Here is a 144,179-nt window from a genome sequence, read left to right as displayed (position 1 = left end):
GGGCAAAGGAGAGGGATATGTGTGTAGGAAGGCAACATACTATGAGGGCAAAATCTGTTGACACAATGTAGTAAGTGCATTTACTTTTCTTACACCAATTCTACACAGTGCACATATAGCTACTTTACAAATGATACAATGGCTTTCAAGTTGCACCAAGCTCTCTGTTGAATTCATTTTCAGATATTTTGAGTAATATATTACACAACATAAGGCATGTTCTATTGCAAGCTACTTTTGAAGGTTAAAGTATTGGGAAAAAAATAATTAGTCTTGTTTGTTTTGTTGGCGCCCTGGCGTGAGAGGTTCCAGGTGGTTTGTGTGTGTGTGTGTGTGTGTGTGTGTGTGTGTGTGTGTGTGTGTGTGTGTGTGTGTGTGTGTGTGTGTGTGTGTGTGTGTGTGTGTGTGTGTGTGTGTGTGTGTGTGTGTGTGTGTGTGCGTGTGCACGTGTCTGAACCAATGTGAAAGGAGAGAAAGTCCCCAGAAATGTAGCAGGTACACTGACTTCTTGTAAGTCTCCAAATGGAGAATACTTCACGCTCAATATAACCTAGCCCTGCCATGCAATACGTGTGTGTGTGTGTTCGTGCATTTGTGTATATCTGTGTGTTAATGTCTGTGTCTCAATGTGAGTGGATTGGGTCAGTTGAGAAAATGCTTTGGAAGAACATCAGTCAGTCAGTCAGTCAGTCAATCAATGAGTGGGTAGTAGATAAGCCAGAGCAAAGGAGGCAGATAAGATATGATTGAGTGCTGCACTAACATGAGCTACAGTGTACAGAAGCACTGTGTGAGAGTTCTCTTTGTACAGGACATGACTGCACAGCACTGACCAACCCGCCTTGAAATAGTGGTTTTGATTACTACACGTTTCAAAGCATTGAACCAGAGAGCAAGTGTGGGGTGGGGGGGAGGGGAGAGATCATAATAGATCATATACTCCTGAGTGGCGCAGTGGTCTAAGGCACTGCATCGCAGTGATAACTGTGCCACTAGAGATCCTGGTTCGAATCCAGGCTCTGTCGCAGCCGGCCGCGACCGGGAGACTCATGGGCGGCGCACAATTGGTCCAGGGTAGGGGAGGGAATGGCCGGCAGGGATGTAGCTCAGTTGATAGAGCATGGCGTTTGTAATGCCAGGGTTGTGGGTTTGATTCCCACGGGGGGGGGGCAGTATAAAAAAAGGGGGAAAAAATATAAAAATTATTTAAAAAAATATATATATATATAAAATTATGTATTCACAAACTGTAAGTCGCTCTGGATAAGAGCGTCTGCTAAATGACTAAAAATGTGAAAAAATAGACATCAGCTATTCAACTGTTATTGTACCCAAGACACTGACGAATTGAGCAATTAACTATAACCTGATTTGATGGAAAATATGGAAATCAGTAATTGTGCCTCTCAGAGTAATACAGCTATTATCTTTTATGGGCAAGTCCCCATTAGTAGAAAATGGAGCATTGGTTTTAGATTTTTTGAAATACACTACATGACCAAAAGCATGTGGACACCTGCTCATCGAACATCACATTCCAATATCATGGGCATTCATATGGAGTTGGTCCTCCCTTTGCAGCTATAACAGCCTCCACTCTCCTGGGAAGGCTTTCCACTAGACGTTGGAACGATGCTGCGGGGACTTACTTCCATTCAGCCACAAGAGCATTAGTGAGGTCGAGCACTGATGTTGGGCGATTAGGCCTGGCTCGCAGTCGGCATTCCAATTCACACCAAAGGTGTTCGATGGAGTTGAGGTAAGGGCTCTGTGCAGGCCAGTCAAGTTCTTCCACACCGATATCGACAAACCATTTCTGTATGGACCTCGCTTTGTGCACGGAGGCATTGTCATGCTGAAAGGGTAAAGGGCCTTTCCCAAACTGTTGCCACAAAGTTGGAAGCACAGAATTGTCTAGAATGTTCCTTCACTGGAACTAAGGAGCCTGAACCATGAAAAACAGCCCCAGACCATTATTCATCCTCCACCAAACTTTACAGTTGGCACTATGCATTCGGGCAGGTAGCGTTCTCCTGGCATCCGCCAAACCCAGATTTGTCCGTCGGACTGCCAGATGGTGAAGCGTGATTCATCACTCCAGAGAACACGTTTCTACTGCTTCAGAGTCCAATGGCGGCAAGCTTTACACCACTCCAGCCGATGCTTGGCATTGCGAATGGTGATATTAGGCTTGTGTGCTGCTGCTCGGCCATGGAAACTAATTTCATGAAGCTCCCGACGAACAGTTATTGTGCTGTCGTTACTTCCAGAGGCAGTTTGGAACTCGGTAGTGAGTGTTGCAACCGAGGACAGACCATTTTTACGTGCTACGCGCTTCAGCACTCGGGTGTCCTGTTCTGTGAACTTGTGTGGCCTACCACTTCGCGGCTGAGCCGTTGTTGCTCCTAGACGTTTCCACTTCACAATAACAGGACTTACAGTTGACCGGGGCAGCTCTAGCAGGGCAGAAATGTGACAAACTGACTTGTTGGAAAGGTTGCATCCTATGACAGTGCCACGTTGAAAGTCACTGAGCTCTTTAGTAAAGCCATTCTACTGACAATGTTTGTCTGTGGAGATTGCATGGCTGTGTGCTCGATTTTATACACCTGTCAGCAATGGGTGTGGCTGAAATAGCAGAATCCACTAATTTGAAGGGGTGTCCACATACTTTTGTATATATGCTGTACTTGTAACACCTGAGAAATTACCATTATATGTTCTACTTCTTCTAAATGGCTTATAACTAAATACTGTAGATGTCCAGCTACATTAATAACGAATGAGACAAACGAATGGTGCCCGACTAAAAGCATAAATCATAAATCGTATTCCATAATCAAATTATGTTGTTTTATCAAACGGTGGTTGGAGGTTTTTAGAGTGAGTTATGAGAAACTCAATCTCTCCTTATATGTTCTTGGGTGTCCTCCAAATGTCTGTAGATAGCTGGAGCTAGGGTGAGGTCTGAAAGCCACTCAATCACACTGCATGAGGTCATGAGAGCCAATGCAACATCTTCTGCAGTAATACACAAGCCAAATGTCTCAAAAAGTCCTTGAAACCAGCAGCGTCTGCAAATTAACCCCTTCCCTATCTATTTTCTATAATTTGTTGGTTTTCATTCTACTACTCATTTTTATGTTCTATCAGTAAGCTGTATATTGTATTTTGTGCACAAGTACTTAAATAGTGTTTTTTACGCCCATATGGGCTGGGCTCCAATTGGTGTATGACACTGAAATAAAATCAAACAAAGCAAGAGTAAACATGTTGTCCCCCACTAATGACACAGCGTCCCTCCTTGGGCCAATTGAGATATCGCGTGTGAAATTTCTGTTCTCATGTGTGACCACATATTACCCATTATATTGACCAGATTTTCAAGTGGCCGCTCTCACAATGAAAATAAATGTATTAAAAAATGGAAGGCAGTTAGCCTGGGTACCAGTCTCCTTGGCTAATCCACTCCCTGTAATCCATCTCATGTGCCAAATAATTTTTGGCAATGACAAGGAGTGGCAAAGAGTGGAACGTTAGCTAAAGAGACTGGTACTCAGACTAGAAGGCAGTCGGGAGGAGGCAAGATCAGGTGGGACCATTCTAGCCAATGAGAGGGCAGATACGCATGTGGACAAGAGGCACAACTCCGATATGAAGTGTTTTTTGCTGGGATGTCACGTGTCCTACTTATCAGTACACTCGTAACAACCTAAGCACCACAAAACGTATATTCGAGCAAATAAGCCATTCCATTTTTTGTTAACCAAATTCGACACTCTCATTGACCTTCATACAAAAACTCCTCGCTTGGTGAGTGGAAAAAACACCACCTGCTGGAAAAGACAGACTTTTGGCCCACTTATCCCTCTTGCTTGTCCCTCTCTAGTGTGACTCACACATTTCAGTTCATTACTATAGCTCCCGCCATGGGCCAAAGCATTTACAGTGTAATTTTGTAAGTGCCGGATCTCTATGGCAAGATGCATAACTCACCCAAGTTTTGTCAAAATCAGGCCAGTGCTGTCTGAGATATCGCAGGTGACTAACGTACGAACAAGCCACAGTCCCCTCCCTGATTTCAATCAATCATATACCATCCATTAAATTGTAGTATGATTGGCTGTAATAGCAAGCCTATTGCCCAGTAGTGGTAGATAGAGGATAGTTTATTCAGTAAATACATGCAATTTAGCAGACGCTTTTATCTAAGGTGACTTACAGTCAGGTGTGCATACATTTTATGTATGTGTGGTCCCAGGATTCAAACCCACTACCCTGGTATTACAAGTGCCATGATCTACCAACTGAGCTACGAAGGACAGTTTGATCCGCTCAAGGGTTCTCCTCCTGCTGTTACAACAACAGCCCCACAGCACCACTCTCTGGACACAGCATGTATATAATCTACAGACTGACTGAAGCACTGTGATACCGCTGATTATAGTATCCTTACTGTTGTTTTGCTATTAAGTTCATTTAAAGCCTATACAAATCCCTTTTCTTAAGTTGTGAGAGAGACCACAATCGTCCTGCTAGCTGAGTCAAGGCAAAGTGGTTTGAACAGTCTTCTTCCATGGAATGAAAACAAAACAAGACAGGTCTCAAACAAGCTGCCTCAATAAATACTGCAAGGTTGAATCTTGCCTGTTTTCCTCCCTATCTTCCCGATCTTCCCTGGAGGGGGATAACAAGCCGTTGCTTATCGTTTCTCTCTTTAAGTCTCAGGTAATGACATGTTGTGGTTCCTGGATGGGGACAGAAGGAGGATAACATCTTGTAATATACAGCACAGGATTTATAGAGTAGCTACTGTATGTCAGAAGTCAATGATGTCATCCTAAATAGGAGTGCTGATGAGATAGAGGTGTGTGGGTGGCTGTGGAATGTTCATCTGTAAACATTGAAGTGCTATCCGCCACCCACACAGAGTGGGTGGTGTTAGGTGAGAGAGGAGTGTTTATTTTACGTCCAGTAATTGACAGGAAGTTATTCAGTGGGGTCGTTGTGTTCTAAAGAGCGGAATCAAAGAGAACCTGGGAAAGGGAACCATGATGAAACACTGTTTTTTTGCTTAGTCAAATAAATGAACATTGACGGTGTGTCTGTGTTTTCATGTCTGCACAGTTTGAAGTAGCCGAGATGGAGATTCACTTTTGAGGCCCTTTGCTCCACTACAGGCACTAAAAAGGTATATGTCAAATAAGTTACGGAATCTCTTTGGGGCCATACTTGCGACATAAGCAACAATTTAAATGTAAACAGTTTCTCCAGCTCAAAATGCGCATCAGCCAATTAAAATCGTCGATTTACTTGCACGTGACAGAATGCTAAATTGTAGCTGGTCCCATCAGATCACATAGCACACGTTAGTCCTATGCAAGGCATAGCGGAGTTGCAGCAACCGGATGCATCCGGTTTTCAGGGATACAGTTAAAAAATAAATAAATTGCTTACACTCATCAGTCAATACTGAAGCCACTTTTTCAAAACTCTTCACACAGTCTGCATTACCAACATGCATCTTGGCCAAACAGTTAATCTCCTCCAAAACTCACTAAAACCACCAAAACACTTCATACATGTTTCAAAATAAGCTTGTTCGACCATACACTGGCAATCAATTCTCTCAGAAAGCATACATTGTCACTCAAAACACACTGACCTAAAAAACACTAACAGGGAGCATTACATAAATGATTAACTTTCCTCTTTGAAGTTTGAATGATTTTTCACATAAGTCAGTATTTCATTATAGAATAAGAATAACACTTTTTCACTTTATTGATTGTACTAAAGTATATGTAACAAGAATGATTCAGAAATGCAGCAATTTGCTTCAATAGTCTTTATTTGTTCTATATCTTTGCACATAGTAATTTACTTGTGAACATCTTAGTTGAAACAAAAAACAAATTCCTGAAATTCCAGGGCTGCAATAATAATTACAACAACAAAAAAATCAACAACATGTATAGTATAATCACTCATACTGTACAGTACCATGAGGGTTCTAGATCTCCCTCTCTCCTGCATTTGGCCACTAGTTCTCATCAACATCACATCTTATTTCTTCTCTGGCGATGCATCTTGGAAAGTATCTTCTGGAATGTCTAATCCAACCCTTGCAGTCTTCAGGAGAAGTGTCTCCACACCCCGCATTCATGGCATCCAGTAAGGACATCTGGTCATGTGGATGGTGGTCATAAACCTTCCACCTCCACGCAGAGAAAAACTCCTCTATGGGGTTTAGGAAGGGGGAGTATGGAGGCAGGAATTGTACTGACATTCTGGGATGTGCAGCAAACCAGTCTGTGACTGCAGCAGAGTGGTGGAATGCCACATTATCCCACACAACAACGAAGGTAGGGGAGTTTCTTGCCCCTCTCTCCTCCGCTGGCACAAGTCAATTATGCAGGTCATCCAGAAAAGAAATGAGCCTCTCTGTATTGTAGGGGCCAATGAGTGGTTTGTGTAACAGCAAATTATCATTGGACAGTGCTGTTCACTTTGTGATATTAGCTCCTCTCTGGCCTGGGACATTCTTGGTTGCTCTCTGTCCAATCACATTTCTTCCCCTGCGGCGTGTTTTTGCCAGGTTGAATCCAGCTTCATCCACAAAGATGAATGCATGTGTAGTTTGCCTGGCTTCCATCTCCATTACTCTCTAAAATACAGTAAATCCACAGTTTTACAGTACTTTATATTATGCATAGCTGTGTATGTACCCTGTTTGGTTATTGAACAGACATCTTACCTGGACATATTGATACCGGAGTTCTTTCACACGTTCACCGTTTCTCTCAAAGGGTACAGTGTACAACTGCTTCATCCTTATTTTATGTTTCTCTAGGACTCTGGCAACAGTCGTTGTGCTGACTGTATTCACATTCCCAAAAGTGATATTGTCTGCCAGCACTTTGTCCCGAATTTTCCGCAGTTTTATTGCATTGTTGCCAATTACCATGTCAACAATGGCAATTTCCTGCGCATCTGATAATATTCTGGCTCTCCCTCCTGTGGGAGGCAACCTTTGGATCCTACTGAAAAGCACAAAACAATCAATATATTTCAAAATGTCATGTAAAAATGTGAACATACTGTATTGTACTGTAATATGTAGTTCAATTATCATTGAAGGATGCACATCTCACCTGTTGTTTTGCCGGAAAATGTGTATTATTGATGCAACAGTTGAACGCTGCAGATTTGGTTGCACCCTAAAACCGGCCTCTCTCAAACATGGTCAATAATTGTGGCTCTTATCTCATCAGAGACCACCGCTCTTGGTCTTCCTCTCCCTGCCACTATTCTTTCCCCACCAACCTGTCTTCCTTGATCCATGTTTCCAAACTAAATCATTCCGAAGCCGTCCTCTTTTGTCTGTTTGGTAACGAGACTAAAAACAGGACACTTGGGTAGGCTTTCAGCTGAAATTGCAATCAGCTGTGTTTGGAATGATATTCTGCTGAGATTTTCTATATGTTCTATTTGCACGACATTTGCCATCATTCTGTTTTTAACAGTTTTGAAAACAGTGTGTTAACATTTGAAAACGTGCTGTAAATATATAGTTTTGCAGGTGTTGGAGTATGAATGAGAAAAGAGTTCATGGATTTCGGAGAATGTGGTCATTGAATGAATTTTGTGTGAAAGCAATGAAAAATGATTCACAGTTTGGTCCACATACACTTCTGTTTCGCTGACTGTGTGAAGAGTTTTGACAATGTGACTTCAGTTTTGACCAATGCAGGTTAGCAATTGAAAAACAACTGTAATTCGACCTAGCTTCCTATTCCGCTGAAAACTGGATGTGGGAACTTTCCTTTATGCCTGCTACGTTAGGTTAGCCCTATGCTAACCTCACCAGGTGGCAGTGATTAAATCAAATCATCAAATCATATCAAATTGTATTTGTCACATGCGCCGAATACAATGTTGCATGCTTACGAGCCCTTCCCAACGATGCAGAGTAAAAAAAAAACACAAAAAACAATTTTAACACAAGAGGAATAAAATACACAATAATGAAGTTATATCCAGGGAGTACCAGTACCAGATCGATGTGCAGGGGTACGAGGTATTTGAGGTAGATACTGTGTGTACATAAAGGCACACAGCAAATTAGCCAGTGTTGATTTTTCAGTTACATTTCTAGTGTTGATTCAGGAGTTAAATTCACTCTGTAAGAGTGGTGTAAAATAACCCCCAGTGCTGGTGTTAATAACCAGAGTTATTGTTTCACACTTTGGAGAGTAAAACAGTCCCATCAAAACCACGCCCATCATTATCATATTTCCCAGCATGCTCTACTGCAAGTAGATTTTTATAGGATTGTATTTGATATCTGTGTTTTTGCATGTACATTGATTGATTGATTAATCTTATGCTACACAGAGATAAATAATATACATTTTTCTAAATTAATTCAATCAGTTAGTTAGATTTATTGCACCCGTTGGTGAAATGGTTGTTCCAGTTTAATTGGTTTAGGTTGTCATTTACCTAACTCATTCTGAATGCAGGTTGCGGGTGAATAAAAATTACAGCTATTGGATGTCCTAACTCTGGCTCAATTCCAATAGGAGTTACATATCACTTTGCAAATCAGGAGTTTCCTAACACCACTGCTTAGGTTAAACCTAAGCCATCAAAGTAAGACCTTAGCTTACATTGTCATTGAGTTTAATTTTAATGATAGCATTTGCATAGGTACTCGCTTGGTGAAAGCCACAGGACTTTATGTCTTTGTCACTAACAAATACAGTCATGGGTAGTAACTCTACAATTCACTTGAAAAGAAAAGGCAACCTGGGAAATATGCAAATTAGGCTTGACACCATACAGTGTTAAAACAACACCCCAAAATTATTTGCTGTAACACAACAGGTGTTAATTTCAAACACTTAGAAAGTGTAACAGCTTCAGCACTAAGCAAAGTGAGTCCAGTTTACTCTAAATCAAGTGTAATGTTTTACACTGTAGCTGTTGCGTATTACTCTACAGTAGAGCTATGCAAACACCACAATCATGTTCATTGGAACACTTTCAACAGTTATATTTTAACACCAGTTAACTTCCAGAGTTAAATGTACACCATTGAATTTGCTGTGCAGGGTAAAGTGACTAGGCATCAGAATAGGTCATAATAAGGGTAAGATTAAAGAACAGAGTAGCAGCAGCAAATGATTGTGAATGTGTGTGTGTGTGTGTGTGTGTGTGTGTGTGTGTGTGTGTGTGTGTGTGTGTGTGTGTGTGTGTGTGTGTGTGTGTGTGTGTGTGTGTGTGTGTGTGTGTGCATATGTAGTGTATGTGAATGTACAGTTGAAGTCGGAAGTTTACATACACCTTAGCCAAATACATTTAAACTCTTTTTCACAATTCCTGACATTTAATCCTAGTAAAGATTCCCTGTCTTAGGTCAGTTAGGATCACCACTTTATTTTAAGAATGTGAAATGTCAGAATAATAGTAGAGAGAATGATTTATTTAAGCTTTTATTTCTTTCATCACATTCCAAGTGGGTCAGAAGTTTACATACACTCAATTAGTATTTGGTAGCATTGCCTTTAAATTGTTTAACTTGAGTAAAATGTTTCGGGTAGCCTTCCACAAGCTTCCCACAATAAGTTGGGTGTATTTTGGCCCATTCCTCCTGACAGAGCTGGTGTAACTGAGTCAGGTTTGTAGGCCTCCTTGCTCACACACGCTTTTTCAGTTCTGTCCACACATTTTCTATAGGTTTGAGGTCAGGGCTTTGTGATGGCCACTCCAATACCTTGACTTTGTTGTCCTTAAGCCATTTTTCCACAACTTTGGAAGTATGCTTGGGTTCATTGTCCATTTGGAAGACCCATTTGTGACCAAGCTTTAACTTCCTGACTGATGTCTTGAGATGTTGCTTCAATATATCCACAGAATTTTCCTTCCTCATGATGCCATCTATTTTGTGAAGTGCACCAGACCCTCCTGCAGCAAAGCACCCCCACGGCATGATGCTGCCACCCCCGTGCTTCACGGTTGAGATGGTGTTCATCGGCTTGCAAGCAACCCCCTTTTTCCTCCAAACATAACGATGGTCATTATGGCCAAACTGTTCTATTTTTGTTTCATCAGACCAGAGGACTTTCCTCAAAACAGTACGATCTTTGTCCCCATGTGCAGTTGCAAACCGTAGTCTGGCTTTTTTATGGCGGTTTTGGAGCAGTGGCTTCTTCCTTGCTGAGCGGCCTTTCAGTTTATGTCGAAATAGGACTCGTTTAACTGTGGATATAGATACTTTTGTACCTGTTCCCTCCAGCATCTTCACAAGGTCCTTTGCTGTTGTTCTGGGATTGATTTGCACTTTTCACACCAAAGTACGTTCATCTCTAGGAGACAGAATGCGTCTCCTTCCTGAGCGGTATGACGGCTGCGTGGTCCCATGGTGTTTATACTTGCATACTATTGTTTGTACAGATGAACGTGGTACCTTCAGGCATTTGGAAATTGCTCCCAATGATGAACCAGACTTTTTCTGAGGTCTTGGCTGATTTATTTTGATTTTCCCATGATGTCAAGCAAAGAGGCACTGAGTTTAAAGGTAGGCCTTGAAATACATCCACAGGTACACCACCAATTGACTCAAATAATGTCAATTAGCCTATCAGAAGCCTCTAAAGCCATTACATCATTTCCTGGAATTTTCCAAGCTGTTTAAAGGCACAGTCAAATTAGTGTACGTAAACTTCTGACCGACTGGAATTGTGATACAGTGAATTATAAGTGAAATTATCTGTCTGTAAACAATTGTTGGTCAAATAACTTGTGTCATGCACAAAGTAGATGTCCTAACCGACTTGCCAAAACTATAGTTTGTTAACAAGAAATGTGTGGAGTGGTTGAAAAATGAGTTTTAATGACTCCAACCTAAGTGTATGTAAACTTCCTACTTTAACTGTATGTGGGTTTTTTCTGTGAGAGTGTAAGTGTAGTGTGTGTGAGTGAGTGAGTGTGTATATAATGTGTATATATAGTGTGCATAGTCAGTGCAATATAGGGCCAATACAGATAGTCTGTGTAACCATTGAATTAACTATTTAGCAGTCTTATGGCTTGCGGGTAGAAGCTGTCTTGGAGCCTGTTGGTCCGAGAGCCGATGCTCCGATACCTTTTGCCGGACAGGAGCAGATTGAACAGTCTATGGCTTGGGTGGCTGAAGTCTTTGTCAATTTTTCGGGCCTTCCTCTGACACAGCCTGATATAGAGGTTCTGGATGGCAGGGAGCTCGGCCCCAGTAATGTACTGGCCGTCCGCACCACCCTCTGTAGCGCTTTGTGATCGAGGGCGATGCATTTGCCATACAAAGCAGTGATGCAGTCACCTGTAGCTCAGTTGGTAGAGCATGGCGCTTGCAACGCCAGGGTTGTGGGTTCGTTTCCCACGGGGGGCCAGTATGAAAATGTATGCACTCACTAACTGTAAGTCGCTCTGGATAAGAGCGTCTGCTAAAATGACAAAAAAATATATATAATACAGCCAGTCAAGATGCTCTTGATGGTGTAGCTGTAGAACTTTTTGAGGATCTGAGGGCCTATGCCAAATCTTTTCAGCCTCCTGTCGTGCCCTCTTCATGACTGTGCGGGTGTGTGTGGACCATGTTAAGTCCTTAGTGACGTGGACACCAAGGAACTTGAAGCTCTCAACCCGCTCCAATACTGCCCCGTCGATGTGGATGGGAGAATGCTCTCCCCTCTTCCTCCTGTAGTCCAGGATCAGCTCCATGGTCCTACTGATGTTGAGGCAATGGTTGTTGTCCTGGCAACACACTGCCAAGTCTCTGACCTCCTCCCTGTAGGCTGTTTCATTGCCATCGGTGATCAGGCCTAAGCCATCGTGTTGTCAGCAAACTTGATGATGGTGTTGGAGTCGTGCATGTCCATGCAGTCGTGGGTGAACAGGGAGTACAGGAGGGGACAAAGCATGCAGCCCTGAGGGGCCCTCGTGTTGAGGGTCAGCGTGGCGGAGGTGTTGTTGCATACCTCTGCCCGTCAGGAAGTCCAGGATCAAGTTGCAGAGAGAGGTGTTCAGTCCCAGGGTCCCGAGCTTGGTGATGAACTTGGAGGGGACTATTGGGTTGAACGCTGAGCTGTAGTCTATGAACAGAATTCTCAAATAGTTATTTCCTCTCTTGTCCAGGTGGGAGAGAGCAGTGTGGAGTGCAATTGAGATTACGTCATCTGTGGATCGGTTGTCACTGTCCAAATACTTTTGGAGCTTACTGTATAACAGGTGAGCAAAAGTTCAAGATTTCATTCACACTGGAAGCAGTGCACCAGTTGTTGTTTATTAAGAGGCACACCCCTCCCCCTTTAGACATGCCCGAGGCTACCGTCGTCATGCCACTGCATGGAGAAACCACTGAGTTCTCTGTTCTTATATTGAGCCAACCATGTTTCTGCAAGACATAAATATTGAAGTTTTTCAAGTCTCTCTGATAGGAGACTCTAGAATGAAGCTCATCCATATTTTCTCGAGTGACTGGTCATTTGCCAAAAAATCGGTGTGTGCCAGTCGTTTTTCTCTATGTCTCAGTCTCACAAGGATGCCAGCCCGTCTATCACATCTATGCCTGCAGCGTTTTGGTAGCGCATGAAATAAATGAATAACAGCTGGTGTGAACAAGCTGAGTCGGAGTTGAAGTCGAAATCAAGGTTAGTAACTGCCGATATGATGTCCAAAAGTGCTTGGCGGTCATAGAGTATGTGATAATAGTATGAACTTTCTGAACAAAAAAAGATAAACACACAAAAAGTCACTAAATAGCAAAGTCGGGTTGGAACTCCTAAGATTTCAGCCTTTTCCGTCGTCGCCATCTTTATATCCTAGAACAAATTCTTCATCAGCCTATTAAAGAACTTTGACTTCCACCAACCAATGGCATTTCCTAAAATGGATCAACCCTGGCCAGTAGAGGGATATTTCAAACCTACGAATTCAAGGTTTACTTTTGTTCCGTTGGTCTGTAACAAAATGTTGTGTGCCAATACTGCATTGATGCATCCTTGGCTAGGCTACTTGCTACTAGTACTAACGCTAGACAAAATATTCATGTTTTCACATGTATGACAGAATCCCACGTTTGTGCCTATCCGTTTAACACACATTTCTGTGCTTTCATAGCAATAAAGATGTAGGAGGATTATACAACATGTAAGTTTATATTCAAACATAAAAAAATTATTACAACATTTAAAATTTTAAAATGTGGGCCTCACGATTGGTGCAGCGGTTTAAGGCACTGCGTTGCAGTGTTGCGGCGTCACTACAGCCTGGGGTTCGATCCCTAACCTATGTGACAAGTGAGTGATTTAGGTTGTTTCGCAAATATGATTTTGCACAGGCTATTACTGTGCTTGTAATAGGCTATTTGGGGGGAAAGCTTCTCCGCTTGGGGTCTGGGAGCGCAGCCTCCTGAACGCACACCAGTGTAGTGTACCTGTGATTTGTTTATCTGATAACAACAAAAAATTATTGCTGTGTAAATTGACCGGATATATTCACTGCAGAATTAAGCCTAACATTAAGTTAATGAATTATGGGTTAACATGCATATGCTTCTAACTTATGCTACGTTACATCTCGAGCCTGACACTGTCTTCATGGTTTTGGCATAAAACAAAACAGGATGTTTGAGCGTTTTTTCAAATTAGCCCTCATCACCGCAGTTTACAGCCTATAGACAATAATGGTGTACTCATTTGATAACAATAATAAAGCCTCTCTCTACCAGCTGTGAGTAATAGGCTATTCCTCTTCTCGTAAAATCCCATGAAAAGCAATGCTGTTTTATGATGTGATACTGTACTATATCACATAGACTGTTAGGACTGATCTGAGTAAAATTAACATAATTGATACATTTTGTGTTTAGGGCATCATAAAAGCTATAGTTTTTTCTATACAGTTGAAGTCGAAAGTTAAATACACTTAGGTTGGAGACATTAAAACTCGTTTTTCAACCACCCCACAACTTTCTTGTTAATAAACTATAGTTTTGGCAAGTCGGTTAGGACATGTACTTTGTGCATGACACAAGTAATTTTTCCAACAATTATTTACAGACAGATTATTTCACTTATAATTCACTGTATCACAATTCCAGTGGGTCAGAAGTTTACATACACTAAGTTGACTGTGCCTTTAAACAGCTTGGAAAATTCCAGGAAACGATGTCGTGGCTTTAGAAGCTTCTGATAGGCTAATTGACATCATTTGAGTCAATTGGAGGTGTACCTGTGGATGTATTTCAAGGCCTACCTTCAAACTCAGTGCCTCTTTGCTGACATCATGTGAAAATCAAAAGAACTCAACCAAGACCTCAGAAAATAAATTGACCTCCACAAGTCTGGTTCATCATTGGGAGCAATTTACAAACGCATGGAGGTACCACGTTCATCTGTACAAACAAAAGTACGCAAGTATAAACACCATGGGACCACGCAGCCGTCATACCACTGAGGTAGGACACGCATTTTGTCTCCTAGAGATGTACTTTGGTGTGAAAAGTGCAAATCAATCCCAGAACAACAGCAAAGGACCTTGTGAAGATGCTGGAGGAAACAGGTACAAAAGTATCTATATCCACAGTAAAAGCAAGGAAGAAGCCACTCCTCCAAAACCGCCATAAAAAAGCCAGACTACAGTTTGCAACTGCACATGGGGACAAAGATTGTACTTTTTGGAGAAATGTCCTCTGGTCTGATGAAACAAAAATAGAACAGTTTGGCCATAATGACCATTGTTATGTTTGGAGGAAAAAGGGGGTAGCTTGCAAGCCGAAGAACACCATCCCAACCGTGAAGCACGGGGGTGGCAGCATCATGCTGTGGGGGTGCTTTGCTGCAGGAGGGACTGGTGCACTTCACAAAATAGATGGCATCATGAGGAAGGAAAATTATGTGGATATATTGAAGCAACATCTCAAGACATCAGTCAGGAAGTTTAGGCTTGGTTGCAAATGGGTCTTCCAAATGGACAATGACCCCAAGCATACTTCCAAAGTTGTGGCAAAATGGCTTAAGGACAACAAAGTCAAGGTATTGGAGTGGCCATCACAAAGCCCTGACCTCAATCCTATAGAAAATCTATGGGCAAACTGAAAAAGCGTTTGACGAGCAAGGAGGCCTACAAACATGACTCAGTTATACCAGCTCTGTCAGGAGGAATGGGCCAAAATTCACCCAATTTATTGTTTGACCCAAGTTAAACAATTGAAAGGCAATGCTACCAAATACTAATTGAGTGTATGTAAACTTCTGACCCACTGGGAACGTGATGAAAGAAATAAAAGCTGAAATAAATCATTCTCTCTACTATTATTCTGACATTTCACATTCTTAAAATAAAGTGGTGATCCTAACTGACCTAAGACAGGGAATTTTTACTAGGATCAAATGTCAGGAATTGTGAAAAACTGAGTTTAAATGTATTTGGCTAAGGTGTATGTAAACACTCCCGACTTCAACTGTATTAACATTACCAGTCAAAAGTTTGGACACACCTACTCATTCCAGGGTTTTTCTTTATTTTTTTAACTATTTTCTACATTGTAGAATAATAGTGAAGACATCAAAATGATTAAATAACACATATGGAGTAATGAGTAACCAAAAAAGTGTTAAACAAATCAAAATATATTTTATATTTGAGATTCTTGAAAGTAGCCACCCTTTGCCTTGATGACAGCTTTGCACACTCTTGGCATTCGCTCAACCATGAGGAATGCTTTTCCAACAGTCTTGAAGGAGTTCCCACATATGCTGAACACTTCTTGGCTGCTTCTATTAGCTATGTTGACTATGACGTTAGTTTAGCTAATATGGTGACAACGATGTAGGCTGTGTTTAGCGGTTATGATATGAAGGTTTGGCTTGGACATATTTTTTTGCCTGGTCACAGACAGTTGATGTGTTTTTTGCATTGAAGTCCACAAGCAAATGGAAAGGGTGAGAGGAGGAGAGTGTGTAGATGCGAGAAGGAATACAACGAGTTGTTTGTGTGTGACTATGAAAGTGAAATGTTTGCGTGTGATCAGGGGTGTATTTATTCCGGCGATTCTGTTGAAAAACATTTCTTAAACAGAAGCAAATGTCTGTCACCTCAAATCCTTCTCTCAACCTGTGTGCACCTACATGTACGTTATGAACTTTCATTCATTCATAGGCTAGATTGTAGCAACCTCATGATTGGTATAGGGAAAAGTCAAGTATCATGTAGTAGCCTAAACCAATCGATGTTACATTGAACTGGGTGAATGGATTATGAATGACAGTCATCTAATAGGCTGTAATAGAAATAAGGCCATGCTCATTAAAAACATATAATCCTCCCTGAAAAGACACCAACCGCCACTGGCATAGAGCTAACGTGTATAGAAAAGTTTGTGGTCATACCCACGTCCTTAAAAACATAGGTGCTGGGCTAATAAAGAATATTAGTAAAGAACAAGAAGGCCCGCACACTGTTAAAGCTCCCAATTCACCGCTTTATTGACAAGATCCAAAACAGATCTTTGTCAGGTCAAACAAACAAACGGAGTGTTCACATCCCAGAATATACACATTTCACCTCACATGACCATTAAGGACATGACGCATGGGGGGTGCAATTTTTTTTGTTGTATTTCTAATAATTTGATATCAATGAGATGGGCACATGTAGTAGTTACAGAAAATAATATATATTTACAAAATTACCAAGTAGGTGCCCTGGAAGGCAAGACAAATGAAAGTGACATATTCATTTAAGAAATGGTCTGATATCAAACTCTTGGTTCAGACCTCTAGGAGACATGGTACACAAACGGTGAATCCAATTCTCTTCTCAATAATAGATTATCAGTGTTTTTTAATGATGTGGTCGAACTGTTTACCAAGTGGGGAGTACTGAAGGAAGCGTTGAACGCGTTGATCAGGAGGGCGGGGTAGTTTGGTCGTGAGGCTGTCATCCTGGGGCATATTTTTATAACGATCCCTTGCGTCATGCAGCCATTCCTCTGCGTGATCCTGCTGTCTGAAACGCTCATCCAGATAGTCGGCTTGTTTGTCATAGTCACTTTGTGTACTACAAATCCTGGCTATGCGACTGTATTGGCTGATGGGGAGGCTCTTTTTTTAGGGGTGTACGGTGGAAGCTGTCACCGCGTAACAAGGAATTCCTGTCTGTCGGCTTCCTGTATAGGTCCGTGCTAAAGCCACCCTCCTCCCTCTTAGTCAAAATGTCAAGAAAACTTGTTTCATGCACATCAAAGGTGAGGGTGAATTTCAAATGGTCACTGATTGTATTGATGAAGGAGTGGAATCGATGAAGTTCCTCTGCTGTGCCCTGGAATAGAAGTATTACGTCATCAATTATTAAGTGTTTCCAGAGCCTGATATGGCGCAAGAATGGATTGTTAGGGATGAAAATCACATTCTTCTCAAACAACCCCACATACAGATTGGCATAATTCGGTGCCATTTTACTACCCATAGCAGTTCCCTTCTGCTGAATGAACATGACTAAGATAGTGTGCCATGGCTTCTAGGCCTCCCTGGTGGGGGATATTAGTATACAGGGATTCATCATCAAAGCAAGCCATAAGCATCTTCCTATTGATATTGTGCATTGTCTTGAGTGTGTTAATGATGTCCATAGAATCACGTACATATGCAGGGAGTGACACCACACTGGGTTTTAGAAAGAAATCTACAAAAGCAGAAATATTTTCTGTCAATGAGCCAATGGATGCTACAATAGGTCTCGCTAGTGGCTTATCCAATCATTTGTGTATTTTTGGTAAGGGATGAATAACGCTCCTGAATGAATTGTCTACTTTCATGAACTCATATGATTTTTGCATAATGTCTCCACTTTCCACAATACTTCAGCTTGCAGTGAATCTCATCTTTGAACAGTGGTGTGGGGTCGTGTGACAATTTCTAATAGAAAGTGGTGTTTTTCAATTGTCCCCAGATTTCATTCACATAGTCATCATGGTTTAACAACACCACAGCTCCGCCCTTATCAGCATTACGCACTATCAAAGTGGATTTTTTTTAAATCATCCAATGCTTGTCTCTGTTCTTTAGGGAGATTATTGTAGACTCTGTATTCTCGTTTCTTATCCAGAATCTGAAACATATTTTTCCACCAATCTGCAGTATATTTCTAGGGGGAGATTTCTGTATTTGGGCGAACAAAAGGTGGATTTGGCTCGAAAAGGGTTATTCGTTCTGTGGGAAATGTCATTCTCTATTGTGTCACCCATAGCCTGAACACTCGTCTCACCCATACTTGACACATCCACATTTGGATTTATCATCTATGGGACAGAAGAACTCCCTAAATCTCAATGTACTAAATAATTACTGAAACTCTATTGTGGTGTCAAAGTCATTACATGATGCATTGGGGACGAAAGACAAGCCTTTACTCAAGGCCAACTCACATGAAGTGGTTATGGGACGTGAATAAAGGTTGATCACACTCAGGCATTCTGACTGCGTGTCCAATAGCGGCCTTGTTCCTCTGTTCTTCTTGCCCCTCCGACACTTCTTCCACGTCCGCGGTGCTGCTGAACCCTGTTGGGCCATTGAGGGTATCCTCTTCCCCCTGTCTTGCCTTCCAGGTCACCTACTTGGTCATTTTGTAAATACATATTATTTTCTGTAACTACTACATGTGCCCATCTCATTGATATCAAATTATTATAGATACACAAGTTGTTTTTGTACCCACCATGCGTCATGTCTGTAATGGTCATGTGAGGTGAAATGTGTATATTTTGGGATGTGAGCACTCACTTTTTTTGTTTGACCTGACGAAGATCTGTTTCGGATCGAAACATTGTCAATAAAGGGGTGATTTAGGAGCTTTAACAGCCTTCTTGTTCTTTCATAGAGCTAACGTGTGTCATATCTGATGGGACCAGCTTCAATTTAGCGTTCTGTCATTTGCTACTAAATCAATGAGTTTAATCTGTCATTTTGAGCCGGATAAACTTTTTAAATTAAAATGGTTGCTTATGTTTGCAAGTATGGCCCCTATGTGTGTAGCTTGTCTCAGAGTGCGAATTATGCTGTGACATTTGGGGGTCTCCATGTTTTTCATGGGACTTACTATGTGTGCACACACAAAACAAAATACGTGGGCCTGATAGTAAAGACATGTCATAAATTGTTTTGTTTTATTGCCTTTTGGTTTGGCATGGGTATAAAAGGTATAAAAGAACAGCCACAAAGAATCATGATATTTTCATCTTATTGTTGAACAGGTCACTTCAAAATGTGAGCTACCTGTGCATGTTCGTCTGCTCCTGGGTAGTTACTACCTGAGTATGTTCGTCTGCTCCTGGGTAGTTACTACCTGCGCATGTTCATCTGCTCCTGGGTAGTTACTACCTGCGCATGTTCGTCCGCTTCGGGGTTGTTACGGCATCCAAACAGTGCTTTATAGAGTACCTCAGTAGCTATGTTTCTATGAACTTCTATGAACTGCCTGCTAGGGTGCGTTTCCATTTAACTATCTTGTGTCGATAAAAACAGCTTGAAGTAATGTCACACATAATTTTTTCGCAAAAAGAGTGTTGAATATTTTATATTTAGAAAAAAATGATTTTGCAAAAAGTAGTCATTTAGAATTAAATGTAGAGTGGATAGCTATCTGATGACGTCACGCCCCATGTACCTTCAAAAGTATTCGGCAATCATCATTTATTCTATAATTAAAGAAATAAAGAAAATAAAGAAAGTTATAGAAAATAAAATCCACCTCTGTCAAACGGATACAAATGTTGTCGATCTTTAGAAAGTTTCTCCTATAGACTAGTTTACGCGCTGTATCCCGGGTGGCGCCATAACTCTACACAAATGCATTTCATTTCCGCCGGAAGTTGTTTGCACAACGTCTGCCGGTGTAAACACAGCGATGTCGACGCTAGCTTGGGAACACGGTTCTACTACTTTGACTGGAGATGGCGCTACTCTCCTCCACCCGAATTCAGTGCAGAACTGGGAGGATAACATGACGACGTGGCCCAACATAACGTACAGCAAGATTTGCTCCTACTTCGTGCAATCCATGGCAATAGATGGAAAAGCAATGGACTGGCTGAAAGTGTCACTCTTGAGTCGTGGTTTGTGGCTCTCTGCATGGCACTTTCGGCACAGTCAATGATGCAGGTGGTTCGAGGGTAGTTCCTCTGAAACGACAAGGGCATGGTGGCACGAATGGTCTCTCTTGGAAGCCAGGGGATCAGGACTTTGAACTGTTCACCCATCACGTCAATCCAGTGACTAATCACAATGCTTGCCATGGATGTAGACACATTGAAGCGGTGAGCAATATCTCCTAATATTAGGTTTAGTTTTAGTTTCATCAACGTCATAAGTATTTGGTCAACAACAGGAAGGGTAATTGATGGCTTACTGAAAGGCAACAACACCGTCACCAGGGTGAAGAATTGAACCATAAGCACTCCTGTATACAGCCGGGACCTAGCATCATCAATGACCGTGGTGCTGGTCACAGTAGGACCCATTTCTGCCTCGCACTGTGTGGCCTTGTCTACTTTAACAGACTGTGTAGTTGAACAGTAAATGTGATCAATATGTGACGGATCCTCCCATTGGGTCTGGGCATCTCAAAATTTTGGTGTAGCAGGCTCGGCCTCACAGACAGGCTGACAGGTTTCTGGAGCATCTAAAAAGGGGAAGAGAAAACATGGATGGAGCAAAATTAATGCAGGCATAGAGTCCTCTCACTACAAACATCACAATGGAAAAATGTGTACTACAACATTGCACTCACACGCACACACACAATCATCATCACAACAGCCTGCCACCTTGCATTGTATTTATGATGTAGACTAATGCACACGCAGGCAGGCACACACACACACACACACACACACACACACACACACACACACACACACACAATTAATGATGTAGCTATCGTGGGCATTGTTTGTCCCATCTCCAAAACAATCAACTGCCTTAGCAAAATACCAGTAGCAATGTTAATGTATGACAACTTCTTCATAATTAACAGTATTGTCAGCTTCATAGCTAAAGTTGCTGAACTTACCCTCAGATTCAAGTCTGCGTTTCTTTATCTGGGGGGAGGCAGTGGTCCGCTGGGTGAATTGACGACTCTTTGGCTGGGGAGGGTGATTGTATCCCAACCACAACTCTGGGAAAGGATTATCCTTGGTAGGTTTTTGGTCAACAAAGTGATAGGAACAAACAAAAACGTTGAGGGGTGGTTTCTTTAGATTCAATGCCTTCAGCCAGGTCCTTGATTCCGAGTCGGTATCAGGCTTGCGAAAAAATGCAAACAATGGAGCGCATGGACATTGCCTCTTCGTAGCTGGTTTGTGGTCGTAGCACTCTCTATCTAACCACTCGTTCAGATGCTTTCTCGAGTTTTTGCAACCAACTACCGCACACGTCGTTCCCGAACCACTTTTCTTCATGTTGTAATTGTAATTTTTATATCCTCTTTGTCACTGCGATATCAGTGCTTTGTCGGCACAACGGAGCAAGCTAGCAAAACAAACCCAGCCCGGCAGAACGGAAGTGGATTGCATCGACGGGAGGAGTTCAGGAAGTAGAGCGGAAACGGCTCAAAAACGTGTGTATATCTGCCATTTACATTACACATGTCGCAATTCTTTTTTTTGTGACATTGCTTTTGTCAAATAAATCTGGATCAATGGAAACCTGCCTAGTGGTTCAATCACGCCGGGTCGTCACTAGTTACCACCACCACAAAGTCATAAACCCCGCCCAATTCTAAAATGTATCTTCTTAAAATGTGATTTTAAACCTAACCTTAACCTTAACCAAACTGCTAACCTTATGCCTAACCCTAACCTTAAACTAATTTCAGTTTTCATACATTTCTACAATACATAGTCAATGTTGACTTTGTGGCTGTGGTATCTAGTGGAAGCCCTCGCAACGTTTGATGAATGGAAAGATACATCTGTTACAAAACATCAAAATATGTGGTGACATTCTCCAATTGTCATTGAGTCAACTCTTGAGGCATGATTTATTTGATGCGTTTTGCAGACAAAATGACCTTTATTATAGAAAAAAAAGTATTTGGATGACAAATGCAGCTACATGGGGAAAGACATGGTTTAAACCATGACACAGAGGTGGGGGTGTTCGGTTAATTTGGAATAAGCTTTTATTTTAATATTTACCACTGTAGTAGTACAAATTGTATTTTAAACATATACAGTGCATTCGGAAAGTATTCAGATCCCTTGACTTTTTCCACATTTTGTTACGTTACAGCCTTATTCTAAAATTGATTAAATAAATAAAAATGTTCATCAATCTACACACAATACCCCATAATGACAAATTGAAAACAGGTTTTTAGAAATGTTTGCAATTGTATAAAATAAATTAACTGAAATACCTTATTTACATAAGTATTCAGACCCTTTACTATGAGACTCGAAATTGAGCTCAGGTGCATCCTCTTTCCATTGATCATCCTTACCTGTGGTAAATTCAATTGATTGGACATGATTTGGAAAGGAACACATCTGTCTATATAAGGTCCCACAGTTGACAGTGCATTTCAGAGCAAAAACCAAGCCATGAGGTCGAAGGAATTGTCCGTAGAGCTCCGAGACAGGATTGTGTCGAGGCACAGATCTGGGGAAGGGTACTAAAACATTTCTGCAGCATTGAAGGTCCCCAAGAACACAGAGGCCTCCATCATTCTTAATTTAAAGAAGATTGGAACCACCAAGACTCTTCCTAGATCTGGCCGCCCGGCCCAACTGAGCAATCGGGGGAGAAGGGCCTTGGTCAGGGAAGTGACCAAGAACCCGATGGTCACTCTGACAGAGCTCCTGAGTTCCTCTGTGGAGATGGGAGAATCTTCCAGAAGGACAACCATCTCTGTAGCACTCCACCAATCATGCCTTTATGGTAGAGGGGCCAGACGGAAGCCACTCCTCAGTAAAAGGCACATGACAGCCCGCTTGTAGTTTGCCAAAAGGCACCTAAAGGACTCTCAGACCATGAGAAACAAGATTCTCTGTCTGATGAAACCAAGATTGAACTCTTTGGCCTGAATGCCAAGCGTCACTTCTGGAGGAAATCTGGCACCATCCCTACGGTGAAGCATGGTGGTGGCAGCATCATGCTGTGGGTATGTTTTTCAGCTGAAATTAGTCAGGATCGAGGAAATGATGAACGGAGCAAAGTACAGAGAGATCCTTGATGAACACCTGCTCCAGAGCGCTCAGGACCTCAGACTGGGGCGAAGGTTCACCTTCCAACAGGACAATGACCCTAAGCACACAGCCAAGACAACGCAGGAGTGGCTTCGGGACAAGCCTCTGAATATCCTTGAGTGGCCCAGCCAGAGCCCGGACTTGAACCCAATCATACATCTCTGGAGAGACCTGAAAATAGCTGTGCAGCGACGCTCCCCATCCAACCTGACAAAGCTTGACAGGATCTGCAGAGGAGAATGGGAGAAACTCCCCAAATACAGGTGTGCCAAGCTTGTAGCGTCATACCCAAGAAGACTCAAGGCTGTAATCGCTGTCAAAAGTGCTTCAACAAAGTACAGAGTAAAGGGTCTGAATACTTACGTAAATAGCTTAGTGGTGAAGAGCTCTGGTTCTAATCCCAGAGCCGACTAGGTGAAAAATCTGTCGATGTGCCCTTGAGCAAGGCACTTAACCCTAATTGCTCCTGTAAGTCGCTCTGGATAAGAGCGTCTGCTAAATGACTAAAAAAAATGTAGGCCCGACAACGGGCAACGTTTGTGACCGTTAAAGAGAAATGAATGTATTGTTTAGTGTTGTGTAGTCGCTTTGCTGGTATGCATCTTTAAAAAATGGCTGAGTTTGCCCCACCAAGATTTACATGCTAAAATCGCCACCACTCATGTCTCATTCAGGGGGTCAGAGACGCCCCTGGGCCCCCACAATTCGCACTCTGAGCTATATGTTTGTTGTGTGAAAATGGGCTGCATTTACAGCGCAATAATAAATGGAACCGTATTACCACTAGAGGATGCTATCACTCAGTTTGATACAAAGCGCCCTGGTCCTAAACCAGACTGCTCTCCCTATAATTCAAACACAAAACACCCATTCTCTTCTTTAGCTTATTAGAAGAGTTCTCGCAAAGTTTTGGATCTTGATTTTCTATTTACCTCAGTGATCGTAATGAGTGTGACACAAACACATTTCTTTTACATTTGAGTAATTTAGCAGATGCTCTTATCCAGAGCGACTTACATACATCAGTACCAGTCAAAAGTTTGGACACACCTACTCATTCAAGGGTTTTTCTTTATTTGTACTATTTTTTTACATTGTAGAATAATAGTGAAGACATCAGAACTATGAAATAACACATATGGAATCATGTAGTAACCAAAAAAGTGTTAAAAAAATCAAAAAATATTTTATATTTGAGATTCTTCAAATAGCCACCCTTTGCCTTGATGACAACAAAAAAAAACCTTGAATGAGTAGGTGTGTCCAAACTTTTGACGGTTATATATATATATATATATATATATATATATATATATATATATATATATATATATATATATATATATATATACAGTGGGGGAAAAAAGTATTTAGTCAGCCACCAATTGTGCAAGTTCTCCCACTTAAAAAGATGAGAGAGGCCTGTAATTTTCATCATAGGTACACGTCAACTATGACAGACAAATTGAGATTTTTTTTCTCCAGAAAATCACATTGTAGGATTTTTTATGAATTTATTAGCAAATTATGGTGGAAAATAAGTATTTGGTCACCTACAAACAAGCAAGATTTCTGGCTCTCACAGACCTGTAACTTCTTCTTTAAGAGGCTCCTCTGTCCTCCACTCGTTACCTGTATTAATAGCGCCTGTTTGAACTTGTTATCAGTATAAAAGACACCTGTCTACAACCTCAAACAGTCACACTCCAAACTCCATTATGGCCAAGACCAAAGAGCTGTCAAAGGACACCAGAAACAAAATTGTAGACCTGCACAAGGCTGGGAAGACTGAATCTGCAATAGGTAAGCAGCTTGGTTTGAAGAAATCAACTGTGGGAGCAATTATTAGGAAATGGAAGACATACAAGACCACTGATAATCTCCCTCGATCTGGGGCTCCACGCAAGATCTCACCCCGTGGGGTCAAAATGATCACAAGAACGGTGAGCAAAAATCCCAGAACCACACGGGGGGACCTAGTGAATGACCTGCAGAGAGCTGGGACCAAAGTAACAAAGCCTACCATCAGTAACACACTACGCCGCCAGGGACTCAAATCCTGCAGTGCCAGACGTGTCCCCCTGCTTAAGCCAGTACATGTCCAGGCCCGTCTGAAGTTTGCTAGAGTGCATTTGGATGATCCAGAAGAGGATTGGGAGAATGTCATATGGTCAGATGAAACCAAAATAGAACTTTTTGGTAAAAACTCAACTCGTCGTGTTTGGAGGACAAAGAATGCTGAGTTGCATCCAAAGAACACCATACCTACTGTGAAGCATGGGGGTGGAAACATCATGCTTTGGGGCTGTTTTTCTGCAAAGGGACCAGGACGACTGATCCGTGTAAAGGAAAGAATTAATGGGGCCATGTATCGTGAGATTTTGAGTGAAAACCTCCTTCCATCAGCAAGGGCATTGAAGATGAAACGTGGCTGGGTCTTTCAGCATGACAATGATCCCAAACACACCGCCCGGGCAACGAAGGAGTGGCTTCGTAAGAAGCATTTCAAGGTCCTGGAGTGGCCTAGCCAGTCTCCAGATCTCAACCCCATAGAAAATCTTTGGAGGGAGTTGAAAGTCCGTGCTGCCCAGCGACAACCCCAAAACATCACTGCTCTAGAGGAGATCTGTATGGAGGAATGGGCCAACATACCAGCAACAGTGTGTGAAAACCTTGTGAAGACTTACAGAAAACGTTTGACCTGTGTCATTGCCAACAAAGGGTATATAACAAAGTATTGAGAAACTTTTGTTATTGACCAAATACTTATTTTCCACCATAATTTGCAAATAAATTCATTAAAAACCTACAATGTGATTTTCTGGAAAAAAAAATCTCATTTTGTCTGTCATAGTTCATTTTACATTTTAGTCATTTAGCAGACGCTCTTATCCAGAGCGACTTACATATTATTATTTTTATACTGGCCCCCCGTGGGAATCAAACCCACAACCCTGGCGTTGCAAACGCCATGCTCTATCAACTGAGCTACATCCCTGCCGGCCATTCCCTCCCCTACCCTGGACAACGCTGGGCCAATTGTGCGCCGCCCATGAGTCTCCCGGTCGCGGCCGGCTGCGACAGAGCCTGGATTCGAACCAGGATCTAGTGGCACAGTTAGCACTGCGATGCAGTGCCTTAGACCACTGCGCCACTCAGGAGCTTGATAGTTGACGTGTACCTATGTTGAAAATTATAGGCCTCTCTCATCTTTTTAAGTGGGAGAATTTGCACAATTGGTGGCTGACTAAATACTTTTTTCCCCCACTGTATATATATATATATATATATATATCCTCCTCCCCCTGCCTCTCACTGCTGGATATCACTTAAGCAGAGTAAGAGCTCCAGTGCTGTGTCTATAGATGCTATTGACTTTGCAGTGAAAGAAAGAGAGACCGCCATGCCATGCTGCCCCTGCCAAGTTTCCCCTCCTCAACATCACTGTCCTGTCCTCTGGACTAATAACTAATGACCGCTCCATCCTGGTCTGACATGGACAGACAGGGAATATTTTAGGGTTCCTAAAGTTAGAAAAGATAGATAGGCCTACTAGGCTACATCCCCTGTTGAAGCTAGTGGTGTAGAGTACTTAAGTAAAAATACTTCAAAGTACTACTTAAGTCGTTTTGGAGGGTATCTGTACTTTACTTACTATTAATATTTTTGATAACTTTTTACTTTTACTTCACTACATTCCTAAAGGAAATAATGTACTTTTTACTCCATACATTTTCCCTGACACCCAAAAGTACTCGTTACATTTTGACAGGAAAATGGTCCAATTCAAGCACTGATCAAGAGAACATCCCTGGTCATCCCTACTGCCTCTGATCTGGCGGACTCACTAAACACAAATGCTTTATTTGTAGATTTATGTCTGAGTGTTGCAGTGCGCCCCTCAAGTAGTATGACATTTGAGTACTTTTTCCACCACTGGTTGAAGCATACAATTATCAATAGAAATGACAATGGTTGTGTTCTCAGATATTCAGAAACGTGTCTTATAGGAGTAAGAGAACAAGAAAAAAGCCATAGATATTATAGCTCGGAGGAAGGGAAAGGAAAGGGGATATCTAGTCAGTTGCACAACTGAATGCATTCAACCAAAATGTGTCTTCTGCATGTATCCCTCTGAATCAGATGTACAGTAGCTGTGCTATATCTTTTTCCAGAGTGTCAGCTGAGGTAAAAGAACTAGAGCAGCTCATGGCCCAGCCTTCCAACCAGTCAGTCAGTCAGCCCAGCACAGTCTACGCCCAGAGCACAGTCAGCAGTGGTGGAAAAAGTACCCAATTGTCATACTTGAGTAAAAGTGTAGATACCTTAATAGAAAGTTACTCAAGTAAAAGTGAAAGTCACCCAGTAAAACACTACTTAAGTAAAAGGCTAAAATATTTGGTTCTAAATATACTAAAGTATCAAAAATAAATGTCATTGCTAAAATATACTTAAGTATCAAAAGTAAAAGTATAAATAATTTCAAATTTCTTATATTAAGCAAAGCAGACGGTACCATTTTCTTGTTTTTTAAATGCACGGATAGGCAGGGGCACATTTCAACATCATTAACAAAAGATGCATTTGTGTTTAGTGAGTCCACCAGATCAGAGGCAGTAGGGATGACCACGTATTCTCTTGATAAGTGTGTGAATTGGACCATTTTCCTGTCCTGCATTCAAAATATATTGAGTACTTTGGGTGTCAGGAAAATGTATGGAGTAAAAAGTACAATATTTTCTTTAGGAATATAGTGAAGTAAAAGTAGTCAAAAATATAAATAGTAAAGTAAAGTATAGATACCCAAAAAAACGACTTAAGTAGTACATTAAAGTATATTTACTTAAGTATTTTTACACCACTACTAGTCAGTCCAGCCAAACACAGCTCAGTCCCCAGTACAGAAACATGTCCCCAGTACAGAAAGATGTGCAGACACAACACCGAGTTCAGCAGGAGGGTGGACTAACACTGAGGGGTTACCTTCAACATACACACACACACACACACACACACACACACACACGCACGCACACGCACACGCACACGCACACGCACACGCACACACACACACACATGCAATCACACACACACACACACACAAGCACTCACTCACACACACACACACACACACACACACACACACACACATACACACATACATTAAAGAGCAGGCATAGCAGGGTGCCTGTGACGCATGCCTTGATAAAACAGGTCTGGCAATGTAATGGGAAATTATTTGATTAGTTTTTTTCCTGTATTTTATTTACTGTTGACATGGATTGATACACTATATATCCAAAATTATGTGGACACCCCTTCAAATTAGTGAATTCGGCTATTTCAGCCACACCTGTTGCTGACAGATGTATAAAATCGAGCACACAGCCTTACTGAAGTGCTCAGTGACTTTCAAGGTGGCACCATCATAGGATGCCACCTTTCCAACAAGTCAATTCAAATTTCTGCCCTGCCAGCGCTGCCCCAGTCAACTGTAAGTGCTGTTATTGTGAAGTGGAAACGTCTAGGAGCAACAACGGCTCAGCCGCGAAGTGGTAGGCCACACAAGCTCACAGAATGGGACCGCCGAGTGCTGAAGCGTGTAGCACGTAAAAAGCGTCTGTTGCAACACTCACTACCGAGTTCCAAACTGCCACTGGAAGCAACGTCAGCACAATGTTCGTCGGGAGCTTCATGCAATGGGTTTCCATTCCCGAGCAGCTGCACACAAGCCTAAGATCACCATGCGCAATGCCAAGCGTCGGCTGGAGTGGTGTAAAGCTCGCCACCATTGGACTCTGTAACAGTGGAAATGTGTTCTCTGGAGTGATGAATCACGCTTCACCATCTGGTAGTCCGGCGGACGAATCTGGGTATGGAGGATGCCAGGAGAAGAACGCTACCTGCCCGAATGCATAATGCCAACTATAAAGTTTGGTGGATGAGGAATAATGGTCTGGGGCTGTTTTTCATGGTTCCAGTGAAGGGAAATCTTAACGATACAGCATACAATGACATTCTAGATGATTCTGTGCTTCCAACTTTGTGGCAACAGTTTGGTGAAGGCCCTTTCCTGTTTCAGCATGACAATGCCCCCATGCACAAAGTGAGATCCATACAGAAATGGTCTGTTGGGATCGGTGTGGAAGAACTTGACTGGCCTGCAAAGAGCCCTAACCTCAACCCTATCGAACACCTTTGGGATGAATTGGAAAGCCGACTGCGAGCCAGGGCTAATCGTCCAACATCAGTGCCTGACCTCACTAATGCTCTTGTGGCTGAATGGAAGCAAGTCCCTGCAGCAATGTTCCAACATCTAGTGGAAAGCCTTCCCAGAAGAGTGGAGGCTGTTATAGCAGCAAAGGGGGGACCAAATCCATATTAATACCCATGATTTTGTAATGAGATGTTCGACGAGCAGGCGTCCACATACTTTTGCTCAGACAAGATGCAGACAGACGCAGTCCCTTGGGCGAAGGGAAACAGGAGTTAACCATGTAAGTAAAATATTTAAATAAGTCGTTTTCACTTTACATTAACATTAACATTTTAGTCATTTAGCAGTTGCTCTTATTCAGAGCGACTTACAGTGCTGCAATGCTTTAAGTAGGTCACAGCACAAGGATTGTGGGGAGGAGTAGATATACAGTGCATTCGGAAAGTATTCAGACCCCTTCACTTTTTCCACATTTTGTTACGTTACAGCTTTATTCTAAAATAGATTAAAATATGTGTTCCATCAATCTACACACAATACCCCATAATGACGAAGTGAAAACAGGTTTTTAGAAGTTTTTGCAAATGTATTAAAAATTAAAAACAGAAATACCTTATTTATACAAGTATTCAGACCCTTTGCAATGACACTCGAAATTGAGCTCAGGTGCATCCTGTTTCCATTGATCATCCTTGAGCTGTTTCTACAACTTGATTGGAGTCCACCTGTGGTAAATGCAATTGATTGAACATGATTTGGAAAGACACACACCTTTCTATATAATGTCCCACAGTTGACAGCGCATGTCAGAGCAAAAACCAAGACATGAGGTAGAAGGAATTGTCCGTAGAGCTCCAAGATAGGATTGTGTTCAGGCACAGATCTGGGGAAGGGTACTAAAAAATATCTGCAGCATTGAAAGTCCCCAAGAACACAGTGGCCTCCATCAGTTTGGAACCAGTTTGGACTCTTCCTAGAGCTGGCCGCCTGGCCAAACTGAGCAATCGGGGGAGATGGGCCTTGGTCAGAGAGGTGACCAAGAACCCGATGGTCACTTTGACAGAGGTCCAGAGTTCCTCTGTGGAGATGGGATAACCTTCCAGAAGGACAACCATCTCTGCAGCACTCCACCAATAAGGCTTTTATGGTAGAGGGGCCAGACGGAAGCCACTCCTCAGTAAAAGGCACATGACAGCCCGCTTGGAGTTTGCCAAAAGGCACCTAAAGGACTCTCAGACCATGAGAAACAAGATTCTCTGTCTGATGAAACCAAGATTGAACTCTTTGGCCTGAATGCCAAGCGTCACGTCTAGAGGAAATCTGGCACCATCCCTACGGTGAAGCATGGTGGTGGCAGCATCATGCTGTGGGTATGTTTTTCAGCGGAAATTAGTCAGGATCCAAGAAAAGATGAACGGAGCAAAGTACAGAGAGATCCTTGATGAACACCTGCTCCAGAGCGCTCAAGGCCTCAGACTGGGGTGAAGGTTCACCTTCCAACAGGACAACGACCCTAAGAACACAGCCAAGACAACGCAGGAGTGGCTTCGGACAAGTCTCTGAATATCCTTGAGTGGCCCAGCCAGAGCCCGGACTTGAACCCAATCATACATCTCTGGAGAGACCTGAAAATAGCTGTGCAGCGACGCTCCCCATCCAACCTGACAAAGCTTGACAGGATCTGCAGAGGAGAATGGGAGAAACTCCCCAAATACAGGTGTGCCAAGCCTCTAGCGTCATACCCAAGAAGACTCGAGGCTGTAATCGCTGCCAAAGGTGCTTCAACAAATTACTGAGTAAAGTGTCTGAATACTTATGTTAATGTGATATTTAAGTTTTTAATTTTTTATACATTTGGAAAAATGTCAAAAACCTGTTTTTGCTTTGTCATTATGGGGTATTGTGTGTAGATTGATGAGGAAATTGTTTTTTTAAAATTAATTTTAGAATAAGGCTATAACGTTACGAAATGTGGAAAAAGTGAAAGGGTCTGAATACTTTCCGAATGCACTGTACTTAAGGAAACTACAGCAGCAGGGCAGGAGCTCAGCAACCAACGAAAAATAGGCTACAGATCTGAGATGTCCTTACTGTACAAGCATTAGACAGCCTTACACTGTATTTGAATATCTCAACATCATAATAACTGAAAGTAGACTATCGTATATATGTCTACTTACTGTAGGCCTACTGTGTCTGCCTGAACTCTTGAACTGTAACAGACCCAAATCCTCATCAACATTAATCACAGCAGGATACTGATGAGACCTCCTCTCCATCACCAGCACTTAGAGATAGCTTCGAGAGCACTACTGTAAGTCGCTTTGGATAAAAGCGTCTGCTAAATGGCATATTATATTATTATTATTACTACCCACAAACCCCTCCTGTCTCTCTAATCGTCCTGCGGTGCGTGGCGCCATGGTGATGAGGTCTTAATCTCTGACACTAAGGCAGGACAGATAGCCGCCACCTGACCAAGGAACCATAGAAACGACACCCTGCCTCTGAGGTCAGATATGTTATTCAACATAGACACTGGAGAAATCTACAGCAATCCACCTGATAAGGAAGCTAAGGTGCAGGAAGATCAGAGAGTAAACTGCATCATATAACCTCTCTTGTGTATAACTTCTTCATATAACCTCTCTAAATGTATGATCCTATTTGCCAATTTTTTAAAATAAGGGTTAGAAAATGTATAAAGACCAAGGTATCAACGTGAATGAATGTTTCTTGAATGGTGATTTCAACCTGCTCCAATGTGTAGGCTATACCTGCAGCTCTTCCTGCACCCTACCTCTACAGTGCATTCTCTTATTGTGTAACTGGGGCAAAGGGGCGTGGCAAGACAAGGGATTCCCCAAAGAGCCTGCGATTCACCTGATAAAGGAAAAAAACTCAGCAAAAAAATAAACGTCCTCTCACTGTCAGCTGTGTTTATTTTCAGCAAACTTAACGTGTAAATATTTATATGAACATAACAAGATTCAAAAACTGAGACATAAACTGAACAAGTTCCACAAACATGTGACTAACAGAAATGGAATAGTGTGTCCCTGAACAAAGGGGGGGTCAAAATCAAAAGTAACAGTCAGTATCTCGGTGTGGCCACCAGCTGCATTAAGTACTGCAGTGCATCTCCTCCTCATGGACTGCACCATATTTGCCAGTTCTTGCTGTGAGATGTTACCCCACTCTTCCACCAAGGCACCTGCAAGTTCACGGACATTTCTGGGGGGAATGGCCCTAGCCCTCACCCTCCGATCCAACAGGTCCCAGACGTGCTCAATGGGATTGAGATCCGGGCTCTTCGCTGGCCATGGCAGAACACTGACATTCCTGTCTTGCAGGAAATCACGCACAGAACGAGCAGTATGGCTGGTGGCATTGTCATACTGGAGGGTCATGTCAGGATGAGCCTGCAGGAGGGGTACCACATGAGGGAGGAGGATGTCTTCCCTGTAACGCACAGCGTTGAGATTGCCTGCAATGACAACAAGCTCAGTCCGATGATGCTGTGACACACCACCCCAGACCATGACGTACCCTCTACCTCCAAATCAATCCCGCTCCAGAGTACAGGCCTCGGTGTAACGCTCATTCCTTCGACGATAAACGCGAATCCGACCATCACCCCTGGTGAGACAAAACCACGACTAGTCAGTGAAGAGCACTTTTTGCAAGTCCTGTCTGGTCCAGCGACGGTGGGTTTGTGCCCATAGGTGACGTTGTTGCCGGTGATGTCTGGTGAGGACCTGCCTTACAACAGGCCTACAAGCCCTCAGTCCAGCCTCTCTCAGCCTATTGCGGACAGTCTGAGCACTGATGGAGGGATTGTGCGTTCCTGGTGTAACTCGGTCAGTTGTTGTTGCCATCCTGTACCTAGTCCCGCAGGTGTGATGTTCGGATGTACCGATCCTGTGCAGGTGTTGTTACACGTGGTCTGCCACTGCGAGGATGATCAGCTGTCCGCCCTGTCTCCCTGTAGCTCTGTCTTAGGCATCTCACAGTATGGACATTGCAATTTATTGCCCTGGCCACATCTGCAGTCCTCATGCCTCCTTGCAGCATTTCTAAGGCCCGTTCACACAGATGAGCAGGGACCCTGGGCATCTTTCTTTTGGTGTTTTTCAGAGTCAGTAGAATGGCCTCTTTAGTGTCCTAAGTTTTCATAACTGTGACCTTAATTGCCTAACGTCTGTAATCTGTTAGTATCTTAACGACCGTTCCACAGGTGCATGTTCATTAATTGTTTATGGTTCATTGAACAAGCATGGGGAACAGTGTTTAAACCCTTTACAATGAAGATCTGTGAAGTTATTTGGATTTCTACGAATTATCTTTGAAAGACAGGGTCCTGAAAAAGGGACGTTTTTTTTTGCTGAGTTTATATGGTGTGCATCGTGTGGACGGATGCTTCAATTCCCTATAATTAGTATCAACTCATCATTACATTTGATTTCCGTTGACAGACTCTTCTTGGTGAATTAGGAGAGGAGTAGGATAATTTGACACGCTCTCTCACAGACCTGCGTCTTTACTTATTAAAATCCTTCCACCACCCCCCAAACACCCCTCCCCCACTACACACACTCCCGCCCTCCCTCCGCCCCTCTCCATTCCTCCTCCCCATGTCTGTGTCTGGGAGACCAGGAGAGTAGGAGGGAGACTGACAGTGACAGCTTGTTGCATATCTAATGTGTTCATACTTTCCCAGCTGTGGGTGATGAATGTTTGATGTGCTGTATCATCCTAGGACTCCAGTGGCCTAAAGACAAAATGACCATGCCCAGCCCGCTCCAACCCAGACCTGGGCCTGTATTTACATGACAGATCTGGGATCAGTTTAGCCTTTTAGATCATAATGAATAAGATTACTTCAACAGGAGGGAACTGATCCTAGATTAGCACTCCTAGTCTGCACAGCCCCTTCCAAACAACCTCTCTGGCTCTGTCTGAAAAGTGTAAACGCTGTCAAGTCACTGGGCTCGTTTGAGTGGTAAGGCGAAAGCAACCATCTGCGACATCCGAAAGTCAGACACTGATGTGGCTCAGTGCAACATGGCAGTGTTGCCATTGTTTATAAAAGTCTTCTTTATAATGATGAAATAAAAATGTCTCTAACAGCCATATCACACACTCACAAACTGAAAATATCTACACTGAGTGTACAAAACATTAAGAACATCTTCCTAATATCCTTCTTTAACCTGTATCCTCCCCTTCATCTACACTCATTGAAGTTGGTTTAACATGTGAAATCAATAAGGGATCATAGCTTTCACCTGGTCAGTCTATAGCCCTATCCGTACAGGACTAGTATTACTAGAGAACGTTGGTTATGTAATTATTACCCCAGAATGTCCATTATTCCAGAGGATGATTCGGACGGGATGAGTTTTCAAAACTGCCCCGTGTAATTCTTTATTTTTTTCAATAAATTGACAGTTTCTTAACCATACCAAACCATCTTTGGTATAGATAGTGTCGCAATAATATCTGAATTGAGGAAGTGTGCAAAACATTTTTTTATTGCAACAATAATACCAATATTACACATCAATACAGGGACATTCCTGTGTATACAATAAAAAATACAAATAATAATAATAATAAAACACCAGGCGACACCCCCCCCCCCCCCCCCCCCCCAAAAAAAAAGAACGAATAATAATTCAGGACATCTTTAGATGTGACAAGGCAATGAGACATTAACAGTCATTCAGAGAAATTACTTCTAATAATATTTCCAACTTTGTAAGTTTCACAAGTTTGAGGGATTTATAAAATTGTAACAGTTCAATTAAACAAAATAAGGAATTTTCCCACCCCATTTACATTTGTGAATATAATATTTGGCCAAGTGAATAATAATTTTAATAAAATAGTTATGATCGGAATTAAAATGATAAGCACAATACCATTTCATGAATTTCAATCCATAGTTTACTAGAATGGTGGCATGAAAAAAATAAATGTGACCGACCGCCTTGATTCGGGCCTTATGTAGCAAAATTTGAAATTGTGTTTATTACATTGGATAAAAGCAGAGACACAGAGCTACAAAATGGTACTGTTGAAGTCGGAAGTTTACATACACTTAGGTTGGAGTCATTAAAACTTGTTTTTCAACCACTCCACAAATGTCTTGTTAACAAACTATAGTTTTGGCAAGTCAGTTACGACATCTACTTTGTGCATGACACAAGTCATTTTTCCAACAATTGTTTACAAACAGATTATTTCACTTATAATTCACTGTATCACAATTCCAGTGGGTCAGAAGTTTAAATACACTAAGTTGACTGTGCCTTTAAAACGCTTGAAAAATTCCAGAAAATGATGTCATGGCTTTAGAAGCTTCTGATAGGCTAATTGACATAATTTGAGTCAATTGGAGGTGTACCTGTGGATGTATTTCAAGGCCTACCTTCAAACTCAGTGCCTCTTTGCTTGACATCATGGGAAAATCAAAATAAATCAGCCGACCTCAGAAAGAAAATTGTAGACCTCCACAAGTCTGGTTCATCCTTGGTACCACGTTCATCTGTACAAACAATAGTATGCAAGTATAAACACCATGGGACCACGCAGCCATCATACCGCTAAGGAAGGACATGCGTTCTGTCTCCTAGAAATGAACGTACTTTGGTGTGAAATGTGCAAATCAATCCCAGAACAACAGCAAAGGTCCTTGTGAGGATGCTGGAGGAAACAGGTACAAAAGTATCTATATCCACAGTAAAACGAGTCCTATATCGACATAACCTGAAAGGCCGCTCAGCAAGGAAGAAGCCACTGCTCCAAAACCGCCATAAAAAAGCCAGACTACGGTTTGCAACTGCACATGGGGACAAAGATCGTACTTTTGGGATAAATGTCCTCTGGTCTGATGAAACAAAAATAGAACTGTTTGGCCATAATGACCATCGTTATGTTTGGAGGAAAAAGGGGGAAGTCTTGCTTAAGGACAGCAAAGTCAAGGTATTGGAGTGGCTATCACAAAGCCCTTACCTCAATCCTATAGTACATTTGTGGGCAGAACTGAAAAAGTATGTGCGAGCAAGGAGGCCTACAAACCTGACTCAGTTACACCAGCTCTGTCAGGAGGAATGGGCCAAAATTCACCCAACTTATTGTGGGAAGCTTGTGGAAGGCTACCCGAAACGTTTGACCCAAGTTAAACAATGTAAAGGCAATGCTACCAAATACTAATTGAGTGTATGTAAACTTCTGACCCACTGGGAATGTGATGAAAGAAATAAAAGCTGAAATAAATAATTATCTCTATTATTATTCTGACATTTCACATTCTTAAAATAAAGTGGTGATCCTAACTGACCTAAAACAGGGATTTTTTACTAGGATTAAATGTCAGGAATTGTGAAAAACTGAGTTTAAATGTATTTGGCTAAGGTGTATGTAAACTTCCGACTTCAACTGTAACTTACATTTTTTTTTAGTTGGATGTGACTTCTCATTTAGTTTTGAGTCAGTACCACATAAACATTTTAAATAATAATGACTTTTTATTGACTTTGAGTTTAATTTACTAGAAGTATTGGAGTAAAAAATGCCTTGGGGTTTACAGTGTAGAGGTAAATGTTTGGGGGTAGATTTGGAATTCAGCATAACTAAAACTATGCAGGTTCTAGTAACACTATCCGAAGTTTTGGAAAAAAGGGTTCTTTGATGATTCTTTGGTAGGCAAGAATACATAGAACAATATATAATATTTCCCAGCATGCTCTATTGCAGTGAGATTTTCAGAATTGTTTGTTTTACTTTAATATATGTGTTTTTGCATTTACATTGATTGGTTAATACATTTTATGCTACACAAAAATAAATAATATACCGTTTTCTAATCAGAGTCCAGGGAGTGCGCATGAGAGCACGAGCGCACCAGAGCACCGATTTCTCGTGTCCCGCTCCTCCCCCGGTTACAGATCATGACACAATGTCTAGGGGTATAAAAGCAGGACCACTCCTTTCACGGCGTACTGTAAGTCTGGTGACTATCACTCAGCTCCGTAGCCGGACAGGGACGTGTGCTGCCTGGTGTGGATGCGAGGATGGCGACGCTTGTGGAATCCGCAGAGATTGAGACTTTAAGCAGCTCCAGTAACGTTATGGCATCCCCTACGTCCGCGAGTCTCTCCCACCGTTTTGTTGACAACAAATTTTACCTGCTTGTGGTTATTGGGGAAATGGTCACGGAGGATCACTTGAAGTGTGCCATTGCGGATATAGAAAAAGGTAAGAACACTGAGGAATGCGATAGCGTAGTCCGATTTTGAGGATGTGGTGTAGGCTAGCCTATGATGGTAGCGGCAGCAGCAGCACTATGTGCTGAATGCTTTGTCATAGGCTACAACTATACTTTCTATCTTATTTGGAATATGGTGAGAATAACTAGCCTAGGCCTACATCATGCGCCAAGTCTGGATTCACGTTTTTGTAACTTAGTGTTATGCGTAAAGTAGCCTATCTCATTTTGGATGCATCCACTTCCATAGCCATTATAGGCTATAAAGCTATCAGGCAACCAGAAAAACGTGAAAATGATTGTGTTGTAGATGTGATGTTAAAGTGATGTGATATTGCTGGCTGCGCGCACGGCCCCTCCCAGTGTGGTATCTGAAAATCTGTGGTTAGCGCAAATCAAACAGATGGCATCGGTCCACACCTCAACACCCTTTCCCCTCACCTATCCTCCCTTCCTCCATCCACCGTTTCTATAGGACTGCAGGCTATACCTTTCCATAACATAATATATTCTGCAGTGTTACTTTAAATCAGTCACACACGTGGAAAAACTGTCGGGATTCGGGAATGATTCAGCATTCTTATTGTGCGTCAATAAGACATGTTATTGCTTTTCTTGGGGATGTGATGCGGACCAGGGGCAGGGTATAGACCACCGCGTCAATGCATTTATCTTGTTTTGGTTTAGTGCATCCGTTGTTTCGTTGTCGGAAATGAATTCATAGGCCTACTGTTATAGAGGAGTCCAAGCCTATATTGTCCCCTTTAACCATGCGTAAACCATAAAAAGGTATATATTTGTTATATAGCCTTGCTTCACTTTGCATTCGCACTTACTGAGACAGCATTTGTTCCACTGTGCCTACAGAACAACAAAGCAGGGTGTTGGCTAGGCTACTTATTGGCAGGTGCGCGCACTCCAATAGTTCCATCTTTTGAACAGGATGTTGCTTTATGTACATGCGTGATAACCCTCCTCTTGCTGCTGCATCTTAAATCATTCACCCTGCCCGCCCCAACGCGACCCATCCCATTCCTCATCCTTGCTTTCTCATTCCTGTATCCCGCTCTCTCTCATCCGACACCGGCATGTAGGCGTGGCCCACTCCGCACTGCGGTCCCTACGGAAAGTCTTAGGGAGCGCTATTCAAACAAAAAGAGCGTTTCGGAATGACTGTGCGTGTGTCGTCTGTCAGCATTGGCTGGGTCCTGTGTGGGCATACAGGTTGGCATGACAAGAAGAAGAAACTGTGGCGGAAGAAGAAATGTGTGGGCGGATGACAGCACCATGTTTCGTAAACTTGTGGAACAAAGGCGCATTGAAAAACCTGCTGAGGCCTACTGCACAGGAGTGATTAATGCCATGGTTTTCTCCTGTCTTTTATTGTTTACAGTATCAACACACTATTAACAGAATTGCATGGATTATAAAAACAACATATGATAGAATCCAACGCGTTCATATTTTAGGCCATATTCATTCAATTACTGTTTATGCTTATTAGATGGGGCCTACTATATTTTGAAGAGGTTTTCAGACATAGGCTAATTATTATTATGATGACAAATCTGTTCATATGCTTATGCCACAAATGCATACTTTACATACATTCCCTTGGGGATTTTGAAAGGGAAAACTAGACATTTGTTTATAAACCTATTATTATTACTTTATTATTATTCATATTATTATTCATATTATTATTATTATTATTATTATTATTATTACTATGTGTTTGATTGCGTAGCCTATTATGTGAGAAGTAACTTAATCGAAAAAACGTACTTAACTTGTTGCATGTGTTGTTAAATCTCTGTGGTTTGAATGGGTCATGTCAGATATCAATCAGGAATTGGATACAGCTGCATCATGCTGTGCACACAGTTCCAGGAACACTTCGTCATCTTCTAGCAGGGCATTTTTCTCTCCTGATGAATCGGTCAGCGCAGACCAGGCTTCACCCTTTGGCTTTCTACTGTTTCTGCCTTCACCTGTTTGTGTCTTCGCCTATGTAGTTGTATCTATGATCGTATGCTATCTATTCATGTTTTTTCTATGTTCTGTTTATCTGTGAATGAACCAATGATATCAGGCCACACCCAGCCATGATTACAGACACCTGTGTGTGTCCTTTGACACTATATAAAACGAGTGACCCGCAGTGTTTGTCATTATACCCTGCTGAAGACAGCTTGTCTGTCGAAACGTTGGTTATTAAGTAATTAAATGATTGCATCTGAGCTCCTAGAGTGTGCCGCTCTCCTTTTCTTTTGCATGTGTCTTCACCACATCCATGATGTTATCCCAGGCCCTGACTGTGTCCAGACTGCTCGTCAATACATGTTGCACCTTATTTTGTCCTATAGGCCTACTGGTTGTTATCTGCATTGTGGGGTCAATGTTGTTACTGTTTATTATATATATATATATATATTGAGCTTGCGTTGGTGTGGTTTTGTATTTGAGAAATACAGGAAAGTTTTCTATTTTCCAATAAAGTTCATCAGAGTTTAAACAAACCTAGTTTCATTACAGTAAGCAGCAGTGCATTGCTTGCTATTTGTGGTTTTAGGCTGGGTTTCTGTATAGCACTTTGTGACATCTGCTGATGTAAAAAGGGCTTTATAAATACATTTGATTGATTGATTAAACCCTGGTTATCATGACTCAGCCTTGGCCAGCAGCACCACCCACAGCCCCTGGCAAACTGAAGCTAATGCACTTTATAGATATTTCCTGTTATATATTTCCTCTCTCATGCCAAATGGTATGTTTTCATTCTAGGACAGGCCCAATGAACTGGAAGAGTGAGACCAACGTTTAATAGATGCTGGTGACAACATTGAGACTTATACATTGAACAAATCTGAACCTGTTGCCAACCCAGCTAACACATTTGGTTCCTTGGAAGTTGTGGGAATGTACATTTTTGGTTTCTCATTGGTTCTGGGAATGAAGCTATGTGTTACCTGACCGGTTAAAATTGAATGTTTTTTTAATGTTCTGAGAATGTAAGAGAAAATGTAGTCTGTTCTGAGAATGTTAATTTTTATGTTGCAGGGAGGTTCTGAGAACGTTTTCCTTTCCTGAGAGGTTTTATTTACCTTCTGAGAACAGAAATTATAGGTTATTTGAAGGTAATTAAATAATGTTCTGAGAACATGTTTCAATTAGTCTTTTAATAACACTGCTAGCTTAGTTTGGGTTAACGGTTTTGAACTCCAGGCACAGATAGGACACATGGAAATTCATATGCTTAGGCATTAATCATGCAAACACATAAATGTTTTATTGTGGCACGGCGTCAGTGAAATTCAAATCTATGATCTCCTGTTCTCTATCCACTGCACCACCAGGATGGAGCTAGCATTACATGTTTTTTTAACTCATACAAAGCTGTTCATTTTAGTCTATTCAAACAGACCCCATTTCAAAGGAAACAAATGCTCATTAAGATCAGGTGTGGCCAATTAGTGGGCGCGGCCAACACACCTGAACACACTTAACAAGATTGACGATAGAGAGAGTTTTGTTGATGCTGAGAACGGAATGTAATGTTTTTAAATAACATTCTTAGAACGTTCTTTGAACATTACTAATGTTTTCTTGTGTTTTTTATGGGACGTTTTCTTAATGTTCTGAGAACATTACTTTAAATATAACCATGAGGAAACCTGCAGAAAGCATTATGCTGAAGTACTGAAATTCCAACAGAAGAACATTGTTTCTTAACATTGTCTGAACATTCTGAGAACATGACTTTAAATAGAACCATGAGGAAACCTGTAGGAAATGTTATGCTGAAGTACTGAAATTCCCACTTAAGAAACATATGGTTCTCAGAACATTATGTGCCAGCTGGGTATCCTGCAGCATTCCTAGAACGTTGTTGGAAGGTTGTATTCAAAATATCTATAGGACAACCACGCTCTCACCAAGCTCTAAGAAACATATGGTTCTCAGAACGTTATGTGCTAGCTGGGAAGGCCCTTGATGCAACATGTATGGGGAATATTCATAGTGTGCCAGCCTCTGCCTGGCTAGCCTAGTGATAGAAATAGTGCGTTTTTGCACTGATGTCTTTCTGTTCCTTGATCTTTTTGTTTTGTTTTCTGTGCAGGGATTCGCTCATGGGACACCAACCTCATCGACTGTAACCTAGACCAGGAACTCAAGCTCTTTGTCTCCAGACATTCAGCCCGTTTCTCTGCAGACGTACGAGGTAAGGTCAAGCACAAAACAAACGTGAAGATGTGACAATGCACTATTGTCAACTTTACAGTCAATGCATGTTTAATGTAGGATATTCACCTTTACTTCACTTCTTTACAATTTCAGAGGATGCCTCTCTCTCTCTTGCTCTCTCTCTCCTTCTAACGCTCTCTCTGTACCTTGGTTAGGTACTAGGTGCAGTAACCCCCACCAGTGTTTAGTGTGTGATCTCTGTGCTGTCTGTGATTGTATTATGTATCCCTGGATCTGCAGTGTCAACAGTGAGCTCGGCTGTCTACCTATAGCGTGGGCAATAAAGGAGTGGTCCTGATGGACTAATGACCCTATAGCTAGCAGGACATGTGGTGTGGCAGTGGACAGGGTGCCCTTGTCCGGGAACAGACGTGCAGCCGACCGTTTGGCTTCACAAGGGGTCCCATTTTATAGGCCTTATTCCATACTAATAACCTACTTAATATCCATGCTATTACATTGGAATATACAGCTTTTATTACTATGGAATATTGTCTCTGTATTGTAAAGTATAACCCATACAGGTCATGATCAGCTAGGCTTCTCATTGGCCTGATGGCTCCAGCCATAAGAGAATAGATGACAGGTGTCGTGGTTTGTGTTAATTACAAGCACACACCTACCTGGTGTAAGTTTTAACTGCACCTAGCCAAAGGCTATAGATTAATTGTTTTACTGTCCTTGGAAGAGACTCTGCTTGGTAAACACACTGAATGAAAGACACTTGTAAAATGTTGATGGCCTCCCACAGTAGAAATAAAGAGGGGAGCTGGGTGACACTCGAAATATGGAAGCCAAACCCTTTTTCCCATAATATTGTGACATTAAGTTTGTGTATCACAGACCAGCTAGTAAATCACCAGTCTGCCCTCCTAAGAGAGGGGCGTTTATCACAGTGAAGGTCTGTCTTTTGGCTGAGGAGCTGAGGGCTATGTCGTTTGAAAGGGATTAGTGCCAATGAAGGGTGCGTGGTCTTGTTCTTCTGTCCTCTTGGGGACCTAAAATCCCCAAAAGCCCCCACAAGGATAGTAAAACAAGGAACATTCTCCCTCGTGGGGACATTTCCCACCTCCCCACGAGTACAAAAGCTATTTTAAGCTCAGGGGTTAGGTTTAGGGTTACAATTAGGGTTAGAATTATGGTTAGAGTAAGGGGTTAGGCTTAGGGTTAGGAGTAAGGGTTATGGGTTAAGGTTAGGGTTAAGGTTTAGGGGTTAGTGAAAATATGAATTATTTTTGGGGTCGCCATGAGTATAGAAAAACAAGCGTGTTTGTGTTTGTGTGTGTGTGCCTTTATGATCTCACTTCTCTGACCTTGGGCTGTGTCACTGTCAACTGAAAGCTGGTGAATCAGCAGCAGTTTGTATATTTACATACCTAAAGGTTGTCAATGATTGTGTGATGTTGGGATATCCTTTGTGGATGCAGTGGAATACATTGAGGCATGCTACATTCAAATAATATGAAATCCTCACAAACAAACCTCATAGATGCTAAATATAGATGAAAGCCAAAGCCATGTATTACCATTGTGGTCCACACTGGATTCTAGCTGTGTGGTAAATTTAATTCGTTTTCAGGTGTCTAGCCAAAATACACTTTGACACTTCTAATGTCGACCGCTAAACAGTGACACAGCAGGGGTCAGTAGCCATTTTACTTTCACCTCACTGAGCATGAAAGCCTTTAAGTGGGGTGCACTCTGTCCTCCTCTTTATTCCTCCTGTTATCCCTCTCGCTCCTCCAGACAGCCTCGCCCTCTCTTCCGCTGTGTGTGTGTGTGTTGCCGAGCAACGCTGCCCAGGTGCAGATGCACAGGAGACCCATGGGTAATTAGTTGGATGAATCCCCCAGTGGCCTGGGTCTGGGTCTCACAATAAAAGTATGGAGGGAGGGATAGAAGGAGGGATGAAGGGATGGAGGGAGTTAGGGAATGAGAGATAGATGAACTCCCCAGTAGCCTGGGTCTGGGTTTCACAATAAAAGGAGGGAAGAGAGGGATGCACTGTAAAAATATATGTATATGTACAATTGGATTGTGAATTTGCTCAACACAATAGCGTTGAAGTTGATTCAACATAGAATTGTAATGCAACCAGCTGCAATAGAATTGTGAGTTGGCTCAACATTTGGGCATAGAGCTGAGCCAACATACATTCTCAAGTTAAATTGTATGTTCACTCAACTTTGAATTTTAGGTTGAGTGAACATACAATTCAACTTGAGAATGTATTCTACCTTATTTGCATATTTCCCAGAGTGCCTTTCCAGTGAATTGTAGTTACCACCCATTTGTTAGCGACAGAGTCATGGTTGTTGTATTCAATGGTTTTCAGTACTTTAGCCTTCTAAGTGAATATGTTATCTTTAAAAATAAATGCTTTATGACAATACATTACATTTATCATAAGGATTTTCTTTGAGAGTTACACCCTAACACAGTGGTCGGAAATTGTTGGTTAAGAAATCACATTATGCTGGCTTGCAAAGTGATGTGTAGTTACTATAGCAATCCAGCCAAAGAGAGAATATCCAACTATTTTAATCACCCGCAACCTGCATACAGAATGACTGCCAGGGTAGAGAATATTGATTATTGAGACTACCTTAATCAAATAAACTGGAACAGCCATCTCAGTAACAGGTGCAATAAGTCCAACTACTAAATGATTAGATTATTAAAAAATATATGTTATTTATGTTTGTGTAGCATACGATTAATCAACCAATCAAAGTACATGGAAAAACACAGGTATTGAAACAAACAATTCTGAAAATCAACCTGAAAGTGAGCATGCTGGGAAATATGATAATGATGGGCGTGGTTGAGTTGTTTTGAACAAACATGAATTTGTAATTTCACTCAACAAGATTGTTTAAATTCAGCTGATTTTGAGCAGAGTTTGTTGACTCAACACACTAACACATTAGCTCAAATTCTTGTCCTTCTGAAGTCCACTCAAATCGCAAAATTACGCTGATTAAGCAATTGGTTAAGTTGGCTTTTTTACAATGTGGAGGGAGAGAATAATAAGTGGTGTAAAGTCTAATAACATAGTAAGGATGATTTATGATAAGCTTCTCATCTAGTATTCCCCACAACCAAAAATGTAATTAGATATGATATAAATATATAATATGCTCCCAAGAGATAATTGACTAGAAATGTCATTACCATTTTGCATACTGTATAAATTATAGTGTTTTTCATGTTGAAGAAAGTACTGCTGGTGTGCTTTTAAACTGATTTCATTGTGCTGTAAATTGGCCTGGTTTTAACCCCGCTTCCCCAATAGACACAATTATTAACAAACAACATTAAGCAAGTGCACCTGTTCTCATGTTGGTCCTCAGTTAAGAGCTATGAAAACATCAAAAGCGTACCATACTAATAACGTTATCACACATGGTTAATAAAAACAATTTAATCATGGACAATCCTTGATAACAGAGTATTTGTATTTGTATTTATAATGGATCCCCATTAGCTGCAGTCAAGGCAGCAGCTACTCTTCCTGGGGTCCAGCAAAATTAAGGCAGTTATACATTTTAAAAACATTACAATACGTTCATAACAGATTTCACAACATATTAAGTGTGTGCCCTCAGGCCTCTACTCTACTACCACATATCTATAGCACAAAATCCACAGTACATGTGTGTATAGTGCGTATGTTATTGTGTGTTTGTTTGCATGTGTCTATGTTTGTGTTGCTTCACAGTCCCCGCTGTTACATAAGGTGTATTTTTATCTGTTTTTTAAATCTAATTTTAGTACTGGCATGACTGACTTGATGTAGTCATGGCTCTATGTAGTACTGTGCGCCTCCCATAGTCTGTTCTTGACTTGGGGACTGTGAAGAGACCTCTGGTGGCATTTATTGTGGGGTATGCATGGGTGTCCGAGCTGTGTGCCAGCAGTTCAAACAGACAGCTTGGTGCATTCAACTTGTCAATACCTCACACAAATACAAGTAGTGATGAAGTCAATCTCTCCTCCACTTTGAGCCAGGAGAGATTGACATGCATATTATTAATGTTAGCTCTCTGTACACATCCAAGGGCCAGCCGTGCTGCCTTGTTCTGAGCCAATTGCAATTTTCCTAAGTCCCTCATTGTAGCATCTGACCACAAGACTGAACAATAGTCCAGGTGCGACAAAACAAGGGCCTGTAGGACCTGCCTTGTTGATAGTGCTGTTAAGAATGCAGAGCAGCGCTTTATTATAGACAGACTTCTCCCCATCCTAGCTACTGTGGTATCAATATGTTTTGACCATGACAGTTTACAATCCAGGGTTACTCCAAGTGGTTTAGTCTCCTCAACTTGCTCAATTTCCACATTATTCATTACAAGATTTAGTTGAAGTTTAGGGTTTAGTAAATGATTTGTCCCAAATACAATGCTTTTAGATTTTGAAATATTTAGAACTAACTTATTCCTTGCCACCCATTCTGAAACTAACTGCAGCTCTTTGTTAAGTGTTGCTGTCATTTCAGTCGCTGTCGTAGCTGATGTGTATAGTGTTGAGTCATCCGCATACATACATTTTACATTTTAGTCATTTAGCAGACGCTCTTATCCAGAGCGACTTACAGTTAGTGAATACATATTATTTTTTTATACTGGCCCCCCGTGGGAATCGAACCCACAACCCTGGCGTTGCAAACGCCATGCTCTATCAACTGAGCTACATCCCTGCCGGCCATTCCCTCCCCTACCCTGGACGACGCTGGGCCAATTGTGCGCCGCCCATGAGTCTCCTGGTCGCGGCCGGCGGCGACAGAGCCTGGATACATAAACACACTACAAAGGTAGACATACTCAGGTTATTTTTATTAGTACAGGGTGAGCTGCACACAGTGGACTTCCAACTAGGGCACAACACCTCAGTGCTAACAGTATTACTCTGGTTCATAGGCATATGAGTACTGCATACAATAGCTGTAGGATCAGCAGAGGCATTCCGGGCAGTAAGAGGGACATAAATTAGATTATTTACATTGTGTTTTCCAAAAACCTCTAGGATAATGTACATTTGCTGAATCATTATGAACACTCAGTGACACAATTAGCTGGACTTGGGTCATTGGTAAGTCATTGTCTCAACACAGCCTTATAATGCTGTGAAAGGATCCAGGAACCCAAATGATTTGGGTGGATCCCATCCTCCTTATAATACGAGCTTTGTTTCCAGAAGGTATCAAAATTGTCAATAAATGTTACACCCACAGAGCTGCAATAGTCTTGTAGCCAGTTATGGAGGGCTAAAAGTCTGCTGAACCACTCAATGCCACGATTTAAAGAGGGCAGAGGGCTAGATATTATGGGGCGTTTGTTGGTGTCAAGTAGAGACCCAATCAGTTCTTTAAAATCCATGTTCAGCTGTTCTGATCTACCCTTCATAATGTAATTTGACTCCACATGAACCATGATAGTATCAGCCCCCGGTGACTGACTCACAGCCTCGGGAATCAACCTGGTGATGTCTTGAACTTTTTCCCCAGGAAAACACAAAGTCTTTGCCCCAGGTACAGATAAAGTAGGGAGAACAAGTATTTGATACACTGCCGATTTTGCAGGTTTTCCTACTTACAAAGCATGTAGAGGTCTGTCATTTTTTATCATAGGTACACTTCAACTGTGAGAGACGGAATCTAAAACAAAAATCCAGAAAATCCCATTGTATTATGAAATGAGAACCTGTTCTCAACTGGCTTACCTGGTTAAATAAAGGTGAAATAAAAAAATAAATAAAAGTATGATTTTTAAGTAATTAATTTGCATTTTATTGCATGACATAAGTATTTGATACATCAGAAAAGCAGAACTTAATATTTGGTACAGAAACCTTTGTTTGCAATTACAGAGATCATACGTTTCCTCTAGGTCTTGACCAGGTTTGCACACACTGCAGCAGGGATTTTGGCCCACTCCTCCATACAGACCTTCTCCAGATCCTTCAGGTTTCGGAGCTGTCGCTGGGCAATACGGACTTTCAGCTCCCTCCAAAGATTTTCTATTGGGTTCAGGTCTGGAGACTGGCTAGGCCACTCCAGGACCTTGAGATGCTTCTTACGGAGCCACTCCTTAGTTGCCCTGGCTGTGTGTTTCGGGTCATTGTCATGCTGGAAGACCCAGCCACGACCCATCTTCAATGCTCTTACTGAGGGAAGGAGGTTGTTGGCCAAGATCTCGTGATACATGGCCCCATCCATCCTCCCCTCAATACGGTGCAGTCGTCCTGTCCCCTTTGCAGAAAAGCATCCCCAAAGAATGATGTTTCCACCTCCATGCTTCACGGTTGGGATGGTGTTCTTGGGGTTGTACTCATCCTTCTTCTTCCTCCAAACATGGCGAGTGGAGTTTAGACCAAAAAGCTCTTTTTTTGTCTCATCAGACCACATGACCTTCTCCCATTCCTCATCTGGATCATCCAGATGGTCATTGGCAAACTTCAGACGGGCCTGGACATGCACTGGCTTGAGCAGGGGGACCTTGCGTGCGCTGCAGGATTTTAATCCATGACGGTGTGTTGCTAATGGTTTTCTTTGAGACTGTGGTCATTGACCAGGTCCTGCCGTGTAGTTCTGGGCTGATCCCTCACCTTCCTCATGATCATTGATGCCCCACGAGGTGAGCTCTTGCATGGAGCCCCAGACCGAGGGTGATTGACCGTCATCTTGAACTTCTTCCATTTTCTAATAATTGCGCCAACAGTTGTTGCCTTCTCACCAAGCTGCTTGCCTATTGTCCTGTAGCCCATCCCAGCGTTGTGCAGGTCTACAATTTTATCCCTGATGTCCTTACACAGCTCTCTAGTCTTGGCCATTGTGGAGAGGTTGGAGTCTGTTTGATTGAGTGTGTGGACAGGTGTCTTTTATACAGGTAACGAGTTCAAACAGGTGCAGTTAATACAGGTAATGAGTGGAGAACAGGAGGGCTTCTTAAAGAAAAACTAACAGGTCTGTGAGAGCCGGAATTCTTACTGGTTGGTAGGTGATCAAATACTTATGTCATGCAATAAAATGCAAATTAATTACTTAAAAATCATACAATGTGATTTTCTGGATTTTTGTTTTAGATTCCGTCTCTCACAGTTGAAGTGTACCTATGATAAAAAATTACAGACCTCTACATGCTTTGTAAGTAGGAAAACCTGCAAAATCGGCAGTGTATCAAATACTTGTTCTCCCCACTGTATATGTCTCATCATCGAACTCCATGATCCGGCCTCTGCCGTGTCTCGAAGCAGATTGCGAGGCCAGAGCCACAGAACTCACCTGAGAAGAGGGCTGCTGAGACGCCGGCTGCGTGCAGGCCACAACCGCCAAAGGGACAGAGCTCTGATCCAGAGAGCACGGCCCAGCGGAGGTTGGTTGTGGAGGCAGGCTGTGCCCAGGCAGTTGATTGACTAGGACAGGGAGCGGTAGCTGGAGGGTAGCTGCAGCGGTAGCTGGAGGGTCATCCACACCCATGGAAGGCACACCCAAGCCTCCAGCAGAGGACAGCTGATACAGGGGCTCAAAGCGATTTGAAAGTCTGAAGTCCGGACCCGGGGGAAGAAGGCAGGCGTGCCGAGAACGATTCTTCTCCTTCTTTCTGGTTTTTTATTCTTTCTTTAGCTGCATCCAGTTCAATACATTTTTCACAAATTAAGGTATCCATCGGACCTTTCCCCGTGACAACAACGAACATGTCACATATTATACATGTAATTGCTCGCGAGTCCCCAGCAGATTCAAATGAGTTTTCATTGCGGACACTGAGACTCAGATTTTCACTTTAAAATGTATGTCCAACCAAAACTAATGATTGCAAAGTTAAATAAACCATACAACTCTATGCACAATGACTAATTGTAACAATTTCTACAGAACATTTTACAAAAACACATTTACTTGAAGAACAGTACAGATGCAAAGTTTGGTAACAGAACGACAGTTTGTGCACAATACCCAAAGGACACTTTTCACCAAAACCACTAGTTATTGCTGAGAGGTTTAGGTTTCACAGAATAAATCAGGAAGAGGGAGAATCAGTGACGATGTTTGCTGATGCATTAAATAAACTATCAGAGCACTGTGAGTGTAATGCTGTTCTAAATGACACCATTAGAGACAGACTAGTGTGTGGGCTACGGAGTGAAGCTACACAAAAGAGACTATTGACTGAAAGTAATCTGACCTTGTCAAAGGCCATTGAAGTCAGTGTGTCCATGGAACTAGTTGCTAAAGAGGCTCAGCAGTTGAGTTAATCGGTAAAAGTGCACAGAGTTGCAACTGAAAATCTGAGACAGGGAAATCAAGGCACATGCTTCTGCAGGCATATCATTTACATGCTGGTGTAAGGACATGGATTTCTGAGCCTGTGATAAAAAGGACCACATCGAACGAGTCTGCAGAAACAAAAAGAGCTCAGAGAAAATGTCAAAGACTGAAAAGAAGAAAGAGACATTCCAGGAGCATATCATTCCTTCTGGTGAAGAGAAGCCGATCGCTTTCGCATCGAGGACATTGAACAAAGCAGAAACTAACTATGCACAGATAGGACGAGAAGCCCTAGGCATCGTTTTTGGAGTGCATTAGTTTCACCAGGATCTGCACGGGAGGAAGTTCACCCTTCTTACAGATCATCGTCTGCTGACGAGCATCTTTGGACCGCATACTAGGATTCCGTCACTTGGTGCAAGCAAATCAAATAAGAAATCGAATCAAATTTGATTTGTCACATGCTTCGTAAACAACAGGTGTAGACCAGTGGAGGCTGCTGAGGGGAGGACAGCTCATAATATTGGCTATAAAGGTACGAATGGAATGGCATCAAACACATGGAAACCATGTGTTTGATGTATTTGATACCATTTCACTTATTCCGCTCCAGCCGTTACAAAGAGCCCATCCTCCCCAATTAAGGCAGCACCAACCTCCTGTGGTGTAGACTAACAACACAATTCTTACAGGCTCTGCCCAACAATGCAGAGAGAAAAAAAGAGAAATAATAGAAAAATAATAACACAAGGAATAAATACACAATGAGTAACGATAACTTGGCTGTATACACGGGGTACCAGTACCGAGTCGATGTGCAGGGGTACGAGGTAATTGAGCTAGATATGCACATATACAGTTGAAGTCGGAAGTTTACATACACTTAGGTTGGAGTCAATAATACTTGTTTTTCAACCACTCCACAAATGTCTTGTTAACAAACTATAGTTTTGGCAAGTCGGTTAGGACATCTACTTTGTGCAAGACACAAGTAATTTTTCCAACAATTGTTTACAGACAGATTATTTCACTTATAATTCACTGTATCACAATTCCAGTGGGTCAGAAGTTTACATACACTAAGTTGACAGTGCCTTTAAACAGCTTGGAAAATTCCAGAAAATGATGTCATGGCTTTAGAAGCTTCTGATAGGCTAATTGACATCATTTGAGTCAATTGGAGGTGTACCTGTGGATGTATTTCAAGGCCTACCTTCAAACTCAGTGCCTCTTTGCTTGACATCATGGGAAAATCAAAAGAAATCAGCCAATTGTAGACCTCCACAAGTCTGGTTCATCCTTGGGAGCAATTTCCAAACGCCTGAAGGTACCACGTTAATCTGTACAAACAATAGTACGCAAGTATAAACAGCATGGGACCACACAGCCGTCATACCGCTCAGGAAGGAGACGCATTCTGTCTCCTAGAGATTAAGCGAAAAGTGCAAATCAATCCCAGAACAGCAAAGAACCTTGTGAAGATGCTGGAGGAAACAGGTACAAAAGTATCTATATCCACAGTAAAACAAGTCCTATATCGACATAACCTGAAAGGCCGCTCAGCAAGGAAGAAGCCACTGCTCCAAAACCGCCATAAAAAAGCCAGACTACGGTTTGCAACTGCACATGGGGACAAAGTTTGTACTTTTTGGAGAAATGTCCTCTGGTCTGATTAAACAAAAATAGAACTGTTTGGCCATAATGACCATCGTTATGTTTGGAGGAAAAAGGGGAATGCTTGCAAGCCGAAAAACACCATCCCAACCGTGAAGCACGGGGGTGGCAGCATCATGCTGTGGGGGTGCTTTGCTGCAGGAGGGACTGGTGCACTTCACAAAATAGATGGCATCATGAGGAAGGAAAATTATGTGGATATATTGAAGCAACATCTCAAGACATCAGTCAGGAAATTAAAGCTTGGTCGCAAATGGGTCTTCCAAATGGACAATGACCCCAAGCAGACTTCCAAAGTTGTGGCAAAGTGGCTTAAGGACAACAAAGTCAAGGTATTGGAGTGGCCATCACAAAGCCCTGACCTCAATCCTATAGTACATTTGTGGGCAGAACTGAAAAAGTATGTGCGAGCAAGGAGGCCTACATACCTGACTCAGTTACACCAGCTCTGTCAGGAGGAATGGGCCAAAATTCACCCAACTTACTGTTGTGGAAGTCTACCCGAAACGTTTGACCCAAGTTAAACAATTTAAAGGCAATGCTACCAAATACTAATTGAGTGTGTGTAAACTTCTGACCCACTGGGAATGTGATGAAAGAAATAAAAGCTGAAATAAATCATTCTCTCTACTATTATTCTGACATTTCACATTCTTAAAATAAAGTGGTGATCCTAACTGACTTAAGACAGGGAATGTTGACTAGGATTAAATGTCAGGAATTGTGAAAAACTGAATTTAAATGTATTTGGCTAAGGTGTATGTAAACTTACGACTTCAACTGTAGGTAGGGATAAAGTGACAGCAGGATAGATAATAAACAGTAACAGCAGTGTATGTGATTAGTCAAAATAGTTAGTGCAAAAAGGATCATTGCAGATAGTCCAGGTAGCTATTGGTTAACTATTTAACTAACTATTTAGCAGTCTTATGGCTTGGGGGTAGAAGCTGTTCAGGGTCCTGTTGGTTCCAGACTTGGTGCATCGGTACTGCTTGCCGTGTGGTAGCAGAATGCAAGGGTGGGCTTTGTTGTTGTCAACACACACCTACGACATCAAGTTCTGCAAGTCTGAACTGCAATGCAACACAGATGGACTTTCCAGGTTGCCACTACCTGTGGTCAAGCCAGAGTCACACCAAGTAGACATCTTCTACTTCAGACAAGTGGAAAACCCAAGTCACTTCAACCCAAGTGCGGAGTAACACCAGAAACAACACTGTAATAAGTGATGGACATTATCATCAAAGGTAAAGACGCAGGAGATGCTCTGGAACTGAAACCTTACCTTTCCAGGAGAACTGAGCTGTCAGTACAGTCCGGTTGCCTGCTGTGGGGGAGGAGAGTAATCATTCTGCTTTCGCTGAGAAAACCAGTGTTGCAACAGCTACACTCAGGTCATTGTGGAATGGTCACATGAAGGAAATCACACAGCTACTTCTGGTGGCCTGACTGGATGGAAGTATTGAGGAGAAAGCAAAAACATGTTCCTCATATCAGCAGGTTCGCAATGTACATCATTGCACCTCTTCATCCGTGGGATTGGCCAGAGGAGGCATGGCAACGCATTCACGTTGACTTCGTAGGCCCATTCGAAGACAGAATGTTTCTTGTGGTTATGGATGCTCATAGCCAGTGGCCAGAGGTTGCCATCATGAGGTCTACTACTGCTGAGAAGACCATAGAGAAGTGTTTAGTTGGTTCGGATCGCCACTCCAACTCGTTAGCGACAACGGACAGCAGCTAGTGTCCCAAGAAATGGCCACGCTCCTACAGGTGAATGGCGTACAGCACTTCAGGTCTGCACCGTATCATCCATCTACCAACGGGCTGGCATAGAGGTTTGTACAGATGATCAAACAAGCCTTAAAGCGCCTCAGGGCCAAGGGACACTGCACTAACGCTTGAACAGCTTCCTGCTACCCTACCGGAACAAACCTTACGCAACCACCAAGGCATCGCTTCGACCGACTCAATCCTCCAAACGCAAAGGAGACTCTGCGACGTCAACAGGAGAGTCAAGTCAAATGTCGTGAACTGAGAGTAAAGGACAGAGCTTTCAATCCTGGAGAAACTGTATTAGCTAGGAACTACACTACATGGCCAAAAGTATGTGGACAACACCTCAAATTAGTGGATTCAGCTATTTCATCCACACCCGTTGCTGACAGGGGAATAAAATCGACTTTCCAACAAGTCAGTTCGTCAAATTTCTGCCTTGCTAGAGCTGCCCCGGTCACCTGTAAGTGATGTTATTGTGAAGTGGAAACGTTTAGGAGCAACAACGGCTCAGTGGTAGGCCACACAAGCTCACAGAACGGGACTGCCGAGTGCTGAAGCGCGTAAAAATTGTCTGTCCTCGGTTGCAACACTCACTACCGAGTTCCAAACTGCCTCTGGAAGCAACGTCAGCACAATAACTGTTTGACGGCAGCTTCATGAAATGGGGTTCCATGACTGAGCAGCCACACACAAGCCTAAGATCACCATGTGCAATGCCAAGCGTCAGCTGGAGTGGTGTAAAGCTCGCCACCTTTGGACTCTGGGGCAGTGGAAACGCGTTCTCTGGAGTGATTAATCACGCTTCAACATCTGGCAGTCCGACTGACAAATCTGGGTTTGGTGGATTCCAGGAGAACTCTACCTGCCCGAATGCATAGTACCAACTGTAAAGTTTGGTGGAGGAGCGATAATGGTCTGGGGCTGTTTTTATTATGGTTCGGGCTAGGCCCTTTAGTTCCAGTGAAGGGAGATCTTAACGCTACAGCATACAATGACATTCTAGATGATTCTGTGCTTCCAACTTTGTGGCAACAGTTTGGGGAAGGCCCTTTCCTGTTTCAGCATGACAATGCCCCCGTGCACAAAGCGAGGTCCATACAGAAATGGTTTGTCGAGATCAGTGTGGAAGATGTTCACTAGCCTGCACAGAGCCCTGACCTCAATCCCATCAAACACCTTTGGGATGAATTGGAACACCGACTGCGAGCCCGCCCTAATCGCCCAATCAGTGCCCGAACTCACTAATGCTCTTGTAGTTGAATGGAAGTACAGTGGGGGAAAAAAGTATTTAGTCAGCCACCAATTGTGCAAGTTCTCCCACTTAAAAAGATGTGAGGCCTGTCATTTTCATCGTAGGTACACGTCAACTATGACAGACAAATTGAGGAAAAAAAATCCAGAAAATCACATTGTAGGATTTTTTATGAATTTATTAGCAAATTATGGTGGAAAATAAGTATTTGGTCACCTACAAACAAGCAAGATTTATGGCTCTCACAGACCTGTAACTTCTTCTTTAAGAGGCTCCTCTGTCCTCCACTCGTTACCTGTATTAATGGCACCTGTTTGAACTTGTTATCAGTATAAAAGACACCTGTCCACAACCTCAAACAGTCACACTCCAAACTCCACTATGGCCAAGACCAAAGAGCTGTCAAAGGACACCAGAAACAAAATTGTAGACCTGCACCAGGCTGGGAAGACTGAATCTGCAATAGGTAAGCAGCTTGGTTTGAAGAAATCAACTGTGGGAGCAATTATTAGGAAATGGAAGACATACAAGACCACTGATAATCTTCCTCGATCTGGGGCTCCACGCAAGATCTCACCCCGTGGGGTCAAAATGATCACAAGAACGGTGAGCAAAAATCCCAGAACCACACGGGGGGACCTAGTGAATGACCTGCAGAGAGCTGGGACCAAAGTAACAAAGCCTACCATCAGTAACATACTACGCCGCCAGGGACTCAAATCCTGCAGTGCCAGACGTGTCCCCCTGCTTAAGCCAGTACATGTCCAGGCCCGTCTGAAGATTGCTAGAGTGCATTTCGATGATCCAGAAGAGGATTGGGAGAATGTCATATGGTCAGATGAAACCAAAATAGAACTTTTTGGTAAAAACTTAACTCGTCGTGTTTGGAGGACAAAGAATGCTGAGTTGCATCCAAAGAACACCATACCTACTGTCAAGCATGGGGGTGGAAACATCATTCTTTGGGGCTGTTTTTCTGCAAAGGGACCAGGACAACTGATCCGTGTAAAGGAAAGAATGAATGGGGCCATCTATCGTGAGATTTTGAGTGAAAACCTCCTTCCATCAGCAAGGGCATTGAAGATGAAACGTGGCTGGGTCTTTCAGCATGACAATGATCCCAAACACACCGCCCGGGCAACGAAGGAGTGGCTTCGTAAGACGCATTTCAAGGTCCTGGAGAGGCCTAGACAGTCTCCAGATCTCAACCCCATAGAAAATCTTTGGAGGGAGTTGAAATTCCGTGTTGCCCAGCGACAGCCCCAAAACATCACTGCTCTAGAGGAGATCTGCATGGAGGAATGGCCAAAATACCAGCAACAGTGTGTGAAAACCTTGTGAAGACTTACAGAATACGTTTGACCTGTGTCATTGCCAACAAAGGGTATATAACAAAGTATTGAGTAACTTTTGTTATTGACCAAATACTTGTTTTCCACCATAATTTGCAAATAAATTCATTAAAAATCCTACAATGTGATTTTCTGGATTTTCTTTTCTCATTTTGTCTGTCATAGTTGACGTGTACCTATGATGAAAATTACAGGCCTCTCTCATATTTTTAAGTGGGAGAACTTGCACAATTGGTGGCTGACTAAATACTTTTTTTCCCCACTGTAAGTCCCCGTAGCAATGTTCCAACATCTAGTGGAAATCCTTCCCAGAAGAGTGGGGCCCGTTATAGCAGCAAAGGGGGGTCCAACTCTATATTAGTGCCCATGATTTTGGAATAAGATGATCGACGAGCAGGTGTCCACATACCTTTGGCCATGTAGTATACCTCAAAGGACTAAAGTGGCTTCCTGCTACAGTCATTGCTCAGACTGGTCCTGTGTCCTACACTGTCCAGACTACAGAGTATGTCATCTGAAAAACGCACACAGATCAGTTACTGTTGAGAAAACCAGTCGTCAGTGATCCAGAACTGTTACTGTGTGACACCCTGACCCAGCAGTCGCCACCTAGGGGCTCACAGTCACCTTCTCAGGACTGAGGGAGGAGATGTGATGTATTGGGGTTGTACTGCAGAGCATCATGGAATTTCTATGTGTTGAGATGAGCACATTCATATAAATGGTTGAACTGAATCCTTGTGTCCCGTCTCATCATTATTGAATTGTTATCAAGACGTGGTGATGAAACCCACGAGACATAAAACTATCCATCACACTGCGTCAGCTAGCAGACCTGTTAGAGGAGAGGAGAGGAAGTAGGGAGGGAATCTGCAGCCGTCCTTGCTGTAAACTGAGTTGTTGCAGTTGCCATCACTATTGACAATCTGCAATGGTGTCCTCCTCTTTCTCAAATATGTGAAGAGATTGAATAGACTGATTATTTTGTGGCATCACTTTGCACTCCTATAAGTTGGATCCTGATGTTATTGTGGACCTTTACATTGCTAAATCAGTGTACTGTAGTCTGTTTTTCTTCTGTGTGCGTTTTCAGTAGAATAGCCTAAACGGTGTCTGGTTTAGAGACAGTAGGGTGTCCAATCAAAAACGCATATTCTGACCAATGTGTAAAGTAGATAATGGGTAAAGTAGATAATCCTCTAAGGAAACCAATGGTTCAAACCTCATGTCTCTATCAAAATCCGTTCAAAATGTATTGGAGTTTTTACCCTTGTAGGATGGTCAAAATTAGGTCGACTAAATCAATGGAGGCCAGAGAAAAAATGTGGTCATAAATCAGGAAAATAGGCTGGATGCTGTGCGAGAATTAAGGCTACCATTGAACTCGTCATCTTTCTTCTAAAAGGTCCGGAGGACATAAAACAATATAGAGGTAAGATAGATATCGATTTTGAGACATGACATGTAGTATTTTCATATTTTAGTATACACTGTTCTTTTTCAAAGACTTCTCACAAAAACAACCGTATCTCTGTAAAAAGTCAACAGAGCACTGAGCGTACCCCAAGCTTTTTATTTTCAAAGCCTTTTACGTTATATTATTATTGGATGTATTAGGCTACGAAATATGACTTTTTTGATATAATGTTAATGAAATGTTAGAGAAAGACCCCACTGAACAATTCAGAACATGAAGAATTATGTTTTTCTTGGTTTTAAAAAATTATAACATAAGGAAGTGAAATGTCCTCACCAAAACCCTAGAGAGGGGAGACGAGGTCAGTGAAATGTCAAGGGACCTCTGGATTCAGTTGAAGGAACGACAGTGACAGATCAACAGAGGATGGATGGATGGAGGGATTTTTAAAAGTCGAATAAATCCATTTAATATAGCCTACACCATCACAATAAATCCATTATTTATTTTAGACAGGTCTAAAGAAACATGATATGAAGAAAATGTAGTCTATTTCAGAAGAACATAATGACGTAAATGTAATGTAAATAATAGCATACTCTGAGTTGTCCTTATGTTAGGCCCTGATTTGGTTATGCCATATGGCTGTGGGCTACACTAGTTCATTTAGAAGACAAGATTTGCTTAGAATTCCGTGGCATTATTTTATAGTATTTTATAGTATGAAGAATAAAATTGAACATAGCTGAATAAAATAGAAAGGATATTTTCGCCAAACGATTTCTGAGGGAGTACGCAAATGCGGCTATTATGTGTTGAGCGGTTAACAATTAAACACAACCTACTATATGCTTAATTTTGAGTTATTTATGCAACTTTAGTTGTGATACAAACGTTGGTTCTATATGTTTTGATTTTTAATACATTCTAAGGCTGCATGATGTGGCTCTAATGATGATTTGAAAAAAGTTGCATTAAAAACATGAGCTCTGCTTTGTTTCTTGCGCAGGCTGCACACACTTCATCAGTCTCTCATTCACAATTTGACAAGCACTTGATAATGCCTCCAATTTCCCCACGGCATCCCCCTTGTGTAGTCATAATGCCCCCCGACTTTTGCGGCCAGTGGCCTTTGTGCCCTTGGGCTGAATTTAATAATTATAATTCCTTTCTCCCGACTGCCAATTGCCGTGCTCCGAAGCACCTCTCACTCCCATGGCTCTCTCAGATATCAGAATTCTTATTAGCCAATGCCCGTCACGTGATCTGATGGGTCCTTCTCACGGGCATCTCAGCTCCGAGGTGTGCTTCATGAGGTGTGCAACTATGATCTGAAAAAGACAATATATCATTCACAAGTGATAGGCTAATATTGTCACCCATCAGACTATTCTTAATTTAATCTTGTCTTTACATACACTAAATAATATATGTGTAAAATTAGTTTTGATTTAGAATGGACCATTATAATGCACTTGTCGTAGAAAAGGGGCATGGAAAAAAATACACGTCATCTATACACTTAAATAGTGAATGGAGGACACTTTTCCCTTGGTTCATTTTCATGCCAGCCAGGTAGGCTATACTCCTGTTGTAAAGTGGAGCAATGTGCTTAATATTAGGAAAGTTGACAAATAAATATAGTAGGCCTAGCCTATAGAAAGCTGATGGGATCCTCCTCTTTTTAATAGAGGCCATCAAAACTCTGTTTTCTCACACAATTGCAAAGCCTATAGAAACGTTGCACATCATGAGCTCATGGGCACGCATGAAGTGTTTGATTAGATTTTCGATTAGATTTTCATTGATTTCAGAGTGATTAGAGGGACAATAGAGTGCTGAGTACCAGGCAGTTAGCAAGTTTGGTAGGCTACTAATGACCATCAGCAGCATCAGAGCTTGGAGAAGCCTAGTTACTGTGACTAAACGGTCACGTGGAATTTGACTGCGGTCATGACCGCCGGTGTGGCGGTAATATGGTCACCGTAACATCCCTAGCCACGGGATGTTTTTTCCATACCGTCAATACCATTTAAACTATTTATTTGAAGTTTTTCAATACATTTTATTATTTGTAGCTACTTTTTAAGTAAATACCTGCAGTCAACTTGTGCAATACGTTAGGAGATGAAGCAGATCGCGTTCTCCATTTCACTTGTCACATTATTTTACATTATGAAGCTTACCGTAGTTCCCCAGAAGCAGGGGAGTCCAGCTGTGTATTGGCAGGGGTCGCATTTTATATTGAAAGTCAAGTGTTTTTTTTAGGGCTGTCAAATGATTAAAATTTTTAATCAAATTAATCAGAATTTTCAGTGGATTAATCATGATTAATCACTATTTGCAATTACACCTGAATCCTAACCATTTTTTTTCTGAAATGCATACCAAAAGATAAATAACAGGACACAGATACATAATTTTCAGTGAGTCCGCTGTCAGCAAGACTCACTGTGACACTTCTCTGCACCATGTGAGCGACACAGTTCATGTGTTCATAGCGTGTAAGTCGAATTGCGGCAACCATGTTGCGTGCACTGTCAGTCCCAATGGTTGTAGTCTTGCCCTCGATGTCCCACTCACGTGCAACAGACAAGAACTGTTCTTTACAAGCCTCCGCAAAATGACGCTCCTCAGTTTTTAATATAGTCAGCGCAAAAGACTTCAGTTCCCACGTGTCACTGATTAAATGTGCAGTTACTCCGAGGTAATTGTTGTTACTCACTGATGTCCAATGGTCTCCTGTCAGGGCGATATGATTTACTTGAGCCAAGACCTCTTTCCTTTTTTCTTTTTCGTTTTCATAGAGCTCGTGGATTTTCTTCATAACTGTGGCTCTTGACGGTGGCTTATAGAATGAGTCTTGAGACGCCACTTGCAAAACATCAAGGAAACCTGAGTCTTCTACAATGCTAATGGGTCTACAATCCTTTGCAATCCATTTTGCTATTGTGTTGGTCAAATTATCTGAGGTTGATTTTGTTAATTGCCTGCAAACATTCAGCGTGGTCTGGCGCAAACCACTTGCTGAATCTGACGGCCCAGCAAACGCATGTTTGGCGTTGACATGGTACTTCAAGCTTGAACAGCTCCGGTGAAATTGAAACTCCTTCTTACAAATCTTGCAAATAACCTTGTACTTGTTAACTGTACCATCATCATTCTTTTTATATTTGAATCCGTCAATAGGCCCACTTTGCTCACCTTGCTCCATCTCGCCTCTAGCTCCCAACCACTTTCCTGACCTGAATAATTTGTCACACTGCGCATGCGTGAAATGCGTTAAAAAAATTGACGTAATTAACAGCAAACAACTAATTAACGTCGTTAACGCGCTATTTTTGACAGCCCTAGTTTTTTTGCTTCATTAGAGTGATCAGGGTGTGCAACTATAGTTTTCCTTCACAGGAAATACATTAGTGCAACACATTTGGCAGGAAATAGCTTCATTTTCATCAGATGACAACAGAAGTGCAACGCTATTTGGCTGGCAGCCACACAAGTAAATGAGCTTACAATGAAATATCAAGGTATTTTTTGCAAGAACGATGCATGGCCATCATATTTCTAATGTTTATCATAGAAAGAATGTAGCCAGCTAAATTTCCTAATGTTTTGCTTAAAGTTAATCTCGCATTTTACCAGAGAAAAGTAGGCTGGCTACACCGAGAAAAGTACCAGAGAAAAGTAGCTCCACATCATTCAGAGCACTGTCTGCTGATAGAAGGCTGTTCGTGAATTCTCATCTGAGTGGAGAAGTGCAACCGAAGAACAAAATTAGTCTGATGCCAACCAGAACTTACAATAAAAAAACATTTTAGATCTGCGTTTACAAAACGCAGCAAGAGATTTCTTATGCGTTTTCTTTTTTTCCTGCGTGAAAAATGAAGAATTCTGCGTTAACGTGACCCCTAAGTTTAACTTGCTAGTTATCTAAGTAAGTTACTGAATTAATAAGGTGATGGAGCATTATATTGTGTTTGAGAAGTCAAAGCCTTTTGGATGAGTTATCTGTACAGCTGCCACTGCTATCTTTTGATTTCCTTGTGTTTTTTCTCCCCTCCCTTCTCGGCTCGTTTGCTCCTCCCCCATCTTCTACGAGCAGAGCAGGCAAGCCCATTGCCCTAGCGACTCCAGACTCCACACAGAAACAGTGTGTGCACACTTTGCTTCAGAGTCAGTACTGTTCTTCCTTCAGACAAGCATGCATCAAAACTTTGTTCATTTGCACAATGTCTCTCGTTCACATTTGCTTGTAAATGTCCAAACTCACTAAAAATTATATTTGGTAGCTACTACCTATATACAGTGAGGAAAAAAAAGTATTTGATCCCCTGCTGATTTTGTACGTTTGCCCACTGACAAAGAAATGATCAGTCTATAATTTTAATGGTATGTTTATTTGAACAGTGAGAGACAGAATAACAACAAAAAAATCCAGAAAAATGCATGTCAAAAATGTTATAAATTGATTTGCATTTTAATGAGGGAAATAAGTATTTTCACCTTGTCTACTAATCCGGTAATACCGTAAATCCCAGGATAAGAGAAGGACGGTATGACGATATGAACATCTGGATTCATAACCCTAGATTCACATTACCTTTCCTTCCCACTGAGAGAGAGGTGGAGGGGTTGTAGGGACGGAGGGGTAGAGGGATGGAGGGGGTGGAGGAGGGTAGCAGAGAGGGACCTTTTATCGACCGAGCCACTGTAATTGTCAGGGGTCAATCTAGCTTCAGTGGCCCTTCCGTTATCGTTTTCTCTTTCTTTTAAAGGGTAAAGTAAAGGAGTAAAGTAAACAGAGGCATCATTTTCCAAGGTGCACGGGGATGGGCGTGTTAGTTGTATTTATAGAAAATGTTTGCTGGGACTGTGGCCTAGTACTGCATATAGCTGAGTTTTATCATTTTATTTTGGGGTTGAACTGTTCCCTCTGTTCTCTGCAGAAAAGTAAAGTAGGGCAATAACCAAAGCACTTGATCTACATAGAAAATCTGAAAAAGGGGACAAAACACCAACTTTTTCAATCCATTAGCCGCAGGGCCGTGCACAGACCTTTTGGGGGGCATGTGCTCAAACAAAAAATTGTGCACCCCCCCAAAGAAAATCACACAAACGTGGTCACAGACTCGTTAAGCAATTATTACAAGAAGAGGGGAATGCAGCACAATCTGACGAGTAAAGTATTTTGCTAAACTATTTTGAAATGGAAATGCTGCACTTATTAATAATGACCAACAAAATGTCCAGTTAAAATAGACGATTGTAAAAAATATTGTAGCTTACTTTTACTATATCCAACCCAACTCCATTTGTTGCCACTATCATGTATCCCAGTTGTTTTTGAAAAAGGAATGGTACAACATTTGTGACCCCTGCGCATGCACATGCAGGTGTGCACACGTGAAAATGCGCAAACAATCACTGCGCAATTGTAGCCTGTCATTACAGCCATAAACGGTTATGCATTTTCTAAGCGCAAGATAGGCTACAGAAAAAAATTGCGTTTTACACCAGATTGCCAGATAGCCTATTTTTCTGCCATTGATGTGTCCGTAATAGATTTCTAAACTGTAATTTATATGGATGTTAAACATAGGCCTACTCGAGGAAATGAAACAAGTTATTTTTGGTCACTAATCTGGATATGAGCCGTTGCGCGCCAATGCTGATGACTGGTCATCGGTCAACAATCAGTCCTCTGTAGCTCAGCTGGTAGAGCACGGCGCTTGTAACGCCAAGGTAGTGGGTTCGATCCCCGGGACCACCCATACACAAAAAATGTATGCACGCATGACTGTAAGTCGCTTTGGATAAAAGCGTCTGCTAAATGGCATATTATTATTATTATTATTTAAGACACACAACTTTTTGGTTCTGAAGCATAGATGAGAATTGAACGACGACTTGTGGGCAGTTGGTTCAGAGCAACAACTACAAAAAATGCATACAAACCCCCAAATATTGGGAGCATGTGATGCTGCGGAGCTGTGCAGATGTTAACAAACCAAGCTCTTATTACCTAAATAACAACATTGAAGCAATATTCTAACAACAGCTGATAAACTGTTAAGTACTTACCTTCCCAATGTGTCATGGACCTCTGGCCGAGACGCAAGAAAGATGAATCTCGAGCTACCGACCTTCCCAATGAGTCATGGACCTCTGGCCGAGACGCAAGAAAGATGAATCTCGAGCTAACGATAGTAACGCCACAGCTAGCAAGATTAGCATTAGTTCTGAGAACGACGACAATTCAACACTGTTCCTCTCCGGAGCGACTTCCAAGTATTCTGGCATGCTTGCTACTCTCCTCCGGGAGATTCAAGATGGTAACAAAGATCTTTCACTAAAGATTTACAAGAAATCGGCTGAACTTCATTCTTCCGTTGACAGCCTGAAATCCTCCCTGAATGATCTGCTTTTGAGAATGACTGAGGCTGAGTTGCACATCAGCACCGTTGAAGATACCATCACACGACATGACCAGGTGATCAAACAGCTGCAGAAGGACAATGCCTATCTCAAAAACAAGGTGGACCAGATGGAGAACCAGGGCAGACGTAGAAATATCCGTGTGGTGGGATTGAAGGAGGACAGCGAGGCATGTGATCCCATCCGTTTCTTCACTGAGTGGATCCCTGGTGTCCTGGGTATAAAAAACTTCACCAAGCTGCTGGAAATCGAACGCACCAACAGAACCTTGATGCCAAAACCCACACCAGATGAGCCCACATGGTTCCTCCATTTCCAGGACAGGGAGAAGATACTGTGACTTGCAAGAACCAAAGGGGACATCACCGTTGATGGCAAGAGGGTCTCTTTTTTCCCGGATATGAGCGCGGATCGCGCCAGTCGTCGCAAGCAGTTCAAGGCAGCCACCATAACCCTGAAGGAGAAGAATATCACAGACTACCTCATTCACCCCGCATGGATGAAAGTTCAGTACTATGGCCGAAGCCATCTCTTCAACACGACGGGAAAATAACTGAACTGTGTTTGAATTACAAAGGTCTATCAGTGGGATTTGATGCAGCTTATTGGATTTATCTTGTTTGTGCTGTCCTGGGACTGAACTGCTAATGTCTATTTGGAATTTGGAACTGATTACCCCACGATTCGGCCACTACAGGTGACTGGGACAGTTTCAATTACTGTTATTTTTCTCTTGGTGAGTTCTATTACACTCGTTATTATGGGACATTTACAGGAGAGTATATTTTGGTGTTGACAATATTCACTGGGCGACGCAAAATCAGTAGGCCTAGGCCTATTGCTTTTTCACTCATTTATGTTTCAACTCTTCTCCTGAAAAGAGACTGAAGCAGCCCTTAGTGTTGACAGTAAAATATTCAGCCATGAATGGTTATTCACAATGTTTATTTTCAACATAGAGAGCTCGTAGGTTTTAGTTTATGCCAAAGTTTAGCTAGTAAGAGCAAGATGGAAAGCAAGCAACAACGTATCTCTACAAGTGTATTTATGATTGATTGTTGGGATTGTTGTTTTAGTCCGACAATCGGGTTGGGATTTTTCTATGTTAAATGTTGTTTCCTTCCTAGAGACACAGGTCAGTATTACCTGATTATTTACACATTTACACAATAATTATTTACACAGCCCATGCTTAATCCCCTAATACAGTGAGGGTAAAAAAGTATTTGATCCCCTGCTGATTTTGTACGTTTGCCCACTAACAAATAAATTATCAGTCTATACTTTTAATGGTAGGTTTATTTGAACAGTAAGAGACAGAATAACGACAACAACATCCAGAAAAACGCAGGTCAAAAATGTTATAAATTGATTTGCATTTTAATGAGGGAAATAAGTATTTGACCCCTTCTCAATCAGAAAGATTTCTGGCTCCCAGGTGTCTTCTATACAGGTAAGGAGCTGAGATTAGGAGCACACTCTTAAAGGGAGTGCTCCTAATCTCAGCTTGTTACCTGTATAAAAGACACCTGTCCACAGAAGCAATCAATCAATCAGATTCCAAACCAAAGAGCTCTCCAAGGATGTCAGGGACAAGATTGTAGACCTACACAAGGCTGGAATGGGCTACAAGACCATTGCCAAGCAGCTTGGTACGAAGGTGACAACAGTTGGTGCGATTATTCGCAAATGGAAGAAACACAAAACTGTCAATCTCCCTCGGCCTGGGGCTCCATGCAAGATCTCACCTCGTGGAGTTTCAATGATCATGAGAACGGTGAGGAATCAGCCCAGAACTACACGGGAGGATCTTGTCAATGATCTCAAGGCAGCTGGGACCATAGTCACCAAGAAAACAATTGGTAACACACTACGCCGTGAAGGACTGAAATCCTGCAGCGCCCGCAAGATCCCCCTGCTCAAGAAAGCACATATACAGGGCCGTCTGAAGTTTGCCAATGAACATCCGAATGATTCAGAGGAGAACTGGGTGAAAGTGTTGTGGTCAGATGAGACCAAAATGGAGCTCTTTGGCATCAACTCAACTCGCCGTGTTTGGAGGAGGAGGAAGGCTGCCTATGACCCAAAGAACACCATCCCCACCGTCAAACATGGAGGTGGAAACATTATGCTTTGGGGGTGTTTTTCTGCTAAGGGGACAGGACAACTTCACCGCATCAAAGGGACGATGGACGGGGTCATGTACCATCAAATCTTGGGTGAGAACCTCCTTCCCTCAGCCAGGGCATTGAAAATGGGTCGTGGATGGGTATTCCAGCATGACAATGACCCAAAACACACGGCCAAGGCAACAAACCAGTGGCTCAAGAGGAAGCACATTAAGGTCCTGGAGTGGCCTAGCCAGTCTCCAGACCTTAATCCCATAGAAAATCTGTGGAGGGAGCTGAAGGTTCGAGTTGCCAAACGTCAGCCTCGAAACCTTAATGACTTGGAGAAGATCTGCAAAAAGGAGTGGAACAAAATCCCCCCTGAGATGTGTGCAAACCTGGTGGCCAACTACAAGAAACGTCTGACCTCTGTGATTGCCAACAAGGGTTTTGCCACCAAGTACTAAGTCATGTTTTGCAGAGTGGTCAAATACTTATTTCCCTCATTAAAATGCAAATCAATTCATAACATTGTTGACATGCGTTTTCTGGTCTCTCACTGTTCAAATAAACCTACCATTAAAATTATAGACTGATCATGTCTTTGTCAGTGGGAAAACGTACAAAATCAGCAGGGGATCAAATACTTTTTTCCCTCACTGTATATGTCACATTCTACGTAAAAGGTCTTAACAGCCCGGTTAAGAGGAAAAGAGTGTATACATACATACCTTAAGAAATGAAAGGCTGACATTGTGTTCTCATAGGAAACACATCTTACAGACAGTGAACACAAGAATCTAAAGAGGGAATGGGTGGGACAAGTTTTTGCATCCTCTTTTAACTCCAAAGCAAGAGGAGCTGCAATTTGGTAAGTACTCCCTTTTGTGTCAGCAACACCATTTATGATCCCTCAGGTAGGTTTGTTTTGGTGCAGTGACATACAGTATGTCTTCGAAGTCTTGAACCCTATTGAATGTTTATGCTCCCAACTTCGATGACCATATGTTTATTCAGAATGTCTTCCTTCAGATTGCTCAAGCACCAGGATGGCTACTGGCTGGAGGAGATTTAAATGTTTGTTTAGATACAGTTCTTGACAGGTCCTCTGATAAACCCTCCCCTCTTACAAAAGCCGCCAAGCTCACCATGTCATTCATGAAGGATCTCAATTTACTAGACGCTTGTAGACAGATGCACCCACAGGATAGGGACTACTGTTTTTATTCACACCCACGCATAGATAACTTTTTGCTATCATCCCAACTGTTTCACAAAGTGTTAGATACTGAATATCTCCCCAGATTGCTTATTGACCATTCTCCTCTGGTATTATCACTCTCCATCCCTACCAAGGTAAATGGAGCATATAAATGGAGAATAAATTCTACTCTTGAAGCAACCTGAATGTTGTGCATTCATCAAAGAGCAGATTAATGTTTTTTACTTTGTCAAACAAACCCTCTGCTCCTGACAGTTTCATTATTTGGGACGCATTGAAAACCTATCTGAAGGGACAAATCATTGCCTATACTAAAGGGTTGAAGAGAAAACACGGTGCCGAACTGAATGTCCTTGAATCTGAAATTCTTGAGCTAGATAAAAACCTACCAAAGAGGCCCGACTAAAGACCTATACAGGCTCTTGGTAAATAAAAAATTGCAATATAGTACTCTGAACACATATCAAACTGAGAGGGCCATTACTAGATAAAAACAGCGATACTACGAACTTGGAGAGAAAGCCCATAAAGTATTGGCATGGCAACTGAAAACAGAGGAAAGTAAGACAATTCATGCAATAGAAACTCTTACTAATGAGATATACTTAGACCCTACTGAAATTAATGATACTTTTAAGAAATACTAAGAGGATCTCTATACTTCCCAATCAAGCGATGATCTGTCAGAGTTTGATTAATTTCTCTCCTCTCTCAAACTCCCATGCCTATCAGAGGAGGACAGAGAGCGCCTGAGTGATCAGTTCTCAGACCCTGAATTGTTGGAGGCCATTAAATATTTACCTTCTAATAAATATCCTGGGGAGGATGGTTTCCCCCCAGAGTTCTATAAATCATTTAAGGAGCTATTGGTACCCTACCTTATGGAGGTACTGAAAAAAGCCGGGAAGGACAACTGCTTTTCAGATTCTTTTTCTGAAGCTGTGATTACAGTAATTCACAAGAAAGGGGAAAACCCGCTAAAGTGCACCTCCTATAGGCCACCAAGATGCTATCTAAGATACTGGAGTCATGCACCCCTCTGCTGGTCAACCCAGATCAGATTGGCTTCATAATTAATAGATTGTCCTCCAATAATCTCAGAAAAGTATTTGATATAATTCATCTTGCTAACGAAAACAATACCTAGTGTTGCAGTGTCCCTCGACGCCGAAAAGGCCTTTTCTTTAGCTTTTTGGAAAAGTTTGGTTTAGGCACCGTGTTTTTAAACTTGATAAAATCACTCTCGTAAAGCTAGGATTGCTATCAATGGGATTACTTCCTCTTCTTTCTCACTCTATAGGGGGAACAGACAAGGTTGCCCTATTAGCCCCCACCTCTTCACCCTCGCCATCGAACCGTGGGCTGAGGCCTTTACAACATGCCCTGACATACAGTGCCTTCAGAATCTGTGTTTTGAAATTCATTGCTCGACTGAGGGACCTTACAGATAATTGTATGTGTGGGGTACAGAGATGAGGTAGTCATTCAAAAATCATGTTAAACACTATTATTGCACACAAACTGAGTCCATGCAACTTATTATGTGACTTGTTAAGCACATTTTTACTCCTGAGCTTATTTAGGCTTGCCATAACAAAGGGGTTGAATACTTATTGACTCAAGACAGCTTTTCATTTTTAATTAATTTGTAAACATTTCGAAAAACATAATTCCACTTTGACATTATGGGATATTGTGTGTAGGCCAGTGAAAAAAATCTATATTTAATCCATTATAAATTCAGACTGTAACGCAACAAAATGTGGAAAAAGTCTAGGGATGTGAATACTTTCTGAAGGCATTGTACATGGCTTTGAGGTGGGCCCCCCTACCCATAAGCTATCACTTTTTGCGGACAACCTTAACTTGTTTTAACGAACCCAGAACATCCCCTCACTCACTTGCAGAACCTATGAGAGTGTTATAGTTCATTTTCTGGATACAAGGTACATTTTGATAAAAGTGAAATTTTACCTTTGTCTGTGTTTGACTATCATACCATCAAGCATAAGTTTAGCTTTAGATGGTTCCCTATGGGTTTCAAATATTTGGGCATATTGGTGGATGGTAACTGGAAGAACCTCTATAAACTCAATTTGGCCAGCTTGTTGCAAAAGGTGGAGGAGGGTGACCTGTGTAAATGGATGGACTTGCCACACACTTTACTGAGTAGAATTCATGTAATTCAAATGAATGTCCTGCCCAGATTTGTTTCAATCTCTCCCCATCCCTGTACCCGCAGCATTCTTTTTCTCTCTCGACAAGCTGACTAGACACTTTATCTGGCACAGTAAAACTCCTAGGATTAGCCAGGACAAAATTACCCTTGATTACGGTCAAGGGGGCTTAAACCTCCCCAATTTTAGAATATATTACTGGGCTGCGCAGTCTAGACAATGGGCCCTTCCCCCTCATGGTTGAACATTCAAAGGTTTCAGGTACATGAGGACACTGGGGCAGATTTATTTTACAAATGGGACATGAAATGTATAAAAACTATCACAGACAACCCTTTAATTATACATTCTGTCCTGGCATGGTTTAAACTGCATGAGCTGTTCAGACAAGGGGGATTTATTTCCCCTAAAACCCCTCTATGGAACAGTAGATTGCTACCAATGTTTCTCCAGAACAGTAACTTTAGATCATGGTTGAAACGGGTATCACTCTTCTGAAACATTGTTATGAGGAGGGAATTCTTATGTCCTTTGAACTGCTGAAACAGAAATACCATTTGTCTAACAAGGACTTCTTTAGTTACCTACAACCTAATTTTATCAGGGTGAATCTCAAGGGCCAGTGGAACCTACCTAAGATGTCACCTATTGAACAACTCTGCCATGTAGACCAACCACTGTTCAAGACCATTTCCTATGTTTACGATGTTCTTATGTCAGGATTACCACTGCCTGAGTTAGATAAACACCGACTTAGATGGGAAAAATATCTGGGTATCAATCTTGATGAGGGGCTATGGAGTGACCTATGCAGGGATGGTGTTACCTCGACATTGAACTCCAGATACAGACTGATACCGGTTAACTTTCTCCATCAGCTATATATCACCCCATCTAGATTGCGCAAATTCCACCCCGGTATTGCCTCCCTATGTTTTAGATGTAGATGAAGGTAACATTCCTCCATTCAACCTGGCAGTGTTCAAAACTACACCGTTTCTGGCAAGGGGTATGTGATACCATATCCTCAATCCATAGGGTTGTATTCCCCTTAGTTCCAGGGGTCTGTCTACTAGGTAACTTTACTAATTCCAATCTTAGGTAAAGCCACACTATACAGCTAACAGTTATTTCTGTTCTGTTGCAATCCTGGTGTTAGTGTTACAAACCGTGGCCTGGTTTTCCAGTAGTGATAGAACTAAAGCTTTTACGTGTGTTGGATATGTGATAGAATCAAGCAGAGTTTTTTGTAAATGATGAGGAACATAAAGACCAGTCTCTTGAATCAAGTAATGTAGCAGCAGTATACCATGGCTGTAGAACCTCTTGGTAAATACCACCATGACTCACCACGATGAGTGAAAGGAGGAGAGGAAGAGGAGACAGAGAGAAAGATCTATTCCCACTGGGCACACACTGGTTGAATCAACATTGTTTCCACGTCATTTCAATGAAATTACGTTGAACCAATGTGGAATAGACATTGAATTGAAGTCTGTGCCCAGTAAATTGGGATGCCACTCAGGTGATTAAAGGAAGGCATCACAACTACTGTAGGTGAATGATGAGTCTGTGGTTGCCCTCTCAGTAAGTTGGTGCAACCTGGACCAGAGGAGCACAAACAAAGGGCAGAAGCACATATTAAATAGAGACTACATGCCAGTTTTATATTGTTATATTCCCATGCTGGATTGACTCACTCCTTGCTCTTGATTGGGTAGTTAACAGGAAGCACAGGTCCTGTTTTCTCATTAAATTATGAACTATTATCAGCTCTTAAGTGGCTTAAGAACACTGAATTCATGCATTAACATGCTGAAGGGTTACCCAGTTGGTTCTTAATATATATTAATGGTGAAGGGAAGGATTAAGATAAAGCAAGCTGCTGAAAGTTCCTAAAACAGGGATTTCTTGTGTAGTCAGATTCTGGGTAGCTATATTGGACAGGCAGTGATAAAGGCCACCTCTGGAGGAACATTACATTTACATAGTCACATTAAGACTGTCAGAAACATCCATATCTGAACAGTTTGAGTAATGAGAGAGAGAGAGAGAGAGAGAGAGAGAGAGAGATAGAGAGAGAGAGATCACAATAAATTATTAACGATTGCCTTTTGATATTAAAGGAGAGAATTATGAAGTTGAGTTACATGATTAACGATTTAATGAAGAAACACTGGATTCATTAGATTTATACTGAAACAAATAGAGTACAAAGAGTTGCTTCTTTCTCACTGATTCCCTGGTTGAATTGGGAGTGACTGGGGGTAACTGGGGGTGGTTGGTGACAGGGTGTGGGGGTGACTGGGGGGATGTAACTGGGGTTAATGGCTTCTTGGTGACAGTCCGTGGCTGGTGGTAGGTGGGTGATTAGTAGGCTGTGTGGGTAATTGGGTGTGTGCATCCTTGATGAGTGAGTAGAGGAGACTTCTAAGAACATGCCCTCTCTGGTGGGCAGACATGCCGTACTGGCCTGACAGGGTAAAGGAAAAAATGATCTGCTGCAACTGTAGCCTCTGATTTAATAGGGCCATAGAACGTTTTCAGCTATTTAAACCATGCTTTTACATGCACCCACTATCAGAAAAACATTTATCAGAAAAAATGTACGCATTTAATTTATATTATTTTCCACATTACACATGGATTGAGTTGTTCTGTTTCCCTGTGTTGTTTTCAGGGCAGAGAATTCTTCACCACAAAAGCAGCGTTCTCGAGACGGTAGTGCTTATCAACCCTTCAGATGCAGCTGTCAGCACTGAGGTAAGTACATTCCATGAGTACATTCCGTACAAACAGACATTCCATACAAACAAAACTGGATCGTGTTCATTAGGGCACATTGTAGCAAATGGCTTTGCAACAGAACAAACATACTCTTGACTGCCATACATAGAAGACCTCTTCATAGAACTAAACATACACACATTTCAAAGCAACTGAAAAGAGTGACTGCTTGGCACGCTTAATTGGCAAATTTTCCTCCGTTATGCGAAACGTTCTTTGTTTGCTGCTACTCTGCTCTGTGTGCCAATTTGTAAGTCGCTCTGGATAAGAGTGTCTCCTGAGTGGCGCAGTGGTCTAAGGCACTGCATCGCAGTGCTAATCTGTGCCACTAGAGATCCTGGTTCGAATCCAGGCTCTGTCGCAGCCGGCCGCGACCGGGAGACTCATGGGCGGCGCACAATTGGCCCAGCGTCGTCCAGGGTAGGGGAGGGAATGGCCGGCAGGGATGTAGCTCAGTTGATAGAGCATGGCGTTTGCAACGCCAGGGTTGTGGGTTCGATTCCCACGAGGGGGAATAAAAAAAAAAGATGTATTCACTAACTGTAAGTCGCTCTGGATAAGAGCGTCTGCTAAATGACTAAAATGTAAATGTAATGTGTCTGCTAAATTACTTAAATGTAAATGGACTAGAATAGAATCATAGCAATTAGAAGATCTGGGGGTGAAGAGTCAGGGGCGCAACTTTGGTTTTAGAAGTGGGGGTGAACATAATATATACATATTTTTAATTATTATTATTTATGTTTTTTATTTTTGGAGGTAGATCAGCTTTAATATTGCAGATAGATTGTGGCTTCCATCAATGTAATTGTCTGCATCATTTCCAAACACCCATATATTTTTGTAAATATATATATTTGTTTAAAAATATTTGTTCCTTTATTATTTTCCCCTAACCCTACCATCCCTCCCCTAATTGGAGTAAACTAAGGCTTCTACTTCCAGCTTATACAGTGGGGGGAAAAAGTACTTAGTCAGCCACCAATTGTGCAAGTTCTCCCACTTAAAAATATGAGAGAGGCCTGTAATTTTCATCATAGGTACACGTCAACTATGACAGACAAATTGAGAATTTCTAGAAAATCACATTGTAGGATTTTTAATGAATTTATTTGCAAATTATGGTGGAAAATAAGTATTTGGTCACCTACAAACAAGCAAGATTTCTGGCTCTCACAGACCTGTAACTTCTTCTTTAAGAGGCTCCTCTGTCCTCCACTCGTTACCTGTATTAATGGCACCTGTTTGAACTTGTTATCAGTATAAAAGACACCTGTCCACAACCTCAAACAGTCACACTCCAAACTCCACTATGGCCAAGACCAAAGAGCTGTCAAAGGACACCAGAAACAAAATTGTAGACCTGCACCAGGCTGGGAAGACTGAATCTGCAATAGGTAAGCAGCTTGGTTTGAAGAAATCAACTGTGGGAGCAATTATTAGGAAATGGAAGACATACAAGACCACTGATAATCTCCCTCGATCTGGGGCTCCACGCAAGATCTCACCCCGTGGGGTCAAAATGATCACAAGAACGGTGAGCAAAAATCCCAGAACCACACGGGGGGACCTAGTGAATGACCTGCAGAGAGCTGGGACCAAAGTAACAAAGCCTACCATCAGTAACACACTACGCCGCCAAGGACTCAAATCCTACAGTGCGAGACGTGTCCCCCTGCTTAAGCCAGTACATGTCCAGGCCCGTCTGAAGTTTGCTAGAGTGCATTTGGATGATCCAGAAGAGGATTAGGAGAATGTCATATGGTCAGATGAAACCAAAATAGAACTTTTTGGTAAAAACTCAACTTGTCGTGTTTGGAGGACAAAGAATGCTGAGTTGCATCCAAAGAACACCATACCTACTGTGAAGCATGGGGGTGGAAACATCATGCTTTGTGGCTGTTTTTCTGCAAAGGGACCAGGACGACTGATCCGTGTAAAGGAAAGAATGAATGGGGCCATGTATCGTGAGATTTTGAGTGAAAACCTCCTTCCATCAGCAAGGGCATTGAATATGAAACGTGGCTGGGTCTTTCAGCATGACAATGATCCCAAACACACCGCCCGGGCAACGAAGGAGTGGCTTCGTAAGAAGCATTTCAAGGTCCTGGAGTGGCCTAGCCAGTCTCCAGATCTCAACCCCATAGAAAATCTTTGGAGGGAGTTGAAAGTCTGTGTTGCCCAGCGACAACCCGAAAACATCACTGCTCTAGAGGAGATCTGCATGGAGGAATGGGCCAAAATACCAGCAACAGTGTGTGAAAACCTTTGACCTGTGTCATTGCCAACAAAGGGTATATAACAGAGTATTGAGAAACTTTTGTTATTGACCAAATACTTATTTTCCACCATAATTTGCAAATAACTTCATTAAAAGATCCTACAATGTGATTTTCTGGAGAAAAAAAATTATCCTTTTGTCTGTCATAGTTGACGTGTACCTATGATGAAAATTACAGGCCTCTCTCATCTTTTTAAGTGAGAGAACTTGCAAAATTGGTGGCTGACTAAATACTTTTTTCCCCCACTGTACATACTATATACAGTGCATTCTGAAAGTATTCAGACCCCTTAACTTTTTCCACATTTTGTTACGTTACAGCCTTATTTTAAAATTGATTAAATAGTTTTTTCCTTCATCAATCTACACACAATACTCCATAATGACAAAGCAAAAATACGTTTATGTAACGAGTGTCAGTGTATTGCGGTGGATCGAAGTCAGGCGCAGGACACAGAACTCGAAGAAACGTACTTTACTGAAAATGAGTAAAGAAAACAACACAGAAATACCTCCACACAGGAAGGAACTAACCCGCTCACAAACGACACATGAAACGAAAAACAACCACGCACAAAACACATTGGGAGCCACTGGGTTAAATAGGGAAGGTGTGATTACAATAATGGGCAACAGGTGTGTGACATTAGACAACAGGTGCAACATAGAAACATAGAACATAGATCGGCAGTAGCTAGTATTCCGGTGACGACGAACGCCGCAGCCTGCCCGAGCAAAGAGGAGTGGCAGCCTCGGCAGAATCCGTGACAGTACCCCCCCGATGCGCGGCTCCAGCCATGCGACCATGGCCTCGACGACGGCCAGGAGGACGCGGCGCGGGGCGAGTCGGATGACTACAGTGGAAATCCCTCAACATGGAGGGATTGAGGATGTCCCTCCTAGGGACCAGCACTGCTCCTCCGGACCGTACCCCTCCCACTCCACGAGATACTGCAGGCCTCCCACCCGAAGCCTCGAATCTAAGATGGAACGGACCGAGTACGCCGGTGACCCCTCGATGTCCAGTGGGGGCGGAGGAACCTCCCGTATCTCAGACTCCTGGAGTGGACCAGCTACCACCGGCCTGAGGAGAGACACATGGAACGAGGGGTTAACACGATACTCAGGAGGAAGCTGTAACCTATAACATACCTCGTTCAATCTCCTCAGGACTTTGAATGGCCCCACAAACCGCCGACCCAGCTTCCGGCAGGGCAGGCGAAGGGGCAGATTTCGGGTCGAGAGCCAGACCCGGTCCCCCGGTGCATAAACCGGAGCCTCACTGTGGTGGCGGTCGGCACTCGCCTTCTGCCGCCCGATGGCCCGCTGCAGGCGCACATGGGCAGCGTTCCAGGTCTCCTGCGAGCCCCGAAACCATTAATCCACCGCAGGTGCCTCGATCTGGCTTGATGCCAAGGTGCCAGAACCGGCTGATAATCTAATACACACTGGAATGGAGAAAGGTTAGTGGAGGAGTGGTGGAGGGAGTTTTGGGCCATCTCTGCCCAGGGGAGGAAAACCGACCACTCCCCCCGCCGGTCCTGGCAATGCGACCTCAGTAACCTACCCACCTCCTGGTTGACTCTCTCCACCTGCCCGTTACTTTCGGGGTGAAACCCTGAGGTCAGGCTGACCGAGACTCCCAGACGTTCCATGAACGCCCTCCAAACCCTCGAGGTGAACTGGGAACCCCGATCAGACACTATATCCTCAGGTATCCCATAGTGCCGGAAGACGTGTGTAAATAGGGTCTCAGCAGTCTGTAGGGCCGTAGGGTGACCGGGCAGAGGAATGAGGCAGCAGGACTTAGAAAACCGATCCACAACGACCAGGATCGTGGTATTCCCTTGTGAGGGAGGAAGATCCGTGGAACGGGTAGGGGTTGCAATTTCCCTCTGGGCAGGTGTCTAGGAGCCTTACACTGGGCGCACACCGAGCAGGAGGAAACATAAACCCTCACGTCCTTAGCTAAGGTGGGCCACCAGTACTTCCTACTAAGACAATGCACTGTTCGACCGATACCAGGATGACCAGAGGAGGGTGACGTGTGAGCCCAATAGATCAACCGATCGCGGACCTCCAGCGGGACGTACACACGACCCTCTGGACACTGGGGAGGAGTGGGTTTGATACGCAACGCCCGCTCGATGTCCGCGTCCACCTCCCACACCACCGGTGCCACCATACACGACGCCGGAGGTATGGGAGTGGGCTCCACGGAACTCTGCTCCGTGTCATACAGTTGGGACAGAGCATCTGCCTTAGCATTCTGGGAACATGGCCTGTACGAAAGGGTGAAACAAAAACGGGAGAGAAACATTGACCACCTTGCCTGGCGAGGGTTTAATCTCTTCGCCGCCTGGATGTACTCCAGATTGTGGTGGTCAGTCAAAATGAGAAAAGGGTGGTTAGCCCCCTCAAGCCAATGTCTCCACGCTTTCAGGGCTTGGACCACGGCCAACAGCTCTCGGTCCCCCACATCATAGTTGCGCTCCGCCGGACTGAGCTTCTTAGAAAGGAACGCACAGGGGCGGAGCTTGGGTGGTGTGCCCGAGCGCTGGGAAAGTACAGCACCTATCCCAGCCTCCGACGCGTCCACCTCAACCGTGAAGGCCAAGGAGGGATCCGGATGAGCCAGCACTGGAGCAGAGGTAAACAGGTTCTTCAGATGATTGAGCGCCCTGTCCGCCTCAGCTGACCACCGCAGACGCACCTGTCCCCCCTTCAGCAACGAGGTAATGGAAGCCGCTACCTGACCAAAGCCCCGGATAAACCTCCGGTAGTAATTGGCAAATCCCAAAAATTGCTGCACCTCCTTCACCGTGGTTGGAGTTGGCCAATTACGCACGGCCGAAATACGGTCTCTTTCCATTTTCACCCCAGACGCGGACATGTGGTACCCTAGGAAGGAGATGGACTCCTGAAAGAACAGGCATTTCTCCGCCTTGGCATACAGGTAATGCTTCAACAGTCGTCCATGTACTTAACGCACCAGGGATACATGCTCGGCCCGTGTAGCGGAGTATTTGAGAATGTCATCGATATACACCACAACCCCCTGTCCATGCAGATCCCTGAAAATCTCATCGACAAAGGCTTGGAAGACTGATGGAGCATTCATCAACCCGTATGGCATGACGAGGTACTCATAGTGTCCTGAGGTAGTGCTGAAAGCCGTCTTCCACTCATCTCCCTCACGAATACGCACCAGATTGTACGCGCTCTTGAGATCCAATTTCGTGAAGAAGCTGTCCACCGTAGTAGCCCCTAAGGAAACCCCTACACACCTCCCTGAGCACTGACTGGACCGTCCCTTGAGAGCCCTCTGTTGCCAGGAAATAGTGGGATCATGAGTGGTTAACCAGGGATGTCCCAACACCACAGGATACGCAGGAGAATCAATCAGATAGAGACTAATCCTCTCCTCATGACCCCCCTGCGTCCTCATTAAGAGTGGTGCGGTAAACTCCCTGATTAGACCTGACCCTAGGGGGCGACTATCTAATGCGTGGACAGGGAAGGGCACATCAACACGAACAGTAGGAATCCCTAACCTACAAGAATATTGACGATCAATAAAATTCCCAGCTGCGCCTAATCTACTGAATCTATGCTGGGAATGAGAAGAAAACTCCGGAAACACAACCTCTATACACAACTGACCAACAGGGAGCTCTGGGTGAGTCGGTTGCCTACTCACCTGAGATGGTCGACCAGTGCTCTGCTTACTGCCTCGACTCCCTGGGGACCATCCCCAGCACCGACCCGCAGTGAGTCCTCTGCGGTCACAGTTGGTGCAGGGCACGGCACCTCTCCTGGTCTCCCTAAGCGCAGCACCTCCGAGCTCCATGGGAGTAGAGTCGGAGGTGCTGGGGGATGGAATGAATGGGCCCTGATCAGAACGTCCGCGGGTCTCCAACAGGTTATCCAGCCTGATGGACATCTCCACCAGTTGGTCCAGGTTGAGATTAGTATCCCTGCAGGCCAGTTCCCTCCGAACGTCCTCCCTTAGGCTGCACCGATAGTGGTCGATCAGGGCCCTCTCATTCCATCCGGCGCTGGCTGCCAACGTCCTGAACTCCAGCGCAAAATCCTGGGCGCTCCTCCTCTCCTGTCGTAGGTGGAACAGACGCTCGGCGGGTGAAATCCTCGTAGCGGACCGATGTAGCGTCAATTCCTCTCCACTCGGCGTTGGCCCACTCGAGTGCCTTCCCCGAGAGACAGGAGAGAATGGTTGCCAGGTAGAGCTCTACCTGGAGAAGGAAACCCTGACACCCGGCTGGTGTACCGTCATATGCCCTCGGGAGCGAGAGCCGAATCCCACTGGGCACAGGTGGAGAAGGGGTGGACTGTTGTATGGGTGGTAGAGTGGTTGGAGGAGGTGTGGGAAGGCCACCTTTCTTCCAACGGTCCATAGTATTCATCACCCTCTCCATGGCGGTGCCGAGCGCCTGGATGATACTCTCCTGTCGTTGAAATCGTTCCTCCATCGACCTGCTGACTCCATAGATGGTGCGTGGTTCTGTAACGAGTCTCAGTGTAATGCGGTGGATCGAAGTCAGGCGCATGACACAGAACTCGAAGAAACGTACTTTACTGAACATTTGTAAAGAAAACAACACAGAAATACCTCCATACAGGAAGGAACTAACCCGCTCACAAACGACACACGAAACGAAATAACAACCACGCACAAAACACATTGGGAGCCACTGGGTTAAATAGGGAAGGCGTGATTACAATAATGGGCAACAGGTGTGTGACATTAGACAACAGGTGCAACATAGAAACATAGAACATGGATCGTCAGTAGCTAGTATTCCGGTGACGACAAACGCCGCAGCCTGCCCGAGCAAGGAGGAGGGGCAGCCTCGGCAGAATCCGTGACAGTTTATAGACATTTTTGCTCATTTATAAAAAATTTGAAACTGAAATATCACATTTACATAAGTATTCAGACAATTTACTCAGTACTTTGTTGAAGCATCTTTGGCTGCGATTACAGCCTCGAGTCTTCTTGGGTATGACGCTACATGCTTGGCACACCTGTATTTGGGGAGTTTCTCCCATTCTTCTCTGCAGATCCTCTCAAGCTCTGTTATGTCGGACGGGGAGCATCACTGCACAGATATTTTCAGGTCTCTCCAGAGATGTTTGATCTGGTTCAAATCCGGGCTCTGGCTGGGCCACTCAAGAACATTCAGAGACTTGTCCCGAAGCCACTCCTGCGTTGTCTTGGCTGTGTGCTTAGGGTCGTTGTCCTGTTAGAAGGTGAACCTTCGTACCAGTCTGTGATCCTGAGCGCTCTGGAGCAGGTTTTCATCAAGGATCGCTCTGTACTTTGCTCTGTTTATCCTTCCCTCGATCCTGATTAGTCTCCCAGTCCCTGCCGCTGAAAACCATCCCCACAGCATGATGCTGCCACCACCATCCTTCACATTAGGGATGGTGGCAGCTTTCCTCCAGACATTTCTCATGGTCTGTTTATCATGGTCTGATTCCTTTAGGTGCCTTTTGGCAAATTCCAAGCAGGCTGTCATGTGCCTTTAACTGAGGAGTGGCTTCCGTCTGGCACTCTACCATAAAGGCCTGATTGGTGGAGTGATGCAGAGATGGTTGTCCTTCTGGAAGGTTATCCCATCTCCACAGAGGAACACTGGAGCTCTGTCAGAGTGACCATCGTGTTCTTGGTCACCTCCCTGACCAAGGCCCTTCTGCCCCGATTGCTGTGTTCTTGGGGTCCTACAATGCTGCAGAAAGGTTTTGGTACCCTTCCCCAGATCTGTGCCTCGACACAATCCTGTCTCGGAGCTCTATGGACAATTCCTTCGACCTCGTGGCTTGGTTTTTGCTCTGACATGCACTGTCAACTGTGGGACCTTATATAGACAGGTGTGTGCCTTTCCAAATCATGTCCATTCAATTGAATTTACCACAGGTGGAATCCAATCAAGTTATAGAAACATCTCAAGGATGATCAATGGAAACAGGATGCACCTAAGCTCAATGTCGAGTCTCAGAGCAAAGGGTCTGAATACTTATGTAAATAAGGTATTTCTGTTTTTTAGGTTTAATACATTTGCAATAATTTCTAAAAACCTGTTTTCACTTTGTCATTATTGGGTATTGTGTGTAGATTGCTGAGGATTATTTTTTGTAATCCATTTTAGAATAAGGTTGTAACGTAACAAGATTTGGAAAAAGGGAAGGGGTCTGAATACTTTCCGAATGCACTGTACCTTTTACGGACACAGTATATTTTACAATAGTTATATTTTGTTTGTTTTTAGTCCCATCCTTCAGCTCGACTAAACCCCTTCCATCTGTCTCTGAACATAATCCAGTTTTGATTTATATTTTCCATATATTGTTCAACTGTGCTGTGGTTTCACAAAAGTTCTGAACCTTGCTATTGTCATAGATTCTACATATTGTAAATAAATGATTTTTTGTTGTTGTTGCTAAGAGTATTATATTATTGATCGATTGACTATGACTTTTTAAATCAAATCAAATTGTATTTGTCACATGCACCGAATACAACAGGTGTAGACCTTACCGGGAAATGCTTACTTACAAGCCCTTAACCAACAATGCAGTTCAAGAAATAGAGTTAAGAAAATATTTACTAAATAAACGAAAGTAAAAAAAATTATAACAATAACGAGGCTATTTACAGGGGGTACTGGTACCGAGTCAATGTGCGGGGGTACAGGTTAGTCCAGGTAATTTGTACATGTAGGTAGGGGTAACGTGACTATGCATAGATAATAAACAGCGAGTAGCAGCAGTGTAAATAGCCCGGATGGCCATTTGATTAATTGTTCAGCAGTCTTATTGCTTGGGGGTAGAAGCTATTAGTCACCCAGCAGTGTTATTTGCAGAGGGGGACATAACTTGGCAGGGGGTATGAGCCCCTAAAGCTAATTTCCTGCATTTCTACACAATATAATATGACCCATGGCCCTTCTAGCCGTCTCTATTTAGAACAACAAAAAGTAAGCAAAAATGCCCACAGTCATCAAGCTAGGTAAGAGATCATTAAATATGTTTAAGTGATTGATAGATCCTGAACTAGATCCATGATAATTCAATAACCAATATTGTGTTGCACCTATAACCAATAACCTAACAAATGAACAACTCTTACAAATAAAGTACAAAGAAAACTTTTGATTGTCTTTAAGACATCCTCTATATATAACATTTCAGCCAGTTATCTTTCCAAGGAAATGTACTTCCTAAATAGGCATATGACTAGGCTTAGTTTACTGCATTACCTAGAAATAGGCCTAAATATTGATCACCCATATTTATTTGTCTGAAAATCTTCCCACTCCTAAAAGGTAGGCTATAACAATAGCTCAAGAGAAAGTGCAAGTCTCTCCAACTCTGCTCTCTTCAAACTACATCTAGCATATTGGCTGATAAAGCCCAGTAATACAATGCAAGGCCCATGTGAGGATCTCTTGTAATTTAACCTATTTCTTAAGTTATTGTTGTGCATTTGATATTGCCTAAAGGGCGCAAAATTGCTGGGGCCATGGCTGGCAAGTGAGCTGCATCACATACGCCTAAAATATAATTGCGGGACTGCGGTTGGGTTTGGGACCAGTTCATGCCGTAGCAGGTGGGAGTCGGACAGAAAGCCAGCAGGTGTGGGCGGGGGCGGGATGATGAAGAAATCAGTCCCGCACATACCTCTACTGTGCACCATGACAGTGAAGCCTGTAATGTTAGAGCTGTTTATTACTGTGTCAGTGTGAAAAGTAGGGAATTAGCTAGGGAAAACTGACAGATCAATAACGTTACATTGACAACTCACATTGCACTGAAAAAAACATCAGAATATCAATCTTCAATCGTTTGGCTGATGGTTTCATCGTTTGATTCAGGTCTAGTTTGATTGAGGCAAAAATAATAGCTAATGTAAGCCAACTTTTGGCCAGCTCTCTCTCTCTAATGGTACATCAACTGGCGAAAGCTTGCCAAGTTCATTTATTTCTGAAAGGTGACAACAAAGGCTACAAAACATGTCCATACAAACATCTGCTGTTAGATAGCGAGATGAGGTGGCTATTATTACTATCTGACAGATAACTAGAGGCTAGAGCTGACCTGGCTGTGGTAGCTACTCACTAGCGTAGCTTATTCGTTCACCTCAGTCGAAAGGGTATGAAACATTAGCTAACGTTACATGTCAGTTACAATACTAGCTCAGCACTGCAAATAAACACTAGTTTAGTTTTTTTTTCTGTTAAACAGCAGTTACCTTGCCAGCTACATCAGTCAACTAAATAGTAGCCAGTTTCTGTTCCTTTTACAATTTGGTGAAAGAGTGCAACGCGTACACTGAACTATGCTCAACTCTCCCGTGCTGGTCCAGCCAGCCTTCCAGAAGCTTTGCCTTCACACAGCCTGTCAGCCCTCCCTGTGCTGTCCGCATGGTCCTAAATCCAGTTGGATAAACACTTCAAACAGCCTACCCGACCTCTCGGAGGCATCCGCATGGTCCTAAAGCACAACGTTGCCCTGTTATGTATCACATTCCAATGATTAAACTGGGGGGGACAAAAATGCAATTTCAGAACGTGGGGGGACATGTCCCCCCCGTCCCCAGTGAAAGTTCCACCCCTGTGAAGACTACTGCCTTGGTTACAGCTAGAGCTAAGACAACAAAAACAGCAACCTTTGGTTTACTCATGTTAACCAACAGATCCTAGCCTGGAATCTAAACTAAATAGTGACTGAATAGTAAAACAATATCGAAACAGAATTATATTTAGTTTGGATTCTAGGCAACTGTTGTCCCTACATATTTTAACTTTACAGTGCAGCATTCATTTTACTAAGTCAATTACTAGAAGGTTCCACATTGAAAAGAGAAATCGAAGGCCATTACACAAGGGCAGATCTGTCGACCCTTCCTTTCACTCTTCCAGCTTCCCTCCCTGCCTGGCTGTGTCTGCAATCCAACTGTGCATTAATAATATCTCACAGCACTGCAGGTTTGACCATGGCTAGCAGCCCAGAACAGTCCATGCCTGTGGGGAGGAAAAAAGGCAGAGGTTGGAGAGAGAGAGAGAGAGAGAGAGAGAGAGAGAGAGAGAACTAATTATCTAATAGATTTGATTAAAGTGAAATGGGTGATATTTCTAATCAAGATCCTCAGCAGTAAAATGCTAAGTGGGCATTGACATGGCAAATTCACTTTGAAATGGACTATAAGAATTACAGACAGTATTTTCCAAGCATAAGTATTGTCTCTGAGCATAAGTTTCAAGTTTTAATGTCACATACACAAGTACAGTGAAATGCCTTTTTTGCAAACTCAAAACCCAACAATGCAATAATCAATAACAATGTATTGCTAGAAAAAAACCACAGGAGAATAAGAATAGGAAATATGAAATACACAATAAAGTAAGGAAGTAAGCATATTTAAATATTTAAAAAATCAGATCCAACACCATATTTACATGTGCAGGGATACTGGAGTGATGGAAGTAGGCATGGACAGTATAGGGGTAAGGGAACTAGGCAACAGGATATAAGATAAACAGAGTAGCAGCAGCTTGCATGTGAGTGGGTGTGCAGGTGTGTAGAGTAAGTATAAATGTATGTACATATTATGTGTGAGTGAACAAATTATTGTCACGAACGTTGACTGATGTCTCGTGGAACCAAGGCGCAGCGTGATAAGTGTACATTTTATTTAGTACACAACACACGAACAAAACAAACAATACGTGAAGTCCTGAGGTTACAACAACACAAACCTTTACGGAACAAGATCCCACAAACTAACTGGTGCCAACAGGCTGCCTAAGTATGGTCCCCAATCAGAGACAACGAGCTACAGCTGCCTCTGATTGGGAACCACCCTGGCCAACATAGAACTAAACGATCTAGAACAAAAAACATAGAAAACTAAACATAGAAAATCCACACCCTGGCTCAACATTTAAGAGTCCCCAGAGCCAGGGCGTGACAGTACCTCCCCCCCCCCCCCCAAAAGGCGCGGACTACGACCGCGCCACACAAACACAAGAGGGTAGGGGCCGGGTGGGCATTCCGCCTCGGAGGTGGATCCGGCTCCGGGCGTGACCACCACCTTTTCTCCACCTCCCCGTTGCGCCCCTGGTCTGGTCCCGCTGACTGGAGCTGGACCCGACGACGGTGGACCAGACCTTACCGACACCGGTGGAGCAACGGCTCCGGAGTGGATCCGCTGACTGGAGTTGGACCGGACCCCGGTGGAGCGGATTGCTCTGACTCCGGAGTGGAGCAGCTGACCGGTGCCGGACCAGGCACGGGCCGTGCCGGACTGGACACACGCCCCACTGGCTTGGTGCGGGGAGCAGGAACGGGCCGGACCGGGCTGACGACGCGCACCACTGGCTTGGTGCGGGGAGCAGGAACGGGCCGGACCGGGCTGACGACGCGCACCACTGGCTTGGTGCGGGGAGCAGGAACGGGCCGGACCGGGCTGACGACCGCACCACTGGCTTGGTGTGAGGGACGGGAACAGGCCGGACCGGGCTGGCGACGCGCACCACTGGCTTGGTGCGAGGGAGGGGAACAGGCCGGACCGGGCTGGCGACGCGCACCACTGGCTTGGTGCGAGGGACAGGAACAGGCCAGACCGGGCTGGCGACGCGCACCACTGGCTTGGTGCGAGGGACAGGAACAGGCCGGACCGGGCTGGCGACGCGCACCACTGACTTGGTGCGAAGGACAGGAACAGGCCGGACCGGGCTGGCGACGTGCACCACTGGCTTGTTGCGAGGGACAGGAACAGGCCGGGCTGGGCTGGCGACGCGCACCACTGGCTTGGTGCGAGGGACAGGAACAGGCCGGGCTGGACTGGGAACACGCACCACTGGCTTGGTGCGGGGAGAAGGAACAGGCCGGGCTGGACTGGGAACACGCACCACTGGCTTGGTGCGGGGAGCCGGAACGGGCCGGGCCGGACTGTGGAGGCGGACTCGAGGTCTGGAGCGGAGAGCTGACACAACCCGTCCTGGCTGAATGCCTATGTCCACACAATATGTGTGAGGCATCAGCACAGGACGTACAGGGCTGTGCACTCGTACTGGCGCTACAGCACGTGGCACTGGCGCAGGACATACGGGACCGAGGAGGCGTACTGGAGGCCACGAGCGTTGAGCCGGCACACCCCGTCCTGGCTGCATGCCCATCTTAGCACGACACGTGCGTGGTGCTAGCACCGAACGTACAGGACTGTGCCGGAACACTCGCGGCACAGTACGTGGCTCCGCATAACACGGAGCCTGCCCAGTCTCACGCTTCCTAGCCTGAGTACGGGGAATTGGCTCTGCTCTAACTCTAGGCTCCGCCAACCACCCTTTTAGCCCCCCAAAAAATATTTTCTTGGGGCTGTCTATCGGGCTTCCTCCTCGGCCGGTACCCTCTGCGTTGCCGCTGCTCCTCTCTGTAGCGCGCCTCCACAGTCTCCTCCCAAGGACGGCGATCCATTCCGGCCTGAATCTCTTCCCAAGTCCAGGATCCCTTCCCGTCCAGGATCTCCTCCCAAGTCCAGGCTGTCTGTTCCTGGACACGCTGCTTGGTCCTCTTTAGGTGGGATCTTCCGTCACGAACGTTGACTGATGACTCGTGGAACCAAGGCGCAGCGTGATAAGCGTACATTTTATTTAGTACACAACACACGAACAAAACAACAAAACGAACGATACGTGAAGTCCTGAGGTTACAACAACACAAACCTTTACGGAACAAGATCCCACAAACTAACTGGTGCCAACAGGCTGCCTAAGTATGGTCCCCAATCAGAGACAACGAGCTACAGCTGCCTCTGATTGGGAACCACCCTGGCCAACATAGAACTAAACGATCTAGAATAAAAAACATAGAAAACTAAATATAGAAAATCCACACCCTGGCTCAACATTTAAGAGTCCCCAGAGCCAGGGCGTGACAATTATGGAGTGTTTGTGTGTGTGTTGGAGTGACAGTGTGTGTGCAGGGCCCTGTGAGTGTGTATAGAGACAGTGCAAAGATTGAAATAAAAGGTAAATAAAAATACAAGGTAAACTCAGTCCGTGTAGCTATTTTGTTAGCTATTTATCAGTCGTATTGCTTGGGGATAGAAGCTGTTCAAGAGCCTGTTGGTGTCAGACTTAATGCACCAGTACCTCTTGCCGTGCAGCAGTAGAGAAAATAGTCTATGCCTGGTGGTTGGAGTCTTTGACGATTTTCCGGGCCTTCTTTTCACACCGCCTGATATAGAGGTCCTGGATGGCAGGGAGCTCGTCCCAAATCAAATCAAATTTTATTTGCCACATGCGCTGAATACAAAAGGTGTAGACATTACAGTGAAATGCTTACTTACAAGCCCTTAACCAACAATGCATTAAAAAAAGTTTTTTTTAAAGTGTTAAATAAAAAAATTTAAGCAAATAACTAAAGAGCAGCAGTAAAATAAAATAACAGTAGGGAGGCTATATACAGGGGGTTACCGGTGCAGAGTCAATGTGCGGAGGCACCGGCTAGTCGAGGTAATTGAGGTAATATGTACATGTGGGTATAGTTAAAGTGACTATGCATAAATAATAAACAGAGTAGCAGCAGCGTAAAAGAGGGGGTGGGGGTGGGGGGGCAGTGCAAATAGTCCGGGTAGCCATGATTTGCTGTTCAGGAGTCTTTTGGCTTGGGTGTAGAAGCTGTTGAGGAGCCTTTTGGACGTAGACTTGGTGCTCCGGTACCGCGTGCCATGCGGTAGCAGAGAGAACAGTCTATGACTAGCGTGCCTGGAGTCTTTGACAATTTTGAGGGCCTTCCTCTGACACCGCCTGGTATAGAGGTCCTGGATGGCAGGAAACTTGGCCTCAGTGATATACTGGGCCGTACGCACTACCCTCTGTAGTGCCTTGCGGTCAGAGGCCGAGCAGTTGCCATACCAGGCGGTGATGCAACCAGTCAGGATGCTCTCGATGGTGCAGCTGTAGAACTTTTGAGGATCTGAGGACCCATGCCAAATCTTTTCAGTCTCCTGAGGGGGAATAGGCTTTGTCGTGCCCTCTTCACGACTGTCTTGGTGTGTTTGGACCATGATAGTTTGTTGGTGATGTGGACACCAAGGAACTTGAAGCTCTCAACCTGTTCCACTTCTGCCCAGTCGATGAGAATGGGGGTGTGCTCAGTCCTCTTTTTTTTCCTGTAGTCCACAATCATCTCCTTTGTCTTGATCACGTTGAGGGAGAGGTTGCTATCCTGGCACCACACGGCCAGGTCTCTGACCTCCTCCCTATAGGCTGTCTCATCGTTGTTGGTGATCAGGCCTACCACTGTTGTGTAGTCGGCAAACTTAATGATGGTGTTGGAGTCGTGCCTGGCCATGCAGTCATGGGTGAACAGGGAGTACAGGAGAGGACTGAGCACGCACCCCTGAGGGGCTCCTGTGTAGAGGATCAGCATGGCAGATGTGTTGTTACCTACACTTACCACTTGGGGGCGGCCCGTCAGGAATTCCAGGATCCAGTTGCAGAGGTAGGTGTTTAGTCCCAGGATCCTTAGCTTAGTGATGAGCTTTAAGGGCACTATGGTGTTGAACGCTGAGCTGTAGTCAATGAATAGCATTCTCACGAAGGTCTTCCTCTTGTCCAGGTGGGAAGGGCAGTGTGGAGTGCAATAGAGATTGCATCATCTGTGGATCTGTTGGGGCGGTATGCAAATTGGAGTGGGTCTAGGGTTTCTGGGATAATGGTGTTGATGTGAGCCATGACCAACCTTTGAAAGAACTTCATGGCTACAGACGTGAGTGCTATGGGTCGGTAGTCATTTAGGCAGGTTATCTTAGTGTCCTTGGGCACAGGGACTATGGTGGTCTGCTTGAAACATGTTGGATTAAAAGACTCAGTCAGGGACATGTTGAAAATGTCAGTGAAGACACTTGCCAGTTGGTCAGCACATGCTCGGAGTACACGTCCTGGTAATCCTTCTTGCCCTGCGGCCTTGTGAATGTTGACCTGCTTAAAAGTCTTACTCACATCGGCTACGGAGAGCGTGATCACATAGTCATCTGGAACAGCTGGTGCTCTCATGCATGCTTCAGTGTTGCTTGCCTCGAAGCGAGCATAGAAGTGATTTAGCTCGTCTGGTAGGCTTGTGTCACGGGGCGGCTTGTGTCACGGGGCAGCTCGTGGCTGTGCTTCCCTTTGTAGTCTGTAATAAAAGTCCTGCCACATCCGACGAGCATCTGAGCCGGTGTAGTACGATTCAATCTTAGTCCTGTATTGACTCTTTGCCTGTTTGATGGTTCGTTGGAGGGCATAGCAGGATTTCTTATACGCGTCCGGGTTAGAGTCACGCTCCTTGAAAGCGGCAGCTCTACCCTTTAGCTCAGTGTGGATGTTGCCTGTAATCCATAGCTTCTGGTTGGGGTATGTACGTACGGTCACTGTGGGGACGACGTCATCGATGCACTTATTGATGAAGCCAGTGACTGATGTGGTGTACTCCTCAATGCTATCTGAAGAGTCCCGGAACATATTCCAGTCTGTGCTAGCAAAACAGTCCTGTAGCTTAGCATCTGCGTCATCTGACCACTTTTTTATTAACCAAGTCACTGGTGCTTCCTGCTTTAGTTTTTGCTTATAAGCAGGAATCAGGAGGATAGAGTTATGGTCAGATTTGCCAAATGGAGGTCGAGGGAGAGCTTTGTATGCATCTCTGTGTTCGGAGTAAAAGTGGTCTAGAGTTTTTTTTTCCTCTGGTTGCACATTTAACATGCTGGTAGAAATTAGGTAGAACGGATTTAAGTTTCCCTGCATTAGAGTCCCCGGCCACTAGGAGTGCTGCCTCTGCATGAGTGTTTTCTTGTTTACTTATGGCCTTATACAGCTCATTGAGTGCAATCTTAATGCCAGCATCGGTTTGTGGTGGTAGATAAACAGCTACGAAAAATATAGTGATGTACTGGGCTGTCCACACAACCCTCTGTAGTGCCATACGATCGAGGGTGGTGCTACTGCCATAACAAGCAGTGATGCAACCAGTCAATATGCTCTCAATGGTACAGCTGTAGAACCTTTTCAGGATGTGAGGGCCCATGCCAAACTTTTTCAAGCCTACTTCATGACTGTGTGTGTGTGTTTGGACCATTTTAAGTCTTTAGTGATTTGGACACTGAGGATCTTGAAACTGTCTACCTGCTCCACTACCGCCTCGTCGATGTGGATGGGGGATTGCGTCGTCTATGGATCTGTTGGGGTGGTATGCAAATTGAAGTGGGTCTAGGGTGGCTGGAATGGAAGAGTTAATGTGTGCCATAACCAGCCTCTCAAAGCACTTCATGATTACAGAAGTGAGTGTACAGGGTGGTTTTCATTGTGGCATGAAGCCTTAGAGTTCTTAGGAACAGGAATGATTGTGGTCATCTTAAAACGTGGGGATTACAGACTGGGACAAGGAGAATAAGCCTGCCATCTGTTTTGCGCATGCTCTGAGAATGCGCCCTGGAATACCGTCGGGGCCCGCGGCCTTACGGGTGTTGACCTGATTAAAGACCCTTCTCACGTCGGCCTCGGAGAGCGAGATCACCCAATCCTCTGGATCGGTGATGGCCCTCACACCCGGCTCGACATTGTTGTTGTCAAAATAAAATGCATTGAATTCGTCTGGTAGAGAGGCATCGTTGGGCAGATCACGGTTGGGTCTTCCTTTGTAGTCTGTAATGGATTGTAGCCCCTGTCACATGCGACGGGCGTTGGAGCCTGTGTAATATGATTCCACCTTTTTCCTATTTTGTCCTTTTGGTAGTTTGGAGGTCATAGCAGGCCTTCCTGTACTTATTCCTGTCTTCGGCCTTAGCATAAACTATGATTGCAAAAGAGATTCATGCCACAATTGCACTGAAACTCCAATGAAACATATGTGTCTTTCTGACATGTTTGATCCCTTTTTTCTGCCTAGGTTTGTCAGATGATCTCAGACACAGCCAGACACAAGCTGCTGGTGCTTTCAGGACAATGCTTTGAAAACACAGGAGCGCTGATTCTGCAGTCCGGCTCATTCTCTTTCTTCAACTTCATAGATATATTCACAGACCAAGAGGTGAGTCAAATTGAGAAAATTGTTTGCTAAACAATTACTATACAATTATAATTGTATAGTTTGTAGTACTATTCTTAATCTGCTGAAGTTTACTGACCTCACAATGAGCAAACCTCATCAATACATCAAATACAATACATTTGTCATCTGTTATCTGTCATAATTTTGTTAGCAAATATGTTCTGTTTGATCTCACAGTCATGATTTTTTTCTCAAGTCTCCAAATCGCTCTCTCTTCCCCAGATTGGTGAATTGCTCATCACTATTCACCCAGCAAACAAAGCAAGCCTAACCCTCTACTGCCCTGAGCAAGGCGACTGGAAAAACTCAAACCTGGACAAACACAACCTACAAGACTTCATCAACATGAAGCTCAACTCACCCCTGATACTCCCAGAGATGGAAGGTCTCTCAGAGTTCACAGAATACCTGTCGGAGTCAGTAGAAATCCCATCACCATTTGACATGCTGGAGCCACCGACCTCTGGCGGTTTCCTGAAGCTCTCAAAGCCATGCTGCTACATTTTCCCCGGCGGCCACGGCGACTCTGCCCTCTTTGCGGTGAACGGGTTCAACATGCTTATCAACGGGGGCTCCAACCGTAAGTCCTGCTTCTGGAAGCTAGTGAGACACCTAGACCGGGTAGACTCCATCCTCCTGACCCACATCGGGGATGACAACCTGCCTGGCATCAACAGCATGCTCCAGAGGAAGATGGCTGAGCTGGAGGAAGAGCAGTCCCAGGGATCCCAAGCTACCGGTGACTGGGTGAAGAACCTCATATCCCCAGACATTGGGGTTGTGTTCTTGAACATCCCTGAGAATCTGGGGAACCCTGCTGAACCCAACTTCAGGGTGAGGAGAAACATTGAAGAGGTGGCACAAACTCTCCATTACCTGAGCAAGCTGAATCTGAGGACTGAGCCTCTGCAGAGGCCGGTCGGGAACACTATCGAACCCATCATTCTGTTTCAGAAGATGGGCGTGGGGAAGCTTGAGATGTATGTGCTTAACCCATCAAAGAACAGCAAGGAGCTGCAGCACTTTATGAAGCAGTGGACAGGTAGCGAGAAAGACAAAGCCTCTGTTCTTCTGCCCAATGGAAAAGAATCAGAGCTCCCAATCTCTTACATGACCTCAATCTCTTCATTGATCGTGTGGCACCCATCAAACCCTTCAGAGAAGATAGTGCGAGTTCTTTTCCCTGGCAACGCCACTCAGTATCACATTCTTGAAGGTTTGGAAAAATTAAAACACTTGGACTTTTTGAAGCAACCAGTTGTCACTCAGAATGAGCTATCTTCGAACTTGGCACCAGCCTTGAAGCAGGCAAAGTTAAAACATAAAACTGACAGCAAGGAGAGTCTGAAGTCAGTCTCAAGGCCATCACCAAGCAAAAGTTTCAAGAAGGAATCAAAGGAGGAGGCTCCAGAGAAGGCAAAGATAGACGCAGAATCAGCTCGAGAAAAGACCCACAAATTTGAGAAAAAAGAGAAACCTTTGTTGAAAAAGGAAAAGGTGAAGGCACCGGAAAAAGAAGTGAAGGCTAAAGCAGAGCCAACTCCTGAAACTCCAGAAAAGAAGAAGCCTGAAATTAAACCAAAAGCTCTCAAGGAGAAGATTATTAAGAAAGAACCCAGGAAGTCTGTAGAAAAGAAAAATGATGAAAAGGAGGTAAAGAAAGGAGCGAAGGAAGATGAGAAGCTAACATATAAAAAGGAGGAAACACCCAAAAAGGAACAGAAGGTAAACAAAGAAGAGGTAAAGAAAGACATTTTAAGGAAAGACAAAGTTTTCAGGAGAGATTCCCCCATGAAGGTGAGGAAGGAAGAGATAAAGGAGCAAAAGAAAGAAGATCTAAAGAAAGACATAAAGAAGCCATCCAAGGATATAAAAAATACTTCATCTGCTTTAGGTGAAGGGAAAAAACTTGCACCAAAACCAAAACCTCTGAAAAAAGATGAAACTACAACGAAAGACGTTGGAAGCCCTTTTAAGTCCAAGGGAAAACCAAAAGTCACCAAAAAGGACACCAAGGCCACGGATGCTAAATCTGCTGCTACAGGAGCTGCATCTGTCCCAGCAGGAGTGGTAGCCGCCGCCACTTGTGCTGCGGAGGTCCTTGAGACAGAAAGAGCCATTATGTCTTCTCCAGAGGACCTCACCAAGGACTTTGAGGAGCTCAAAGAAGAGGAGATTGTTCAGGAGGAAGAGCCGGTGGTGGTCCACAGAGAGGACCTTCTGCACTCTATGGAGTCTCCTGAAGCGGCAGAGTCTCTGGGTGAGGGGATCACAACGACTGAGCATGAAGGAGAAAGCAGGGAGACCCCAGAGGAACAGGAGCATAAAGGGAAGTTGAGTGGCAGCGGCAGTGAGAAGTTTGAAGATGAGGAAACTGGGCTAGATTATGAAGAGAAGGGAGAGACAGAAGAGGTCCATGAGCCAATGAGAAGGGAAATGGACAAGCATATACATGCTGAGGACAGTGAAGACGAGGACTCTGAGAACGTGGGTGCGGATGCAGACCAATATGTAAGAGATCATAACAGAAATGAAAGAGAAGTACAGAAGCTGGGTCTGTCTGTGACACAACCTCCCAAAATGTCTGAGCCTCTCTCTCCGGCTGCATCTATTCATGATGAGACCCTTCCAACTGGCTCTGACGACGAAGCAGCCTCAGATGATGAGAACCGAGACGAGGCATACACTGCTACATCTGGCCACACCCAGTCAACTATTGAGATCTCCAGTGTGCCTACTCCAATGGATGAAATGTCCACTCCAAGGGACATTATGAGTGACGAGACCACTAACGATGAGACGGAGGATTCTCCCTCTCAGGACCTTGCCAGGTTTGGAGGAACCACGTTAGGAGACTTTGAGAGGAAGAGGCTGTCTCCGCTACACGACGACCCAGAGTCAGACCATTCAAAGTGTGATGCCACTGAAGGCAGGGACTACCACGTTTCTGCGTCCACAATATCTCCACCATCGTCACTGGAAGAGGACAAAGAGGAAGGGTTCAAGTCAGACAAATTTGGTCTTGATTCGGCAAGACTCAGCTCTGCACTCTCCACTACTTCGCCTCTCATACGCTCCCCTTCAGCTCCCAAAGGATCCTTTGACTCATACCCCTCTGGATTCGCTGCACCAATTGAATTGTGCACAACGCTTTCAGGATCATCAAAGGCAGCAGCTGGGTCTTCAACCAGCCCAAATGACAAGACATTGGAAATAACCACCTCACCTCATTCCTCCGGTCACACACCTTACTTTCAGTCTCCCGTGGATGAGAAGGCTGGCTCTATACCACCTGCAAATGACCATGGTCCTGTAATCGTAGAGGTTACGGGTGACAAAGAGGATTCCATCAGGTTCAGCCCCATGGATGACCCAATTCCTGACCACACCTCACCTGTAGAGAAGGTGCTCTCCCCAATGAAGAGCCCGCCACCAGTAGGAGGAAAGACACACTTTGATTTAGATCATATGTTAACAATGCAATCAAGTCAAGATGAGAAGAAAAATGGAGCTAGCGATAGTAACTCATCCACAAACCCCTTCGCAGGTTTCAAAGAGGAGAGTAAAATGTCGATCTCAGAGAGAACCACGTCTGATAAATCGGGTATCCCTGTTGATGAGGCTGTAGCAGAGGACACTTTTTCACACATCGCCTCGGCTTCCACCACCTCACTGGCCACCATCGAATTCCCAGAGCCTACGACAGACGTTTCCCCTGCTCTCCATGCTGAAGCCGGCTCCCCTCAATCAACAGAGGTGGAGGACTCCTTGAATGTCTCTGTGGTTCAGACTCCAACCCCCTTCCAGGAGGCAGAGATATCTCCCAAGGGGGACAGCTCCAGGTCCATGTCAATCTCTCCAGACATCTCACCAAAGACTGCCAAATCAAAAACACCAGTACAGGAGCCCAAATCCCCGGAACATTCCACCATGTCATTTGGCCAGGAATCCCCTGACCACTCGTTAGCCCTGGACTTCAGCAAACAGTCTCCAGAGCACCCCTGTGCAGGCAGCTTGCGCGCCACAGAGAATGGTCCGACAGAGGTGGACTACAGCCCGTCAGAGGACAATGATCTGAGACCCGCTGATCAGTGCCCACCCACAGTGGACAAGCCTATGCTCTTCAAAGACAGTGACTCAAGTCGCGCCACCTCTGTGTCCCCTTCAGATGCATCCCAATCCAGCCCCTCGACTACTACACCTTGTCAGATGAGGGAAATGTCACCAGTCTTAGCCCAGCAGATGGACAAATCGCCTGCCACCCCAAAATGTTCTTCCCCCTCTTCATCCTCCTATTCTTGCTTCACACAGAAAACAGAGATGTCTCTGGGAGCAGAAACTAATCCCTTCAAATGTGGAGATTCCAAATCCCCTGTCAGTCCCAAGGTTCCCTCCCCATCCTACCTTCCACTCTCTTCAAACCTCTCTGACTATCAGAAGTGTGCAGGTGGCTCCAGGGACCCAGACTCCTCCAAGAAGACCCCTTCTTCTGGTTCCAAAACAGATGTTGACCTATGCTTGGTGACTTCCTGTGAGTACCGCCACCCTAAGACAGAGCTGTCCCCCTCCTTCATAAACCCCAGTCCCCTGGAGTATTTCATGAATGAGGAGAACCCTCTGGAGGAAGAGAAGCCCCTGGCTAAGTCAGATGGAGGACCTCCATCCCCCGGCAATAAACTACACGCTAAGCAATGTGAAGAGACTCCTCCAACCTCCATCAGTGAATCTGCCCCGTCCCAGACAGATTCTGACGTTCCCCCTGGGACTGAGGAGTGCCCCTCAATTACCGCAGATGCAAACATAGACTCTGAGGATGATTCGGAGACACTTCCCACTGACAGAACCCTGACATACAGACACGCAGATCCTCCTCCCGTGGCCCCCAGGGACTCTGCTCCGTCTCCAGCCCACCCAGATGTCACCATGGTAGATCCGGAGGCCAACATGCCCCCCGCTGATGACAACAACCAGACCAAGGACAAGGACTCAAAGGCAGAGGGAGCTGAGAAAGCTAAGAAGAAGAAGCTCACCATGACCAAGTCCTCCTCTCCGGCCAGAAAGACTGGGCCCTCAAAAGTAAAGGATTCAAAAGTAATAGCCTCTCCCAAAAAGAGTGCAGGAGAAGGGAAAGATGCCAAAAATGCAACCAATACCTCTGCGTCCAGGGGTGTGAAAAGTGCCACATCAGGTAAGACCTGGTACTCTTCACTCATATTTTCCTACTTGGTCATGTGTCTAGATCCTTTGGTTAGTTTTAGCTCTATTTACCTCGGTATAGATTCACATTTCTTTCATCCATGATGTACATTGATTTTCTAACAAAGCCGCATCTCTGTCTCAGGTTCAGGCAGTGGAAAGGCAGCAGTGGCAATGCCCGTACCCAACTGCCCTCCTACGTACATGGACCTGGTTTACATCCCAAACCACTGCAGCGCCAAGAATGTGGATGCAGAGTTCTTCAAATGGGTTAGGTCCTCCTACTATGTAGTCAGTGGCAATGACCAGACGGCCCAGGAGCCCAGCAAAGCTGTCCTGGACTCACTGCTGGAGGGCAAAGCCATGTGGGGAAACAACATGCAGGTACAGGGAGACAGTCAAAATGTATCAGAATAACCGTATTATAATCCCATAGTATCAGGAAGAGAGGTGCCATAGAGACAATAGACAAGACTTAAAAAGTGTACTTTTTTTTTTTGCTTTTTAGAGAGGAACAAAACAAAGCTCAAGAGTTTTAGAAAAAATATTATGCAAACCTCTTTTCCCTGTTGGCAGGTGACCCTGATCCCAACTCATGACTCAGAGGTGATGAGGGAGTGGTACCAGGAGACTCATGAGAAGCAGCAGGACCTGAACATCATGGTGCTGGCCTCCAGCTCCACCGTGGTCATGCAGGACGAGTCCTTCCCCGCCTGCAAGATAGAGCTGTGAACCTGATCCTGGGCCTCGTTCCATTCCAAATGATGCTTCTCTTCTTCCCTTCACTTCTCCCTTCACCGGAGTGTGCGCTCCATTGACATTCCAAGATGCACTTTCTGAGTGAGGGGACTGATGGAGGGAAGGGGTTGTAATCATTTGGATTGGAACAACCCTCTGGACTCTCCTGATCAAAGGATCTAGTAACCAAGAGATCTAGTGATCAAGTGGATCATGTTGTTAGTGGTATCTTTGAGATGGGGTGAGGGATGTAGACGCAGAGTAAAAACATAATGTAAACACGTAATTTAAACAAAGGTTCTTTGCCAACATCAATGAAAAATGCATAGCCTACATTACAGTTATGTTTGAGTTTGAAATGACAACCGCAAACATAATTGTCCACAATACTCAAACAAACTATCTCACACAAGTTAACGTCAGCCTTGTGGAACACTTTGAATAAGGAATGATTTTATAATAATATCCTGTATGGATTAAATATATGACCTAAACCAGTATGGAGAACATGAAAAGAGGCTCCCATCGTATAAATTGGTGCTCTTGACGTAGACTGATTTCTTCAGAAAACTCACTTTCCCATGAGCACCAATTATATATGAATCAAGTAACATATAGATAGAAAAGTCCATGAGAATATACTTGTTCATACTGGGGACAAAATAGGTCTGACATTAAAATAAAATAAATATATAGGTTGGGACTACAAATTTAAAAGTTACATGGTGACAACATAGATATTGGGTGTGATAGTTTAATAGGTCATTAAGCAATGTCTCAAGCCACTGATTACATCTCTGTCCATAAAAATATTATATAAGATTGATTTAACCCAGCTGCATACACCAAAGGATCAAGGAGAACTCATTTAAGTTATTGCCTTAGGAAGTGAATTGAATGTAAAAGATTGATGCACTGAGGACAAATAGCAGGTAGCATAAGTAGGAATGATTAGAAAACTTAAAATAAAATAAAACAAGAGTCTGTCCCCAACTATCAGATAATCTCTGTATAGAGCTAGTGTAGTTTGACACTGCACTGACGGAGTATGAAGAAATACATAGAGCAAGTTAAAGTTCAACTGCACTGAAGGGCAGGATCATGTTAACTGTCTTATACCAGTGCGACTATTTTGAGAACAATACAATTCTAGTAAAGATGTGTCCATTCGTTTTGATTCTGTTTGCGCAAAAGATTGTTGATTGTTTTGCACATTAGTTAATAATGGGCGGCATTATTTTGAAAATTTAATTCCAGTGTTTTTAAGAGTTGTTATTTATTTTATTCTTAACTTATAAAATGTCTCCTAAAGATCTTGCAGGATAATTGTTTAATGCGATGTCAAACGTGCATTACAAATAAGTAGAACTTGTTGGCCAAATGTCAAATATGCTTCTTGACAAATTTAATTAGAAAAGCACTGTTTCAAAATAATGTCTGTAACATTCAGAAAGATTCAGAAATTGTCTGTTAACGTTTGGATTGGATTGATTTCAATAGAACTCTATGTACTGTATACTCTAGCTCAGTCCGTCCTGCAGCCTTTTGTGTCAACCACAAATGGAGCCCTAGCGACTGCTTGAATGTGCCACAATATGTTCAGACTTGTGAAGCGAAATACTTTCCTAACCTTAAAAACATTTCTGTTTTTTTAAAACACTGTACTATAATTATATATAGCTTTGTGGCAGGGTGAATGGTCGAAAGAAATGTGCATGAGTAATGTAAAAATATACCAAGTATTTTTTCTCTTTTAAAGGATGGGAAACTCTGCTCTTAACTGCCAAAAGAACAATGCAAGGCTAATATACATAAGACATACCCCACTAGGGACAGATGTCAGTCAACGTCTAGTTTTGATTTACATTTGGTTTAGTTGTCAACTATTGTGAATTCAACATGAAATCAACTAAAACTGCCCACATGTCATTGGATTTAGATTAAAAGTTGGGTGGAAAAAATAGTAAATTCCCTTACATTGATGACTTTTTGCAAATCCAATCCGTTTTTCATGTTGATTCAACATCATCACATTGAATTTAATTTTTGAAATGTCGTGGAAACAACGTTGATTCAACCAGTTTTTGCCAAGTCGGAGGTACATTAAAAGTTGGTTGTCTTTGGGGTGTTGCCAGCTATGCCATGATGGCATGGAGTGAAAAGTCAAACGAGCGGTCCCATCCTCCGACTATGTTGGCCGTTTTAAGGTCTTTAAATCTGCTCCATCATAGTCCATGGCCCTTTAGCTACTCAATGAGGATGTGTAGTACCTCGGGCCAACCACAGGTCTGTAGAAAGAAGTGGTCAGATGCCTTGTGATGGAAGATGGCAGTACCTCTGCCAAAATCCCTTTTAGTCAGGTAAAGCACTGTATAGATACGCCTTGAGAAGAGTAGAACACAGGGGGGAGTGATTGTTTTGGGTATGAGTTCCAGGTGTGAAAGACGAAAAAACTAGACACTTTAAAAGCCAGGACAAATAATAATAACTGTAACATGAAACCATAAACAAAATCATAGAAAACACTCATGGTCAAACTCCAACTGCACACATCAATCATAAATGATCACACCTATAGGGAGGCCATGAACATACTACAACCATCCACTACTCAGAACAAACGGTCACTGCTAGGTGAAAACTCACAACGTAGACAAAATATTACAGTCAACCAACCAGAGGCAGGTACTTAGTTACTGTCTCCATGACAGGTCACCATGGCAACACAGTTATCCAGTTGTCCTGTACAGCTCTGCAACAGGAACCTTTAACCATAAGCATGACCATTCTGCCGTTCAACTACAAACTATAGTGACCGACCGAGACCGACCACACACACCACTCTTTCTTGACCTTTCCTCATGCTACTACTTTATTGAATTCCTTGCTTTCTATAATCTCTGTAATCTCTCTCTTTCTATCTTTCTCTCTTTCTCTCTTTTGGATGATTGTTAATACTGTCTGTCTGCAGCTGTGTGATATGAAATTGTCTCGTGATCTCTGCATCCTCCCTCTCCTTTTCCAAACTCATACCTAATGTAGCGGTTAGTTTCAAGTGAAAGTATTACTTAGTGCTTTTCTGATATGTGTGTGCAGTATCTCCTCTCCCCTCCTTTGGGACATTTGATGTAAAGGGAACTACTATTAAAAAGGAAACCTACAAAAAGAGCCACAATAAACTCATGTTGTGGAAAATCATGAATTTTTGTCTCGGTGTCTTCTTTCCTGAATGAATGTATATTCTGAAGTAATGGTGTTATGATGAAGATGATGGTGATAATGACAATCACAATAACGATTATGATTACGATGATGACATCACTCAGTAGAATGGGGTCACTATACAAGCTTAACCTATGTTCGTGACCTACAACTCATAAAACAAAACAGGGCTATATGACTCATGACCCAATGAAAAGCTATGCTTTACCCTACAATACATGACAGAGAGACATGAAGGCAATCCTTCATTGTGTATGTACTTTGCCATAATGGAGAGGCCTTAACCATTTACTCACATCAAAGCAAACAGCAGTAACACAAACCCCCTACCCCTAGGAGCGAGGAAGAGCACTGGAGCAAAGCAAACCCTCCTACCGCCCAACCAACCATGGACAGAAACGTCAGGTTGCTAAAATAATTGCTCTCATATAGATTCAGAGCCACACAGTCTCCTGGCTGGTTAACGTCATCTCTGGTTGTGTGATTGGCTATAAAAAGACAATGAGGCCCTAGGGAGAGACAAGCTCCATGGCCTCCAGGGTGACGGGTGTCCCTGACAGGCAGACAGCCCAGGCAGAGGCCCAGCAAGGAGATTTATGACCCGTGAGAGACAGAGACGAGAGAGGATAGATTGAAGGGAGAGAAGGAGACGAGGGAGGAGATTGTGGGGAGAGACGGAGATGAGGGAGGGAGAGAGAGCAACAGAGAGAAGGGAGGAGAGATTGGAGGGAGAGAGAGCAACGGAGAGAAGGGAGGAGAGATTGAAGGCTCAGGAAGTCACCCTGTTTGTCACGCTGGTTATAACCACAGGGATGGATAGGAGTGCTAGTCTAGTCTAGTCTAGTCTAGGCTGCAGCTCGCCTTGAGACACACATTTCTCCCATGAGGGACATGTTGTGCAGAGTTTTAGGCAATGAGGGTGTGAGAAGCATGATAATGTAATAATTTTACTTCAACTGAAAAATGAAACAAAACCGAAAAAGGTAAAACAAGCCATCAACAATCAATATTATTGAAACTGATGGAACAAATAATCAACCAACCATTATGATAAACTAGACTGTGGGCATTGCACTTGCAGGTGGTCTATAGACTTTTTACAGTGACCTTTCCCATGGCAGCATCATTATCAGCAGCACGCTAGCAGGTGTCTGTCTGTTTGGGCCACAAAAACACATGTTCAGGGTGAGTAGGTTGGAACAGAGGCCTAAGGAGCTCATTACAGGGGGAGATTATCACTTTAACCCCTCCAGATTGACACAAGCATGCACTTACGCTCGCAATCACACACACACACAATTGTAACTCCTCCAGATGACATGAATTACCCTGTAAGTGCTGATGGGGTATTCCCCTAATTAATTGTGTCCAGCCCAGTAGCCATATGGGGTCATTCTGAGTGCAGACATTGTCACTTGCTATCTATACTGAAAAATAAAATAAAACGCAACATGCAAAATTTCTAAGATTTTGCTGAGTTACAGTTCATATAAGGAAATCAGTCAACTGAAATAAATAAATTAGTCCCTAATGTATGGATTTCAAATGACTGGGCAGAGGGGCAGCCATGGGTGGGCCTGGAAGGGCATAGGCCCACCAAATTGGGAGCCAGGCCCAGCCAATCAGAATGAGTTTTTCCCCACACTAGAGCTTTATTACAGACAGAAATACTCCTCAGCCCCCTCAAAACTTGAGACATCTGTGGCATTGTGTTGTGTGACAAAACTGCACATTTTAGAGTGGCCTTTTATTGTCTCCAGCACAAGGTTATGATCATGCTGTTTAATCAGCTTCTTGATATGCCACACCTGTCAAGGGGATGGATTATCTTGACAAAGGATAAAATGCTCAGTAACAGGGATGTAAATAGATTTGTGCACAGCATTTGAGACAAATAAGCTTTTTGTGAGTATGGAACATTTCTGGAATCTTTTATTTCAGCTCATTAAACATGGGACCAGCACTTTTCAGTGTATTTTAAGCACATGTTTGAGATCATTGACTCTGACTCAGTGTAAGAAACTGAGATAGATTTGGGGTAAGACTCAAGAGTATTGTCCACAAGGCACATGTAACATCCAAAATAGCCTAACAATAATAACTCCCACTGAGGGAAAACATAGAATTGCAAATCCTCAACAGAAGAGGATGTTGGAATATTCATGAATTTAAGAATATTTCATGAATTAAAGACTTCTCATCTCCCAAAAAGTGTGCGTATGTGTATTCACCTTTGGGGAGGGAGGGATTACTCTAATATATGCTGCCTCTGTAAAAATATATGGCACCTGTCTGGGCATCACTTCCCTTTCCCGAATCTGTAGAGAGCACCACCATGTCTGAAGGAAGACAGCATCAGATGGCTGTAGGACATTTCAGGAGACGGCTACCCAGTGGTGAGAGAACCAGGTGGGATTTGAGGAATGACAGTGCAAACAGATGGAAGAGGATGACAATTCTTGCCTTAGTATGAAACAACATTCAGATATTCACATTTAATTTGGTTGAATGTTCTGCGTTGTGCACTTCAAGCAAGGTGTACTGCACATTGTGTACTATGTTTGCTGTACTGTAGATCATACAGGGGCTGGAGTATGGCAGTCTCACTAAAACGAACCCACAGTGATTTAAGATGGACAAAAACAATATCTCTCTACGCACTCTTCGGAGGACAGCTTTTACAGCTTTTCTGGTACATATATAGTACCAGTCAAAAGTTTGGACACACCTACTCATTCGAGGGTTTTTCTTTATTTTTTACATTGTAGAATAGTAGTGAAGACATCAAAACTATGAAATAGCACATATGGAACCATGTACAGTGAGGGAAAAAAGTATTTGATCCCCTGCTGATTTTGTACGTTTGCCCACTGACAAAGAAATGATCAGTCTATAATTTTAATGGTAGGTTTATTTGAACAGTGAGAGACAGAATAACAACAAAAAAATACAGAAAAACTCATGTCAAAAATGTTATAAATTGATTTGCATTTTAATGAGGGAAATAAATATTTGACCCCCTCTCAATCAGAAAGATTTCTGGCTCCCAGGTGTCTTTTATACAGGTAACGAGCTGAGATTAGGAGCACACTCTTAAAGGAAGTGCTCCTAATCTCAGTTTGTTACCTGTATAAAAGACACCTGTCCACAGAAGCAATCAATCAATCAGATTCCAAAATCTCCACCATGGCCAAGACCAAAGAGCTCTCCAAGGATGTCAGGGACAAGACTGTAGACCTACACAATGCCGGAATGGGCTACAAGACCATCGCCAAGAAGATTGGTGAGAAGGTAACAACAGTTCGTGCGATTATTCGCAAATGGAAGAAACACAAAATAACTGTCAATCTCCCTCGGCCTGGGGCTCCATGCAAGATCTCACCTCGTGGAGTGATCAAGGATCATGAGAACGGTGAGGAATCAGCCCAGAAGTACAAGGGAGGATCTTGTCAATGATCTCAAGGCAGCTGGGATCATAGTCACCAAGGAAACAATTGGTAACACACTACGCCGTGAAGGACTGAACTCCTGCAGCGCCCGCAAGGTCCCCCTGCTCAAGAAAGCACATATACATGCCAGTCTGAAGTTTGCCAATGAACATCTGAATGATTCAGAGGAGAACTGGGTGAAAGTGTTGTGGTCAGATGAGACCAAAATGGAGCTCTTTGGCATCAACTCAACTCGCCATGTTTGGAGGAGGAGGAATGCTGCCTATGACCCCAAGAACACCATCCCCACCATCAAACATGGAGGTGGAAACATTATGCTTTGGGGGTGTTTTTCTGCTAAGGGGACAGGACAACTTCACCGCATCAAAGGGACGATGGACGGGGCCATGTACCGTCAAATCTTGGGTGAGAACCTCCTTCCCTCAGCCAGGGCATTGAAAATGGGTCGTGGATGGGTATTCCAGCATGACACGGTTGACAACTCCGCTGTGTCCTCCTCCCAGAGTGCGAAGAGCCTAGGCGTGACCCTGGACAACACCCTGTCGTTCTCCGCCAACATCAAGGCGGTGACCCGATCCTGCAGGTTCATGCTCTACAACATTCGGAGAGTACGACCCTGCCTTACACAGGAAGCGGCACAGGTCCTAATCCAGGCACTTGTCATCTCCCGTCTGGACTACTGCAACTCGCTGTTGGCTGGCCTCCCTGCCTGTGCCATTAAACCCCTACAACTCATCCAGAATGCCGCAGCCCGTCTGGTGTTCAACCTTCCCAAGTTCTCTCACGTCACCCCCCTCCTCCACACACTCCACTGGCTTCCAGTTGAAGCTCGCATCCGCTACAAGACCATGGTGCTTGCCTATGGAGCAGTGAGGGGAACGGCACCTCTGTACCTTCAGGCTCTGATCAGTCCCTACACCCAAACGAGGGCATTGCGTTCATCCACCTCTGGCCTGCTGGCTCCCCTTCCTCTGCGGAAGCATAGCTCCCGCTCAGCCCAGTCAAAACTGTTCGCTGCTCTGGCACCCCAATGGTGGAACAAGCTCCCTCACGACGCCAGGACAGCGGAGTCACTCACCACCTTCCGGAGACATTTGAAACCCCACCTCTTTAAGGAATACCTGGGATAGGATAAATTGTTCCTTCTAACCCCCCCCCCCCCCCCCCCAAATTGTAAAGTGGTTATCCCACTGGCTATAGGGTGAACGCACCAATTTGCGAGTCGCTCTGGCTAAGAGCGTCTGCTAAATGACGTTAATGTGCCCTTGAGCAAGCCACTTAACCCTAATTGCTCCTGTAAGTCGCTCTGGATAAGAGCGTCTGCTAAATGACTAAAATGTAAATGTAAAATGTACAATGACCCAAAACACACGGCCAAGGCAACAAAGGAGTGGCTCAAGAAGAAGCACATTAAGGTCATGGAGTGGCCTAGCCAGTCTCCAGACCTTAATCCCATAGAAAATCTGTGGAGGGTACTGAAGGTTCGAGTTGCCAAACGTCAGTCTCGAAACCTTAATGACTTGGAGAAGATCTGCAAAGAGGAGTGGGACAAAATCCCTCCTGAGATGTGTGCAAATCTGGTGGCCAACTACAATAAACGTCTGACCTCTGTGATTGCCAACAAGGGTTTTGCCACCAAGTACTAAGTCATGTTTTGCAGAGGGGTCAAATACTTATTTCCGTCATTAAAATGCAAATCAATTTATAACATTTCTGACATGCGTTTTTCTGGATTTTTTGTTGTTATTCTGTCTCTCACTGTTCAAATAAACATACCATTAAAATTATAGACTGATCATGTCTTTTTCAATGGGCAAACGTACAAAATCAGCAGGGGATCAAATACTTTTTTTCCTCACTGTAGTAACCAAAAAAGTGTTAAACAAATCAAAATATATTTTATATTTGAGATTCTTCAAAGCAGCCACCCTTTGCCTTGATGACAGCTTTGCACACTCTTGGCATTCTCTCAACCAGTTTCTTGAGGTAGTCTCCTGGAATGCATTTCAATTAACAGGTGTGCCTTGTTAAAAGTTAATTTGTGGAATTTCTTTCCTTCTTAATGCTTTTGAGCCAATCAGTTGTGTTGTGACAAGGTATGGGTGGTACACAGAAGATAGCCCTACTTGGTAAAATACCAAGTCCATATTATGGCAAGAACAGCTCAAATAAGCAAAGATAAACGACAGTCCATCATTACTTTAACAAATAAAGGTCAGTCAATCCTGAATATTTCAAGAACTTTGAACGTTTCTTCAAGTGCAGTCGCATCAAAACATCAAGCGCTATGATGAAACTGGCTCTCATGAGTACCGCCACAGGAATGGAAGACCCAGACTTACTTCTGCTGCAGAGGATAAGTTCATTAGAGTTACCAGACTCAGAAATTGCAGCCCAAATAAATGCTTCACAGAGTTCAAGTAGCAGACACATCTCAAAATCAACTGTTCAGAGGAGACTGCATGAAATCAGGCCTTCATGGTCGAATTGCTGCAAAGAAGCCACTACTAAAGGACACCAATACGAAGAAGAGACTTGCTTGGGCCAAGAAACACGAGCAATGGACATTACACCAGTGGAAATCTGTCCTTTGGACTGATGAGTCCAAATTTGAGATTTTTGGTACCAACCCCTGTGTCTTTGTGAGACGCAGAGTAGATGGTGGCCTCCTGTACCTCAGTTGGTAGAGCATGGTGCTTGCAACGCCAGGGTTGTGGGTTCGATTCCCACGGGGGGCCAGTATGAAAAATGTCTGCTAAATGACTAAAATGTAAATTGTAGGTGAATGGATTATCTCCACATGTGTGGTTCCCATCGTGAAGCATGGAGGAGGAGGTGTGATGGTGTGGTGGTACTTTGCTGGTGACACTGTTGGTGATTTATTTAGAATTCAAGGCACACTTAACCAGCATGGCTACCACCACATTCTGGTTTGTGCTTAGTGGGACTATAATTTGTTTTTCAACAAGACAGTGATCCAACACCTCCAGGCTGTGTAAGGGCTATTTGATCAAGAAGGAGAGTGATGGAGTGCTGCATCAGATCACCTGGCCTCCACAATCACCCGACCTCAACCCAATTGAGATGGTTTGGGATGAATTGGACCGCAGAGTGAAGGAAAATCAGCCAACAAGTGCTCAGCACATGTGGGAACTCCTTCAAGACTGTTGGAAAAGCATTCCAGGTGAAGCTGGTTGAGAGAATGCCAAGAGTGTGCAAAGCTGTCATCAAAGCAACGGTTGGGTACTTTGAAGAATCTCAAATATAAAATATATTTGTTTAACAATGTTTTGGTTACTAAATGCTTCCTTTTGTGTTATTTCATAGTTTTGATATCGCCACTATTATTCTACAATGTTGAAAATAGTAAAAATAAAGAAAAACCTTTGAATGTGTAGGTGTGTCCAAACTTTGACTGGTACTGTACATACATTTTACATTCTATATTTTATTAATGTGAGAGATGGATCTTACAGTCTATGTTTCTTTAGAATCACCCCTTCAAAACCCTTTATTCATCTTACAATTAAAGACAATGACCGCTAGTTGCTATAGTCACAGAGTCATGTAATTTACTTTAAAGGACATAGACCCCCCCCCCACCCCCCCCACTGCGTCATGGCACTACTAAGCAAGTAGAGCGAGAGAGAGAGAGTTGGTGGCCCATGCCAACCGTTTCAACCAGGACATTTTATTAATGATGATGGCACAGGCTCACCCTGGGGCACTTTCCAGCACCCAGACAAAGAGCACACAGGGATAAATCAAAGAACAGCAAGTCATTAGGAAAAAGTCTGGGTTGCAAACTAGACCCATTGTATAAGCTATGTGACTAGATCAGCTGGTTGTGTCTGTCCAGATCAGCTGGTTGTGTCTGTCCAATTCTACAAAACCTGCAGTATGTCTGAATGACTGTAACTCATGTTTGCATTTAAGATAAATAGTATTCTCAAAATTAGAGACAGAGATAGACAGACAGACAGACAGAGGGGAAGAGGAAGAGAAAAAGACATAAAGAGAGCGAGAGAGAGAGACAAAGAGAGAGACATAAAGAGAGAGAGAGAGAGACATAAAGAGAGAGAGAGAGAGAGAGAGAGAGAGAGAGAGAGAGAGAGACAGACAGAGAGAGAGAGAGAGCGCAGGAGAGAGGGAGAGAGAGGGAGATACCGAAAGACAGAGATGCAGAGAGAGAGAGAGAGACCGACTGACTGATAAGACAGACAGAGAGAGGGAGACTGAAAGTCAGAGATGCAGAGAGAGAGAGTGAGACCGTCCGACTGATTGACAGAGAGAGAGAGAGAGAGAGAGAGAGAGAGAGAGAGAGAGAGAGAGAGAGAGAGAGAGAGAGAGAAAGAGAGACTGAAAGACAGATGCAGAGAGAGAGCGAGAGAGAGACTGAAAGACAGATGCAGAGAGAAAGGGCACCGACACACAAAGAGCAAAAGGATGAGCATAACTCTTCACCGTCTGTGTGTTCATGCAGTGCAAATCAAAACCAAATCAACGTTTATTGGTCGCGTACACAGTTTAGGTGTTTTAGCGGGTGCAGTAAAATGCTTGTGTTACTAGGTCCTAACAATGCAGCAAAATGTCAAACAAGTACACAATAATAATAACAAAAAATATAGAAAAAAATCACGAATGTCAGGCCGATATCAGTCATCCTAATGCAATCTATGCGTATATACACCAAAAAGATATACTAAGAAATATATGTACAGCAGAATATACAGTGGGGAAAAGAAGTATTTGATACACTGCCGATTTTGCAGGTTTTCCTACTTACAAATCATGTAGAGGTCTGTAATTTTTATCATAGGTACACTTCAACTGTGAGAGACGGAATCTAAAACAAAAATCCAGAAAATCACATTGTATGATTTTTAAGTAATTAATTTGCATTTTATTGCATGACATAAGTATTTGATCACCTACCAACCAGTAAGAATTCCAGCTCTCACAGACCTGTTAGTTTTTCTTTAAGAAGCCCTCCTGTTCTCCACTCATTACCTGTATTAACTGCACCTGTTTGAACTCGTTACCTGTATAAAAGACACCTGTCCACACACGCAATCAAACAGACTCCAACCTCTCCACAATGGCCAAGACCAGAGAGCTGTGTAAGGACATCAGGGATAAAATTGTAGACGTGCACAAGGCTGGGATGGGCTACAGGACAATAGGCAAGCAGCTTGGTGAGAAGGCAACAACTGTTGGCGCAATTATTAGAAAATGGAAGAAGTTCAAGATGACGGTCAATCACCCTCGGTCTGGGGCTCCATATAAGATCTCACTTCGTGGGGCATCAATGATCATGAGGAAGGTGAGGGATCAGCCCAGAACTACACAGCAGGACCTGGTCAATGACCTGAAGAGAGCTGGGACCACAGTCTCAAAGAAAACCATTAGTAACACACTACGCCGTCATGGATTAAAATCCTGCAGCGCACGCAAGGTCCATCTGCTCAAGCCAGCGCATGTCCAGGCCCGTCTGAAGTTTGCCAATGACCATCTGGATGATCCAGAGGAGGAATGGGAGAAGGTCATGTGGTCTGATGAGACAAAAATATAGCTTTTTGGTCAAAACTCCACTCGCCTTGTTTGGAGGAAGAAGAAGGATGAGTACAACCCCAAGAACATCATCCCAACCGTGAAGCATGGAGGTGGAAACATCATTCTTTGGGGATGCTTTTCTGTAAAGGGGACAGGACGACTGCACCGTATTGAGGGGAGGATGGATGGGGCCATGTATCGCGAGATCTTGGCCATCAACCTCCTTCCCTCAGTAAGAGCATTGAAGATGGGTCATGGCTGGGTCTTCCAGCATGACAACGACCCGAAACACACAGCCAGGGCAACTAAGGAGTGGCTCTGTAAGAGGCATCTCAAGGTCCTGGAGTGGCCTAGCCAGTCTCCAGACCTGAACCCAATAGAAAATCTTTGGAGGGAGCTGAAAGTCCGTATTGCCCAGCGACAGCCCCGAAAACTGAAGGATCTGGAGAAGGTATGTATGAAGGAGTGGGCCAAAATCCCTGCTGCAGTGTGTGCAAACCTGGTCAACACCTACAGGAAACGTATGATCTCTGTAATTGCAAACAAAGGTTTCTGTACCAAATATTAAGTTCTGCTTTTCTGATGTATCAAATACTTATGTCATGCAATAAAATGCAAATTAATTACTTAAAAATCCTACAATGTGATTTTCTGGATTTTTGTTTTAGATTCCATCTCTCACAGTTGAAGTGTACCTATGATAAAAATTACAGACCTCTACATGCTTTGTAAGTAGGAAAATCTGCAAAATCGGCAGTGTATCAAATACTTGTTCTCCCCACTGTATATTACAGTGAGCTATGTCAAGAATCCAGTATATACAGTTGAAGTCAGAAGTTTACATACACCTTCACCAAATACATTTAAACTCAGTTTTTCACAATTCCTGACATTTAATCCTAGTAAAGATTCCCTGTTTTAGGTCAGTTAGGATCACCACTTTATTTTAAGAATGTGAAATGTCAGAATATTAGTAGAGAGAATTATTTCTTTCAGCTTTTATTTCTTTCATCACATTCCCAGTGGGTCAGAAGTTTACATACACTCAATTAGTATTTGGTAGCATTGCCTTTAAATTGTTTAGCTTGGGTCAAACATTTCCGGTAGCCTTCCACAGGCTTCCCACAATAAGTTGGGTGAATTTTGGCCCATTCCTCCTGACAGAGCTGGTGTAACTGAGTCAGGTTTGTAGGCCTCCTTGCTCGCACATGCTTTTTCAGTTCTGCCCACACATTTTCTATAAGATTGATGTCCAATCAAATCAAATCAAATCAAATTTTATTGGTCACATGCGCCGAATACAACAGGTGCAGACATTACAGTGAAATGCTTACTTACAGCCCTTAACCAACAGTGCATTTATTTTAAACAAAAAAAGTAAGAATAAAACAACAACAAAAAAAGTGTTGAGAAAAAAAGAGCAGAAGTAAAATAAAGTGACAGTAGGGAGGCTATATATACAGGGGGGTACCGTTGCAGAGTCAATGTGCGGGGGCACCGGCTAGTTGAGGTAGTTGAGGTAATATGTACATGTGGGTAGAGTTAAAGTGACTATGCATAAATACTTAACAGAGTAGCAGCAGCGTAAAAAGGATGGGGTGGGGGGGCAGTGCAAATAGTCCGGGTAGCCATGATTAGCTGTTCAGGAGTCTTATGGCTTGGGGGTAGAAGCTGTTGAGAAGTCTTTTGGACCTAGACTTGGCACTCCGGTACCGCTTGCCGTGCGGTAGCAGAGAGAACAGTCTATGACTAGGGTGGCTGGAGTCTTTGACAATTTTGAGGGCCTTCCTCTGACACCGCCTGGTATAGAGGTCCTGGATGGCAGGGAGCTTTGCCCCAGTGATGTACTGGGCCGTACGCACTACCCTCTGTAGTGCCTTGCGGTCAGAGGCCAAGCAGTTGCCATACCAGGCGGTGATGCAACCAGTCAGGATGCTCTCGATGGTGCAGCTGTAGAATTTTTTGAGGATCTGAGGACCCATGCCAAATCTTTTTAGTCTCCTGAGGGGGAATAGGCTTTGTCGTGCCCTCTTCACGACTGTCTTGGTGTGTTTGGACCATGATAGTTCGTTGGTGATGTGGACACCAAGGAACTTGAAGCTCTCAACCTGTTCCACTACAGCCCCGTCGATGAGAATGGGGGCGTGCTCAGTCCTCTTTTTTTTCCTGTAGTCCACAATCATCTCCTTTGTCTTGGTCACGTTGAGGGAGAGGTTGTTGTCCTGGCACCACACGGCCAGATCTCTGACCTCCTCCCTATAGGCTGTCTCATCGTTGTCGGTGATCAGGCCTACCACTGTTGTGTCGTCAGCAAACTTAATGATGGTGTTGGAGTCGTGCCTGGCCATGCAGTCATGGGTGAACAGAGAGTACAGGAGGGGACTGAGCACGCACCCCTGAGGGGCCCCCGTGTTGAGGATCAGTGTGGCAGATGTGTTGTTACCTACCCTTACCACCTGGGGGCGGCCCGTCAGGAAGTCCAGGATCCAGTTGCAGAGGGAGGTGTTTAGTCCCAGGATCCTTAGCTTAGTGATGAGCTTAGAGGGCACTATGGTGTTGAATGCTGAGCTGTAGTCAATGAATAGCATTCTCACGTAGGTGTTCCTCTTGTCCAGGTGGGAAAGGGCAGTGTGGAGTGCGATAGAGATTGCATCATCTGTGGATCTGTTGGGGCGGTATGCAAATTGGAGTGGGTCTAGGGTTTCTGGGATTATGCTGTTGATGTGAGCCATGACCAGTCTTTCAAAGCACTTCATGGCTACAGACGTCAGTGCTATGGGTCGGTAGTCATTTAGGCAGGTTATCTTAGAGTTCTTGGGCACAGGGACTATGGTGGTCTGCTTGAAACATGTTGGTATTACAGACTCAGTCAGGGACATGTTGAAAATGTCAGTGAAGACACTTGCCAGTTGGTCAGCACATGCTCGGAGTACACATCCTGGTAATCCGTCTGGCCCTGCGGCCTTGTGAATGTTGACCTGCTTAAAAGTCTTACTCACATCGGCTACGGAGAGCGTGATCACATAGTCGTCCGGAACAGCTGGTGCTCTCATGCATGCTTCAGTGTTGCTTGCCTCGAAGCGAGCATAGAAGTGGTTTAGCTCGTCTGGTAGGCTTGTGTCACTGGGCAGCTCGCGGCTGTGCTTCCCTTTGTAGTCTGTAATAGTTTTCAAGCCCTGCCACATCCGACGAGCGTCAGAGCCAGTGTAGTATGATTCAATCTTAGACCTGTATTGACTCTTTGCCTGTTTGATGGTTCGTCGGAGGTCATAGCGGGATTTCTTATAAGCGTCCGGGTTAGAGTCCCGTTCCTTGAAAGCGGCAGCTCTACCCTTTAGCTCAGTGCGGATGTTTCCTGTAATCCATGGCTTCTGGTTGGGGTATGTACGTACGGTCACTGTGGGGACGACATCATCGATGCACTTATTGATGAAGCCAGTGACTGATGTGGTGTACTCCTCAATGCTGTCTGAAGAATCCCGGAACATGTTCCAGTCTGTGCTAGCAAAACAGTCCTGTAGCTTAGCATCTGCGTCATCTGACCACTTTTTTATTAACCGAATCACTGGTGCTTCCTGCTTCAGTTTTTGCTTATAAGCAGGAATCAGGAGGATAGAGTTATGGTCAGATTTGCCAAATGGAGGGCGAGGGAGAGCTTTGTATGCGTCTCTGTGTGTGGAGTAAAGGTGGTCTAGAGTTTTTTTCCCTCTGGTTGCACATTTAACATGCTGGTAGAAATTAGGTAGAACGGATTTAAGTTTCCCTGCATTAAAGTCCCCGGCTACTAGGAGCGCTGCATCTGGATGAGCGTTTTCCTGTTGATTAATGGCCTTGTACAACTCATTCAGTGCAATCTTAATGCCAGCATTGGTTTGTGGTGGTAAATAGACAGCTATGAAAAATATAGATGAAAACTCTCTTGGTAAATAGTGTGGTCTACAGCTTATCATAAGGTACTCTACCTCAGGCGAGCAAAACCTCGAGACTTCCTTAGTATTTGATTTTGTGCACCAGCTGTTGTTTACAAATATACAGAGACCGCCACCCCTTGTCTTACCAGAGTCAGACGTTCTGTCCTGCCGATGTAGCGTATAGCCTGCTAGCTGAATGTTATCATTGTTGTCATTCAGCCACGACTCCGTGAAACATAAGATATTACAGTTTTTAATGTCCCGTTGGTAGGATAACCGTAATCTTAAATCGTCAATTTTATTCTCAAAAGATTGAACGTTGGCTAATAGGATTGATGGGAGAGGCAGTTTACTCGCTCGCCGTCGGATCCTTACAAGGCACCCGGATCTGCGTCCGCGATATCTCCGTCTCTTCCTCACGCGAATGACGGGGATCTGGGCCTTGTCGGGTGTCTGTAGGATATCCTTCGCGAACGCCTCGTTGAAGAAAAAATCTTCGTCCAATGCGAGGTGAGTAATCGCTGTCCTGATATCCAGAAGCTCTCTTTGGTTATAAGAGACGATGGCAGAAACATTATGTACAAAATAAATTACAAATAACGCGGAAAAACACACATAATAGTACAATTGGTTAGAGGGCTGTAAAACGGCAGCCATCTTCTCCGGCGCTGTTCTCTTGTGAAGATGCTGGAGGAAACAGGTGCTGTTTCCTCCAGCATGATGTCAGGGCTTTGTCAGGGCTTTGTGATGGCCACTCCAATACCTTGACTTTGTTGTCCTTAAGCCATTTTGCCACAACTTTGGAAGTATGCTTGGGGTCATTGTCCATTTGGAAGACCCATTTACGACCAAACTTTAACTTCCTGACTGATGTCTTGAGATGTTGCTTCAATAAATCCATATAATTTTCCTTCCTGATGATGCCATCTATTTTGTGAAGTGCACCAGTCCCTCCTGCAGCAAAGCACCCCCACAGCATGATGCTGCCACCCCCGTGCTTCACGGTTGGATGGTGTTCTTCGGCTTGCAAGCGACCCCCTTTTTCCTCCAAACATAACGATGGTCATTTTGGCCAGTTCTATTTTTGTTTCATCAGACCAGAGGACATTTATCCAATAAGTATGATCTTTGTCCCCATATGCAGTTGCAAACCGTAGTCTGGCTTTTTTATGGCTGTTTTGGAGCAGTGGCCTCTTCCTTGCTGAGCGGCCTTTCAGGTTATGTCGATATAGGACTTGTTTTACTGTGAATATAGATACTTTTGTACCTGTTTCTTCCAGCATCTTCACAAGGTCCTTTGCTGTTGTTCTGGGATTGATTTGCACTTTTCACACCAAAGTACGTTCATCTCTAGGAGACAGAACGTGTCTCCTTCCTGAGCGGTATGACGGCTGCGTGGTCCCATGGTGTTTATACTTGCGTACTATTATTTGTACAGACGAACGTGGTACCTTCAGGCGTTTGGAAATTGCTCCCAAGGATGAACCAGTCTTGTGAAGGTCTACAATATTTTTTTCTGGGGTCTTGGCTGATTTCTTTTGATTTTCCCATGATGTCAAGCAAAGAGGCACTGAGTTTGAAGGTAGGCCTTGAAATACATCCACAGGTACACCTCTAATTGACTCAAATGATGTATATTAGCCTGTCAGAAGCTTCTAAAGCAATGACATCATTTTCTGGAATTTTCCAAGCTGTTTAAAGGCACAGTCAACTTAGTGTATGTAAACTTCTGACCCACTGGAATTGTGATACAGTGAATTATAGGTGAAATAATCTGTCTGTAAACAATTGTTGGAAAAATTACTTGTGTCATGCACAAAGTAGATGTCCTAACCGACTTACCAAAACTATAGTTTGTTAACAAGAAATGTGTGGAGTGGTTGAAAACAGAGTTTTAATGACTCCAACCTAAGTGTATGTAAACTTCAGATTTCAACTGGAAATACAGAGGGTATAAACAATGTAACAGGATGTTCCGTTCCCTCACTAAACTCCTCAGAGGAGGAACAGGGTTGGAGTTAAAACCTACAGGACCACCAGGTGTCATGGTGGACTGAACACAGCGGTGTACAGTGGGGAAAAAAGTATTTAGTCAGCCACCAATTGTGCAAGTTCTCCCACTTAAAAAGATGAGAGAGGCCTGTAATGTTCATCATAGGTACACGTCAACTATGACACACAAATTGAGAAAGAAAAATCCAGAAAATCACATTGTAGGATTTTTAATGAATTTATTTGCAAATTATGGTGGAAAATAAGTATTTGGTCACCTACAAACAAGCAAGATTTCTGGCTCTCACAGACCTGTAACTTCTTCTTTAAGAGGCTCCTCTGTCCTCCACTCGTTACCTGTATTAATGGCACCTGTTTGAACTTGTTATCAGTATAAAAGACACCTGTCCACAACCTCAAACAGTCACACTCCAAACTCCACTATGGCCAAGACCAAAGAGCTGTCAAAGGACACCAGAAACAAAATTGTAGACCTGCACCAGGCTGGGAAGACTGAATATGCAATAGGTAAGCAGCTTGGTTTGAAGAAATCAACTGTGGGAGCAATTATTAGGAAATGGAAGACATACAAGACCACTGATAATCTCCCTCGATCTGGGGCTCCACGCAAGATCTCTCTCCGTGGGGTCAAAATGATCACAAGAACGGTGAGCAAAAATCCCAGAACCACACAGGGGGACCTAGTGAATGACCTGCAGAGAGCTGGGACCAAAGTAACAAAGCCTACACACTACGCTGCCAGGGACTAAAATCCTGCAGTGCCAGACGTGGCCCCCTGCTTAAGCCAGTACATGTCCGAAGTTTGCTAGAGTGCATTTGGATGATCCAGAAGAGGATTGGGAGAATGTCATATCGTCAGATGAAACCAAAATAGAACTTTTTGGTAAAAACTCAACTCGTCATGTTTGGAGGACAAAGAATGCTGAGTTGCATCCAAAGAACACCATACCTACTGTGAATCATGGGGGTGGAAACATCATGCTTTGGGGCTGTTTTTCTGCAAAGGGACCAGGACGACTGATCCGTGTAAAGGAAAGAATGAATGGGGCCATGTATCGTGAGATTTTGAGTGAAAACCTCCTTCCATCAGCAAGGGCATTGAAGATGAAACGTGGCTGGGTCTTTCAGCATGACAATGATCCCAAACACACCGCCCGGGCAACGAAGGAGTGGCTTCGTAAGAAGCATTTCAAGGTCCTGGAGTGGCCTAGCCAGTCTCCAGATCTCAACCCCATAGAAAATCTTTGGAGGGAGTTGAAAGTCTGTGTTGCCCAGCGACAGCCCCAAAACATCACTGCTCTAGAGGAGATCTGCATGGAAGAATGGGCCAAAATACCAGCAACAGTGTGTGAAAACCTTGGGAAGACTTACAGGAAACGTTTGACCTGTGTCATTGCCAACAAAGGGTATATAACAAAGTATTGAGAAACTTTTTTTATTGACCAAATACTTATTTTCCACCATAATTTGCAAATAAATTCATTAAAAATCCTACAATCTGATTTTCTGGAGAAAAAAAATCTCATTTTGTCTGTCATAGTTGACGTGTACCTATGATGAAAATTACAGGCCTCTCTCATCTTTTTAAGTGGGAGAACTTGCACAATTGGTGGCTGACTAAATACTTTTTTTCCCCACTGTATATTGCCTCAAGATAAAATCGTAATATTCAATATCTGTAACTTTGACTAAATATTAGCACTTCACTCCACATACTCGTGGGCAATCACCTTCAATCTGGATAACAACACAAAACAAATGATAAGGCTAGACAAAAGTATTGACCAATATCACCAATACAATCAACACCCAAACATGTCGGAGAGTAAGCATGGAGATCCAATCCCCAAAAGAAAACGAGATTCCTCGACGGACACAGACGATTTATGCTTTTCACCACCGGGAATGGTAAGTATAGAAACCGACTTGCTAAAGTCGATAAATGGTAAACTGGGCATACTTGAACTAGTCAGTAAAGACATAAAGGAGGTGAAGGTGAGTCTCGAGATGAGTGACGAAAAAGCTGCGACAATGGAGAAAGAAACAAACAAGCTAAAAGGTACAGTCAATACGATTGAAATGGAGGTTAAAGAACTTAAAAAGGAGAACATGTTTCTGAGACATGCCTTACTTGAAATACAGACCAGATCTATGAGAGAAAATCTGGTACGCATTGGTATCAAAGAAAAAGAGGGTGAAAATCCTGAAAGTGTGGTGAAATAAATATTTATTGAAGAGCTACAGATCCCAGGCAATACTGTCAACAAAATCAAACCCGAATGTGTACACCGTTTCGGACAGAAAGGACAGAGATATGAGCGCCCAATCATTGTCAAATTTGCGTTCTTTAAAGATAAAATAATGGTTAAAAGCCTAGGTAAAAGACTTGCTGGCACAAAAATACGCATGAATGATCAGTTCCTGAAGGAAATTGCAGAACGGCACAAAGTTCTGTACCCAATCTTCAAGGAGAATAGATTAAAAGGGAAACGTGTAGCTCTCATAGTTGATAAACTGTATACTGATAACAAATTGTTCCGAGACACCAAGACTACTCCATGGCTATTCTAAATACTACAAAGTTCCCATAGAAGAGTTGAATAATGGAACACCCAATACTATCCATGGTAGGGATTGTGATTTAAAAACATAGGAAAACAATCAAATACAATTGATAAAGAAATAAACTACAAATACACTATACCATTCAAGATAGGGAATGTTGTAAAATAATTAATATTCAACTTTCTATTTATCATATTTATAAATAGATAAAAGACAGCATTAGAAGAAAGGATAATTATTGAAATAATACATCTTCAAATATAAGGAACTGGAACACAAAAGTACTCAAAAGCCTGAAATTAGGTAGGAATCAACATGGTAAGGATGAAAACACAGCAAACAGCGGACATAGAAGGCACAGTATGTGGGTATGTATGGGTGTATTGTGATGGAAGGTGCGGTGTGTTTGGAAAAGTATGGAGTTAAGTGAGTGAAAAAGGGAAACGGTTGGAAATGCCAGAGCCAATGTGTGTCTGTGACAGAGAGAGCTTTCAATTTTGTGCAGATATGGGCTATACATTTTTAAATAAATTATAAATATTGTTTATTTATTTATTTATTGTCCTATCATGATGGAACGGTCCCCAACCCTATACCCTAGACTCCCACCTGAGCGACCAATTCACTAAATAGAAGTCCATATCTGTTTTATAGACTAATGAATCTAGCTTATATGTAGCCAAGACAGAAAGATAAATGCTGTCAGAGACCCACTAAAGCAACACCGCCCCCTCAAGATCTGAGCCTGCCTGGCAGGGTTGGTCCTACAAACCCAAAGCCCAGGATAGGTGAGCATAATATACAAGGAATTTCTCAAAGCTGCTAATGAGAACCTTGATGACCTCGTACCTAGTTGTGGGGATTCCGGTGGGGTGCCCCCACCCATGTAATGGCAGTGCTGGCAACACTAGCTGCAATATCCCATGGAGAGGGAGTCACACTCAGACAATCAGAGAGGGGGCAAATAATTGTGGCCCTGGTGGCACAAAATAATCAAAGGTCTGACTGCACAGAAATGCTTGGGAAAATGGTCACAACGGGGGACCAGTGTGTGTGTGTTTCAGGGGAAGGGGGTGTATCTGAGCTCCATCACCTAGGACTTGACATTGGTTAATCAAATCTCCCCATTCTTGTTTAATTTTGCATTCCTTCTCAAACAGCTATAACTGTATATGTATTCACACATCAAGTCCTTTCTTGAGTTGGGCTCGGGGATGGAACAACTGTTGAACATCTGAGCTTGTGGTTGTTTGTGGGGGAAGGGTGGAAAGTGTTTATGAGTGTGTGTGTGTGTGTGTGTGTGTGTGTGTGTGTGTGTGTGTGTGTGTGTGTGTGTGTGTGTGTGTGTGTGTGTGTGTATCCCACATCTGTTGCTATGGGGTACTGATGTTAGGGACAATACAGGATTAATCACAATAATTGTGTTTGCTAAAATAATAATTGCTTGCCAAAAATGAAATGTTTGTAATGGCAATCCTGGTTAAAGGTAACAATCTTTCAAAATGAGCTGCCTACATTATTACGCATATTATTTGTTAATTGTGGAAATTAAGATACGCAAGATTACATTTTTTTATTTTTTATTTTTGCTTTTGGCAGTTGATCTGCTTCTGTTTTGTGGATGGCACTGTGTGCTCTTTTTGAAGGATGGGTCCCGGTCTCTCGGGGGCCCTGGGATCCGGGGGGACGCGGGTGGTCTGCCGGTCACTGGGACGACAACCCAACTTGGGATGGGGGAGGTTTTAGCGGGTGGAATAGTGGAGAACAATTGGAGGTTTACTTAGTAACAATGCAAATATCATGGTACAGCTATATGGCCGCTCAATCATAATGGTACTTTTTAATGGTAAGTTTCCAAACAGAATTGCAACTTGTATCTCATTATAGTAAATGGTGAAATAAGTATAGCCAGTTATAATTGTAATGGCTTAGCAGAGAATACGAAAAGACGATCAGTATTTACCTGGCTAAAAGAGAAGGAATATAATATCTATTGTTTACAGGAAACTCATTCAACAATTTTAGATGAAGTTGTGTGGAAAAAGGATGGGGGGGGCAAAATATACTTATCCCATGGGCAAAGAAACTCAAAAGGGGTGATGATATTAATTAACAATAATTTTGATCCGAATGTGCAAATTGTCCAAACAGATCCGCAAGGTAGATGGATTATTTTAAATATGTTATTGGACAATATACAGATTTGGCTCATTAATATACACGGTCCAAATAATGATGCTCCACGCTTCTTTGAAAAAATATATAATAATTTATCAAACCTACAAGCAATACAAGACTCTATTATTATGGTGGGAGATTATAATACGGTTTTACATACCTCAATGGACCGTAAAGGAAATCACACTACAAATTGTCACCCTCATGCACTTAAGGAAATCACAAATATCATGGATATATTGGAACTAGAGGATATATGGAGGCTTAAATATCCTGACCTAGTGTGAAATACATGGAGGAGGCTCAATCAAACTAGTCGTCTAGACTACTTTCTTATGTCATTCTCGCTGGCACCAAAAGTTTAAAAAGTGTTGATAGGGGACAGAATATGGTCGGACCATCAAATAATTGGTTAACATTGCATTCGGAAAGTATTCATACCCCTTCCCTTTTTCTACATTTTGTTACGTTACAGCCTTATTCTAAAATTGATCAATCTACACACAATACCCCATAATGACAAAGTGAAAACAGGTTTTTAGAATGTTTTGCAAATGTATTAAAAATAAAGTATTCAGACCCTTTGCTATGAGACTTGAAATTGAGCTTAAGTGCATCCTGTTTCCATTGATCATCCTTGAGATGTTTCTACAACTTGATTGGAGTCCACCTCTGGTAAATTAAATTGATTGGACATGATTTGGAAAGGCACACACCTGTCTATATAAGGTCCCACAGTTGACAGTGCATGTCAGAGCAAAAACCAAGCCACGAGGTCGAAGGAATTATAATAATAATAATAATAATATGCCATTTAGCAGACGCTTTTATCCAAAGCGACTTACAGTCATGCGTGCATAAATTTTTTTTGTGTATGGGTGGTCCCGGGGTTCGAACCCACTACCTTGGCGTTACAAGCGCCGTGCTCTACCAGCTGAGCTACAGAGGACCACATTGTCCTTAGAGCTCCGAGACAGGATTGTGTCGAGGCACAGATCTGGGGAAGGGTACCAAAAAATGTTTGCAGCATTGAACGTCCGCAAGAACACAGTGGCCTCCATCATTCTTAAATGGAAGAAGTTTGTAACCACCAAGACTCTTCCTATAGCTGGCCGCCTGGACAAACTGAGCAATTGGGGGAGAAGGGCCTTGGTCAGGGAGGTGACCAAGAACCCGATGGTCACTCTGACAGAGCTCAAGAGTTTCTCTGTGGAGATGGGAGAACCTTCCAGAAGGACAACCATCTCCGCAGCACTCCACCAACTCCGCAGCACTCCACCAACTCCGCAGTACTCCACTAACACTTTGGCCTGAATGCCAAGCATCACATCTGGAGGAAAGCTGGCACCATCCCTACAGTGATGTATGGTGGTGGCAACATCATGCTGTGGGGATGTTTTTCAGCGGCAGGGACTGGGAGACTAGTCAGGATTGAGGGAAAGATGAACGGAGCAAAGTATAGAGAGATCCTTGATGAAACCTGTTCCAGAGCGTTCAGGACCTCAGACTGTGGCGAAGATTCACCTTCCAACAGGACAATGACCCTAAGCATACAGCCAAGACAACGCAGGAGTGGCTTCAGGACAAGTCTCTGAATGTCCTTGAGGGGCCGAGCCAGAGCCAGAGCCCGAACTTGAACCCGATCAAACATCTCTGGAGAGTCATTATGGGGTCTTGTGTGTAGATTGATGAGGGGGAAAAACAATTTAATCAATTTTAGAATAAGGCTGTAATGTAACAAAATGTGGAAAAGTCAAGGGTTCTGAATACTTTCCGAATGCACTGTATACATTACTCTTTCATAATTTCCACGTGGTTGAGAATATTGGTAATTTTATCAAAGCCTATGGGTGATAAATTGTTTTTAACTAGGACAGAATAATTTATAACTGACTTTTTCCGACATAACATAGGTACAGCAGATCCCCTTATTGTATGGGACACTTTTAAAATGTGCCTTTAGAGGCCATGCAATTCAATACTCATCTCTAAAACAAAAGCAATTTATGTCAAAGGAGTCCATATTAACAAAGCAAATATAAGAAATAACAGTACAGATAGATAGCAATAAAAACTGTACCATAGAGGCACAGAATAAGTTAGAGGAAAAACAAAAATAAATGGAGGAACTTATTCAAGAAAGATCAAGTGTAATATATTATACAAAATAAAGCGAACTGGATGGAATATGGGGAGAAATGCACCATATTCTTTTTTAATCTTCAACATAGAAACGCTACCAAAAATAATTTACTGAAATTTGTTACAAATGACTTAGTGACCCATGATTCACCAAACTATATTTTGAAAGAGGAAGCAAAGTACTTTAAGCATATGTTTTATTTTCAGTCTCCTCCATCTCCACTAACCAAAGTTAATTTTATGGATTTTTTTCTATTAATAATGTAAAATTTAAAAAATCACCCTGATTAACTCTTTAGTCATATCCCAGTTTACCTATTTGCTTATGGCCCTGCCTACACCTAGCGATCTGTTTTTTTTTTTAATTATATGAGCAAAACTTATTTAATTTAATTTGGAACGGCAAGCCAGACAAAACTAAAGGGCCTATTTATATCATGAATATCAATTCGGAGGGCAGAAATGATTAAATATTAAAGCATTAGACCTCTCACTAAAGGCTTCAGTTATACTTAAATCCGAACTGGTTCTCTAGCAGATTAGTAAGAATATCTCACCCCATGTTCAAGAATGGCCTTTTCCCCTTTATTCAGATTACAACCTCTCCCTTTCGGTTATTTGAAAATGAAATAATCTGCAAAATATGGCTATTTTGTAAACAAGCCATAGAATGTTGGTTGCTATTTCAGTTTAATCCACCAGAAAAGACAGAACAAATAATACAACAAATAGTATGGTTAAACACGAATATACTAATTGATATCAAAAATTATATATATATTTTTTTAAAGTATAATCTTTGTAAATGATATCATAAATAGGACTGGTGGAGCTATGTCACACATGCAGCTAACAAAAATATATTTAAATGTCTGCTCTACCCAAAATTACAACCAACTAATTGCAGCATTACCGCAAAAATGGAAGAGGCAAGTGGAAGGGGGAAAAAGTAAGGAACTTGTCTGTCGGCCATGCATTAAAGATCAAAATTGGTTAAAGAAAATTGTGATTAGTAAAAAAGTATACCAGTTTCATTTAAGGACCAAAACATTTACAGCTGTGCCATATACAGTAGATTGCAAAATAGTTGGGAAGAGATTTTCGATGTACCAATTTCCATAGCACAAGGTTTATGAACTGATAGGCAAAATTAAGCTGGATTCAAAACTTAAGAGATGTAAATTATTATACAAAAGTATTGTAACCGATAGAATGTTATTTATATATATATATATATATATATATATATATATATATATATATATATATATATATATATATATATATATATATATATATATATATATATATATATATAGTGAGGGAAAAAAGTATTTGATCCCCTGCTGATTTTGTATGTTTGCCCACTGACAAAGAAATTATCAGTCTATAAATTTAATTGTAGGTTTATTTGAACAGTGAGAGACAGAATAACAACAACAAAATCCAGAAAAACGCATGTCAAAAATGTTATAAATTGATTTGCATTTTTTAAATCAGAAAGATTTCTGGCTCCCAGGTGTCTTTTATACAGGTAACGAGCTGAGATTAGGAGCACACTCTTAAAGGGAGTGCTCCTAATCTCAGCAACAGTGTGTGAAATACCAGCAACAGTGTGTGAAAACCTTATGAAGACTTACAGAAAATGTTTGACCTGTGTCATTGCCAACAAAGGGTATATAACAAAGTATTGAGAAACTTTTGTTATTGACCCAATACTTATTTTCCACCATAATTTGCAAATAGATTCATTAAAAATCCTACAATGTGATTTTCTGGATTTTTTTTCCTCATTTTGTCTGTCATAGTTGACGTGTACCTATGATGAAAATTACAGGCCTCTCTCATCTTTTTAAGTGGGAGAACTTGCACAATTGGCTGACTAAATACTTTTTTCCCCCACTGCACACTGCTCAAAAAAATAAAGGGAACACTTAAACAACACAATGTAACTCCAAGTCAATCACACTTCTGTGAAATCAAACTGTCCACTTAGGAAGCAACACTGATTGACAATAAATGTCACATGCTGTTGTGCAAATGGAATAGACAACAGGTGGAAATTATAGGCAATTAGCAAGACACCCCCAATAAAGGACTGGTTTTGCAGGTGGTGACCACAGACCACTTCTCAGTTCCTATGCTTCCTGGCTGATGTTTTGGTCACTTTTGAATGCTGGCGGTGCTTTCACTCTAGTGGTAGCATGAGACGGAGTCTACAACCCACACAAGTGGCTCAGGTAGTGCAGCTCATCCAGGATGGCACATCAATGCGAGCTGTGGCAAGAATATTTGCTGTGTCTGTCAGCGTAGTGTCCAGAGCATGGAGGCACTACCAGGAGACAGGCCAGTACATCAGGAGACGTGGAGGAGGCCGTAGGAGGGCAACAACCCAGCAGCAGGACTGCTACCTCCGCCTTTGTGCAAGGAGGAGCAGGAGGAGCACTGCCAGAGCCCTGCAAAATGACCTCCAGCAGGCCACAAATGTGCATATGTCTGCTCAAACGGTCAGAAACAGACTCCATGAGGGTGGTATGAGGGCCCGACATCCACAGGTGGGGGTTGTGCTTACAGCCCAACACCGTGCAGGATGATTGGCATTTGCCAGAGAACACCAAGATTGGCAAATTCGCCACTGGCGCCCTGTGCTCTTCACAGATGAAAGCAGGTTCACACTGAGCACGTGACAGATGTGACAGAGTCTGGAGACGCCGTGGAGAACGTTCTGCTGCCTGCAACATCCTCCAGCATGACCGGTTTGGTGGTGGGTCAGTCATGGTGTGGGGTGGCATTTCTTTGGGGGGGCCGCACAGCCCTCCATGTGCTCGCCAGAGGTAGCCTGACTGCCATTAGGTACCGAGATGAGATCCTCAGACCCCTTGTGAGACCATATGCTGGTGCGGTTGGCCCTGGGTTCCTCCTAATGCAAGACAATGCTAGACTTCATGTGGCTGGAGTGTGTCAGCAGTTCCTGCAAGAGGAAGGCATTGATGCTATGGACTGGCCCGCCCATTCCCCAGACCTGAATCCAATTGAGCACATCTGGGACATCATGTCTCGCTCCATCCACCAACGCCACGTTGCACCACAGACTGTCCAGGAGTTGGCGGATGCTTTAGTCCAGGTCTGGGAGGAGATCATCCGCCACCTCATCAGGAGCATGCCCAGGCGTTGTAGGGAGGTCATACAGGCACGTGGAGGCCACACACACTACTGAGCCTCATTTTGACTTGTTTTAAGGACATTACCTCAAAGTTGGATCAGCCTGTAGTGTGGTTTTCCACTTTAATTTTGAGGGTGACTCCAAATCCAGACCTCCATGGGTTGATAAATTTGATTTCCATTGATAATTTTTGTGTGATTTTGATGTCAGCACATTCAACTATGTAAAGAAAAAAGTATTTAATAAGATTATTTCATTCATTCAGATCTAGGATGTGTTATTTTAGTGTTCCCTTTATTTTTTTGAGCAGTGTATATAACATTCTATCAGTTACAATAATGTTGTATATATATACAGTATATGAGGGATACAACCATCCCAGCTCTGCAGATTTTGCTGCGAAGAGACAGAATCATTAGATCATTTGTTTTTGGTCACAGGTCCAGGAATGGCTGAAGAATTGCAACATTTACCTGGAGCTAACTCTGCAAATAGCACTGCTGGGTGATTAGAAAAGTCATAGTCAATCGATCAACCATATAATAATACTTTTAGCAAGATGTTTATCTTTAATTTACAATCTGTAGAAACTATGAGAATAGAAAGCTTCAGAAATTTGTGAAACATCACAGCACAGTTGAAAAATATATGGCAAATAGCAATCAAAACTGGATGGTGTTAATAGATAGATGGGAGAGGTTGAGTGGAGCTGAAGGGTGGGACTAAAAACAACAAGATAACTAATGTAAAATATACTGTGTCTGTAAAATGTATGTATGTAAAAGCTGGAAGTAGAAGCTTAAGTGTTGTTGTCTATTAGTTTACTCCAATTAGGGGAGGGGTGGTAGGGTTAGGGGAAAATAATAAAGGAAAAAATATTTTAAAATATATGCACTACCGTTATATGCACTACCGTTCAAAACTTTGCTTTCGTCAAAAAATCCTCAATTTGCAGCAATTACAGCCTTGCAGACCTTTGGCATTCTAGTTGTCAATTTGTTGAGGTAATCTGAAGAGATTTCACCCCATGCTTCCTGAAGCACCTCCCACAAGTTGGATTGGCTTGATGGGCACTTCTTACGTACCATACGGTCAAGCTGCTTCCACAACAGCTCAATAGGGTTGAGATCCGGTGACTGTGCTGGCCACTCCATTATAGACAGAATACCAGTGCAGTCCAGCTCCGGTCAGCGGGGCCAGACCGGACCAGGGGTACTTTGGGGGGTTGGAGAGGGAGTGGGGATCAGGCCCGGAGCCGGATCCGCCGCCAAGGCGGAGTGCCCACCCGGTCCCTCCCCTGTGGTATTTAGTTGACGCGGTCGGAGTCCGCGCCTTTAGGGGGGGGGTACTATCACGCCCTGGCTCTGGGGACACTGTTATGTTGAGCCAGGGTGTGTAGATTTGTGGTATAGTTCTAGTTGGTTCATTTCTATGTTGGCCAGTGTGGTTCTCAATCAGAGGCAACGAGTGTCAGCTGTGGCTGGTTGTCTCTGATTGGGAACCACATTTAAACAGGCTGTTTTCCCACAGTAGTTGTGGGATCTTGTTTCTAGTTTGGTTTGTGTTAGACCGTGAACTGTCACGTTATCGTTTTGTTTATTTTGTCAATATATCGCCTAATAAAGAGTATGTTTGCCTGCAACGCTGCGCCTTGGTCCTCATCTCTAACCAACGATCGTGACAGGAAATGATGCAGACACTTACATTGATGGAAGCTACAATCTATCTGCAATATTATTGCTGATCTACACCCTAAAAAAACTACAACAAAAAAAGATGTAAAAAATGCAGTAGATATATTAGAATGTGAAGAATACTGTATACAGGCGGTATGAACAGTGTAACAAAAATATCATGTACAGTAGTAGATATATTAGAATGAGCTATGGAGAAAATACAGTATATACTGTAAATACACAGTGTGAAAAACAGTATGAAAGAAACGGTCCAGTGTTTAATGTCTCTATATACAGTACACTACATGGGACAGCAGAATTGGCTGTGTGTATGTGCATGTATTTGTGAGTATGGGCGTATGCGTGTATGTGAGTGTATATGTGAGTATGGAGTCTGCGTGTGTATGAGGTGTGTGTGTGTGAGTGAGTCTATCTTTGTCTTTTACTTACTACAGGAGTACTACTTACTACCGGGGTTGGAATTGGTTCAGGGAAGAGAACGAAAACCTGAAAAGATCGACATTTTTAGAGGAACGAAACCAGAACTGAGAACGAAAGTGATCTATACTGTTCCGGAACAGAACCATTATTTTAAAAGCATGGGAGCCGGTTAATAACGTTATTTTATTTTCCAGGCATTTTTTTCCAGTCCCACAAAAAATGCAACGAAGTGTCTATGCAAAGCCCTCACTGTCACTCAGAAACATATTCCAGTGTCTGCCAGCTGAAAATCTTTGCCAGTGTGTGTGCGTGTAGGCTACCTGCGCCCCCCCCCCTCCCTCCCTCCGAAGCATGCATCGTCTACTGTAGCTACTGACCTTACAGTGACATTGCAAATCTACACTGACATGGTACTCAAATATGACTTGCTGCCTTATTGACAAATCATAGCACTGCTTTTTGTTACAATGCAATTGATTGGATAGCTAAATGGAAAGCGGGACCCATACAACCTAACAATGTATTATTTATTTGTATTTTCTTTATATATATATTTTGTATATTTTTATTTTTTCCAATGTAACGTTTACATCCCTAGGTAGCTAGCCAGGTTGCAACATGGCGGACGCCCAGCAAGGCGCTTCTTCTCAGGTAAGAAAGCTAGTTAGCTAATTCAGCATAATGCTATTTCAACATGTTTCTGATGATCTAATTTCTGTTAAAAATTTCCAGTAGATACAGTATCTGTAATGATAGAATCAGTTGCACCTTTTGTCACAATATTGTTTTGAACATTCATTTTAGGACTGATTAGGTCTAAAGTGCATTACTGTGTCTTGAAAACACAATTACATTTATAAAGAAGGCAAATCATTTGTAGGAAAATCATCATTTTGATGTCGCCAGATTGACTTTAGATGCAGTATAACGTTAGCTAGCTAGCTAAGATTGAGGGGAGACTACCAGATTTTAGCTACCTAACATTGGCATTGCTAGCTATTTTTTACGAATGTAGCTACTTTTGATGAACTTTGCTAGCTAAGGACAACATTGCCATCTGTCTAAAGTAAATTTAACAACATGATGATGATGATGATGATGGTTGTTTCCTTCTAAATATTTGTCTACTTTAGCAATATCTTCATATTTCCAAACCATTATACTCGTCCATGTCCCAGTCACCTTGCTGTGGTTAAATGCGGTGGTTCGCACTTTCAGTATTGCTCGAATGCTGCCATTAATCCACAGTTTTCGGATTGTAGGAACAACATCCTCTATGCACTTCCTGATGAAACCAATGACAGTCAGTGTAGGCATCAATGTTATTCCCAGAGGTAACCCGGAACATATCCCAGTCCACGTGATTAAAACAATCTTGTAGCATGGATTCTGATTGGTCAGACCAACGTTGCACAGAACTTACCACAGGTGCTATCTGCTATAATTTCTGCCTGTAGGCGGGGAGCAGCAGAATGGAGGCGTGATCCGATTTGCCGAAGGGCTGGCGGGCCTTGTAACCCTCACGGAAAGGGAAAATAACAGTGATTAAGTGTTTTCTCTCCCCGTGTGGCACAGGCGATGTGCTGGTGAAATTCAGGGAGAATTGCAGGCAGCATACCAATCAGCCATTGTGTGGCATTCCATGTCCTGTAAGCCACTGAGCCAGTCTGAGTAGCTAGTAATGGTGCTTTCAAGACAACCGGGAACTCCTAACCCAAACCCCACAATTGGTTGAGACACAGTATGCTCTTGAATACAGGGTGGGTGTCATGTGTTGGCCGATACATTGTTTTGAAATATATTTTGGGGACTCAATATACTTTAAAATGACTAAAACCATATCGAAACTAAAGTATAAATGATAATGGACCTACATTCATTCAGCCTCTTGACTGTGTCCAGCTAGCTAATAATCACCATGAAATGAAAGCTAGACAGTGAGGGAGTATCACAAATTCCCAAAACAATGTAAATTTTGACTGCAAGGAAATATAACACATTTTCAGTGCGGCCCTCTGGACCTCGTTGAAGACTGCATGCGGCCCCCAATGCCAAATGAGTTTGACAACCCTGACTTAGGTAATACATTTACATTTTAGTAATTTAGCAGACACTCTTATCCAGACTGACTAACAGGAGCAATTAGGGTTAAGTGCCTTGCTCAACGGTACATTGACAGATTTTTCACCTAGTTGGCTCGGGGAGCCAAACCAGCGATCTTTATGTTACTGACCCAACTCTCTTAACCGCTAGGCTACCTGCCGCCCTAATACCTACATCCTCCTGAAATGCTGAGTCGATCTGTTGGCATTGCGTGACTCAGCTACTGGACATTGTCCATGGGCTCATGTCAGAGGCCAACAGGGTCAAATACAAAACCTCAGCTGCACTCGACCCGGCCTCTCTCTCTCGCTCTGTCTCTCTCCCTCTCTGTGTCTCATAAAGCCCCAGGAGCCTCTGTCTACAGTGTGGCCCTGTCTGACTGACCCTCAGGGGCCTGGCTTGGCTAGCACACAGAGGCAGTAGAGGCAGTCCCTGTACCAGTTCAGCCACGCGCTCTCATTCTCTAGGACAGAAATAAAAGGAAGGGATGCTGCTATTCTTTCACTGGGAAACTCACTCACTGAGATTTCCTGCCAATCTGGTATTCTGATGTGTTTTGTTCCAGACTTGTAAGCTGCATCACAACGAGAACAGAACACCCAGTAGCTGTCTGGTTGTGGACATCGGTGAGAGACAGCGCAGATGGAGGGCTCTCTAGATGTGTGAGTCAGGATTGGAGATGTTCTTAAAATAAATCTCTAAAGTTACATCACATGCTGGCACGCATACATGTACACACACACCTCTGTCACGTCATATCATAAATTATCCAGTGCACTGAGAAGAAGCTCTAGCTACTGTATGTCCGATTGGCCACGATTAAATCTCAGTGGGATGGGGTGAGATGAGATCTTGTTGCTATGGCAACGGAGGTGAGCCCCACCTCCCCCCACTCACCTCGCTCTCCCCCCTTCCCTCTTAGTTCCTCTATGAGACAGCATGAGACAACGGAGGTGAACTCCCCTTCCAACCCCACCTACTCCCTCTCAGTTACCTCATAGGCAATGTTCCCTATAAGCTGCGCAGCTCCCCTCCGACTGCAGCACAGAATAAATATCAGCCCATGCAATGAACTTCACTCAACTTTCTATAGTTTTCCTCTTTAGTTAACAATATCAATGTTTCGCTCTACTGTGGTAATTGTGATTTAATCAACGCAATATTAGCCATTTTCAATGTAACATACAGTGCATTCGGAAAGTATTCAGACCCCTACCACTCTTTCTACATTTTGTTACGTTACAGCCTTATTCTAAAATGTATTAAATTGTTTTGTTTTTTCCCTCATCAATCTACACACAATACCCCATAATGACTAAGAAAAAACAGGTTTTTATACATTTTTGCAAATGTATACAAATAAAAAAAATTGAAATATCACATTTACATAAGTATTCAGAGACTTTACTCAGTACTTTGTTGAAGCACCTTTGGCAGCGATTACAGCCTCGAGTCTTCTTGGGTATGACACTACAAGCTTGGCACACCTGTATTTGGGGAGTTTCTCCCATTCTTCTCTGCAGATCCTCTCAAGCTTTGTCAGGTTGGATGGGGAGTGTCGCTGCACAGCTATTTTCAGGTCTCTCCAGAGATGTTAGATCGGGTTCAAGTCCGAACTTTGGCTGAGCCACTCAAGGACATTCAGAGACTTGTCCCTAAGCCACTCCTGTGTTGTCTTGGCTGTGTGCTTAGGGTAGTTGTCCTGTTGGAAGGTGAACCTTCGCCCCAGTCTGAGGTCCTGAGAGCTCTGGAGCAGGTTTTCATCAAGGATCTCTCTGTACTTTGCTCTGTTCATCATTCCCTCGATCCTGACTAGTCTCCCAGTCCCTGTCGCTGAAAAACATTCCCACAGCATGATGCTGCCACAACCATGCTTCACCGTAGGGATGGTGCCAGCTTTATTCCAGACATGACGCTTGGAATTCAAGCCAAAGTGTTCAATCTTGGTTTCATCAGACCAGAGAATCTTGTTTCTCATGGTCTGAGAGTCCTTTAGGTGCCTTTTGGCAAACTCCAAGCGGGCTGTCATGTGCCTTTTACTGATGAGTGGCTTCAATCTGGCCACTCTACCATAAAGGCCTGATTGGTGGAGTGCTGCAGAGATGGTTGTCCTTCTGGAAGGTTCTCCCATCTCCACAGAGGAACTCTGGAGCTCTGTCAGAGTGACCATCGGGTTCTTAGTCACCTCCCTGACCAAGACCCTTCTCCCCCGATTGCTCAGTTTGGCCAGGCGGCCAACTCTTGGAAGAGTCTTGGTGGTTCCCAACTTCTTCCATTTAAGAATGATGGAGGCTACTGTGTTCTTGGGTACCTTCAATGCTGCAGACATTTTTTGGTACCCTTCCCCAGATCTGTGCCTCAACACAATCCTGTCTCGGAGCTCTACGGACAATTCCTTCGACCTCATGGCTTGGTCTTTGCTCTGACATGCACTGTCAACTGTGGGACCTTATATAGACAGGTGTGTGCCTTTCCAAATCATGTCCAATGGAAACAGGATGCACCTGAGCTCAATTTCGAGTCTCATAGAAAAGGGTCTGTATGTTTATGTAAATAAGGTATAACTTATTTTTTTGGTAAAACAAATCTAAAAACCTGTTTTTGCTTTGTCATTATGGGGTATTGTGTGTAAATTGATGAGAAAAAAAAGTGTTTTATTCATTTTTACAATAAGGCTGTACTGTAACAAAATGTGGGAAAAGGCAAGAGGTCTGAATACTTTCCGAATGCACTGTATATACAATTAGCCATTGCCATATATGGATCTGTGCCATTCACTTTGAACTGGACTGTGTTTAGGCTACAGTATGAGTTGCGAGTAGATGCTCTTGTTTTGAGATCAAAGCGAGAGCTGCATGTAGCCACATGTGCACATTTGTTCATATTCTTTGCTAGTTAGTGAGTTGTTAGCCCAGTTATAGCTACAGTGGCTTTCGAAAGTATTCACACCCCTTGGCATTCTTCCTATTTTGTTGCCTTACAACCTGGAATTAAAATGGATTTTGGGGGGTTTGTATCATTTGATTTACACAACATGCCTACAACTTTGAAGATGCAGAATAGTTTTTATTGTGAAACAAACAAGAAATAAGACAAAAAAAACAGAAAACTTGAGCATGCATAACTATTCACCCGACCCCCCCCCCAAAGTCAATACTTTGTAGAGCCACCTTCTGCAGCAATTACAGCTGCAAGTCTCTTGGGGTATGTCTCTATAAGCTTGGCACATCTAGCCACTGGGATTTTTGGCCATTCTTCAAGGCAAAACTGCTCCAGCTCCTTCAAGTTGGATGTGTTCCGCTGGTGTACAGCAATCTTTAAGTCATACCACAGATTCTCAATTGGATTGAGGTCTGGGCTTTCACTAGGCCATTCCAAGACATTTAAATGTTTCCCCTTAAACCACTCAAGTGTTGCTTTAGCAGTATGCTCAGGGTCATTGTCCTGCTGGAAGTTGAACCTCCGTCCCAGTCTCAAATCTCTGGAAGACTGAAACAGGTTTCCCTCAGGAATCCCCTGTATTTAGCACCATCCATCATTCCTTCAATTCTGACCAGTGTCCCAGTCCCTGCCGATGAAAAACATCCCCACAGCATGATGCTGCCACCACCATGCTTCACCGTGGGGATGGTGTTCTCGGGGTGATGAGAGGTGTTGGGTTTGCGCCAGATATAGTGTTTTCCTTGATGGCCAAAAAGCTCAATTGTAGTCTCATCTGACCAGAGTACCTTCTTCCATATGTGTGGGGAGTCTCCCACATGGCTTTTGGTGAACACCAAACATGTTGCTTATTTATTTCTTCAAGCAATGGGGTTTTTCTGGCTACTCTTCTGTAAAGCCCAGCTCTGTGGAGTGTACGTTTTAAAGTGGTCCTATGGACAGATACTCCAATCTCTGCTGTGAAGCTTTGCAGCTCCTTCAGGGTTATCTTTGGTCTCTTTGTTGACTCTCTGATTAATTCCCTCCTTGCCTGGTTCGTGAGTTTTGGTGGGCAGCCCTCTCTTGGCAGGTTTGTTGTGGTGCCATATTCTTTCAATTTTTTTAAATAATGGATTTAATGGTGCTCCGTATGATGTTCAAAGTTTCTGATATTTTTTTTAACCCAACCCTGATCTGTACTTCTCCACAACTTTGTCCCTGACCTGTTTGGAGAGCTCCTTGATCTTCGTGGTGCCGCTTGCTTGGTGGTGCCCCTTGCTTAGTGGTGTTGCAGACTCTGGGGCCTTTCAGAACAGGTGTATATATACTGAGATCATGTGACAGATCATGTGACACTTAGATTGCACACAGGTGGACTTTATTTAAATAATTATGTGACTTCTGAAGGTAATTGGTTGCACTAGATCTTATTTAGGGGCCTCATAGCAAAGGGGGTGAATACATATCCTCCCGAGTGGCGCAGTGGTCTAAGGCACTGCATCGCAGTGCTAGCTGTGCCACTAGAGATCCTGGTTCGAATCCTGGTTCGAATCCAGGCTCTGTCGTAGCCGGCCGTGACCGGGAGACCCATGGGGCGGCACACAATTGGCCCAGCGTCGTCTAGGGTAGGGGAGGGAATGGCCGGCAGGGATGTAGCTCAGTTGGTAGAGCATGGCGTTTGCAACGCCAGGGTTGTGGGTTGAAATATATAATGTAAGTCGCTCTGGATAAGAGCGTCTGCTAAATGACTAAAATGTAAATGTAAATGTACATATGCACACACAACTTTTCCGTTAATTATTTTTATAAATTTTTTGAAACAAGTTATTTTTTTCATTTCACATCACCAATTTTGACTATTTTGTGAATGTCCATTACATGAAATCCAAATAAAAATCCATTTAAATTACAGGTTGTAATGCAACAAAATAGGAAAAACACCAAGGTGGATGAATACTTTTGCAAGGCACTGTAATTTCTAGTCAACAATGGAGGAGTGGTTGCTTCCAACAAGAGCACAAAATGTGTGCATTTGAAACCATCTTTTAAAAGCGAGCTTTTTTTAATGTCTTAATTGGGCAGTGTTGTATTTTGAGACATCTTGAATAAGCTAAGTAGCCAATAGGCAGAGCGTAGAATAATTTTCTGTAATAATGTTATGGGAATAGTAATTAATTTTATTTTGTAAAGTGGTTTCTTGCATCAAACACAACATTTTCAGTCACCTCCTTGTCTGAAAGACAAGTGGATAAACAAGTTCATGTCAAGCCCTGCATGTTTTTTTCAAAAGTCTCAGGCAATGTAGCCCTACATTGAACACCACACATTGGCTGCTACTGTAGGCTGAATGATGTAACAGCTATTTCCATGTTAAAATGTTTATTGGATGCATTTTCTTCATTGTTTTTGATGGTAGACCTCTCTGGTAGGACTACATTATGATCAAATAGCCACAGTAGCCTAATTGGCCACTGTTAAAACTGACTTAAAGTGGGTACAGCCTCAGTGTTCACAGTAAACGCGCACTGGAAGTTGCACAGAATTTTCACAACATTCAAGTTTGCCTCAGCGGACCTGAAATTTGCTCAGTGCTGAAAATAATTAGAGGGAACATCGCTCATAGGTGATGTGGGCTCCAAAACACTATCACAGAGGCGATTAGCATTTACACAGCTTCATAATGACATCACTGAGGCCTGCAGGTCCCCTGACACCGACTGTCTCTAATGTTTACCCTACTGTCAGCGGAGGAGGTCTGGGATTATACAGATTAGTTATTTGAGTGTCAGAGTCTCTCTGTGATACTGACCTTCAGGTTTCATTACAGGACCATATTGTGAGTTTGTGATCCTAAAATAGAGAGATCAGTTAGAATATTTTCCCGTGGGGGGTGCAAGTCAATATTAGGAAGGTGTCCTTAATGAGTTTAGGTTTGGAGCAAGCTCTCTCACTCTCTGTCTCTCTCTTCAGTTCTCTCTCTCTCTCTCTCTCTCTCTCTCTCTCTCTCTCTCTCTCTCTCTCTCTCTCTCTCTCTCTCTCTCTCTCTCTCTCTCTCTCTTCAGTTCTCTCTCTCTCTCTCTCCCTCTCTTCATCTCTCTCTCTCTCTCTCCCTCTCCCTCTCCCTCTCTCCCCTCCTATCTCTCTGTCTCTCCCCCTCTCTCCCTCTCTCCCTCTTTCAGGTCCATTAGGGATGCTCATTCCCCTGCAGAGGAGAAATATAAAACTGGCCAATTAGCAAGCAGCACATTGATCAGACCCCTCTGTGCCTTTCTGAGAGATCCGGGCCTATGGAGACTCACAGTGCTCACTGCTATTAGTCTATATATTCTCGCCTGTGGAAATATTAGCGCTGACAGCACAACGGTCTTAACAGGAGTACTTTATGACAACGATGAGGTCATAAGTGTCAGACATGTCTATATAACAACCCCCCTCCCTCAATCTTACACATAGGCTACTATCTGATTTGATCTATTGTATGTAATGTATTGATGATACAGTACAATATAATTTTGTCATGAATGTAATGTACATATCTATCTGTCAATGGATAGATAGCTTATTTTGGAATGTGATTATCTGATTAATATATTGGACCCAGACCCGGCCCCACTGTACCATAGAACACAGTACACACAGTCCCAAACTCTGCCGTCCAGTCAATGGAATTAATGTGTCAAAGTCATCAAACAGTTTTGTGTTGATACAATTGCTCTTCTCTATTTGTTAGTTCAATGAACCTGTCAGAACAATTTCAGTTGACTGGCATGATACCATGTGCAAGTGATGCGTTCCTACATCATACTTCCATGTTCATGTCTCTGGTCTTTTGAATGGTCTTGATGATTATATCATCAAATTTGTGAAAACTGAGTCATTTAAAGCTGCAATATGTACATTTATGGGCGACTTGACAAAATGCACATAGAAATGTGAGTTATAGATCTGTCATTCTCATTGAAAGCAAGACTAAAAAGTGGCTGATCTATTCTATGTGCACTATTTCTATGCTTCCCGTTTAAAGTTTCATTTTGCGTCTTTTACTTTCGGTTTTGTACATCAACTTCAAACAGTTGAAAATACAAGATTTGTGGTTATAGAAAATATATTTCACAGCGGTTTAGATGGTACAATGATTCTCTACACTATACTTGCTTGTTTTGTCACATAAATTGAAACTAGGCGAACTACAAAAATTCTTGCAACCAGGAAATGGCGGAGCGATTTCTGCATAGTGCATCCTTAAGATATATATACACCATTTTATTTGTGTTTGAATTTACTTCTGCCAGATGCCTTTTATTATGTTTTTTGACCATTCCAAAAAGCCTACAAAAGTTCAAAAACAACAAGGCTACTTGCTGTGTCACTTGCATAGTGTATTGGCATATTTTGTTTTTACAGAGAAGAGGGCCTGTTATAGCAGAGAAGGTATATTAATGTCGCGTTCACGTGCTAGTCGTAACTAGGAAACTCAGAAATGTCTGACATTTTAACTGGTTGAACAAGGCATGTGTATAACTACAACCAGTTAGCAAGTTCTGAGTAGCACGTGAATGGGGGCAAAGGTGATTTACAGGAGCAATTAGAGTTAAGTGCCTTGCTCAAGGGCACGTCAATAGATTTGTCAACTAGTCGGCTCGGGTTTTCAAACAAGCAACCGTTCGTTTCTTGGCCGAATGCTCTTAACTGCTAGGCTACATGCCATTTATGAAAAAAAATATTAAATAAAAAATCCCAATAGGCTCTGCCCAATGTGCCATGGCGGAGTTAGCCTCCATTAGTGCCTACAAAAAGACACCATTACTATTGCTCTTTAGCCAGAGAGGAAGAGACAAAGCGAGAGGGTTTACTCTGCCCAAAATCAGTCCACGAAAATAAGACCATAAAGTGAGGAATTTTTGTATGGAGGTCAATGAGAGTGTAGAATTTGGTCAAGAAAAATTCACTGCTAATTTGCTACATGAAGCTTATTTGTAGTGGTGGAGAGTCGACTCCTTTCTTATTTTTGATTTTTTAAATACTGTTTGTATTTCAATTTTGTAATTTGTATTACACTGGGCTGAACTACACTCCAATGTATTTTGTAACAAGATACTTTCAAAAGCTGTCATTTGTATAAAAATGTGTATAAAAATGTAAAGCTGAAATGTCTTGAGTCAATAAGTATTCAACCCCTTTGTTATGCCAAGTCTAAATAAATTCAGGAGTAAAAATATGCTTAACAAGTCACATACAGTGAGGGGAAAAAAGTATTTGACCCATCTGCAAAACATGACTTAGTACTTGGTGGCAAAACCCTTGTTGGCAATCACAGAGGTCAGACGTGTCTTGTAGTTGGCCACCAGGTTTGCACACATCTCAGGAGGGATTTTGTCCCACTCCTCTTTGCAGATCTTCTCCAAGTCATTAAGGTTTCAAGGCTGACGTTTGGCAACTCGAACCTTCAGCTCCCTCCACAGATTTTCTATGGGATTAAGGTCTGGAGACTGGCTAGGCCACTCCAGGACCTTAATGTGCATCTTCTTGAGCCACTCCTTTGTTGCCTTGGCCATGTGTTTTGGGTCATTGTCATGCTGGAATACCCATTCACGACCCATTTTCAATGCCCTGGCTGAGGGAAGGAGGTTCTCACGCAAAATTTGACGGTACATGGCCCCATCCATCGTCCCTTTGATGCGGTGAAGTTGTCCCCTTAGCAGAAAAACACCCCCAAAGCATAATGTTTCCACCTCAATGTTTGACGGTGGGGATGGTGTTCTTGGGGTCATAGGCAGCATTCCTCCTCCTCCAAACATGGCGAGTTGAGTTGATGCCAAAGAGCTCCATTTTGGTCTCATCTGACCACAACACTTTCACCCAGTTCTCCTCTGAATCATTCAGATGTTCATTGGCAAACTTCAAGACGGGCCTGTATATGTGCTTTCTTGAGCAGGGGGACCTTGCGGGCGCTGCAGGATTTCGGTCCTTCACGGCGCAGTGTGTTACCAATTGTTTTCTTGGTGACTATGGTCCCAGCTGCCTTGAGATCATTGACAAGATCCTCCCGTGTAGTTCTGGGCTGATTACTCACCGTTCTCAGGATCATTGCAACTCCACGAGGTGAGATCTTGCATGGAGCCCCACAGGCCGAGGGAGATTGACAGTTCTTTTGTGTTTCTTCCATTTGCGAATAATCGCACCAACTGTTGTCACTTTCTCACCAAGCTGCTTGGCGATGGTCTTGTAGCCCATTCCAGGCTTGTGTAGGTCTACAATCTTGTCCCTGACATCCTTGGAGAGCTCTTTGGTCTTGGCCATGGTGGAGAGTTTGGAATCTGATTGATTGCTTCTGTGGACAGGTGTCTTTTATACAGGTAACAAGCTGAGATTAGGAGCACTCCCTTTAAGAGTGTGCTCCTAATCTCAGCTTGTTACCTGTATAAAAGACACCTGGGAGCCAGACATCTTTCTGATTGAGAGGGGGTCAAATACTTATTTCCCTCATTAAAATGTAAATCAATTTATAACATTTTTGACATGCGTTTTTCTGGATGTTTTTGTTGTTATTCTGTCTCTCACTGTTCAAATAAACCTACCATTAAAATTATAGACTGATCATTTATTTGTCAGTGAGTAAATGTACAAAATCAGCAGGGGATCAAATACTTTTTTCCCTCATTGTATATAGAGACATTAAACACTGGACCGTTTCTTTCATACTGTTTTTCATACTGTGTATTTACAGTATATACTGTATTTTCTCCATAGCTCATTCTAATATATCTACTACTGTACATTATATTTTTATTACACTGTTCATACCGCCTGTATACGGTATTCTTCACATTCTAATATATCTACTGCATTTTTTTACATCATTTTTTTGTTGTAGTTTTTTTAGGGGGTAGATCAGCATTAATATTGCAGATAGATTGTAGCTTCCATCAATGTAAGTGTCTGCATCATTTCCAATCCCCAATATATTTTTTTGTAAATATATACACTACCATTCAAAAGTTTGGGGTCACTTAGAAATGTCCTTGTTTTTTCGAAAGAAAAGCACATTTTTTGTCCATTAAAATAACATCAAATTGATCAGAAATACAGTGTAGACATTGTTCATGTTTTAAATGGCTATTGTAGTTGTCTTTGTCAGTGGGCAAACGTACAAAATCAGCAGGGGATCAAATACTTTTTTCCCTCACTGTAATAAGTTGCATGGACTCACTCTGTGTGCAATAATAGTGTTTAACATGATTTTTGAATGATTACCTCATCTCTGTACCCCACACATACAATTATCTGTAAGGTCCCTCAGTCGAGCAGTGAATTTCAAACACAGATTCAACCACAAACACCAGGGAGCTTTTCCAATGCCTCGCAAAGAAGGACAACTATTGGTAGATGGAAGAAAGAAAAAAGACATTGAATATCCCTTTGAGCATGGTGAAGTTATTAATTACACTTTGGATGGTGTATCAATACACCCAATCACTGCAAAGATACAGGCGTCCTTCCTAACTCAGTTGCCGGAGAGGAAGGAAACCGCTCAGGGATTTCACCATGAGGCCAATGGTGACTTTAAAACAGTTCCCGAGTTTAACGGCTGTGATAGGAGAAAACTGAGGATGGATCAGCAACATTGTAGTTACTCCACAATACTAACCTAATTGACAGATTGAAAAGAAGGAAATCTGTACAGAAGAAAAATATTCCAAAACATGCATCCTGTTTGCAACAAGGCACTAAAGTAATACTGAAATAAAATGTGGCAAAGCAATTAACTTTTTGTCCTGAATTCAAAGTGTTATGTTTGGGGCAAATCCAATACAACACATTACTGAGTACCACTCGCCATATTTTCAAGCATAGTGGTGGCTGCATCATGTTATGGGTATCCTTGTAATCATTAAGGACTGGGGGAGTTTTTCAGGATGAAAAATAAATGGAATGGAGCTAAGCACAGGCAGAATCCAACAGGAAAACTTGATTTAGTCTGCTTTCCACCAGACCCTGGGAGATGAATTCACCTTCCAGCAGGACAATAACCTAAAATGCAAGGCCAAATCTACACTGGAGTTGCTTACCAAGAAGACAGTGAATGTTCCTGAGTGGCCGAGTTACAGTTGACTTAAATCGGCTTGAAAATATATGGCAAGACTTTTAAATAGCTGTCTAGCAATGATCAACAAGCAACTTGACAGAGCTTGAACTATTTTAAAAATAATCATGTGCAAATATTGTACAATCCAGTTGTGCAAAGCTGTTACAAGACTTACTCAGAAAGACTCACAGCTGTAATCACTGCCAAAGGTGATTCAAACATGTATTGACTCAGGGGTGTGAATACTTATGTAAATTAGATACAGTATGTTAATGCGATCTAGGATTCTGTCCACCACCCCCCATTGGATCTACAGGTAAAGGATAACATGTCTCAGAAATCTCATACATAACATGTATCAGAGGATAACATGTCTTGATTAGTAACGATGATAACATGTCTCATTAGAGGATAACATGATTACACGTCTCATTAGTGACGAGGATAACATGTCTCTGAGGGTAACATGACTTTAGATTACATGAGGATAACATGACTCATCAGTGGAGTTTGATGGTATAACGTTATTAAGTATGTGGGGATATGAAAGGAGAAAGTACTATTCCCGAATATGCTGTTAAATAGAACACTTGAGTGAATATTCAAACCCCTGTATGAATAGAACTCTGGTGTAGAGGAGGAATTTGTAATGTAACACAAATGTATAATGGGTTACTAGAGATAAAGTAACATTATATTGAGTATAATGGGTTACTAGAGATCTGATGAAGTAACAATAGAAGAAGAAGAAAAAAAAAATATATATATATATACAGTGGGGAAAAATGTATTTAGTCAGCCACCAATTGTGCAAGTTCTCCCACTTAAAAAGATGAGAGAGGCCTGTAATTTTCATCATAGGTACACGTCAACTATGACAGACAAATTGAGAATTTTTTTTCTCCAGAAAATCACATTGTAGGATTTTGAATGAATTAATTTGCAAATTATGGTGGAAAATAAGTATTTGGTCACCTACAAACAAGCAAGATTTCTGGCTCTCACAGACCTGTAACTTCTTCTTTAAGAGGCTCCTCTGTCCTCCACTCGTTACCTGTATTAATGGCACCTGTTTGAACTTGTTATCAGTATAAAAGACACCTGTCCACAACCTCAAACAGTCACACTCCAAACTCCACTATGGCCAAGACCAAAGAGCTGTCAAAGGACACCAGAAACAAAATTGTAGACCTGCACCAGGCTGGGAAGACTGAATCTGCAATAGGTAAGCAGCTTGGTTTGAAGAAATCAACTGTGGGAGCAATTATTAGGAAATGGAAGACATACAAGACCACTGATAATCTCCCTCGATCTGGGGCTCCACGCAAGATCTCACCCTGTGGGGTCAAAATGATCACAAGAACGGTGAGCAAAAATCCCAGAACCACACGGGGGGACCTAGTGAATGACCTGCAGAGAGCTGGGACCAAAGTAACAAAGCCTACCATCAGTAACACACTACGCCGCCAGAGACTCAAATCCTGCAGTGCCAGACGTGTCCCCCTGCTTAAGCCAGTACATGTCCAGGCCCGTCTGAAGTTTGCTAGAGTGCATTTGGATGATCCAGAAGAGGATTGGGAGAATGTAATATGGTCAGATGAAACCAAAATAGAACTTTTTGGTAAAAACTCAACTCGTCGTGTTTGGAGGACAAAGAATGCTGAGTTGCATCCAAAGAACACCATACCTACTGTGAAGCATGGGGGTGGAAACATCATGCTTTGGGGCTGTTTTTCTGCAAAGGGACCAGGACGACTGATCCGTGTAAAGGAAAGAATGAATGGGGCCATGTATTGTGAGATTTTGAGTGAAAACCTCCTTCCATCAGCAAGGGCATTGAAGATGAAACGTGGCTGGGTCTTTCAGCATGACAATGATCCCAAACACACCGCCCGGGCAACGAAGGAGTGGCTTCGTAAGAAGCATTTCAAGGTCCTGGAGTGGCCTAGCCAGTCTCCAGATCTCAACCCCATAGAAAATCTTTGGAGGGAGTTGAAAGTCCGTGTTGCCCAGCGACAGCCCCAAAACATCACTGCTCTAGAGGAGATCTGCATGGAGGAATGGGCCAAAATACCAGCAACAGTGTGTGAAAACCTTGTGAAGACTTACAGAAAACGTTTGACCTGTGTCATTGCCAACAAAGGGTATATAACAAAGTATTGAGAAACTTTTGTTATTGACCAAATACTTATTTTCCACCATAATTTGCAAATAAATTCATTCAAAATCCTACAATGTGATTTTCTGTCATAGTTGACGTGTACCTATGATGAAAATTACAGGCCTCTCTCATCTTTTTAAGTGGGAGAACTTGCACAATTGGTGGCTGACTAAATACTTTTTTCCCCCACTGTAAATGCAAAGAATAATGTAACGTTAGACAAGTAAATATACGTTTTGTCTACATTGTCATTGGTTTCAGTACGACATCTTCTTTCCTCTTACATACATTACTTCCTTAACTGTGGCATTTAAGATAACAATTTCCATTCTAGGGTCTCCGCACTACAGCTGAAATCAACAGTCAAAGTTTGTGCCTCTGTCTGCAGACAGTTTTTTTTCTCACGGTGTAAGATCAGTTTGTGGTTGCTGATCCATAGTTTGTGGTTGCTCTCCAATGGTCCCGCTGACTTTCTGTGCAATGTCAAACTGGACATGGGCCCCTTGATGTTGGATGAGGTATTTTGTGAGGTGCACATGGTGTTCGCAGTTCTTGCATCAAATACTTTGGTATTGCTCTGTGTTGATGACCTGGAAGTATACCAATTATTTCCAAAGGACCCCTAAGTATCTGTGACTTTGTACAATAAGTAATTGTAACAGTGACCTTAAATAAAAGGAAAATAAGGTTTGAATATCTGACACTGTCATCATGCAACACATTTGCAATGATAAACTTTGTATGCGCCACAAAATAATTGGCTTTATCAGTTACTTACACTACCAGTCAAACGTTTGAACACACCTACTCATTCAAGGGTTTTTCTTTATTTTTACTATTTATTACATTGTAGATTAATAGTGAAGACATCAAAACTATTAAATAACATATATGGAATCATGTAGTAAACAAAAAAGTATTAAACAAATCAAAATATTTTCAAATAGCCACCCTTGATGACAGCTTTGCACACTCTTGGCATTATCTCAACCAGCTTCATCTGGAATGATTTTCCAACAGTCTTGGGACTATCATTTGTTTTTCAACAGGACAATGACCCAACACACCTCCAGGCTGTGTAAGGGCTAATTTACCAAGAAGGAGAGTGATGGAGTGCTGCATCAGATGACCTGGCCTCCACAATCCCCCGACCTCAACCCAATTGAGATGGTTTGGTCTTTTGGTTACTACATGATTCCATATGTGTTATTTCATAGTTTTGATGTCTTCACTATTATTCTACAATGTAGAAAATAGTAAAAAATAAAGAAAAACCCTTGAATGAGTCGGTGTGTCCAAACTTTTGACTGGTACTGTAATTGTCAAGGAAAAATACAAACTATGTATAAATTACCTAGGCTACAATTGTCACTATGTTCAACTGAAGATATTATTAAATGTAGCCTACAAATGTGAGTCTGTAGGACTTGTGCAACAATGTTTTCGACCGATATGATAAGTCTATGAAGAGTGTAATGACTCATACTGGGATAATAAACAAACAAACGGTCACCTGTAGCTGCATGGCCTATTGCATTGATGAAAGAGCTGTAGATAGCGATGATGTTCGAAGGTAGAGCACTTTAAGTATGCTGCGATTAGCCTATTTTCGTTGTTGTCACTTACAGCCTATGATGCACCAAAACCTGGTGCTTCTATCAGTTGAATTCCTATATCTGGCGGCTGGTCATTTGTCGCTGGGGCTGGGTCCCTGAATAGGCCTCGTCTCGCTGGACTCTCGGTGCTTTCCTGAACAGACACTCTTTTGGT

The 144,179-nt window shown here is 43.1% G+C and overlaps 1 protein-coding gene across 1 annotated transcript; it reads left to right on the top strand.

The window, feature by feature from the left end:
* Positions 1–37,504: 37,504 nt before the first annotated feature.
* LOC311099783 (microtubule-associated protein 1B-like) lies at positions 37,505–96,821 on the top strand (the record flags this gene model as incomplete). Its single annotated transcript, XM_084140530.1, has 7 exons — positions 37,505–37,766; positions 41,897–41,998; positions 72,390–72,472; positions 90,732–90,872; positions 91,116–96,081; positions 96,235–96,473; positions 96,666–96,821. Exons 1-7 carry the CDS (start codon positions 37,583–37,585, stop codon positions 96,819–96,821), a joined length of 5,871 nt encoding a protein of 1,956 aa, XP_083996656.1. The 5' UTR covers positions 37,505–37,582.
* Between the last annotated feature and the right edge of the window lie 47,358 nt (positions 96,822–144,179).

The sequence above is a fragment of the Coregonus lavaretus genome (assembly GCF_964263955.1).
Source record: "Coregonus lavaretus genome assembly, chromosome: 24".
Lineage (NCBI taxonomy): Eukaryota > Metazoa > Chordata > Actinopteri > Salmoniformes > Salmonidae > Coregonus > Coregonus lavaretus.
The sequence above is the reverse complement of the archived record's forward strand: the minus strand, read 5'-3'. Positions and strand labels throughout refer to the sequence as shown.